We start from the raw sequence: 144179 nt of genomic DNA, 5'->3' as shown, positions 1-144179 counted from the left end.
ATATATTCCTAAGTACTTTATTCTTTTCGTTGCAATGGTGAATGGAATTGTTTCCTTAATTTGTTTTTCTACTTTCTCATTATTAGTGTATAGGAATGCAAGGGATTTCTGTGTGTTGATTTTATATCCTGCAACTTTACTATATTGATAGATTAGCTCTAGTAATTTTCTGGTGGAGTCTTTAGGGTTTTCTATGTAGAGGATCATGTCATCTGCAAACAGTGAGAGCTTGACATCTTCTTTTCCAATTTGGATTCCTTTTATTTCTTTTTCTGCTCTGATTGCTGTGGCCAAAACTTCCAGAACTATGTTGAATAGTAGCAGTGAAAGTGGGCACCCTTGTCTTGTTCCTGACTTTAGGGGAAATGCTTTCAATTTTTCACCATTGAGGATAATGTTTTCTGTGGGTTTGTCATAGATAGCTTTTATTATGTTGAGGTATGTTCCTTCTATTCCTGCTTTCTGGAGAGTTTTTATCATAAATGGATGTTGAATTTTGTCAAAGGCCTTCTCTGCATCTATTGAGATAATCATATGGCTTTTATTTTTCAATTAGTTAATGTGGTGAATTACATTGATTGATTTGTGGATATTGAAGAATCCTTGCATCCCTGGGATAAAGCCCACTTGGTCATGGTGTATGATCTTTTTAACGTGTTGTTGGATTCTGACTGCTAGAATTTTGTTGAGGATTTTTGCATCTATGTTCATCAGTGATATTGGCCGGTAGTTTTCTTTTTTTGTGGCATCTTTGTCAGGTTTTGTTATTAGGGTGATGGTGTCCTCATAGAATGAGTTTGGGAGTTTACCTTCCTCTGAAATTTTCTGGAAGAGTTTGAGTAGGATAAGTGTTAGCTCTTCTCTAAATTTTTGGTAGAATTCAGCTGTGAAGCCATCTGGACCTGGGCTTTTGTTTGCAGAAAGATTTCTGATTACACTTTCAATTTCTGTGCTTGTGATGGGTCTGTTAAGATTTTCTATTTCTTCCTGGTTCCATTTGGGAAAGTTGTACACTTCTAAGAATTTGTCCATTTCTTCCACATTGTCCATTTTATTGACATATAATTGCTGATAGTAGTCTCATGATCCTTTGTATTTCTGTGTTGTCTGTTGTGATCTCTTCATTTTCATTTCTAATTTTATTGATTTGATTTTTCTCTCTTTGTTTCTTGATGAAATAAATGCATTTATTGCTGCCCTAATTTTTAAGATTTCTTTTCTTCTACTAACTCTGGGGTTCTCCATTTCCTCCTTTTCTAGTTGCTTTAGGTGTAGAGTTAGGTTATTTATTTGACTTTTTTCTTATTTCTTGAGGTGTGCCTGTAGTGCTATGAACTTTCCTCTTAGCACTGCTTTTATAGTGTCCCACAGGTTTTGGGTTGTTGTGTTTTCATTTTCATTTGTTTCTATGCATATTTTGATTTCTTTTTTTATTTCTTCTGTGCTTTGTTGGTTATTCAGAAGCGAGTTGTTCAGCCTCCATATGTTGGAATTTTTAATATTTTTTTTCCTGTAATTGATATCTAATCTTAATGCATTATGGTCAGAAAAGATGCTTGGAATGATTTCGATTTTTTTGAACTTATCAAGGTTAGATTTATGGCCCAGGATGTGATCTATTCTGGAGAAGGTTCCCTGCACACTTGAGAAAAAGGTGAAATTCATTGTTTTGGGGTGAAGCTTCTTCACAACAAAGGAAACTATAAGCAAGGTGAAAAGACAGCCTGCTGAATGGGAGAAAATAATAGCAAATGAAGCACCACTAATCTCAAAAATATACAAGCAACTTATGTAGCTCAAGTCCAGAAAAATAAACCACCCAATCAAAAAAATGGGCCAAAGAACTAAATAGACATTTCTCCAAAGAAGACATACGGATGGCTAACAAACAAATGAAAAGATGCTCAACATCACTCATTATCAGAGAAATGCAAATCAAGACCACAATGAGGTACCACTTCACACCAGTCAGAATGGCTGCGATCCAAAAGTCTGCAAGCAATAAATGCTGGAGAGGGTGTGGAGAAAAGGGAACCCTCTTACACTGTTGGTGGGAATGCAAACTAGTACAGCCACTATGGAGAACAGTGTGGAGATTCCTTTAAAAATTGCAAATAGAACTGCCTTATGACCCAGCAATCCCACGGCTGGGCATACACACCAAGGAAACCAGAATTGAAAGAGACACATGTACCCCAGTGTTCATTGCAGCACTGTTTATAATAGCCAGGACATGGAAACAACCTAGATGTCCATCAACAGATGAATGGATAAGAAAGCTGTGGTACATATGCACAAGGGAGTATTACTCAGCCATTAGAAAGAATACATGTGAATCAGTTCTAATGAGATGGATGAAACCAGAGCCGATTATACAGAGTGAAGTAAGACAAACACCAATACAGTATACTAACACATATATATGGAATTTAGAAAGATGGTAATGATAACCCTGTATGCGAGACAGCAAAAGAGACACAGATGTATAGAACGGACTTTTGGACTCTGAGGGAGAGGGAGAGGGTGGGATGATTTGGGAGAATGGCACTGAAACACGTATACTATCATGTAAGAAATGAATCACCAGTCTATGTTCGATACGGGATACACGATGCTTGGGGCTGGTGCACGGGGATGATCCAGAGAGATGATATAGGGTGGGAGGTGGGAGAGGGGTTCAGGATTGGGAATTCATGTACACCTGTGGCGGATTCATGTCAATGTATGGCAAAACCAACACAGTATTGTAAAGTAAAATAAAGTAAAAATAAAAATTAAAAAATATATATTTGCATCTGTTCAAAGACACTTCAGAATAAAAACTTAAAGCCTAGCTGATACGCCTAACCAGTTCAATTCAGTTGCTCAGTCGTGTCTGACTCTTTGCAGCCCCGTGAACCACAGCACACCAGGGCTCCCTGTCCATCACCAACTCACGGACTTTATCCAAACTCATGTCCATTGAGTCGGTGATGTCATCCAACCATCTCATCTTCTGTCGTACACTTCTCCTCCCGCCCTCAATCTTTCCCAGCATCAGGGTCTTTTCAAATGAGTCAGCTCTTCACATCAGGTGGCCAAAGTATTGGAGTTTCAGCTTCAACATCAGGCCTTCCAATGAACACCCAGGACTGATCTCCTTTAGGATGGACTGGTCGGATCTTCTTGCAGTCCAAGGGACTCTCAAGAGTCTTCTCCAACACCACAGTTCAAAAGCATCAGTTCTTCGGCACTGAGCTTTCTTTATAGTCCAACTCTCACATCTATACAGTGAATAACTAATGATGAGTAAAAACTGTAATAATGGTAGTGACTGATGATGATGTCGATGGTAATGACCAAGTTGGATGTGGGTGTTTCTGGCGATGCTGGTGGAAGTGGTGATGATGATGTTAATTATGTTAATGATGATGGTGATGGATTTGTTGGGTGTAAAATATTTGAAAGGATGCATTAGATTATAGTTTCTCAAGCAGCAAGTTGACTTCCCCACTAAAAGGAAAATTAACACACTTGGGACACAAAAACACAAACTCCAGGGTCCTAATTGCTCTTCTTCAGAGGACTCCAGTCTCTGAAGTGACTCCATCCCAGGAGAACCTTTATCCATATACCCACATATTTCAACAGGTCTCCAAGTCTCCCCATCTCAGTGACCATATTTCATTACATAAGCCTGTGTGATCTTCTCATTTCCTATGATTTATTTCCTGACTGTTGAAACCGAGGCATATCCTATAATTTCCAGGGGAGCATGTTCCATTTTTCGTCAGCACAAGTATTTGATTACAATTTAAAGCAACTGTGTGAGAAAAACATCTCTTTCATGAACTCTTGTTTCTAATACAAGGTATTTGCAATCATGTTTACCTTATCTCTAAGGTAAGGGTTTTTTCTTGTGTCCTATGCTCTTATGGGCAGCAATCCAAAGCCTCTGATGGTCTGCTAGAACTGGAGTAATAATTGTAGTGACTAACATGAAGTATAGGCTCATGTTTTCCTATTTTATGATATTAGATAACTATGGGATAAAATAAGTCGTTCAACAACCATCGGCAGGAAGATACTGGAACTCTCCAAAAACAGATACCCCTCATCCAGAGACAAAGGAGAAGCTGCAAAGAAATGGTAGGAGGGGCACAATCATGATAAAATAAAATCCTAAACCTAACAGTCCTAGTTTTCTATGCCTTCATCCTGTCCAGTATCCTCCACATCAGCACCACAGAGAGAAGGTCCAAAGCCTTCAGCACCTGCAGCTCCCACTTTGCAGCCATGGGGATTTTCTATGGAATTATTGCCTTCATGTACTTTAAACCCTCCACAGCCAGTTCCCTGGCCCAGGAGAACATGGCCTCCATGTTTTACACCACAGCGGTCCCCATACTGAACCCCCGATCTACAGCTTGAGGAATAAGGAGGTAAATGTGGCCATCCAGAAAACTCTGAGGGGAAAATTATTTTCAGGCACATGTCATCGTTCTTGCTCAAATTTAAGAATAAGTTGTTATAAATCCCAGAGGGAAGCCCTCTGAATCCTTGCCCACCGGGGAAAGGAAACAGTCCCTTCTCTGCATAGCTGGGTGACTTCTCCTGCCTCCTTCCCTCCTCCTTCTTGCCCTCTCTCTCCTCTCATCTCTATTTAAAACCAGCTGATATTATGCTTATTTTCCTTATTTCAGAAGCTTTTTCTCTATCCTGAATCCTTTGGTAAACTCTACTAGCTAAATTGTAATTGAATATAATTTTTTTTTCAAGTTTCACAGACTCACAGATAGAGAAAAAAGAGTGATTCCCTGGGGTGGTGGGGGAGAAGAGAGTCAGGGGATTAAGCATACAGCTGCTATGCATAAAATAAATAAGCATACCCAGTATTACATAGTTACTTTAAATGGAGTCACCTATAAAAATGTTGTCCATCTGAAACAAATATAATATTGTAAATCAACTACCTTTCAATAAATTAAACTTTAGCTGAGTTTGAGAGTCATTCACTGTTTAATCTTCTTCTACGTAGAAAATATTTCTCAATCCACTTCCTAGTTTTTTCCACTTGGAAGTACACAAGGCAGAGACAGGTGGATCTGAGAGTGACCAAGAAGTGATGTCCAGAGTCTTTCTCACCTAGACTTCCTCCTCTCCTCTTTTCCACTCCTCCCTACTTATTCCTGCACAAGAACTTCTACCTGATCCCTTTATATGAATTTCTTAGTCACAGTAATAATAATGCTAGCCACTAACATGTTTGGGGCACCTAGTCTGAGCCACACAACTCTTCTAAATGCCTTCTTGCAATTACAATTCGCAACAGTTAGACACCATGTCTTACATCTCCTGCATTGGCAGGCAGGTCCTTCACCTGGGGAGCCCTCACTGGTGTATGCTTGTCTCAGACTAATAATATTGTACACATTATTTCAATTATACTACAATAAAATGGGTCTCTTTTAAAAAAGAAAGGAGTGCATCTTAACACTCAAAATCAATCAATAATCGCAGAATGTGAGATCATATATACATGCCTTTTACAAATAAAAGAAATGGGGCTAAGTCACAAGTCCAAAGTGTGGAATCTCCCATCTATCCCTAAATTCACACAGCCACTGTCTTATTTTCTATAACAACTGATTAGTTTTCCCGATCAGAGTGCACAATACAGACCCTATGGTGTCTGATACATTTTGCCCGGCACAACACTTTCTAGGTCTTTCATACTGTTGTGTGTATCAATCATATATTTCTTGTTCATTAGTAACAATCCATTGCTTGTATAGATCCACAAATTGTTTCCTGCCTGTTGAAGAACACTTGGTAGTTTCCAGTTTGAATTACTGTGAATACACGATATATAAGCATTCATGGACAGAACTCTTTGTGAACCTATGTTTTCATTTACCTTAGATAAATATCTAAGAATTCTTTGGCCATAGGCAAGTTTAAAAGAAACTACCAAACAATCCTACAAAGAGGTTGTTTAATTTTAGTTTCCATTAGCACTGTATAAGAAGTTTGCTTGCTCTCCATTCTCAACAAAATGATGTTGTCACATTTTCAAGTGTTAACATCTCTAGTGGGTACCTAGTGAAAGTGTTAGTCCCCCAGTCGGGTCTGGCTCTTTGCAACCCATGTAATGTAGCCAGGCTTCTCTACCCATGAAATTCTCCAGGCAAGAAAATGTTATTGCAATGGACTGAAACACATATACAACATGGTTTAAGATACTAAAGAAAAATAACTAGCTTTCTTTGGTAGATAACGATGGTACGGGGAGGGAGGAGGGAGGGGGTTCAGGATGGGGAACACATGTATACCTGTGGCAGATTCATGTCAATGTATGGCAAAACCAATACAATATTGTAAAGTAATTAACCTCCAATTAAAATACATACATTTATATTTAAATAAATAAATAAACCTATCAGGGATTTTCTTAAAAAAAGAAAGAAACTAAATTATTATTTTGAAAATTAGAAAATGAAGGTGAGGTAGATGTTTCTATATGAACTGAGGTGATGGATACACAATCTGTGCATGTGATAAAATTGCTTCAAGGTTAATTTACATACACACAAATGAGTATAAATAAAAATGGGGAAATCTGAAGAAGATCAATCGATATGTGGGGCTTCCCCAGTGGCTCAGAGAGAAAATAATCTTCCTGCAATGTGGAAGATGAGGGCTCGGTTCCTGGGTGTGGAAGATCCCCTGGAGAAGGGAATGGCTACCCACATCAGTATTCTTGCTTGGCAAATTCCAAGGACATCCTGGGTAAGATATTGTATTATAACTTTTCAAATTGTTCCCATTGGGGGAAACTGCTCAAGGGTACACAGGATCTCTCTCTATTATTTCTTGCACCCCTATGTGAATCTACAATTAACTCAAAAGAAAAAGTTTAATTTAAAAATCTTCATGAGCAGCATTTTCACAGATAATATTTTATTGAATGCAGTGTTGAAAAGGACACATTCTTATCAGCATATTTTCCTTATGAATGAGAATATACAAATGAAGAATTCTTATAAACCTACCTTCTTATGCCCTCAACCTCCTGCCATTCTACACAGTCAATCTAGAGGTCCAACATCAAGGTGACAAATTCAGCCCTCCTTATGAATTAACGTTCCTTTAGTGAGATTACACACTTTTATTAAAATAGTCAACTCTACTTCTTTAATGCTTTCAAATAAGCCTTTTAATCATAGTTGATTATGCTTGATCGTGAACAATTGATGATGAGTAACAACCATAATGACAGTGACTGACGATGGTGTTGATAATAATAACTGCGAGGGTTGTGGGGCTGGTGGTGCTGCTTATAATGAGGATAATGTGGATGGTGATGGACTCATTGATGGTAAATTACTTGAAAGAAGGCATTAGACTATAGTTTCTCCAACAGCAAGTTGACTTCCCCAATAAAAGGAAAATTAACACACTTGGGACCCAAGAACATAATTCACAGATCAAGTGTAAATCAAAACTCTAATTGTCCTTTACTAAAGGCCCCAGTCTCTGAAGTGACTGCCTCCCAGGAGAAGTTCTGCTCATATACATATAAACACACCCACATATCTCCCTACCTCATGGACCCTTTTTCATGATGGTGCAGGCCCCTTTCAGTAAATTTAGGATTAGATGTAAATCTATATGGTCCTCTCATCTCCTAATATTGATTTCCTAACTGTCAAAATTGAGGCATTTCCAAATACTTCCAGGAGACTGTGTATAGTTGTCCATCGGCAGAGGTATTTAATTACAATTTAAACAATTCTATGAGAAAAATATTCTTCCATCACCTCTTGTGTCTGATGCAGGCTATTTTCAACCTTGTGTTCACCTTCATCTCCGGGTGGTTTTTCTTTCTGTGCTGTGTTCTCGTGGGCGGCAATCCTGAGGCTCTGGAAGTCTGGTGGAACTAGAGGTAGGAATTGTAGTGACTGATATCAAACATGGGGTCATGTTTTCCTATTTTATATTGTTAGAGGATTGTGGGAGTCAATAATTAAGTCAGTCCTGTCTAGGATTTTCCCATCTGCACCTCACAAAGTAAATACTGTTCAGTCTATATGGCCCTGTGATTTCTGGCAATGGTATATTCTAGGTGGATTTTCTGTTTCTTCAGTTTTAAGAGGTGGAATTTGAGTAGAAGGGAATTTGTAAGATATTTTTAATCTATTGTTGCTCCCTGCAAGAATATTTTTTCTTTTCTACAATTAACAGAAATATTAAAAAAAATCTTAGTTACCTCGATAGAAATTATTATAAAGTTGGCAACTTAACCATCAGTAATTTAACATGTAGAGTTTATAGTGCAATTCAGATTTTCTTGTCTTCATGCTATTGATATAATTAAGGATTTTTACACCTAGAAAAAAATATGTAGTTAGTGCTGAAGTTACTGTTATTATAGGAATGAGACAATGCATTATAAAGTGATACATTAAAAAAGCAGATTACAAAGATTATTTAAAATACATGTATGTTTATACACATATAGATACATATGTGAAAGTAAAATGACATGCTCAGTCATGCAGGACTCTTTGGGACCCTGTGGACTGTAGCCCACCAGGCTCCTCTGTCCATGGGATTCTCCAGGTAAGAATGTTGGAGTCAGTTGCCATGCCCTTCTCCAACGGATGTTCCCAACCTAGGGATGGACCCCTCAGTCTTCTGCATTGCAAGCAGATACTTTACCATCTGAGCCACCAGAGACCCCTGGATAACATATTTTTGTTGATATTCAGTCACCAAGTCATATCCAACTCTTTGCGAACCCATGGACTTCAGCATGCCAGGCCTCCCTGACCCTCATCATCTTCCAGAGTTTGCTCAAGTTCATGTCCATTGAATCGGGGATGCATATATGCACTGAAGGATTGAAAAACACCTAAAACAATAGTAATGACTATTGCTTGTCTCCAAGGAGCCAGAAGGTTATTTTATTTTTGCTTATTTGTATTCTTGATTTTCTGCAATGCACATATACTGGCTTGGTAATTTTTCTTTTTTTTTCTTAAATTAATTAATTAGTTTATTTATTTTTGCCTGCACTGGGTCTTTGGAGTTGCACAAGGGATTCTCTAGTTGCGTCAGGTAAAGGCTACTCTGTAGTTCTGTGTGCGGACTTCTCACAACAGTGGCTGATCTTGTTGCACAGCACGGAATCTAGGGCACAGGCTTCAGTACTTGCAGAACTCAAGCTTAGTAGTTGTGGTGTACGGGCTTAGTTGCTCTGTGCCATGTGGGATCTTCCCAGACCGGAGATCAAACTCATGCCTGCACTGACAGACAGATTCTTAACTACTGGACCACCAGGGAAGTCCTGATAATTTTTCTTTAATGCATCTGAAATTGGCCATGAAATCTATCATCTCTGTCCAAAAATTCAATAAGTTAACTTCACTAAAGAATAATAAACTGCTACATAGAAGATAATCTAGAACAAGGTAACATGGTTTAGTGGACAAATAACAACCTGGTAGACAGAAGTCCTAAGGTTTAGTTAGACCCAGTTCTGTGTCTTCCTACTTTTACGCCTTCTGGTAACATTTAAATTTTAGAGCTTCTGTTTCCTACAAATAGGAAAATAATATAACATTCCCCTTTGTATATGTATGCACAAATAAGACATCAAGGATAAAACACATTCAATCGCAACATTGCTTAAACCTCTAGGTGCCTCGATTTGTAAGGATACACACTTGGGCAAAGGGAAAAGTTCATGATCAGAAGAAAGCAGTTTCAGTTTCAAGTTCTTCATAATTAGAAAGTCTCTGGAAAGTCATTTAGTGTCTGGCACTTCAGTTTTCTCCATATAAACACGCGAATGAAAATTCTACTCTAAACACATTTCTCCTCATAAGCAAAACTTTTCAGAGGAGTTAATGAGAATGACTTTTGAAGAGCAATATACAAAAGTTAGTAACTCTGTAAGTAACCAATGAAAATAGTGTAAATTTAAGGCTTTAACTTAAAGAATACCTGTCAGAGAAGGGATATCTATAGGTATCATATCCAGCAATAATGATCCATGCTTCTTAGGACATGTCTGTAACTTAAGTATTCTGTCATTAGGGAGATGATGATTTGATATCATGATCAAAAAATGAAAATAAGAACAATAATAAAGTACCTGGTGAGCATTTACCCTGGAATAACCTATATGTCAGGCCCCAGTCTCCATGAGAGATGAATTAATGGATGGAACATAGATATCAACACTTTTTACATGTTGCAGGTGTTATAATGGACAGACAATGTTAAGTACCATTGCCTTAGGGCCTGGGGCCAGTGAAACACTAGAAAAATATTCCAGACATCTACTTAAAACTCACATTTGTATAAGAAATGACATCTTGAAAAAACAATTCAAACTGCATTATCCCATATTATTTATACAACCACCTTAGAAATTATTATCCCTCATCTCTTCATCTTTCAAATACAGAAATTGACTTGAAACTCAATAATACTGTTGTAACTATCATATCCCCCTGACACTTCATCAATCAGATCAGTTACTGGATGTTCACATTCAGTCAGTATTTAGGACTTGCAGAAATGATAGAAGCATTTCATTTCTGAAACAAAATATATCTCTGATATTAACTCTACTGCTTATTATCTACAGGATTGAGATTCTCAAATGTGAACCTTCTTCAGCCTCATCTGGAGACAGTGTGATACGCAGATCACTGGGCCCCATCCCAGAGTTCCTGACTTGGTAGGTCTGGGGTGAGGCCTGAGAATCTGCATCTCTAATGTCTTCATGTAATGCCAATGATGCTGGTCCAGGAACTGCACTTTAAGACCCACTGTGCTAGGCTACTTCAGACCATGAAAGTGACAGCAGCTCCAGATCTTGCCCCCTTTTTGGCTCATCTTTGAAATACTCAGGGTCTTGTCTTCCTCCCAAAACAAACATCAGGATGAGGGAATATTCATCAGGAAAGACATCAGGATCACTCAGCTGGCCCAGATTCTCAAAACTAGCTTCACCAAGCAGTGCAAGAAGTAGCCATTCAATGCAATTCTTCTCTTACACCACACAGGTCCCTCAACCAGAGGAGGATGGCTGCAGAAAATCACTCTACAGTGACTGAGTTCATTCTTGGAGGTTTAACAAGTCAACCAGAGCTCCAGCTCCCCCTCTTCTTCCTCTTCCTTGGGATCTATTCCATCACCATGATAGGGAACCTGGGCATGATAACCCTGATTTGTCTGAATGCTCAGCTTCACACCCCCATGTACTATTTCCTCAGCAACCTGTCCTTTGTGGATCTCTGCTACTCCTCTGTCACTACCCCTAAGATGCTGGTGAACTTTGTGTCAGAGAAGAACATCATCTCTTATGCAGGGTGCATGGCCCAGCTCTACTTCTTCCTGGTGTTTGTCATTGCTGAGTGTTACATGCTGACAGTGATGGCCTATGACCGCTATGTTGCCATCTGCAGGCCTTTGCTTTACAACATCATCATGTCTCACCGAGTCTGCTCCCTGCTGGTGGCTGGGGTCTATATCATGGGACTCATTGGCTCAACCATAGAGACTGGCCTCATGTTGAAGCTGCCCTATTGTGGACACCTCATCAGTCATTACTTCTGTGACATCCTCCCCCTCATGAAACTTTCCTGTTCCAGCACCTATGACATTGAGATGACAGTCTTCTTTTTGGCTGGATTCAACATCGTAGTCACCAGCTTAACAGTCCTAATTTCCTATGCCTTCATCCTGTCCAGTATCCTCCACATCAGCACCACAGGGGAAAGGGCCAAAGCCTTCAGCACCTGCAGCTCCCACTTTACAGCTGTGGGGATTTTCTATGGAATGACCGCCTTCATGTACTTGAAACCCTCCACGGCCAGCTCCCTGGCCCAGGAGAATGTGGCCTCCGTGTTCTACACCACAGTGATCCCCATGCTGAACCCCCTGATCTACAGCTTGAGGAATAAGGAGGTAAAGGCTGCCATGCAGAAAACTCTGAAGGAAAAATTGTTTTGATACAAATGTTATTATTCTTTCTCAATTTTAAAAACAGCTTGACTTATCTGGTACATGTCCCAGAGGGCAGAGGGGGTTTTGGCCATGGGGTATGTGAAATCTTAGCTCCCAACCAGGGGCTGAATGCACACCCGCTGCCTTGGAAGGTGACTTCTTAACCACTGGACTGCCAGTCACATCTTTATTTCGAGACTTCAGGCTTTTTGGTCTGTGGATTGAGACTGTTTGACCAGTATCATGTGTGACAGGGAGGACCTTACACAAGTGGCCAAGGGCTTAGAGCAGAGCCCAACAGGAGAGGCAGAGTCTGATCTTGAGGAAATGGCTTCCTGTGGAGCCAGGCTCCACCTGCAGCCCTGCTCTAGGAGTGACCATGAGCATTCCCTCGTGTTCCCTGGCCTCATCCTTGTGAGCCCACCACGCATGTCACTGGTGTCACAATGACGAATCTCAAGTTTCCCATCAGCAGCCTGTCCCAACCCCAGGGTCTGCTCTTCTGGTCCCTGCCCCCTCCCACGTCCACCTTGTCTGCCCTTCCTGTCTATGGACCCTCAATTTCCTCCTTGATTGGACCTCTAAGTCGTTCTGGTGGAGCTGGTAAGGGGTGGCCTCATGTCAGCCTTGGGACCCCTGCTCTTGCCTGTCTCCATGCCCAGCCTGTCCATCCAGCCTGCTGTGCTGGTTGTCGTCACGAAGGTGACCTATCATGGGATAGCATAGGAGCCCCACCTCCAGGGACTGACGCTTAGGTCAGAGGGCTGACCGGATGCACTGCACTCTGTATAATTTGGAGCAGGAGAGATGGGGTAATTGGATGGGCTGCTCTTCTTTGTTCATGAACTTGACAGTTTGGCCAAGGGCCAAACTCAGTCTACCCTGAGTGCACAGCACCTCTAGAGGTCACTGTGAAATAATGCCACACTGCTGGGACCCTGCCCCAACAGGAGCCTCAGTCAGCAGGCTGGATGGGACAGGAGGGGTCCTCTTGTCCAGTGTGCCTTGTGTTTGGCTCATATCAGAGTAGCCTAGGAGGCTTAACTTTTCCTCCCAATCTTATTTTGAATAATTTCAAGCCTTCAGAAAAGTTGAAAGTGCATCGAAAGCCCTCTCCCTCGATAATGTGTCTCGTTTGTTTCCTTCTTTTCTTGAACTACTTAAAATTAACTCATTGTCTAAAAAAGAGTAAGTTGTAGACACAGCACTTCACTTTTGTTGTTGTTTTTTATTTTTAAATTGAAGTATAGTTGATTTTTAATGTTGTGTTAATTTCTGCTGTATGGCAGTGATTCAGTTATACATATATGTACATCCTTTTTAAATATCCTTTTCCATTATGGTTTATCATAGGATATTGCATATACCTCTCTGCACTATATAATAGGACCTTTATTCGCTCTGTATATAAAAGCTTACATCTGCTAAGTCTAACTTCCCACTCCATCCCTCCCCCAGAATCCTCTACCTGGGCAAAGACGAGTCTGTACTCGGTCCATGAGTCTGTCTCTGTTTCCTAGGTTCATGTGTATCATGCAATCTACAGACTCAATGTGATCCTTAGCAAATTACCACTGGCGTTTTTCACAGAACTAGAACAAAAAAATTCACAATTCATATGGAAACATAAATGGCCCTGAATAGGCAAATCAGTCTTGAGAAAGAAGAATAGAGCTAGAGGAATCAATCTTCCTGACTTCAGATTATACTACAAAGCTACAGTCATCAAGACAGTATGATACTGGCACAAAAACAGAATTGTAGATCAATAGAACAAGACAAAAAGCCCAGAAATAAAGCCATGCACGCACCTATGGGTACCTTATTTTTGACAAAGGAGGCAAGAATATACAATGGGGCAGAGACAGCCTCTTCAATAAGTGGTGCTGGGAAAACTGGACAGCTACATGTAAAAGTATGAAATTAGAACACTTCCTAATACCATACACAAAGATAAACTCAAAATGAATTAAAGACCTAAATAAGACCAGAAAGTATAAAACTCTTAGAGGAAAACATAAGCAGAACACTCTATGACATAAATCAAAGCAAGATCCTCTAGATCCCACCTCCTCAGTTCAGTTCAGTTCAGTTCATTTCAGTTGCTCAGTAGTGTCCGACTCTGCAACCCCATGAATCACAGCATGCCAGGCCACCCTGTCCATCACCAACTCCCGGAGTTTACCCAAACTCATGTCCATTGGGAGAAGGCAATGGCACCCCACTCCAGTACTCTTGCCTGGAAAATCCCATGGACAGAGGAGCCTGGGAGGCTGCAGTCCATGGGGTCGCTAAGAGTTGGACACGACTGAGTGACTTCACTTTGACTTTTCACTTCCCTGCATTGGAGAAGGAAATGGCAACTCCCTCCAGTGTTCTTGCCTGGAGAATCCCAGGGATGGGGGAGCCTGCCGTCTATGGGGTCACACAGAGTCGGATACGACTGAAGTGACTTAGCAGCAGCAGCAGCAGCAGCAGTAGCAGCAGCATGTCCATTGAGTTGGTGATATCATCCAGCCATCTCATCCTCTGTCATCCCCTTCTCCTCCTGCCCCCAATCCCTCCCAGCATTAGGATATTTTCCAGTGAGTCAACTCTTCGCGTGAGGTGGCCAAAGTATTGGAGTTTCAGCTTCAGCGTCAGTCCTTCCAATGAAGACCCAGGACTGATCTCCTTTAGGATGGACTGGTTGGATCTCCTTGCAGTTCAAGGGACTCTCAAGAGTCTTCTCCAACACCACAGCTCAAAAGCATCAATTCTTCAGTGCTCAGCTTTCTTCACAGTCCAACTCTCACATCCATACATGACCACTGGAAAAACCATAGCCTTAACTAGATGGACCTTTGTTGGCAAATAATGTCTCTGCTTTTGAATATGCTAAGTTGGTCATAACTTTCCTTCCAATGAATAAGCATCTTTTAATTTCATGGCTTCAATCACCATCTGCAGTGATTTTGGAGCCCAAAAAAATAAAGTCTGACACTGTTTCCCCATCCAATTGCCATGAAGTGATGGGACCAGATGCCATGATCTTAGTTTTCTGAATGTTGAGCTTTAAGCCAACTTTTTCACTCTCCTCTCTCATTTTAATGCAAATAAGAACAAAAGTAAACAAGTGGGGCCTGATTAAACTTAAAAGCTTTTGCACAGCAAAGGAAACTATAAGCAAGCTGAAAATACAACCCTCAGAATGGGGGGAAATAATAGCAAATGAAACAACTGACAAAGGATTAATTTCCAAAATATACAAGTAGTTCATACAACTCAATAACAGAAAAACAAATAGCCTAATCAAAATGTGGGGGGAAAACCTAAACAGACATTTCTCCAAAGAAGACATACAGATAGCTAACAAACACGTGAAAGGATGCTCAACACTGCCCATTATTAGAGAAGTGCTAATGAAAACTACAATGAGCTATCAGCTCACACCAGTCAGAATGGCCATCATCAAAAAGTCTACAATCAATGCTGGAGAGGGTGTGGAGAAAAGGGAATGCTCTTGCATTGTTGGTGGGAATGTAAATTGATAAGCTTATGGAAGACAGTATGGAGATTCCTTTAAAAACCAGGAATAATATCATCATATGACCCAACAATCCCACTCTTAGGCATATACCCTGAGAAAACCAAAATTGAAAAATACATATGAATCCCCTTGTTCATTGCAGAACTGTTTACAATAGCTAGAATATAGAAGCAATCTAGATGTCCATCAACAGATGAATGGATAAAGAAGTTGTTGTACATATACACAATGGAATATTACTCAACCATAAAAAGGAATGCATTTGAGTCCATTTTGATGAGATGGATGAACCTAAAACCTATTATACAGACTGAAGTAAGTCAGAAAGAGAAAGATAAATATCTTATTCTAAAGCATATATATGGAATCTACAAAAATGTTACTGAAAAATTCATTTACAGGGCAGCAATGGAGAAACAGACATAGAGAACAGACTTATGGACATGGGGAGAGGGGAGGAGAGGTGAGATGTATGGAAAGAGTAACATGGAAACTTACATTACCATACATAAAATAGATAGCCAACAGGAATTTGCTGTATGTCTCAGGATACTCAAGCATGGGCTCTATAAAAATCTAGAGGGGTGGGATGGGAGGGAGATGGGAGGGAAGTTCAAAAGGGAGGGGATATATGTATACCTATGGCTGATTCATGTTGAGGTTTGACAGAAAACAACAAAATTCCATAAGGCTATTATCCTTCAATAAAACATAAATAAATCAAAAAAATAATAATAACTCGTTATCAATCCCAGAGGGAAGCCCTCAGAATTCTTGCCACCTCGGATGGAATACAGTCCCTTCTCTGCATGGCTGGGTGACTTCTCCTGCCTCCTTCCTCTTTGCAACCCATGTAGTATAGCCAGGCTTCTCTACCCATGGGATTCTCCAGGCAAGAAAATGTTAAGCTATATAAGGAAAATGATTGCAATGGACTGAAACACACATAAAATATGGTTAAATTAGGAAGAATATAAAGATACTAAAGAAAAAAACTAGCTTTCTTTGTTAGATAATAAGAAACTAAACTATTATTTTGAAAATTAGAAAATGAAGGTGAGGTAGATGTTTCTATATGAACTGAGGTGATGGATACACAATCTGCGCATGTGATAAAATTGTTTCGAGGTTAATTTACTTACACACAAATGAGTATAAAAAAAATGGGGAAATCTGAAGAAGACTAATCGACATGTGGGGGCTTCCCCGGTGGCTCAGATGGAAAAGAATCTTCCTGCAATGTGGAAGATGAAGGCCCAATCCCTGGGTGTGGAAGATCCCCTGGAGAAGGGAATGGCTAACCACATCAGTATTCTTGCTTGGCAAATTCCAAGGACATCCTGGGTGTGATATTGTATTATAATTTTGCAAATTGTTCCCATTGGGGAAACTGCTCAAGGGTACACAGGATCTCTCTCTATTATTTCTTGCACCCCTATGTGAATCTACAATTAACTCAAAAGAAAAAGTTTAATTTAAAAATCTTCATGAGCAGCATTTTCACAGATAATATTTTATTGAATGTAGTCTTGAAAAGGACACATTCTTCTCAGCATATTTTCCTTATGAATGAGAATATACAAATGAAGAATTCTTATAAATCTACCTTCTTTCGCCCTCAACCTCCTGCCATTCTACACAGTCAATCTAGAGGTCCAACATCAAGGTGACAAATTCAGCACTCCTTATGAATTAACGTTCCTTTAGCGAGATTACACACTTTTATTAAAATAGTCAACTCTACTTCTTTAATGCTTTCAAATAAGCCTTTTAATCATAGTTGATTATGCTTGATCGTGAACAACTAATGATGAGTAACAACCATAATGACAGTGACTGACGATGGTGTTGATAATAATAACCACGGGGGTTTTGGGGCTGGTGGTGCTGCTTGTAATGAGGATAATATGGATGGTGATGGACTCATTGATGGTAAATTACTTGAAAGGAGGCATTAGACTATAGTTTCTCCAACAGCAAGTTGACTTCCCCAATAAAAGGAAAATTAACACACTTGGGACCCAAGAACATAATTCACAGACCAAGTGTAAATCAAAACTCTAATTGTCCTTTGTGAAGGGCCCCAGTCTCTGAAGTGATTGCCTCCCAGAAGTTCTGCTCATATACATATAAACACACCCACACATCTCCCTACCTCATGCACCCTTTTTCATGGTGGCACTGGCCCCTTCGAATAAATTTAGGGCTAGATGTAAATCTATTTGGTCCTCTCATCTCCTAATATTGATTTCCTAACTGTCAAAATCGAGGCATTTCCAGATGCTTCCAGGAGACTGTGTACAGCTGTACATTGGTAGAGGTATTTAATCACAATTTAAACAATTCTATGAGAAAAATATTTCTTTCATCACCTCTTGTGTCAGATGCACAGTCTATGTCTATTTCCAACCCTGTGTTTACCTTCATCTCCGGGTGGTTTTTTGTTTGTGTGCTGTGTTCTCGTGGGCAGCAATCCTGAGCCTCTGATTGTCTGGTAGAACTGGAGGTAGGAATTGTAGTGACTGATGTCAAATATGGGGTCATGTTCTTCTATTTTATATTATTAGATGATTGTGAGAATCAATAAATAAGTCAATGCTGTCTAGGATTTTCCCATCTGCACCTCACAAAGTAAATACTGTTCAGTCTATACGGCCCTGTGATTTCTGGCAATGGTGTATTCTAGGTGGATTTTCTATGTTTCTTAAGTTTTAAGAGGTGGAATTTGAGTAGAAGGGAATTTGTAAGATATTTTTAATCTATTGTTGCTCCCTGCAAGAATTTTTTTTCTTTTTCACAATTAACAGAAATAATACTCAAAAAATTTTAGTTAACTCTGATAGCAATTATTATAAATTTAGCAATTTAACCATCAGTAATTTAACATGTAGAGTTTATAGTATAATTCAGATTTTCTTGTCTTCATACTATTAATATAATCAAGGATTTTTACACCTAGAAAAAGAAATACAGTTAGTGCTAAAGTTACTATTATTATAGGAACAAGACAATGCATTATAAAATTATAAAGTGATATATTAAAAAAGGTTACAAAAATTATTTAAAATACTTGTATGCTTATACACATATAGATATGTACGTGAAACTGAAATGACATGCTCAGTCATGTTGGACTCTTTGGGATCCTGTGGACTGAAGCCCACCAGGCTCCTCTGTCCATGGGATTCTCCAAGCAAGAATGTTGGAGTCAGTTGCCATGCCCATCTCCAGGGGATCTTCCCAACCCAGGGATGAAACCCTGGGTCTCCTGCATTGCAAGCAGATACTTTCACATCTGAGTCACTAGGGAAGCCTAGATACATATTTTTTTGATGTTCAGTGTCCAAGTTGTGTCTGACTCTTTGTGATCCCATGGACTTCAGCGTGCCAAGCCTCCCTGTCCCTCATCATCTCCCAGAGTTTGCTCAAATTCATGTCCATTGAATCAGTGATGTATATATGCACTGAAGCATTGGAAAAAACCTAAAAAATCATGATGACTACTTCTTGTCTCCAAGGAGCTGGAAGGTTATTTTATTTTTGCTTATTTGTATTCCTGATTTTCTGCAGTGCACATATTAGCTTGGTAATTTTTCTTTTTTATTTCGTAAATTAATTAATTAGGGTTTTTTTCTGCACAGGGTCTTTGGAGTTGCACAAAGGCTTCCTCTAGTTGCAGCAAGTGAGGGCTACTCTCTAGTTGCTGTGCACAGGCTTCTCTTGACAGTGGCTTATCTTATTGCAAAGCATGGGATCTAGGGCACAGGCCTCAGTACTTGCAGAACTCATGCTTAAGTAGTTGTAGCGCACAAGCTTAGTTGCTCTGTGGCATGTGGGATCGTCCCAGATCAGGGATCAAACTCATGTCTCCTGTGCTGACAGACAGATTCTGAATCACTGGACCACCAGGGAAGTCCTGATAATTTTTCTTTAATGCATCTGAAATTGCCCATGAAATCTATCATCTTTGTCCAAAAATTCAATAAGTTAACTTCACTAAATAATAATAAACTGCTACAAAAAAGATAACCTAGAATAAGGTAACATAGTTTAGTGGAAAAATAACAAACTGGTAGACAGAAGTCCTAAGGTTTAATTAGACCAAGTTCCCTGTCTTCCTAGTTTTACATCTTTTGGTAACATTTAAATTTTAGAGCTTCTATTTCCTAGAGAAGAGGAAAATAATACAGCATTCCCCTTTGTATATGCTATGCACAATGTAAGACATCAAGGATAAAACACATTCAATCGTAACATTGCTTAAACCTCTAGGCGTCTCGATTTGTAAGGCTACACACTTGGGCAAAGGGAAAAGTTCATGATCAGAAGAAAGCAGTTTCAGTTTCAAGTTCTTCATAATTAGAAAGTCTCTGGAAAGTCACTTAGCGTCTGGCACTTCAGTTTTCTCCACATAAACATGCGAATGAAAATTCTACTCTAAACACATTTCTCCTCATAAGCAAAACTTTTCAGAGGAGTTAATGAGAATGACTTTTGAAGAGCAATATACAAAAGTTAGTAACTCTGTAAGTAACCAATCAAAATAGTGCAAATTTAAGACTTTAACTTAAAGAATACCTGTCAGAGAAGGGATATCTATAGGTATCATATCCAGCAATGATGATCCATGCTTCTTAGGACATGTCTGTAACTTAAGTACTTCATCATTAGGGAAATGATGGTTTGATATCATGATCAAAATGAAAATAAGAACAATAATAAAAAGTAGCTGGTGAGCATTTACTCTGGAATATCCTATATGTCAGGGTCCAGGCTTCACCAGAGATGAATTAATTAGAATCTCTCTGGGTGGAACATAGATATCAACACTTTTTAAATGTTGCAGGTGATTATAATGGACAGCCAATGCTGAGAACCATTGCCTTAGGGCCTGAGGCCAGTGAAAAACTAGGAAAACTTTCCAGACATCTACTGACAACTCATATTTGTAAAGGAAATGATATCTTGAAAAAAAAATTCTAACTGCATTATCCCATATTATTTTTACAACCAGCTTAGAAACGGGTATCACTCGTTTCTTCATCTTTCAGACACAGAAATTGACTTGAAACTCAATAATACTGTTGTAACTAACATATCCCCCTGACACTTCATCAATCTGAGGTAGGTTACTGGATATTCACATTCAGTCAATATTTAGGACTTGCATAAATAATAGAAGAATTTCATTGCTGAAAGAAAATATATCTCTGATATTAACTCTACTGCTTATTACCTACAGGATTGAGATTCTCAAACGTGAACCTTCTTCAGCCTCATCTGGAGAGAGCACAATACACAGATCACTGGGCCCCATCCCAGAGTTCCTGATTTGGTAGACCTGGGGTGAGGCCTGAGAATCTGCATCTCTAATGTCTTCAAGTGATGCCAATGATGCTGGTCCAGGAATGCACTGTTTGATTTGTTTTGAATTCCAGACATGGAGTTCAGAGAACAGAGAGAATAGTGTAGTCTGGAGTGCTTAGAAAGAATCCATGGAGGACCTACAGACTTTTGAAAAAGAAGTGGATTTTGTTGGTCTTATAGGAATCATAGAGTAATTTTTCTTAAACTGGGAGGATTATTAAGATGATCTGGTTCAATCATTCTGTTTATAGATAGGGAAACCGAACCCAGAGAGGCAAAGGACATGTCCAAAGGTACACAGCTAGTGTATGCCAAAAATGTCTGGAATTCAGATATTTTTATTGTTAGGTCAATTCTTTATCCTCTATACAGTGATTTTTGTGTGTGTGGGATAGAAATTAGGGTGGAAATTTGGCCTGATTGAATCAACAGGTTTGTATGAGAGATCCATGGGAGATATGAGCTGAATAAGATGAAGACCAGATCCTGGAGGATCTTGAACATTATCTTGAAGACTTTAAATGCAGAACAACAGGAAGGCATACAAAATGATTCAAGTCTTGTTCTGTCTTTTCTCACCAAGGTAGGTGATATAGGTATGTAGGTATGGAGAAGAGATTGGAATTGAGGAAGGAAGTGGAGCTTGAGGAGTCTGGAAGACCTTGTAACAGTCCAGGTGTTAGTGCAGTTAGGGGCCTAACTGCATTTCAGTTTGCATTTAGAAATTTGTAGGGGCTTTTGAAGATGACATGCAATTCTTTGGTAAGATGTGTGTACCCAGAATTCTTAGAGAGAGCTTGGGAGTAAAAAGCCTGGAGAACTAGCCTTTTACCTTAACTCTGTATATGGTTGTAAATGACGTTTTAGTATCTAAGTGATGATTCCTCTTAAGGAAGCCAAGCCTGGAAAGTAGAAGTAGAAAATAACACTATGGCTCAGAGGTTAAAGCATCTGCCTGCAATGCGGGAGACCTGGGTTTGATCCCTGGGTCGGGAAGATCCCCTGGAGAAGGAAATGACAGCCAACTCCCGTATTCTTGCCTGGAGAAGCCCATGGACGGAGGAGACTGGTGGGCTACAGTCCATGGGGTCGCAAAGAGTCGGACACGACTGAGCGACTTAACTCACTCACTCAGTGTGAAAATAGTGATAGAGGAAGGGTAAAGGACAGAAGGAGCAGATGGACAGTGGATGAAACCAGCTTCCAAGGGAGAGCCTGGACATCTTTGTCGGAGGAGCTATGTTAAAGCTAGGGAGTCAGGCCACCTGGGACCGCAGCCTCACACTGTCGTTTTAGGACTCAAGAGGCCAATGGAAGTAAGATCTGCCTGCTGGACCGACAAATGCTTTGGGTGGATGGATTGTGCTCAAGCCCCGGCCCATACATGGATCCACATAGATTTTCAACCAGGGCTGATGAGAAAAGATTGATACAATCCTTACCAGGCCAGTGAATTGGCACAGATACTTTAAAATATTTTTCCATCCTCAGGAATCTTTTTCCATCTCTAAGGAAAAACTTTAAAAGTCAGCAAGAAAGTGAGAACACAGACCTTCAAATAATATCTCATACTGGATCTGAGAGTTTGGGTTGCAGAAAAAAATCTGGTCCTAGAGTATTCAACAAATACTGAGCAGGACCTGTTAAACACCAGATGCTATGCTAAGTGTTGGACTTTAATCTTTTGATCATATTACATCAAATGTTGTTGATACAGAATATTAATATTTGGTTCTATTTTGCATTAAGTTCTTTAAGCTCCATGAGGATTCTCCAGGCAAGAATACTGGAGTGGGTTGCCAGACCCACTGTGCTAGGCTATTTGAGAACCATGAAAGTGACAGCAGCTCCAGATCTTGCCCCCTTTTTGGCTCATCTTTGAAATACTCAGGGTCTTGTCTTCCTCCCAAAACAAACATCAGGATGAGGGAATATTCATCAGGAAAGACATCAGGATCGCTCAGCTGGCCCAGATTCTCAAAACTAGCTTCACCAAGCAGTGCAAGAAGCAGCCATTCATGCAATTCTTCTCTTACATCACACAGGTCCCCCAAGGAGGATGGCTGCAGAAAATCACTCTACAGTGACTGAGTTCATTCTTGGAGGTTTAACAAGTCAACCAGAGCTCCAGCTCCCCATCTTCTTCCTCTTCCTTGGGATCTATTCCATCACCATGGTAGGGAACCTGGGCATGATAACCCTGATTTGTCTGAATGCTCAGCTTCACACCCCCATGTACTATTTCCTCAGCAACCTGTCCTTTGTGGATCTCTGCTACTCCTCTGTCACTACCCCTAAGATGCTGGTGAACTTTGTGTCAGAGAAGAACATCATCTCCTATGCAGGGTGCATGGCCCAGCTCTACTTCTTCATTGTGTTTGTTGTTGCTGAGTGTTACATGCTGACAGTGATGGCCTATGACCGCTATGTTGCCATCTGCAGACCTTTGCTTTACAACATCATCATGTCTCATCAAGTCTGCTCCCTGCTGGTGGCTGGGGTCTATATCATGGGACTCATTGGCTCAACCATAGAGACTGGCCTCATGTTGAAGCTGCCCTGTTGTGGACACCTCATCAGTCATTACTTCTGTGATATCGTCCCCCTGATGAAACTTTCCTGTTCTAGCACCTATGACATTGAGATGACAGTCTTCTTTTTGGCTGGATTCAACATCGTAGTTACTAGCTTAACAGTCCTAATTTCCTATGCCTTCATCCTATCCAGTATCCTCCGCATCAGCACCACCGAGGGACGGTCCAAAGCCTTCAGCACCTGCAGCTCCCACTTTGCAGCCGTGGGGATTTTCTATGGAACGACTGCCTTCATGTACTTGAAACCCTCCACGGCCAGCTCCCTGGCCCAGGATAATGTGGCCTCCGTGTTCTACACCACAGTGATCCCCATGCTGAACCCCCTGATCTACAGCTTGAGGAATAAGGAGGTAAAGGCTGCCATGAACAAAACTCTGAAGGGAAAATTGCTTTGATGCAAATGTCATCATTCTTGCTCAAATTTAAAAATAAGTTGTTATAGACTTTTGGACTCTGTGGGAGAAGGCGAGTGTGGGATGATTTGAGAGAATAGCATTGAAACATGTATTTTCCCATATGTGAAATAGATTGCCAGTCCAGGTTCAATGCATGAGACAGAGTGCTCAGAGCTGGTGCAATGGGATGACCCTGAGGGATGGGATGGGGAGGGAGGTGGGATGGGGCTTCAGGATGGGAAACACATGTACACTCATGGCTGATTCATGTCAATGTATGGCCAAAACCACTACAATATTGTAATTAGCCTTTAATTAAAACAAATAAATTAATTTAAAATTTAAAAAAAGAAAAAAAAATAAGCTGTTATAAATCCCAGAGGGAACTCTTCTGAATGATCACCACTAGGGATGGGATACAGTCCCTTCTCTGAATGTCTGGGTGACTTCTCCTGCCTCCTTCCCTCTTCCTTCCTTTCCTCTCTCTACTCTCAGATCTATTTAAAACCAGATGATTTTAATGTCATTTCTCTCATTTAGGAAACTTTTCCTCTGTCCTGAGTCCTGTGGTAGAACTCTACTCTCTTAATTATAATTTAACATCAATTTTAAACTTTCACAGATTCACAGATAAAGAGACTAAACAGTGGCTACCGGGGGGAGGGACACACTAGGAGAATGGGATTAAGAAACACTACTATGTATAATGGCAACCCACTCCAGTGTTCTTGCCTGGAGAATTCCAGGGACGGTGGAGCCTGGTAGGCTGCCATCTATGGGGTCGCACAGAGTCGGACACGACTATAGCGACTTAGCAGCAGCAGCAGCAGCACTATGTATAAAATAAATAAGCAGCAAGGATGTATTTTACAGCACAGGGAAATAAAGACATCAGTTTATAGTAACTTTAAATGCCGGTTCAGTTGCTAAGTCAGGTATGACTCTTTGTGACCCCATGGACTGTAGCCTGCCAGTCCTCTATCCATGTGATTTCTCAGGCAAGAATACTGAAGTGGGTTGCCATTGGAGTCACCTAGAAAAATGCCATACATCTGGAAAAAATATAATATTGTAAATCAATAAAAAATACACATCAATAAAAATTAAACTTCCAGCAGTGAGTTTGAGAGTCATTCACTGTTTAATTTTCTTCTATATAGAAGGCATTTCTCAACTTAGTTGCTACTTTTTTGCACTTGGGAGTACACAAGGCAGAGAGAGGTGGATCTGAGAGTGCCCAAGAAGTGATGCCCAGAGCTTTCTCATCCAGACTTCCTCCTCTCCTCTCTTTGACTCCTCCCTACTTATTCCTCCCCAAGAACTTCTACCTGATCCCTTTATGTGACTTTCTTAGTCACAAGAATAATAATGCTGGCCACTAACATGTTTTGGGACTCTTATTCTTAGCCACACAACTCTCCTAAATGCTTTATATGCCATATTTCAATTATACTTCCCAACAGTTCGGTATCATTGTTTCCCCATTTACTGTGGAATTTAGTGTGGTAACTAGCCCAAGGTCACACAGCTGGTAAACAAAGACACCGGGATTCAAGTCCAAGTCTAAGAGACTCTGGAGCCCACACTTCTGGCTGTCAATCATCCCCTTTGCTTTAGGCTGGTGCTCCCTCTGAACAGTGTATTAATCCTGCCCTAATTGTGCTCTTCTAATTTCAAATGCCTCCTGAAACCCATTCCTCAGATGCTTACCTTTCCTCATCTGCCCTAATCTCCACAGTTATAGGCAACTTATTCAGTATAACTAAGGAAAGGTGACACTAGAGTGACCAGCTCACCAGCTTGCCTGGCCCTCCACCTCTTTTAGCACTGGAAACCCCCACCCTGGGGGCCGCAGTGTTGGTGGAAAATGTCTTACAATAATTTTACATCCCCAAAATTATTTCCAAAGCTACATGAAGCTAATGACATCATTATTGTTTAAATATTTAATATGCAACATGGTTAGCATTTATTTTTTAAACACTCACTGTTATAGCAGAGGCAGGCACAGACACTCAGACACACACACCTTCTTTGCTGTCTGTTAAGGTGCCCTGTGTCATCGATACAAGCAGCCCAACACCCATTTTATAAAATTTATGATTTTGTTTTCAAATTATTAACTGCTTAAGGTGTATCTTTACTTTCATGACAGATAATTGGCCATACCTTTGCTTTAATCTCAGTCTTCACTGAGACATGTCCTGTCAGGTTTATGCTGCTGCCGCTGCTGCTAAGTCACTTCAGTCATGTCTGATTCTGTGCGACCCCATAGTACAGCACCCCACCAGGCTCCCCCATCCCTGGGGTTCTCCAGGCAAGAATACTGGAATGGGTTGCCATTTCCTCCTCCAATGCGTGAAAGTAAAGTCGTGCAGTCGAATCCGACTCATAGCGACCCCATGGACTGCAGCCCACCAGGCTTCTCCATCTATGGGACTTTCCAGGCAAGAGTACTAGAGTAGGGTGCCATTGCCTTCTCCATTCAGGTTTATGACGTGCTGATAACTTATTGCTCTGAGTCATGAATGATATGGAGGTGATCACAGAGGATGGGGGAGGGACCCAAGCAGAGAAAACAGCATGAAAAAGACATGGAGGTGCAGAAAAACCCAAGTATATTTAGGGAAAGGTAGGTGAGATTATAGGGCTTCCTGGTGGCTCAGCAGTAAAGAATCCACCTGCCAATTCAGAAAACCTGGGTTCGATCCCTGGGTTGGGAAGATCCCCTGAAGAAGGAAAGGCAACCCACTCCAGTGTTCTTGCCTGGAGAATCCCATGGATAGAGGAGCCTGGTGGGCTACAGTCCATGGAGTCACAAAGAGTCAGACACGACAGAGCGGCTAAACAACACAACAGGTGAGATTATGGCTAAATCACTGAGTCTCCTGAAGAGTGCGATAGGGGAGCTTTGGGGGAGAGTGGTGTGACTGTTCATCTTATGTGTCAACTTGGTCATATTGTGTTAGACGGAAGTTGGAGTTGCTATTATCTTTATATTTATACAGACATCAGTATGATTAAGGGAGATGTGTATGGGTGCCTAGTTGACAAAGGGCAGACCACGATGGTTAGTTTTATGTGTCAGCTTGGTTAGGCTATGGGTCCAGCTGTTTGATCAAACACTAGTTTAGATCCTGCTGTGAAAATATTTTGTAGGCATGATTAACATCATGACCAGTTGACTTCAAGTAAAGTCGATTAACCTCCCTAACGTGAGAAGGTGTCATTCAAACAGTTGAAGGCAAAGAAGTTTCTCGGAGAGGAAAGAATTTTGCCCCGAGACTGTAACATAGAATCCTGCCTGAGTTTTCAGCTTGCCTGCCTGATGGGATTGAAATTCAAAACTAATATCAACTGTCAGGGTTTTCCTGGAGGCTCAGTGGTAAAGAATCTGCCAGCCAAAGCAATAGACACGGGTTCGATCCCTGATCCAGGAAGATCCCACGTGCCATGGAGCAGCTAAGCCCGTGTGCCACAACTATTGGCCCTGTGCTCTAGAGCCCGGGAACCTCCACTGCCGAGCCCATGCACCACAACTACTGAAGCTGGCACACCCTAGAGTCCATGCTCCACAAGAGAAGCCATCGCAATGAGAAACCTGCACGCCACAACTAGAGAGTAGGCCCCGCTTTCCACAACTAGAGAACAGCCCACTCAGCAAACAAGACCCAGCACAGCCAAAAATAAATAAAATAAAATTTTTTAAAACATCAACTCTTCTTGAAATTTCCAAGGTGCCAGTATGCCTGACAAATTTTGGACCGGCCAGGCCCCACAATTATGTGAGCCAATTGCTTAAAACAAATCTCTCTACAGGTACATATATGGGGGAGGTGGGGGAAGCTGTGTCCCTGCCAGTCTTAATCCTAGCTCTCCTGGGTCCTGTCCTTCCCTGCCCTGTGCTGCTGGGACTGGAAGGTACACCTGACCTGGACAGATGAGGGTTTACTGCCCAGGCTCCGTGGAGAAGAGCAAGCCTGTGTGTTCGGTGAGGCAGGGAGGGTGAGGAGTCATAGGTGAATGAGGCACAGGAACTAGGAAAGTAAAGGCAGGGGGGAACACGTTCTCCTGCCTCCTGGGGCTCCTTCCCTACATGACAGGGCCACAGTCAGATTTAGTTCCCCGGGAGGAGGCTAGTAAGAGGCAAGATTGGAGTCCAGGTCAAGGAAATGGAGGGCTTGCCCAGAAAACTAAGACAATCTCCTTCAAAGTCCCATAAAAACAGCAGCACTCAAATTGCATGGTTTAACCTATAGTTCCTAGAGAGCTCTGAATGCTGAGGAAGGGGAGAATGAAAAGAGTGAAGAAGAGAAAGAGAATGTGATCAGGACTGAGTTGAGTCTGCAGGTACTGGAACTTTGGACAAGTCCTCATCAAAGATGATGCCTTGGTGGGACTTCTCTGGTGGGCTGGTGGCTGAGACGCCACGCTCCCAATGCAGGGTTCATTTCCTGGTCAGTGAACTAGATCCCACATGCCTCAGTTAAGGGTTCACAGCCAAATAAATAAAATTAAAAAAAAAAAAAAAAGATGATGCCTTGAGATTTCCCTGGCCATCCAGTGGTTAAGACTCTGTCCTTCCAACACAAGGGGTTCAGGTTCGATCCCTGGTCAGGGAACTAAGATTCCCACATGCAACTGGTGTAGCCTAGTAAATAAATAAAAAATAAGTAATGCTTAATAAACAAGAAGAAAAAAAGATGATGCCTAAGGTGATAAAGTGAGTGAAAACATGAGATAATGGTGCCAAGACTGGGCACTGTGAAGCTCACTCCAGTGACATGAAACCCCGCTGCTGTGTTCAGGTGCTAATCTAGGAGAGCCGGAGGAAGGGAGCTGCACCGCACACTCGTGTGGGCCGTTGCTCTTGTGATCACAAAACTTGTTCAGCCCCTGTCTCCCAGTCAAGTCATGGCTCTAGAAAACACAGCAACCTAGGAAGCAAGCATGAGCCAGAAGGAATCCTTAGAGAACAGAATTTCAATAGTGAACACAGGGATCCAAACCCAGGGATCACCACCAACAACAAAATGAATAAAAGACCTAAGCCCTATTATAATTTGGGGTGAAGTGAAAGATGAAGAAAGCTATGAAAGAGAAAGTAAAAATAAGAGAAAAGAAGAAGAACATGGGAAGTTGAGAGTCTCAGCAGTTAGACTGGTGAAGCCCTGTCTTCCCTAAGACCAGGAGGAAGCAAACGGCTGCAGTTCTGTTCTGTGTGTGAAGTCAGCCCGGACTAGCAATCACGGTGGAGCCTTGTCTCATGGGTAGTGAGCTCTAGGTTTAGAAAAGAACTGCATTAGAGGTAGACAGGCTTCCCTGGTGACTTAGACAGTAAAGAATCCACCTGCAATGCAGGAGACCCAGATTTGATCCCTGGGTCGGGAAAATCCCCTGGAGAAGGAAATGGCAACCCACTCCAGTATTCTTTCCTGGAGAATCCCCAGGGACAGAGGAGCCTGGCAGGCTAGAGACATGGGGACGCAAAAAGTCAGATAGACTGAGTGACTCACACATTAGAGGTAGAACCAGTTCCTTACCTCCAGGATGAGAATTTCTATCTCTGTATCAAGAGAATGGCTATTCTTCATGCAGATGTCAACTAAAAAATTAGTCACAGCCTGAAAATAGTTATTTTATTTGGTGGGAATGTTTGGGACTCTGAGCACGGCAGACAGCATCTCAGTAGCCCTGAGAAAACTGTTTCAAGGAGGCAGGAGAGGGAGTCAGGCTATATACAAGTTTGCAATGGAGGGGAATAGGTAAGTCTGAACATCAAAGATTATTGTTATGTGAGGAAACCTAGATATAAAGTAAGGAATGTAGCACTCTTCTTTGTATGGGAAGATGCAAGCCTCTGCGCTAGCTGAATTCATTCCTTTCATATGCACTTCAGCTATCTGGGGACAAATCCTGTTTTTTTGATTCCTCATATCCCACTGCCCCCCTCCCCGCCGCCAGCTCTGCAGCAATCACCACTTGGGCATGGCAGCATCTCCTGGATTGCAGGCCTTGTGTTCCCTTTGGGGAGCCCTCGTTCACATTTGGAAGCTTGAAATCACTGATGACTGTGGCATCCTTGTTCATTGATATGGCCGGAGATATTCCATTCCACACAGAGGAAGAGGAGTAAGTGTCTATCTCTTCTTGCCCCTTCCACACTTAAGTGTACCCTTCCCCTGTAAATTCACCCCCATAAGTGTGCAGCGTCTATAGGTCCTCAAGCCCCAGCCCCCACCCCTGCCCCCGCCCCTACCCAAGGCTCATCGTTAGTCCAGAATGGACTGCTCCAGGCTGTGCACCAGAATTCGATCCACACAGCAGCTCAGAGAAAGTCCAAAGACTGAGCCCCTGAAAGAGACCTAGAGATATTCTGGTCTCTCCTCCTCTAATGCAGATCAAACAAGGGGAGGGGACAAAGCCAGACCAAAATACTAATCCAAAACATCCCAGTGCACAGCTCTCGGTTAGAAAGGACTTGAAGAGACATGAGATACAGCCATTCCCCCACTGGTGTCATCAGAGAGGGTCCTATAGTCCCTTCTCTCCTGCTCCTGTAAGGGAAAACACTCAGATTAGGGAGAGGAACAGTCTTGAATCTAGATCCTTCCATTCTCTGTTACGATAGGAAAAGAAAAGCCTGGTCCCTTTCTTTCTACAGGCTTCCCTGTGGCTCAGACAGTGAAGAATCTGCCTGCAATGCAGGAGACCCGGCTTCAATTCCTGGGTCGGGAGAATCCCCTGGAGAAGGAATGGCAACCCACTCCAGTACTCTTGCCTGGAAAATCCATGGATGGAGGAACCTGGTAGGCTACAGTCCATGGCATCTCAAAGACTCGGACACGACTGAGTGACTTCACTTTCACTTTGCTTTTACATTATCCTGGCAGGAATTCTGGGCTAAAGACCATGATTAAGGCTATGCCTGAGGCTCCTCACCAAATGACAGAGAGAAACATCATGTGCTCATGTCATTGTGGCCATAAGATGCTATTTTTCAAAGAGCTTTACTTTACATGTAATTATATCAGAGGTCTAAGTAATAATCAAGAGGTGGTTCCCTCAAACACTCTCCCAGAGTTACTATAGAAAACCTGAAATCACATCCTTCAAATTCTCACGTGAACTTTCATATTTCAGCCACTACCACTCACAACTTCACTTCCACCCTGGCACTGCTTACCCCAGAACAGTGGAGGGAGGAGCCTACTCTGTCCCCCTCCCCGATTTGGCCATGGGGCCCAGGGTTGATGCAGGTGGGAATCTCTGCATTAGATCCCTACAGAGATGACCAAAATTCATGCACACATTTTGTGAACCTGGAAATCAGGCAGAGCTTTAACAGTCTCTACATGACAAACTCTAGTGCTTGCTTTTATTTTACTTTTGAAAATAAATATACATATATATTACATATAAATATTTGATACTATGTACACTTATTTAGTTGTTCAGTTGTGTCCCACTCTGCAATGCCATGAACTGCAGCCTGCCCGGCTCCTCTGCCCATGGGATTCTCAAGGCAAGAATACTGGTATGGGTACCTCCCTTCCCCAGGGGATCTTCCTGACCTGGGGATCGAAACTGCATCACAGGCAGATTCTTTACCATCTGAGCCACCAGGAAAGCCCTGAATGTGTATATTTATATACTCTCCCAATTAAATAAATCATATATATATACTTACATATATACATTATATATAATGTATTTCCATTTTTAAAAGTAGAAAGCAGCATCTAAAAATCAGCAAAGGGGACTTTCCTGACAATCCAGTGATGAAGACTCCACGCTAACACTGCGGGGGCACAGGTTCGATCCTAGCTCAGAGAACTAATGTCCCACATGCTGCTCAGCATAGAAAAAAAAATTATCACCTATTTTGAAAAAAAAAAAGAAAAAAAATTTTTGCTTTTTAAATCAGCAAAGGCCTAAACATCTTCAGTGTCAGTTCAGCAGATGACTCCCACTGCCACCTAGTGGCGACATGCCTAAAATTCAAGGACAGGAATCAAAGGTCCTCAGGATTCATCTTCTAGCCCAGGAAACACCTGGTCTTTACGCAGCAAGTTCCAAACACACAAAGAAAACCCAGATTTTGATTTACAAGTACACCTGTACAGGAATTGCAGTGGATATGAGGAGAGATGGTATAACATTTAGAAATGAACATCAGCCTTTAAAGGTACATACGAAGTCTTAAGTATGCCTCAGTATTCTTACATTTTTTACAATTAAAGGAAAACAGAGAGAAAGGGCATAGGGGGCACATTTTTAGGGTAATGAAGGTAACCCTTATGTTTGTACACTGAAGAAAAAAATTAGTAGAGAAAACGATATTGAAGGTATAAGGAAGAAAATGGAACTTGGATTTGAAATACCTGAAAGGATGAGAAGGACTGGAATCAAGAGCTTTTGACCATATTCAGTATCACTCATTATTGTAACGGAGAAGGCAATGGCAACCCAGTCCAGTATTCTTGCCTGGAAAATACTATGGACAGAGGAGCTTGGTAGGCTGCAGTCCATGGGGTCGCTAAGAGTTGGACACGACTGAGCGACCTCACTTTCACTTTTCACTTTCATGCATTGGAGAAGGAAATGGCAACCCATTCCAGGGTTCTTGCCTGGAGAATCCCAGGGACGGGGGAGTCTAGTGGGCTGCCGTCTATGGGGTCACACAAGTCGGACATGACTAAAGAGGCTTAGCAGCAGCAGCAGCATTACTGTAAATACTAAATGAAGCAGGAATTGATAGACAATTCTTTTATTTTTAATTTTTATTGGAGCATAGTTGCTTTACAATGTTGTGTTAGTTTCTACTGTAGACCAAAGTGAATCAGTTATGTGTAAACATATATCACTGCTTTTCTGGACTTCCTTCTCATTTAGGTCAGAACAGAGCACTGAGCAGAGTTCCCTGTGCTATACAGGAGGTTCTCATTAGCTAACTATTTTATATATAGTATGACTAGTGTGTCTATGTCAATCCCCAACTCCCAGTTCATCCCACCCCACCCATTTCCCTCTTTGATATCCATATATTTGTTCTCTACATTGATAGACAATTCTATAGATGAATTGGGGCCATTCTTAATTTTAAAATATCCATTGCTGTAATGAGCTGAATTGTGTCCCTTCAAAATTTATATGTTGAAGCCCTAACCCTCAGTATCTCAGAATGTGAGAGTGTTTGGAGATAAGATCCTTAAAGAGGTAGGGAAGGTGGAAGGTGTAGTTGCTCAGTCGCGTCCGACTCTTGCGACCCCGTGGACTGTAGCCTACCAGGCTTCTCTGTCCATGGGATTCTCCAGGCAAGAATACTGGAGTGGGTTACCATTTCCTTCTCCAGGGGATCTCCCCGACCCAGGGATTGAACCCAGGTCTCCCGCATTTGAGGCAGACACTTTAACCTCTGAGCCACCAGGGTTTTAAGTAGTATCTCAGAATGGGAGAGTGTTTGGAAATAAGGCCCTTAAAAAGGTATTTAAGTTACAATGAGGCCACTAGTGAAAGAAAGTGAACTGTTAGTAGCTCAGTCGTGTGGGACTCTTGGCCACCCATGGACTGTAGCCTGCTAGGTTCCTCTCTCCATGAAATTTTCCAGGCAAGGGTACTGGAGTGAGTTGCCAGGGAATCTTCCAGACCCAGGAATTGAACCTGTGTCTCCTGTTTTGCAGGTAGGTTCTTTACTGTCTGAACCACCTGGGAGGCCACTAGGGTGGGCCCTAATCCAACCAGACTATGTCCTTAGAAAAGGAAGGCATTCAGACACAATGAGAGACACCAGGGGTGTGTGCACAAGGAGAGAAAGCCGTGTGATGACACAGGGGAAAGGCGGCCGTCTGCAAACCAGGCAGGGTGTGTGTCCTCAGGAGAAACCAAACATACTGGTACCTGGATCTTGAACTTTGGCTTCCAACACTGTGATAAAATAAATCTCTGTTGTTTAAGCCACCCATTCTATAATATTTTGTTATGGCAGCCCTAACAAAGTAATATAGATGCATTCCTATTTTGAGTTTTTTTATTTTTTTTTTAATTTTTATTTTTACTTTATTTTACTTTACAATACTGTATTGGTTTTGCCATATATTGACATGAATCCACCAAGGGTGTACATGCGTTCCCAAACATGAAGCCCCCTCCCACCTCCCTCCCCATAACATCTCTCTGGGTCATCACTGTGCACCAGCCCCAAGCATGCTGTATCCTGCATCGGACATAGACTGGCGATTCGATTCTTACATGATAGTATACATGTTACAATGCCATTTTCCCAAATCATGTGGGTGTGCTAGGTGTCTTAGTTCTGGCCTACAGGATCCTTAATTGTAGCATATGGGATCTAGTTCCCTGACCAGGGATCAAACCCAGGCTCACAGTATTGGGAGCACAGTCTTAGCCACTGGACCACTGGGGAAGTCTTAATGCATTCCTGTTAAAACCTGAGCCAAGAACAGGATGCCCACCACCTCTTCTGCTGCTGCTGCTGCTAAGTCGTTTCAGTCATGTCTGACTCTGTGTGAACCCATGGACGGCAGCCCACCAGGCTACCCCATCCCTGGGATTCTCCAGGCAAGAACACTGGAGTGGGTTGACATTTCCTTCTCCAATGCATGAAAGTGAAAAGTGAAAGTGAAGTCGTTCAGTCCTGCCCGACTCTTAGCGACCTCATGGACTGCAGCCTACCAGGCTCTTCCATCCCTGGGATTTTCTGGACAAGAGTATTGGAGTGGGGTGCCATTGCCTTCTCCGACCACCTCTTCTATTACTTAATCTTGTGTAGAAGGGACAAGAGAATGCCAGTAATGAAAAGAAAGGATTTAGAGGCAGAAGAATCAGAATGGAAGTGGTAAAACTACTGCTATGTGCAGATGATATTATTATACATCCAGAAATATCAAAAGAATCACTGAAAATATACTAAAAATAATACCAGTAAAACTGCAGGAATAAAATTAGAAATCAGTATACTTCATATACAAACAATAACCTGTTAGAACATATATAATAAATCTCATTTCAATAGAAAAGTAAAATAAATTCCTAAGCAAAAATCTAACAAGAATTTTAACAAAACCTGTATGACTAAAGATATAAACACACCTAACAAACACAAAGAAATATAGAAAGACATTTCAAGCCCTTGGATTGGAATACTCAACCAAATATATCAGTTATAACTTTGTTTATAATAGGAGTTCAATAAAAATAGCATCAGGCTTTTTTCAAGAGAAATCCACACTGATTATAAAGTTTATGTAAAAGAATAAACAAGCAAGAATAGCCTGAAAACTGAACACGCACATTGTTTGGAAGCTAACCGTAACAGGTATGGAAACATTACAAAGTTTCTATAATTAAAACAGGTTGGTGTTGACACATGAATAGAATGGTAGGATGTTGAAATAGAATACAAAACTCACACAAGACTGGAGAACAATAGAAATGGAATATATGGTGAAAGTAGCATCTCAAATCAGCAGAGAAAAAAATGGAGTCCCATTTTCTTAAATAGTAATGTTACAACTGGATACAACCACATGAAAAGTAATAAAATTAGATTCCTTTTTCACACCATAAGCAGTATAAATTTCAGATGTATCCAAATATATATTTCTATCACAGATTAAAAGCTAATGTCTTAAAAATAAAGAGCTTCTATAAATTGAGAATCCAGAGACCTACAACCCAAGAGAAATTAGGCAAAAGATATGAAGAGATTTCCAAGAAAATAGAAATATTAATGGTTTTTAAACATATGAAAAGATGCTCAACTTTTCTCATGTAACAATTGCAGATTAAAATTACAGAACGGATACTTCAAGAAAAACTGGGGTTGAGACTTTCTTTTCCAACCCTGATGGAGCAACAGGGTTCAGATTTTCCTTATGCTTTAAACAACTACAAAAATAGGCATATATGAAACAGTTGTTTTCAGACATTGACAAAAGGCAGCAGAAGAATCTAATTCTGGCAAAAAGAAAACCAAATGTGATCATTCTGACTTTCTTCCTAGAGGCAATTTCAAAACAAGGGTGCCAGAAAAGAGAAGCAAACCAAGCTTGATGGTCTCTCTAACTGAGGAGAGAGATGCTGGAGTTCAGGGAGCCCAAAGCAGCTAGAAACTGTGGAGCCGAATATGGGAGCAGAGGGAACTGTGCAAACAAGAATTTCACAAACCTGCGTAGAGGTCTAATTGAGAGTTGGACTTGATATCATATCTGAGTACAGTAAGTCCCCTACATACGAATGAGTTCCATTCTGAGAGTATGTTCCTAAGACCAATTCATCCATAAATCCTCCAAAGTTAGCCTAAATACCCAACTGACACAATCAGCCACATAGTACTGTACTATACTAAGTTTACAATACTTTTCACACAAATAATACATCAAAAAAAAAAAAAACAAAAAGAAAACATTTTTAATCTTACAGTACAATTCCTTGACAAGTTTAATAGTATATACCAGCTACATCACTCCTGCTTCTATGCTTGCTTTGGAAATTCTGGGCTTGAAATAAAGATACTGCACTATTTAACTCTACATAGCACTGTACAGAGTAAGTCCACAAAAGCACAACCACTCGTGGAGGATGCAAGCATGTGACAATGTAAGTCAGACACGTGAACTAACTTAGGTGATTGGACATGCGAGCACACATTCACATCTTTGAAAGTTCACAGCTTGAAGGTTCATAAGTAGGGGATTTAATGTACAGTTAAATCCCATGAGGCCAGGTTTTTTAAAAAAAAAGAACAAAAAAAGCATCTTGGACAAAACCAATTACCAAAGAGCAATAAGCAGAACTCCCAGAGCTCACACAGCCAGGCATCATCCAAATTCTTACTAACAAGAGAGAAGAGAGATCAATAAATCCAGGGGACATACCCTGAGCTGTTCTAGATGTACCCTAGGAAAGCTCAAAAATAAATTTCAAAGGGTCAAATTGACTCTAAAGATAAGTAAAACCTGCCAGAAAAAAGCCCAGCACACTTTAAAGGAATAGAGTAAAATCCAACATTCAACAACATAAAATCTATAATGACCACATCCAATCAAAAAGTACTTGATATGGAAGAAGTAGAGAAATGTGGCCTGTGATCAGCAGGAAACAGCCAAGAAATAACAGACGTGATGGAATTGGCAGATAGAAACTTTAAATTAGCTATTATAAATATACTCAATATGCTCAATAATTTAAATATACCTTTTTTAGTGTGCTTTTTTAAGCATACTAAAAGAAATGAAAGATATTTTAAGTGAAACATCTAATACTTAAAAATATATAATATCTGAAAAGAAAAAAATCACTTCATTGTATTAACATCAGATTCAACGCTGCAGAAGAAAATGTCAATGCCCTTGAAGACATAGCAATAGAATCTAAACTGAAACACAGGGAAAAGACTGATATGAAAATGAATAGAGCCTCAGTAACCTGTGGAACAATATCAAGCAGTTTAACATACGTGAAAGTTGAGTCCTAGCAAGAGAAAGCGGGGAAAGAAGAATATTTAAATATATAACGGCCAATAAAAATAAAGAGGGAAAGAAAAAAAAAACTAAATTAAAAATATTTTAAGCCGATATATATATATATATAATGGCCAGAATTTTTCCAAGTTAGATGAAAACTATATACCCACATTTCCAAGGAGCCCAATGAATCTACAAGCAGAATAAACAAATATAAAACTGCACAAAGCTGCATCATAGTCAAATTGATGAATATCAGACACAAAGAGAACGTTTTAAAAGCAATCAGAGGAAAAACAGCACATTACATACAGGGGAACAAAATGAGAATGACTAGACTACTCATCAGAAGTGCAAAAGACATAAGGAAGGAAAATAATGGAATGACATCTTTAAAGTACAGAGAGAAATGTCAGTCTTGAAGTCTATATTCAGTGGTAACGTCTTCCAGAATTGAAGGTGAAATAAATAAGTTATATAAACAAAAGCTTGGAGAATCTGCTGCCAGTTGATTGTACTACAGAAACATGAAGGGAAGTTCTCCAGGCAAAAGGAAAAAAGATGGAAGACAGGGGAGACCCTAACATTGTAAAAATTAACCTTGGAAATGTAATGTAAATATAAACTTGGAAAGCACCTAAACCTGTAAAAATGTGTGGATAAATATGAAAGATACTTTTCTCAGTTCTTAATATGATCATAAATAAAGGAAGGAAAGATGATAGAAAAGGAGGAGCATGGGCTGCAAATGTAGGCAGAGTGGTGAGGTAGGCCTCATTGTGGAGATAATACTTGTGCAAAGACTTGGAAGACACACAGCTGAAGTTGTCCTCGGTTATATTTGCTACTCAAATGTCCATTCGGGTAAACGTGCCTCTGTAAAGCGTCCCCCCTCCGCAATATATTTCTACCACGCACTTCAGTAACCATAACTAAACCCAAAGCACAGAAAAACTTAGATACACTGAGAGTTTAAAGGAAGAGATTTCGTATGATTTAAGAAATCGTAAGTCGTTTCATGAAGGTACCTATGTATACCTAATTCTGTATGCCAAACACCCAGCCCTGGCACCTCTAAATTCCATACACTCTACAACTGACTTCAGGAAGGGATACAATAAAGCCATTGCTTCAAGGACTAATAAAGCTGGTATGTGATCACCTGTACTCCACATTCCTCATTTCAGGTCACTGTTGTCTGAATGAGGACAGGCTTTTCAGCCAGAGCAATAAATCTCAATATGGGAAAAATTCAAACCTCGGAGAGCGGGTAGGTTAGATACATAAGAGTTAAGTGCTAGACTCCCCTTGGAGAAGTTATTAAATCATACTACAGAGGCCAAAACCCATCGTCCTCAAGGCCTGTTTATGTTTATGAGGGTATGAACACACTTATCAATGAGTGCTTACATTTCTCTGTGGCCAATATTCAACCAAGACTCAGAAGTAATGATGACTTTTTTATAGATTTTTCACTTAGAATTTTGCTGCATCCTTCAGGATTATTAATAAATCCCAATCCTTGTCCTCAATCTCACTGCACAAAGTTTACGTTAGAGAAAAGTGGCGCTTGCTTCAGCAACACATATGCTTCAAATGGAGGAAAAACAATTCATTATCACAAACTTCAAATAAGCCCCAGAAGGCAGACTGTCCCTGGGACTCAAGAGCAAATAAGACCTCAGGGGTTCATTAAAGTTGACTTTTCTCTAAAATCCTCTGAGGGCTCTTGCCTGAATGATGCAACATCAGGAAAAGTTCCTCTGAGCTGAAGTTACTTCAGAAATCGTTGCCATGGAAGCATCGTTTCAAATGCATTTCGAAGCTATTAGAGCAGCCCCTTTGTGTGTGTTTGTGCTTTTGCTTTTTCTGCTCTATTTTTACTTTATTTGAGGTAGAATTTGAGGTAAAATCTCAGCTCTTTTCAACCCCATGGGTTGTAGCCCGCCAGACTCCACTGTCCACGGAATTCTCCAGGCAAGAATACTGGAGTGGGTTGCCATTCTCTTCTCCAGGGGATCTTCCCTACCCAGGGGTTGAACCCGTGTCTCCTGAAATATGGGAGGATTCTTTACCATCTGAACCACCAAGGAAGTCCCTTATTTTTACTGTTTTTGAGGTAAAATTCACAAAACATAAAATGTACCATTTTAAGGTGTATATATGGTGGTTTCGGAGAAGGCAATGGCACCCCACTCCAGTACTCTTGCCTGGAATATCCCATGGACGGAGGAGCCTGGTGGGCTGTAGTCCATGGGGTCGCTAAGAGTCTGACACGACTGAGCGACTTCAGTTTCACTTTTCACTTTCACGCATTAGAGAAGGAAATGGCAACCCACTCCAGTGTTCTTGCCTGGAGAATTCTAGGGACAGGGGAGCCTGGTGGGATGCCGTCTCTGGGGTCGCACAGAGTCGGACACGACTGAAGCGACTTAGCAGCAGCATATGGTGGTTTAGGATACATTCACATTAATGTGCAACCATCAGCACTAATTTCAGAATATCCCGTTGGCTCAAAAAGAAACCCCATCACTTCCTATTCCCTCTGCCTCCTGGTCCCTGGCAACCAGTAACCTGCTTTCCATCTCTGCTGATTTACCCCTTCCGGTCACTTCATATACACAGAATCATACAACATGCAGCCTTTCGTGTTGGTTTCTTTCACTCAGCTTAATGTTGTCAAGGTCTGTCCATGTTGCAACATATATAACCACAGCATTTTGGGGGGCTGAATAATATTCCATTGCATAGATATATCACATTTTAACTATTTATCCATACAACAGTTGGTGGATATTTGGGTTGCTTCCATTTGGAGGGTTATTGTAAATAATGCTGTCTGCAGGTTGGCCAGAGGCGAGAGCTACGGTTCTTCTCAGGTCATTTCTGAGCATGTGCCCAGCCTTAGTGATGTGTGTGGTCTTCTAGATTCCCAGGAACATGTGGGCTCTTTTCAAAGCCCTTATTTTCAAAAACAGGTCACTCTCTAGCCATTCTGCCCAATATTCTTGGTTAATGTTGTGTTCGCCCCTGCTGTTATCCCTTGTCCCAGGTGACAGTTACTAACACGTGCATGTGTGCTGAGTCGCTCAGTTGTGTCTGACGCTTTGTGACCCCATGGACTGTACTCCTCTGTCCAGGAATTTTTCAGGCAAGAATACTGAGTGGGTTGCCATTTCCGCCTCCAGGAGATCTTCCTGACCCAGGGATTGAACACAAGTCTCTTGCGTCCCCTGAATTGGTAGATGGATCCTTTACCACTCTGCCACCTGGATACATTTGCCTTTAAACATTCTCCACACAGGGCCTCTTCTCCCTGTAGTCCCATCAGCCAGTGGGGAGTAGGAGGTGACCAGGTCAGACAAAATATAGGCAAGCCCTTTTATTATCTTTCAGAGAGGCACCAGGCAGGTCAAAACAAATAACCTCAGTTCCTGGAGAATAAAGTCTGTCATGCTCCTTCTAGTACTGGTACTTACATTCCAAGAGTACAGCCTGCTGTCTCCAAGGCCCACACTGGATTGAGAGCAGGAGATGCAGTCAGGATAAGTCACAATGTCACAGAGCTCTCTTACCGAGAGTCAGCTTTTTTTTTTTTTTTTTTGAGCCTGTGTTCCCCTGGTTGCTACAAGCTTTTGGTTAGTACCCAGAGTTCCAAGAAGGTCTATTTTGAACATTTTTATCACTTTTGTTTGTTGCTTTTTGTCAAATGAAAGGACTTTGGAAGTTCCCTATTCTGCCATTTTGGCTGTTACGGTGCTCTAAACTCAACCCCTCTCAAAGCTGATGCATCCTACTTGAATTACAAATCATATGGCCCTGCTAAGTATTCAGAAAATAAACTTTGGAATTAGTCTGATCTCAGTACATACCCTGCCTCTGCCACTTCCCAGCTGGATGACAGCGGGAAATTTGTTTAACCTTTCACTGAACTTCAAATCCCCTATCTTGAAATATGGATAATAAACACAACTCAGAACTGTAGTTATGCATAAGTAGAGCCATTCTGGTACTACAATTGAAGGTATAAAGTTTCCCATGCAATGTGGATTTCCGTCTTTACCACTGTAATCTGAAGCCTGAAGGAGCATGGTTGGGGCAGGTATTGTTAGTGGAGTGTGTGTGTGTGTCTTTGTGTGTGTGTGTTCAGTGGGAAGGGAATCATATAAAACCACGTATCTTAAAAGGCAACCCAATAAAGCAAGCTGTAAACAGTATATGTAATATGATCTCATTTCAGAAAAAAGAAAGGCATATGTATCCATACAAAAATATCAGGAAGGACAGACATTAAGTAATTAAGAATGCAGAGGAAATATGGTGTTTTTAATTTCTCATTTTTTCTCATCCACTTATATTTTCTCATTTGCTTCATGCACATATCTTGCTTTTGAAACCTTAAAAAATGCTTATGATATACAGCAATAATATCCCGTTTGTCCCCAGAAATTCAATGAACCTATTTAACTTGAAAAAACAAAGTCCTATATAAAAGTAAGTTATAGCAAAACAGTATGTTACAGAGAGGTCAGGATGGGCTGGTGTCAGAAGTCCTGGGTTCTAGGTCATGTTCAGGTGTGCCTTTAATAGCTGTGTGACCTTGAGTAACTTGGGTAAATTGGTAACCTTTTGTGTGTGTGTGTGTGTGTGTGTGTGTGTGTGCATTTATTTGTTTTTGGCTGCACTGGGTCTTTGTTGCTACTCACAGGCTCTTGCCAGTTGCAGCAAATGGGGGATAAACTTTTCAGTTGCAGTGCATGGGCCTCTCATTGCAGGGGCTTCTCTTGTTGCAGAGCACAGGCTCCAGAGTGTAGTCTCAGCAGTTGTGGAGCATGGGCTAGTTACCCCAGGACATATAGGATCTTCCCAGACCAGGGATCGAATCCGGGTCCCCTGCATTGGCAGGTGAATTCTTAACCACTGGACCACCAGGGAAGTCCTTGAGTAACTTCTTAAGGTTCTGTTTCCTAGAAGATGAAAACAACAATACACCATTCCTCTTTTTCACTATGCAATGCTGATAATAAGACATCAAGAGTAAAGCAAATGCCTAAGGGATGCAAGTGTGAAGACTTAAAAGGCTACAAACTAGAGCGTGCTTGCGTGCTAAGCCGCTTCAGTCATGTCCGACTCTTTGTGACCCTATGGACTGTATCCCACAAGTCTCCTTTGTTCATAGGATTCTCCAGGCAAGAATACTGGAGTGGGTTGCCATGCCCTCCTCCAGGGAATCTTCCTGACCCAGGAATAGAACCCTCATCTCTTACACCTCCAGCGTTGGCAGGCAGGTTCTTTCCCACTAGCTCCACATGGGAAGCCCACAAACTAGAGCAGTGGTTCTCAAATATTAACATATATCAGAATCACCTAGAAAAACTATTTAGACTCGGACTGCCAGGCTCCCTCTCCAGAGTTTCCAATAGGTCTGGAGTGGGGCCCAACGATTTATAAATTCCCAGTCAATGCTGATGATGCTGGTCTGAGGACCACCCACTGAGAATCACTGAACTATAGGCAAAAGAAAAGGACAGAATTTTCAAGGTCAAGTTCAAGCCACCTCTCTTAGTTCTGTGACTTTGAACAACTCTCTTCGTCTATCTGCACATGAGTTTCCTCACCAATTAAAAAAAAAAGGCATATTATAATTCCTGCTAATAAATACCATCTGCCCCCAAGATTTTTATGAGGATTAAAAATTTAAACTTGTGAAAAGAATGCATAAACTCTACTGAATTATGCAAATAGCATTAATTATATAAGTTAGGCAACTAAAGTAGCAAGAATTTAAATTATTTTTATTTTAGGAAATACATCTCAGACACAGAGATGTCTGTCAGTTTAGATTCCCAACAGTAAAGATCCATGCTTCTAGAAAGCTTCTGTGAAAATCTGAGTCCTTTGCCACAGCTGATGGAGATGAGTGCCTTGCTTAAGAGCCATGATAGAAACATGTAAATAATAATAATAATAACACAAGAGTTTAAATGTATTGAAACACTATTTTTCAAGTGTGTCTGGGTGTGTGTGTGTCTGTGTGTCCACACATGCTCAGTCATGTCTGGCTCTTTGCGGTCGCTTGGACAAAAGAACCTGACTGGCTCCAGTCCATAGGATTCTCCAGGCAAGAAAATTGGAATAGGTTGTCATTCCCTACTCCAGGGGATGTTCCTGACCCAGACATTGAACTGGCATCTCTTACCTCTCCTGCATTGACAGGCAGATTCTTTACCACTAGTACTACTTGATGAAAGTGAAAGAAGAGAGTGAAAAAGTTGGCTTAAAGCTCAACATTCAGAAAACTAAGATCATGGCATCTGGTCCCATCACTTCATGGCAAATAGATGGAGAAACAGTGAAAACAGTGGCAGACTTTATTTTTTGGGACTCCAAAATCACTGCAGATGGTGATTGCAGCCATGAAATTAAAAGACGCTTACTCCTTGGAAGGAAAATTATGACCAACCTAGATAGTATATTAAAAAGCAGAGACGTTACTTTGCCAACAAAGTTCGTCTAGTCAAGGCTATGGTTTTTCCAGCGGTCATGTATGGATGTGAGAATTAGACTGTGAAGAAAGCTGAGCACCAAAGAATTGATACTTTTGAACTGTGGTGTTGGTGAAGACTCTTGAGAGTCCCTTGGACTGCAAGGAGATCCAACCAGTCCATCCTAAAGGAGATCAGCCCTGGGTGTTCATCGGAAGGACTGATGCTAAAGCTGAAACTCCAATACTTTGGCCACCTCATGCGAAGAGTTGACTCACTGGAAAAGGCCCTGATGCCGGGAGGGATTGGGGGCAGGAGGAGAAGGGGACGACAGAGGATGAGATGGCTGGATGGCATCACTGACTCGATGGACGTGAGTCTGAGTGAACTCTGGGAGTTGGTGATGGACAGGGAGGCCTGGCGTGCTGCAATTCATGGGGTCGCAAAGAGTTGGACACGACTGAGCGACTGAACTGAACACTACTTGAGAAGTCTGAATAATTCCCAATTTGTAACTAAAAATGTTTGGGCTTCAAATGGCCAAATAATTTTCCCAGGGTCACACAGCAAAGATTAAAATCAGGATTTTCTGACTAATATGCTTACAATGTTATTTATTGATTCATCTAATTGAGACATAATTCAGGGCCTAGAATAGTAGTTATAGTTTTTTCATCATTATTTGCTTGGGCAATTACTGCCAATTCAATTTGACTGGGATTTAGTTCTCTCATATTCCCCACCCTCAGTACCCTTCTCCTCTCCTCTCAGTATGGGTACATCACAATTTTCCTTTCTCAGCACTTAACTACGTACTGTTTCCCTACTTGCTCCATTTTATTTTTTCCCAGAGTAGATATTACCCCCAAGGTTTTCTATGTGTGCCTCTCCTTAATATTTCCACATACTCCAATTCCAGGGGGAGAATGTGGCATGAGAAGAGGAAGTCAAGGACAGACTTCTTGGGACCCCAATACCAAGGGCACAGAGCAGAGAGGGTTTTGGTTCCCCACGTGAATCATTTCTCTTTTGATCTGTAAGTGTCATATTCCATTTCTGGTTCCACCTACTTCTAACCTCATCTAACCTGAATTTTCCTGAGCTCCTCTGAGCACATCTTTTTTTCTTAGTTCCCTTATTTTATTCAGAATAAACTACACTCCAAGCCTAATTTGCTCAATTTTTTTAAGCTACAAAACTTTTCTGAATCCCCGATTTTTCAAGCTACTCAGTTGCTATAATGTAATCTTTCTTTAGTAGAACAGTGCCTTCGGTCTAGAGTCAGAGATGCTGGCTTTTGAGCAATCAGGACTTAAGCCCAACCACCAATTTGTTGGATTCGACTTCATATGCAAAGTAAACCCAGTTATTGGCATAAATACACAAAGTACTATAGCCTACTTCATCTTTTATTTTCAGTACTTATACCCACAGGCATATATACAATATTTTCACAAATACTCAGCTGTGACAACATGCATGTTTTTGTGGGTGTCTATAATCCCTTGTTCTTTATCCTTTTCCTTCTTCTTTGGCTACTTCAGGCCACACTATAATCAGGCCACATGCAGGCACCTAACACATTTTCTTTATGGTCTTCTCTGACATCTGTGCACATTAAAATTCAATTAGTCAAGCTCATTAACCCTGATAATACATGGCCTGGTGGTGTGCAGACTGTCCTCCTTTTTGGGATGGTTTCTCAGGAAACACCATGTGATGTTCTCACCCCAGCTGCTGCCCTCCAACTTAGCTGGAAACTAACCCAGATTGCTCAGATAGTAATGAATCTGCCGGTAATGCTGGAGACCCAGGTTTGAGCCCTGGTTTGGAAAGATCCCCTGGAGAAGGGAATGGCCACCCACTCCAGTATTCTTACCTGGGAAATCCCATGGACAGAGGAGGCTGGCAGGCTGTATTCTACGGGGTTGCAAAGAGCTGGACATGACTGAGGGGCTAACATTTTCACTTTCACTTTCAACCTCCCCAAAGTAGGAAGACACCTGCTGAGTTAAATCATAGAGCTTCAAGTCCAGGGGAAAACTAAGGTCAATTTCCAGATGCCTAATGACAATTCACACTTCTATAGCAACTGAGCATTTGAAAAAAATATTTCCATTTGCATTATCCCGTTTTGTACTTAGAACACACCATGGGAGTTGATATTTTTATTTCTCATTTTATAGATAAGGACATGACTTATCATTCAGTAAGTAATATAAAAACACCACACTGTACTCTGTGGATTTGGGATAATGTCAGCTTTACATTATCATGTTCTGGTGAATATTTTGGAATTGGCTATAGGAAAGGGGAGATTACATTTCTGAAGCAAAATGCATGTCCAAGAAATAAAACAGAAACTTTTATCTCTAAATATATGAGGAAGTTGTAAGCAGGAAAAACTCCAGGCCTTGCCCATTTCCTCTAACCATACTGGCCTCTGAAACACTGCCCACCGGGTCTGACTCCTAACAAACATTAGCAGTAGTGAGATGAAGAAAACACAGTGAAACAGTTGTGGAGAAGACGCTCATTCCCAGCCTTGGCACAGGCCTGCCTCCTAGAAGGGAATGGCTGCAGAAAATGGCTCTACAAAAACAGATTTCATTCTCAGGAAATCAACAAGGCAACCAGGGGCCGAGCTTCCTCTCTTCCAGGGAGCACCACAGTGGGGTGCCCAGTCTTGACTGCTCCAACTTTTCTTAATCCTCAGCTTCACACTCCCATTTACTACTCTCCTCTGAAATTCATCATCTGTGGATCTCTGCAGCTACTGTGTTACTCAGCTCAGTTCAGTCGCTCAGTCGTGTCCGACTCTTTGCGACCCCGTGGACTTCAGTAGGCCAGGCCTCCCTGTCCTTCACCATCTCCCAGAGCTTGCTCAAACTCATGTCCATTGAGTCAGTGATGCCATCCAACCATCTCATCCTCTATTGTCCCTTCTCCTCCTGCCTTCAATCTTTCCCAGCATCAGGGTTTTTTCCAGTGAGTCAGTTCTTTGTCTCAGGTGGGCAAAGTATTAGAGTTTTAGCTTCAGCATCAGTCTTTCCAATGAATATTCAGGATTGATTTCCTTTAGGATTGACTGGTTTGATCTCCTTGCAGTCCAAGGGACTCTCAAGAGCCTTCTCCAACACCACAGTTCAAAAGCATCAGTTCTTCAGCACTCAGCTTTCTTTATAGTCCAACTCTCACATCCATACATGACTACTGGAAAAACCATAGCTTTGACTAGACGGACCTTGTCAGCAAAGTAATGTCTCTGCTTTTTAATATGCTGTCTAGTTTAGTCAAAGCTTTACTTTCAAGGAGCAAGCATCTTTTAATTTCATGGCAGCAGTCACCATCTGCAGTGATTTAGAGGCCCAAGAAAATTAAGTCTGTCACTGTTTCCATTGTTTCCCCATCTATTTGCCATGAAGTGATGGGACTGGATGCCATGATCTTAGTTTTTTGAATATTGAGTTTTAAGCCGGTTTTTCACTGTCCTCTTTCACTTTCATCGAGAGGCCTTGTAGTTCTTCTTCTCTTTCTGCCATAAGGGTGGTGTCATTTGTGCTAATGGACGACAGAAGTAAAGACTGATGAGTAACTCACAAAGGACAATGTTAATACAAGGCACAATGTCTATGGTTGACACCAACCAACTGCATTACAAATACTGCAACTACCAGCAGGACCTGATAAGAATATGATGATACACTGGTCATGGGTCAGCATGTAACCCTTCAGTTCAGTCAGTTTAGTCGTTCAGTCATGTCCGACTCTTTGCGACCCCATGAATCGCAGCATGCCAGACCTCCCTGTCCATCATCAACTCCTGGAATTCACTCAAACTCATGTCCATCGAGTCGGTGATGCCATCCAGCCATCTCATCCTCTGTCGTCCCCTTCTACTCCTGCCCCCAATCCCTCTCAGCATCAGGGTCTTTTCCAGTGAGTTAACTCTTCACATGAGGTGGCCAAAGTACTGGAGTTTCAGCTTTAGCATCAGACCTTCCAGTGAACACCCAGGACTGATCTCCTTTAGGATGGACTGGTTGGATCTTGCAGTCCAAGGGACTCTCAAGAGTCTTCTCCAACACCACAGTTCAAAAGCATCAATTCTTTGGTGCTCAGCTTTCTTTACAGTCCAATTCTCATATCCATACATGACCACTGGAAAAACTGTAGCCCTGACTAGACAGACCTTTGTTGGAAAGTAATGTCTCTGCTTTTTAATATGCTATGTAGATTGGTCATAACTTTCCTTCCAAGGAGTAAGCATCTTTTAATTTCATGGCTGCAATCACCATCTGCAGTGATTTCGGAGCCCCCCAGAAATAAAGTCTGCCACTGTTTCCACTGTTTCCCCACATATCTGCCATGAAGTGATGGGACCAGATGCCATGATTTTAGTTTTCTGAATAATGAGCTTTAAGCCAACTTTTTCACTCGCCTCTTTCACCTTCATCAAGAGGCTCTTTAGTTCCTCTTCACTTTCTGCCATAAGGGTGGTGTCGTCTGCATATCTGAGGTGACTGATATTTCTCCTGGCAATCTTGATTCCAGCTTGTGCTTCCTCCAGCCTAGTGTTTCTCATGATGTATTCTGCATATAAGTTGAATAAGCAAGGTGACAATATATAGCCTTGATGTACTCCCTTTCCTATTTGAAATCAGTCTGTTGTTCCATGTCCAGTTCTAACTGTTGCTTCCTGACCTGTATATAGGTTTCTCAAGAGGCATGTCAGGTGGTCTGGTATTCCCATCTCTTTCAGAATTTTCCACAGTTTATTGTGACCCACACAGTCAAAGGCTTTGGCATAATCAGTAAATAGAAATAGATGTTTTTCTGGAACTCTCTTGTTTTTTCCATGATCCAGTGGATGTTGGCAATTTGATCTCTGGTTCCTCTGCCTTTTCTAAAACCAGCCTGAACATCTGGAAATTCACGGTTCATGTATTGCTGAAGCCTGGCTTGGAGAATTTTGAGCATTACTTTACTAGCATGTGAGATGAGTGCAATTGTGCAGTAGTTTGAGCATTCTTTGGCATTGCCTTTCTTTGGGATTGGAACAAAAACTGATCTTTTCCAGTCCTGTGGCCACTGCTGAGTTTTCCAAATTTGCTGGCATATTGAGTGCGCACTTTCACAGCATCATCTTTCAGGATTTGAAATGTAACCCTTAAATGTAACACTTAGCCGTGAACAATACAAGCAAGAAGTAGAGCTATAACAAGCTATCCTCAAAGAAGAGGATCTTCTTCTCTCACACAAAGTTCATCAGTACTTTAAGGGTCTTACCCTTAAAATAGCCCCAATACTTTGGCCACCTGATGCTGACCCATGACAAGTATATCATCATATTCTTATCAGGTCCTGCTTTATACCATCTTTATACCAACAGCTCTCAAACATTTAATCTCAGGATCCCCCTGCAGTCTTAAACAACATCAAGGAACAAACAGCTTTTATATATGAGAGAGACATCAACATATATTTACCACATTAGAAATTAAAGCTGAAAATATTTATTTATTTTAAAGTAAGAATAACAAATCTATTACAAGTTAACATAAATATTTTTGTGAAAAGTAACTATATATTCCAAAATAAAACAGAAATTTAGTAATAAGAGTGATACTACGGTGTACTTTCACATGTCTCTCTACTATCTAGCTTAATGTTAATTTAAAAATAACTGGAATCTCATATTTGCCTCTGCATTCAACCCATTGAATATCACATATCTTGTAGCCTCCAGAAAAGTTTACATTCATGAAAGAATGAGAGTTAAAGATCAGATAAAGCCAATATTGGTATGAAAAGAGTTTTGACCTTGCAGACTCCCTAAAAGGGCTTCAAGGACTCTCAGGGTTTCCTAGATCACACTTTGAGAACATCCAACAGACTGACAAAAATATCAAGTTAGATGGTGCTAACAAAGCTATGGTTTTCCCAGTAGTCACGTACAGAAGTGAGAAGGCTGAGCACCCAAGAATTGATGCTTTTGAACTGTGATGTTGGAGAAGACTCTTGAGAGTCCCTTGGACTGCGAGGGGATCAAACCAGTCCATCCTAAAGGAAATCAGTCCTGAATATTCATTGGAAGGACTGATGCTGAAGCTGAAGCTCCAGTACTTTGGCCACCTGATATAAAGAACTGACTCACTGGAAAAGACCCTGATGCTGGGAAAGATTGAAGGCAGGAGGAGATGGGGATGACAGAGGACAAGATGGTTGGATGGACATGAATTTGAGCAAGCTCTGGGAGATGGTGAAGGACAGGGAAGCCTGGTGTGCTACAGTCCATGGGGTCGCGAAGAGTCAGACATGAGAGTGACTGAACTACAATGACACCTCTTGATGAAAATGTGGGAATATAAGAAACTTTGCGCACCACAGCCATTCTAGGAGCAATATGATACCACCCAAATGGAGCTAGGGCTTCCCTGATAGCTCAGCTGGTAAAGAATCTGCCTGCAATGCAGGAGACCCCAGTTCAATTCCTGGGTTGGGAAGATCCCCTGGAGAAGGGATAGGCTACCCACTCCAGTATTCTTGGGCTTCCCTGATAGCTCAGCTGGTAAAGAATCTGTCTGCAATGCAGGAGACCTGGGTTTGATCCCTGGGTTTGGAAGATCCCCTGAAGAAGGGAAAGGCTACCCACTCCAGTATTCTGGCCTAGAGAATTCCATGGACTATATATAGTCCATGGGACGACAAAGAGTTGGACACGACTGAACAGTTTTCACTTTCTGCTAGAATAGGAGCAAACTGAGCTAAGTATATGCTGCCCCACAAGCTAGAAATTCTAGTCCTTGATGTATATCCCAATTGAATTCTTTTGTGGAACCATAAGGGAAAATGTGCATGATGTGTGGTACAAGGAATACAGGCGAGAAAAGTGCTCATCAACAGGCAATTAAGTAGATAAAATGAAATATTTTGCAGCACTGAAGGCAATGGCAACCCACTCTAGCACTCTTGCCTGGAAAATCCCATGGACGGAGGAGCCTGGTGGGCTGCAGTCCATGGGGTCGCTAAGAGTCAGACACAACTGAGCGACTTCATTTTCACTTTTCACTTTCATGCATTGGAGAAGGAAATGGCAACCCACTCCAGTGTTCTTGCCTGGAGAATCCCAGGGACGGGGGAGCCTGGTGGCTGCCGTCTCTGGGGTCGCACAGAGTCGGACACGACTAAAGCGACTTAGTAGCAGCAGCAGCAGAAACAATTCATTATATCTGTGTATGTAGCAACATGGATGGACTTGAGAGGTACAGAGCTGAGTTTTAAAAAGTAAGAAACAGTAAAATATAAAACATAAAATCACTTTAGTGTATTAAAATTATCATGGATAGACTTTGAAGTACAGTATGTCATAGCAGGCAAATGCTTCTGCAGCAACAAATACAAAAGGCTGTGTTGATTACAAAAAGTATGTTTTGTGGAAATCGGGAAGCTGTGGAAGGAATGAAGACAAGATGAAGTTAAATTCCACAGGAGATGGAACCATTTAGGGTAAGAAAACAATGTCCAGCAAGTTTTCCCTTGGAAAAATTTTCTGCTTCTGGGTGCCAACTCACCCATTGATCTTGTTCCAAACAGAGGCCCTCTGTCAAGGAAAAAGGAACCATCAAAGCTTTTAGTGGTTGTTACAAGGGTGGAGTGAACAATTGGAAATTTGAGAGACTTCAAATGCATGCCCAGTCTTCCCTGCAGGACATTTCCTGAGTGCAGGGGAGGTGTGGCCTAGACTAAAAGCCTCTAAAATGCAAAATGAAATCTCCTCTACTCTGTGCTAATTGGGAAACAAATACACTGCAAAGAGAAGGGTCCCACATTAAAGTCACTGATCAGACTCACCAAGGCAGTCTCTGCTTCAAAGCACTAGCCAGATCTGGGGCTAAATGCAGCAGGAGGCTAAGGAGCTAAACTGAAATCCTCTGAAGAGAAAAATAGGCCCTCTCAGTCTTTCAGAACTTAAGGAGACAAAGACTCAACTGTGCTGTGTGTGCTGTCCTTAGCCACTGAGTCGTGTCCAACTCTTTGTGACCCCCTGGACTGTAGCCCACCAGGCTCCTCTGTCCATGGGGATTCTCCAGGCAAGAATACTGGAGTGGGTTGCCATGCCCTCCTCCAGGGGATCTTCCCAACCCAGGAATCAAACCCAGGTCTCCTGCATTGCAGGCAAATTCTTTACCATCTGAGCCACAGGCTCAGTCAAAATCCTAGAACAATCAGACTCTAGAAATAGGAAAAACTAAATGTACGCTGACTCTCACTAAACTCCAGCACAGACCTAACTCAACTCAGACCCTGACGGGATTCAGGGATCAGCTCCTCTCCCTGTACGCCTAATAGAAGAAAGGGGGACCGTCTTTGGTGAAAGACAGCATCATCCAGAGCATCTCTGGTTCTTACAGTTCTTTAGCCCCAGTGTTCACCATACAGTGCAAATTCCAAACAGTAATCTTTGCAAAAAGTAGTAATAATAGGAGCAGATCTATGGGTTACTCCAATCCTGGAGTTAGCAATAAGGATTTTAAAATAACTCTAATTAACATGATTAAGAAAATAGAAAATGGGAATTCCCTGGCAGTCCAGTAGTTAGGACTCTGCTTCACTGCCGAGGGCCCAGGTTCAATCCCTGGTCAGGGAACTATGATCTGATAAACCATGTGGTGTGGCAATTAATTAATTAATTTGAAAGAAAACGGAAGATTAATGAGTTAGATGAAAGTGTGGAGATTTTCATCAGAAAACCAGGGCCTCTAAAAAAGAAAAAGAGGGAATTTTCTGGAGTGATGATGTCCTAGTCCCGATGAAGTATGGATTACACAGGTGTTTGCATCTGTCAGAATCTATGTATGCATACTTCAGCTTTGTGCGTTTCATTGCACATAACTATTACCTTAAGAGAAATAAACTGTAAGCAAATATTGAAGTAAGTTAGTGATGTGCATGTTGAAGCATTTAGGGAGAAGTATATCAATATTTGCAATTTACTTTGAAGTGAATCCAAAAAAAGTTAAATGGTTTATGAATGGATAGAGGAGTGGAAAGGCTTCCCTGGTGGCTCAGATGATACAGAATCTGCCGGCAAGGTAGGAGAGCCAGGTTTGATCCCTGGGTCAGGAAGATCCCCTGGAGAAGGAAACGGCAACCCACTCCAGTATTCTTGCTTAGAGAATCCCATGGACAAAGGAGCCTGGCAGACTAGAGTTCATTGGGTCACAAAGAGTCAGGCATGACTGAGTGACTAACACTTCAGAGGAGTAGATAGTTAAGCAGATAACTAACAAAGCAAGCCAAGTAAAATGTTATTGATAGAATTAACTATTACAGATGTTCATGGGAAAATTCTTTCAACTTTGCTGTATTTTTAAGATTTTTTTCCAAAATAAGATAGTAATACAATATGACAAAAGAGTATTGTGCATAATGGTATGCAAGTAAATTTGACAATTTGGACGAAAAAAAAAATTTCCTCAGGAATCATGGCCTAAAATATTCCACAAATCCTTTGACACTCCCTTCAAAATGTGGAGCCCAATTCCCATCACCTTTAACATGATGAATTTCATGACTTCCTTTTATTGAATAGGAAAAAAATAGAAATATAAATCCAACTTCAGAGGTTAGGTCATTAAAGGCACGGTGGCTCCCTCTTCGCTCTCTCTCTGTGAGAGGTTGGGAAGCAGGGAGAGGTCCACCTGTTGAGAAACTAAGGCCTCCTGCCAACACCCAACAAGGAACTGAGACTCCCAGAAGGTAAAAATATAACAAACATCTGATGATGGTCTCATATATGGAATGTAAAAATAAATTCTCAAATAAATATTCAAAAATATATACAGCCCAAGAGAAAAAAAAAAGGCTTAAGCATACACTTCAGAAAAGAATATTTCCAAATGGTCAAAGAGACCAACTTCATTCATCATCAGAGAGATACAAGATAAACCCCAATTCAGTGTTATTACACATCTTCCAAAATGGCCAAACATTTTTGATTGCAAAAACATAAGGATATGTAGCAAATAGGACTGGACTTTCATCAAACTATTGATGAAAATGTAAATAAAAGCAATCATTTGAAAACAAATATATGCAAAGCATTGTGACCCAGAAATTCCAATATACCAGTTCTCATTGGTATATAACCAACAGAAATGCATACATATATTCCCCACAAGACACCAAGAATTAGAATGTTTACAGTAGCATTATTTTATAAGAACCCAAAATGAGAAACTCAAATGTCCATTGACTGGTGAATGAACAAACAAGTTGTTGTATTTCTGTGCAATAAAGAGGAATGGGAATCTGACACATACAATAATGTGGATGAATCTCAGAAACAGGTTGAGCAGAGAATCCAGACACACAAGAAAATACATATGATTCCACTTATACAGAGCATAAAATCAGGCAATACACTGGATTCTCCTAGATATCATGTAAAGCAATAGAGGCAAAACACAGAAACATATACACCCATGATTCCATTTCTATAAAGCATAAGGAAGGCAAAATTAATCTAGGCTATTAGAAACTGGGATAATGGTTGCTTTTACTGCTGCTAAGTCGCTTCAGTCGTGTCCGACTCTATGCGACCCCATAGACGGCAGCCCACCAGGCTCCCCGATCCCTGGGATTCTCCAGGCAAGAACACTGGAGTGGGTTGCCATTTCCTCCTCCAATGCATGAAAGTGAAAAAGTCAAAGTGAAGTCGCTAATGTCGTGTCCGACTCTTAGCGACCCCATGGACTGCAGCCTACCAGACTTCTCCGTCCATGGGATTTTCCAGACAAGAGTATTGGAGTTTCAGCTAGAAGTTTATATAAAGGCCAGGCAAGTTCCCCATAACCCGGAATCCAAATGCAACAGTAACCTGTGATTCCCAAAAATCCTCTCAATTGTCTTAAAGTCATAGGTAGGGGATGATTTAGTATAGGCTTCATTTTCTCAGGGCCTATGGCCCTAGTCCCTTCTGATATGATTAGGCCCAGATATCTAACTGATTATTGACAAAGCTAAGCCTTTTCTCTTGATGCCTTGTAACCACAGCCTGCCAGAAAGTTTAAGAAATCTTCTGAGGCTCGCGAACAAGCTTTCTCTGTCTCAGCACAGAGCAAAATATCATCTACATATTGTAACACCAGCACTTCAGAGCTATTAAAGTTTTGTAGATCTCACGACAAACTTTGTCCAAATAAGTGAGGACTGTCACGAAATCCCTGGGGATAATGGTTACCTCTTGGGAAATGATGGTTATTGGAAAGGAGCACAAAGGTGGCTTTTGGGGTGTTAACTGAGGTTCTATTTCTTGATCAGATGAAAATATATGGGATATGTATATATTAATATATACTCTATATGCCATTGAAATGTAAACTATTTTTAAATTTATTTATTGTTAATTGAAGGATAATTACATTATCGTATTGCATTGATATCTACCAAACATCAACATGAATCAGCCATAGGTTTACCCATGTCCCCTCCCACTTGAACACCCCTCCCACATCCTTCCCCATATCACCCCTCTAGACTGTTACTGAGCTCTGGTTTGAGTTTCCTGAGTCATACAGCAAATTCCCATTGGCTATCTATTTTTGAAATGTAAAGTATTTTTAAAAGGCAAAAGAAAATGCATGCATACAAATCAATAAGGCTTGGCAAAAATACATTTGGCAAAAACACATAGTGTGGCTATGAGGAACAAAAATAAAGGACCCTTTCTCTAGATCCTAGGTCGGGATCTGTAGTTAGTACACACAGGGCAGCTCTGAATCAGAGTTGGCCTCTAGCCTGGGGATGGAGAGAGTTAATGCCAGCCTGCATGCCAAGTATCTAAAAAATCAGAAGTTATAAATCAAGTTAGCAAACTGAAATAAAATATGCTCTATCTGCCTACCTTGACACACACACACAGCCCTTCATAATGATCAGGAATGTCAGATTCAAATTGAGAATTCTCAAACTGCCCAGGTCCCCCTGGCGGCCCAGTGCTTAGGACTCTGTGCTTCCACTGCAGGGGGCCTGGGTTTGATCCCTGCTTAGGGAACTAGAATCCCACAAGCCTCACAGCACAGCCAAAGGGAAAAAAAAAAAAAAATTACATAAGCAATCTCTCAGGTCCCATCTTCCCCACCCAACTAAGTCCCACATTGCAAGAAGCCTCACAGTTGCACATGTGGACACACCCAGGACTTCTAAATTCCATCCAGATGCCCTCAGCGAAGGGGTGCACGCCAGCAGCATAATGGTGTACCTGAGGAAAAGGCCTGCATGAGCCCAGGAGGCAGACGGGGGTCATTGGAGCAGGGAATGACAGCACCCCAGGTGTGAGAAGAATGGTCTAGAGCAGATGCATGGGCTCTGAACATGCACATCCCTGTGGCCCCATGCACTCCTTGCCTTGTGGGAAGGCCACAGCCAAAGGGGACCAGCCTAAAAGCCAAGGTCAAGGCCTCTCTTGCCAAGTCTAAGGGAGGTACTAGAGAGATTACTGTTGAGTCCTGCCCCAAAGGCCACAGGTGTGAGGCTTTATATCAAGGCCACGGAAGCAGAGCCCAGAACGAAGGTCACCTCTGAAGCTGACTGAGCCCCTTTGTAACCTTGTCAAAAGCCCCTGATCATCACTAACAAGCTTCCTGACTCCCAATTAGGCAAAGATGCTCACTCCAGTAAACACCCTAAAGCGCCCCAACCAATCACCTAGCACCTACCTTCCAGCAGGAATTTTCTTTGTCTTGAAGCTATAAAAATTGGCTATTAACCCATGAAAACTGTCAGCTTTCCTGTCTGTCAGGAGGTCTGCCCACTGTGCTCACAGTGCCCACTTTATCTTTGCTCTTTGTTCTTAATAACCTCACTCCCTTCTGAAATGCTCTGTCTGGAAATTCTTTTCCAACCCGCGCTCAGACGGCCTCAACAATTACCATGGGCCCTAGTGTTCGCTTTTCCAATTACCCATCCAACCCCGCCACATTAAGAGTTGGACTTCCCTGATGGTCCAGTAGTTAAGAATCTGCCTGCCCATGCAGGGGACATGGGTTCGATCCCTGGTCCAGGGAGATCCCACATGCCACAGGGCAACTACTGAAGCCCGTGCCCCTAGACCCTGTGCTCAGCAACAAGAGAAGCTACCGCAAGGAGAAGCCGAACCAGCACTAGAGCCGCCCCTCCTCGCCAGAACTAGGGAAAACCCCACGCACAGCAACGAAGACCCGGCGCAGCTAGATAGATTTTAAATAAATAAATAAAACGTTGACATTTGCACCACGCTTTACAGTTTACAATCCATCTTCCCATACAATACTCTTCACCAATCTTTACCGTTTTTCGCAACCAATATAGTACCTTTCAATAGATGAGAATACTGAGCCCAAAGTGAGTCCTGCAGTCACTCAATAAAAATTTTTAAAAAAAGAACAGTGCTGCTACGTGTCCAGTGAAGACTTTCCCTCCAGATTTCACAAGTCATGTTCTCTCTGCACGTCAACACTCCCACTCTTTCCTCAGCTTTCTAGAGAACTAATGGGAGCTTTAAAAAAAAAAAAAAGTAAACATAAGGAAATTGTAAATACGTGGTTGAAACATTTTAGAAACAGACCGGAGGCAGGGCAGGGGATGTAATGCCAAAAAACAGATCGGTTTCTGGGAAAGAGCCTGGGCCCGAAGGAAAAATCACCACTGGGACAAATACTATGTAGGAGCCGCAACCCTAACAGAGTCCTGGGGGCTCCATTCCCACCCCAAACCACGAAATGAAGGCCTTCCACACATTTAAGCAATCTCCACCCAGATTCCACACCAATTACACGGGGGGCCTTGCCGGACAGTCCTCCTCCTCTCCCCCACCCCACCAAAAATACTTGATTAATGAGAGGGCAGCTTAAAGCCACGGGACTGCGTCTGCCTTCGACGGTCCAGAGGGCAGCCTGGCACCAGCCCCAGCCGACACCCGACCCTCCTCCAGTAACAACACACTGGGCGATGCCTCCCTCTAATTACCAGGTGCCTGGCTCAGGGCCTGGCCAGTTATTTAGAGAACCAGTGCCCGCTCCTCACACAGATACTCGTGAGGCCCAGGCTGCAGGCACCGTCTGCTGAAAGCCAGCTCCCTGAAGCTGCCACCTACCGGGACCCCCTTCTGCCGGCCTTGGGCCCAAGCTCGACAGCAGCATGTCGCTCGCACACACAGCTGCAGAATACATGCTCTCGGATGCCCTGCTGCCCGACCGCAAGGGCCCCCGCCTCAAAGGACTGCGCCTGGAGCTTCCCCTGGACCGAATGGTCAAGTTCGTAGCCGTGGGCTTCCCCCTGCTGCTGGTGTCACTGGCCTTTGCCCAGGAGTTCTCCTCCGGTAAGTGGCTTCCAAGCCCCAGTAGGCCTTGAAGCAAGACAGCCCCCACCCTGTCCAGATCGCATGACTCGGGCGGGGCATCACCCAAAAGGCAGATTATGCATCTGTTTAGGATGCCAGCAAAGCTGAGATGCAGAAAAACTTTGAAAGTCATTTCCAAAATTTTGCAATAAAAATAGCCTTAATTCCAGTATGCTTGAAATCATCACAACGATTACTTTTATTTTGATTTTCATGTGAACAAAAGACATTAGAGTGGTATCATCTTTCCAGGATTTCTAAAGGTTTTAATTAGCCAAGCTTTAGATAAATCTCTTATCTTCTTGGGGCCTTTTCTTACTCGCCACCTCCTGGATTATTGACTTGAGAACACATGTTAAGTGCCTGGCAGAGCCTGACAGCATCACAGGTGCTCAATAAATCCACTCTTTCATCTTCAAGAACCCCCGCCCTGTGCATGAACACTAACAAATACATATACCTAGTGGTCCAGGTGCTAGATTAACTCAGCAAATCTACCACCTCCATTAAAGATAGCGTGAGCTTTCCAGAATAGGGATTTGTTTTCTTAATATTTATTTATTTATTTGGCTGTGCCAGGTCTTAGTTGCAGCATGTGAGATCTAATTTCCTGACCAGGGATTGAACCCAGGCCCCCTGTTTAGGGAGCACAGAGTCTTAGCCACAGGGCCACCAGGGGAGTCCCTCAGATTTGGGATTTCTGGCTCTCTTTTCTGGTTGTGTAGTGAGCTCCCTACCTTTCCCAGGGAGATTTGTCAGCCTCCCACTACTTCTTCATTCACCCAGAAAGCTAGGGCCTGGGAAGAAGACAGTGCCTGACAGATACAGAGATGGTCAGAGTTCTGGAAGTGACCCCCGGAAAGCTCTTAACTGATTGTCCCCCAGCTCCCTGTTCCTCCACCCCTACTCAGGGCTGCCTCAAGCTTTGTTCCTGTTTCAGGGTCTCCCATCAGCTGCTTTTGTCCCAGTAACTTCAGCATCCGGCAGGCTGCCTACGTGGACAGTTCTTGTTGGGACTCCCTGGTTCACCACGAACAGGATGAGTCTGGCCAGTCCAAGACGAAATCCCTCTGGCCTCACAAGGTAAAGGGGCTGGGGCTCTACCAGCTGAGTGGAAGGGGAGGAACTGAGTCATTAAGTTCTCTCCTTGGCTGCCCCTGCCATTTAATTTTGGTCATTGACTTTCATGTTTCAGGCATTCTTCAAATATCTGGTCATATATTTGCTCACACGCTTCTATCTGACTGCCTTGGGTTGAAGCAATCAGTTTAAAGGGATTCCTATGGGCCATTTCATTAGGAAAACCTCAAATATCAGCTGATGACAGCTGCAATCTGATATTCTGGACTGGTCAGTTTTCCCAAGAAGAATCGGTCAGTTCCTAACTTGTGCAGAGGGGGCAGCAGGCAGTTGGCATCAAGCTTTTCTGCCAACCCTCTTGGAACTCAATTGTGGGTGTCAGCATCCAGTACTTACACAGCTCACTGCCCCCTGCCCCCATTCTCAGTATGGCCCCCTGCCCTCAATGGACCCAAGTGCAGAATCTGTCTGATTTAACATTTCCAAAGAATAAACCATAAGGGTGGTTGGCTGACGGCATCATGTTTCAGAAAGGACCTGTGGGTCTGTTTTCTCAGTATTCCTGTTTCCAGCTCCACTTGCATCCCCAGTTTCAGACATATCTGGTATCTCCCATTCCCAAGCCTTTCTGCTTCTGTGTGTGGTGAAAAGCAGCTTGTGGCCCCTACCTCAACACCGCATCCTCTCTGCAGGCTGGTACCCTCTATTACATAACTGCTTCCCAGGTTTCAACACTCTGTCACTCCTGTCGCCTCTCCTATTTTCCTTGTCCTTATAGGATTATGAGGGGATCCCTTTATTGTCATCCTAGTGAGGTTTCATGAGGGAGCATAAGTAATATGTATGTACAATTTACAGTTTTAAATGGAGGTCACTCATAGCTGTTTCTAGTTATGACAATTTACAGCTTATGATAGCTATAACAATTTACAATGCCACGTTTACTCAAAATGCCACAGTTCTAGGACCCAGACAAAACCAGAGATTTTACCAGGGGGGAAAGAGGGGGGAAGGGATAGTTTAAGAGCGACGTGTACACATAGCTATATTTAAAATGGATAACCAACCAGGACCTACTGTATAGCACAGGGAATTCTGCTCAATGTTATATGGCAGCCTGGATAGAAGAGGAGTTTAGGAGAGAATGGATACATGTATGTGTTTGGCTGAGCCCCTTTGCTGTCCACCTGAAACTATCATGACATTGTTAATTGGCTATACTCCAATATAAAATAAAAAGTTTAATAAAAAAAAAAACAGAGACTTCATAGAAAGAGTTCATGAGGTGTCTGTCTCTGAAAGTGTTCAAGCAGGATCTAGACAGTAACAAGTTCAAAGTACTGCAGGGGGGATTTACATGTCAGAAAAGAATCAAATTGTCAATCATGAAACGTCCTGAGAGCTCTTTAAGCCCATATTCTCTGGCTCCACTTTAAACCTATTGAAACAGAAGCTCTAGGGTGAAGAGTTCATTTTCTAGAAATATTTCTTACACAGGAGTGAAAATGTTCCCATTTTCTCTTGTGGCCTAATATGACTTTCCTAGCCTGTCTCTCATTTAGTTCAGAAACACACACACGCAACCAAATATGCACCCTCCCTCTTCTTCTTCAAACTATAGTTTGGAGAAGCTACAGTCAAGTATTTATTAAAGGTGTGTGTTATTTGCTCAGTCATGTCCAACTGTTTATAACCTCATGGACTGTAGCCCACAAGGCTCCTCCATCCATGGGATTTCCCAGGCAAGAATACTGGAGTGGGTAGCTGTTCCCTTCTCCAAGGGATCTTCCCGACCCAGCGATTGAACCCACATCTCCTGCTCTGCAGGCAGATTCCTTACCATCTGAGCCACCTGGGAAGCCCATTTATTAAGGGATTAAACTCCAAAATCAAATTGCCTGGATCTAAATCCTGCTCACTCACCTACTAGACACATAACCCTGAGGGGGTTTCTCAACACTTTCATGCTTCAATTTCTTTGTCTATAAAATAGAAATACTGATAGTACCTGACCCTGAATGAAAAATGCATATTCAGTACCCAGCACACATGTCCTTAACTAAGTCTCTATAAGAGTTTTTACTATGTGCAAAACAGTAGGCCATATGAGAAATAGATGGGGAAACAGTGGCAGACTTTATTTTTGGGGCCTCCAAAATCACTGCAGATGGTGATTGCAGCCATGAAACTAAAAGACGCTTACTCCTTCAAAGGAAAGTTATGACCAACCATATTAAAAAGCAGAGACATTACTTTGCCAACAAAGGTCCGTCTAGTCAAGGCTATGGTTTTTCCAGTGGTCATGTATGAATGTGAGGTTGGACTGTGAAGAAAGCTGAGTGCTGAAGAATTGATGCTTTTGAAGTGTGGTGTTGGAGAAGACTCTTGAGAGTCCCTTGGACTGCAAGGAGATCCAGCCAGTCCATTCTAAGGAGATCAGTCCTGGGTGTTCTTTGGAAGGACTGATGCTGAAGCTGAAACTCCGCTACTTTGGCCACCTCATGAAAAGAGTTGACTCATTGGAAAAGACTCTGATGCTGAGAGGGATTGGGGGCAGGAGGAGAAGGGGACGACAGAGGATGAGATGACTGGATGGCATCACCGACTCGATGTACGTGAGTCTGAGTGAACTCTGGGAGTTGGTGATGGACAGGGAGGCCTGGCGTGCTGCAATTCATGGGGTCGCAAAGAGTCAGACACGACTGAGCAACTGAACTGAACTGAACTGAACCTGTTAGGTGTGGTGAGTATGAAAAGAAACCATGAGGAAAAATCCTTCATCTCAGGGAGCAAACATTATAATGAAGAACACCAAATTTATACACACCTCGACACCAGCTTCCACATACAGAGACCAGACACAGCACGCAAGGAATCCAAGACAGTGCCTGATGTGTAGTTTGGTCTTACCAAGAATCCAGAGACGAGAAAAAGCCACTGCATATGGGGGTGGGGGGAGCAGGGGAGAGGGAGCGGACGGGGGAGGGGAAGGGGGGAGGGGAAGGGGGGGAGGGGTGGTGGGCAGACTACATACAGGAAATGGGGCTCTGACTTCCTCTCTGGAGAGTCAAAATAAAAGCCATGTCAGGGCCCTTGGCAGCATTTTGAAGGCTAGTGAACTCTGCATGTCTAATGTTAAGAATCTGGAGTGGTCAGAGCAAGAAAAGTGGAAGATTGAGAATGAGGTGCTCTCCCCTAGACTGCCATGATGACCATGGCCATGACCTCTAGGTGGCTACCCAGGATAACATGCATGGGCGGTGGGAACAGGCAGCTAGTGCTCTTTCTCTTCCCTTCCTCCCTTCCTTCCTGTCTCTGTCTGTCTGTCTCCCTGTGTCTCTCTACCTTCCCCTTCCGAGGCAGGAATCAGCGAATGAGATCCCTCCCTCAGCACTCTCTCTGCAAGGCTGTAAGGTCTGGGCAACCCTGGGCTGCCCTCCTCAGCTTTCTCTTCCCCTGCAGGCCCTCCCTTACTCGCTGCTGGCCCTGGCCGTGGCCATGTACCTGCCGGTTCTGCTGTGGCAGTATGCAGCCGTGCCGGCCCTCACCTCGGACCTGCTGTTCATCATTAGTGAGCTGGACAAGTCCTACAACCGCGCCATCCGCCTGGTGCAGCACATGCTGAAGATCCGACAGGAGAGCTCGGACCCTGATGTGTTCTGGGATGAGCTGGAGAAGTGAGTTGTCTCCTCCACTCCTTTCCAAAAGACTCCGTCGAGCACTAAAATGGTCCTTGCAGGGTAATCTTGAAACTCTCCTCTGTGCCGTCCTTCTCTAGAATTCAAAGTGCTTAACACATCACCTTATTAACATACTACCATCTCTGTAGAGGCAGAGGGAAAAGGAGTGTGCCTCCAGTTTACAGGTGAACCCAAAGTGTCACAAAGGGGTTAACCTCTAAAAGACCACTTCTTAAAAAATCTCTACTGAGGTTTTTGAAATTATTAATTTATTTTAGTTTTTGACTGCACAGCGAGCAGGCTTCTCATTGCAGTGGTTCTCGTTGTGGAGCACAGGCTCTAGGGTGGGCAAACGAGCTCAGTAGTTGTGGCACCAGGGCTTATTTGTCCCACAGCATGTGGAATCTTCCTGGACCAGGGATCAAAGCCGTGTCCCCCGCATTAGCAGATAGATTCTTAACCACTGGACTACTAGAGAAGTCCTGAAAGATCGCTTTTACAGAAACTTGAATGGCTTCTCCCAGGCCTGCAGGCAAAAAGATCCAAGTTTTCCCAAATATTTTTCCTAGGCCGTCCACACACTGTCATCAACTACTTTGTCAATCTTCTCTCAAACTTCCAAGTAACAGAAACCTTCCATGCCCCCTGGGCAGTCTCCTTCCTTTCTCCCGAACAAGCCATTCATTCATTTAAGCACTCATCTGTCATTTATGGAGCACCACACACAGCTCTGGGTGCTATGGAGATGTGTGTGTACATGTGTGTTGAGGGAGGAAGGGGTAATATCATATTGAGGGTAAGCAGACAACGAATGAGCATAACACACAAATAAATTATATGGTAGAAGATAAGTGGATAAAGAAAACTGAGCCAGGGTAAGGGACTCAGGAAAGCTGGGAGGTGGAGAGAGGCACAGTTTTAATTTGGGTGGCCAGGGCAGGCCCCCTCTAAGCACAGTTGAGCTAAGATTTGAAACCCTAGTTTGTGCACATTTCTATCCTCTGAAAAAAGCTCCTCCCCTGTCTATCTTTCTGAAAGCTATCTACCTTTGGAAGACCAATCTAAAACAACATTCTCCAGAGATGTTTCTGAACACTCCAGCTCACACTGTGGTCTGTCTCCTAACTTTTACAACTACTGTGGTTTGTATCCATTTTTAGCAACAAGTCAAGCATTATTTTCATTTCATATTTGCATGTCTCCTCTGCCCTTTCCCTGAAAGCCAGACTGTAAACTTCTTCAGAGCAGAGACTGGATTACATATACCAATAATACATAAACACTAAATAACAACTCTCAATAAACACTTGTAAGCACACTTATTTTTATAAAATGAATGAACAGGCCTAAAAATCACACACAAAGAAAGCAGACTGAAAACCAGAACATGGTAATTTAGAATCCCAGTCCCATGCTAATATAATAAATCAGTGCTTCCTAAGAATCCTGCTTCAGCTTAGAGATTTAGTTTGCCCTGCTAGGCAGAAATCCAGAGTGATCAGTCATTTATTACTCACTGACCATTCGCTGGGTTTACTGCATTGCATTCATAACTTGGAGAATTAAGATACACTCACATACCTGTTTTGGGGAAGAGGAGTGGTTATGCTCAAAAAAGACAGACGTTCCTGTGAGCCAAGAATACCATGCTGGATACACAGATTTTGTTACTTCCCCCACGCAGCTCTCAGGATATAGTTTCTTTGTTTTTAATTTTGTTTTAAATTTTATTTATTTTACTGTGCCGTGTCTTGGTTGTGGCATGTGGGATCTAGTTCCCCGACCAGGGATCAAACCCAGGACCCCTATATTAGAAGCATGGAGTATTAACCACTGGGCAACCAGGGAAGTACATCAGGATATAGTTGTTTTTTTTTTTTTTTTTTTTTTTTTTGGCTGTGCCAGGTCTTCGTTGCTGCACGGGCTTTTCTCTAGTTGTGACAAGCAGTGGCAACTCTCTAGTTGTGGTGCACAGGCTTCGCACTGCGGTGGGTTCTATTGCTGTGGAGCACAGGCTCTAGGGAACATGGGCTTCAGCAGCTGCAACACGTGGGTTCAGTAGTTGCAGCTCCCAGGCTCTAGAGCACAGGCTCAGTAGCTGCGGCCCAGGGGCTTAGTTGTTCCTCGGCATGTGGGAGCTTCCTAAACCAGGGACCGAGCTCATGTCTCTCGCATTGGCAGGTGGAGTCTTCACCACTGAGCCACCAGGGAAGCCCCCTCAGGATATAGTTTTAAATGCTTCTTCCTAAACTTGGCCACTTTCTCCCCCTGCCCAGGGCTCGGAAAGAACGGTACTTTGAATTCCCCTTGCTGGAGCGGTACCTGGCCTGTAAGCAGCGCTCACACTCACTAGTGGCCACCTACCTCCTGAGGAACGCCCTCTTGCTCCTCTTCACCTCCGCCACCTACCTGTACCTGGGCCACTTTCACCTGGACGTCTTCTTCCAAGAGGAATTCAGTTGTTCCATCAAGACAGGGCTGCTACATGATGAGACCCACATCCCGGACTTCATCACATGTAGGCTGACCTCTTTGTCTGTCTTCCAGATTGTCAGTCTCGCCAGCGTAGCCATCTACACCCTGTTGGTTCCAGTGATACTATACAACCTCACACGGCTCTGCCGGTGGGACAAACGGCTCCTCTCTATCTACGAGATGCTCCCAGCTTTTGATCTTCTCAGCAGAAAAATGCTGGGCTGTCCCATCAATGACCTCAATGTGATCCTTCTTTTCCTCCGAGCCAACATCTCTGAGCTCATCTCTTTTAGCTGGTTGAGTGTCCTTTGTGCGCTGAAGGACACAGCCACCCAGAAGCACAACATTGACACCGTGGTTGATTTCATGACTTTATTGGCTGGCTTAGAACCCTCAAAACCTAAACATCTCACCCACGGGATGTGTGATGAAAATCCATAGTTAAGAAACTGTGAAGCAAGAAGTCCTATGGAAAGTAAAAATCTCTCCCCTTTTTCACAAGCCTCATGCGCTAATACACAAAAACACCCACGTTAGGATTGCTAAGCTTGGATTTAGCTGAGTCGAACATCCTATATTATGTTATCCCAAAGATGAGAAGATAAAATCATCACATGGAAACAAACCTGAAAGTTGGAGCTGAAGAATAAGAAATATAAATATATATATAACGTCTAGAACATAATATGATGACAAGAAGAACACTGAAACTAGAAGTCTAGACATTATAAAAAGGGAGAAAGTTCTATAGGCTATTCATGGAGGCAGGTTTTTCCCACTGTATTTACTCCATGACCTTTCTAGGATAAACACTCAGTTTACCATGCTCTCCTTCAAAGTCTGCCCAGGGTTTCCTCCCTCAAGAAGCCGTCCCCATCTCCAAGCTCCTCCCCTGAGTGTTGCCATATCATCTGATACCTACCTCTGAGATACAACTTATTACACTGTATTAATATAGCCCATGTACTTGTCTTTTCCTCTTAAATAAATTACCTAGAGGCTGTGTCATCATAGGCACTAATAAATAAATATTCTTCTGAATACACAGGGAACAAGAAGCTTTGGGAGGTGTTTTTGCTGTAGTCTGCCTGAAGTCAGGAAAAAATTGAACAAGAGGACTCTGATGCTTTGGAAAGCATAAAAGCTACTAGGGAGTTCTATTCTTCTCCATCAGGAGAAATAATTGAAATGAATGAACTCTAGCAGAAAATCCAGGATGTATCAACAAATCTTGTTATGAAGATGGTTGACTGATCAAGATAACACTTGGTAACCCTTCAGAACTAGATGAACTAAAGAGCAAAGAAGCATGTGAGAAATACATAAGATCTATTGGACTACACAGTCCACGGGTCGCAAAGAGTCAGACACGACTGAGCGACTTTCACTTTCACTTTCACTTCATTGAGGAGTGAAACTGGAACCCTTAAATAAACTAGTTTGAAACAAAAAAAAAAGTCAAACATGGAAATAATTATGTAAAATTATTACACAACTGGAATATTAAGCAGACATCTAAAGTTACATTTATAAAGAAGTTACAATAACACTACAATATGACTATAACAGTGGTAAGTGAACAAAAGAGGAAATATTACATTCAGTATCATCTAACCTATGTAAATATCCATTAAAATACGAAACAAACTACTACATATGAAACAGATAAGAACAAGGATATACTGTATAACACAGGAAATCATGGCCATTATCTTGTAATAACTTTAAATGAAGTATAATCTGCAAAAATACTGAATCACTATGCTGTACACCTGAAATTAATATATTGTAAATCAACTATACTTCAATTTAAAAAAGTAAACATGTGTTAAAAGTGATTCATTTTGTGTGGCAGATGTATGAATTTTTTAAAATCTTAATATTTTCTGAATTTTGCATGAACTGTTTTATAAATCATAAGGAAGTATTTCTAATGAAAAATAAAATGTTAATGTAAATGCCACAGAAATCCATTGGCCAGAGCAGCTTGCAAACTAAGATAAATGACAGTGCTTTCTCTCCCACTAGGTAGGATACATGTAATATATGCAGAGGAATAGGGAAAACAAAGTCTGATCACGAAGCCTGCAAGGACAAAATACAATACAGCTGAACATCAAATAAATCAAGCGGTTAGCACATAAGGGTTAAAAAAAGAAGAAAGAAAACTCTTCCTGTCAGTTAGAACTACCTGTTTCCAGGTTCCAAGGTAAAGTGCCAATCTATAGTATGAAAGGCATGAGTATGGATAGTTGGTTGGCTGAAAGTATTCCTGGCAATTTCCAGACATGAATCTATAAGGCTGCCTTGAGTATGTTTGCAAAAGCACACTAGAAACATGAGGTCCAATCGGGCAGCTAACACTACAGATGGACATAAAGGACTCATAAACTTTCTCTCTGAGGGAAAGCCATTTTATCAGGACTCTTGCCACTATTCTTACAATTTCCAGAAATGAAGTATCTGGATTTTTTATTCCAAACCTCTTTTTTTTTTTTTAACTGATATAAGTTTCTTAGTTAAGCTTCAGGTTTTTCTCCAGTAACTTACTGTTTTGACAGTCTATATATTTTTCTTAATTTCCATACACAATTCTAGAAGTCTAAATTTTGAGTATAAACAACAGTAATTAGGTATCAGTACAGAATTTTCAGTTTATAACTCTCTTTCACCTCATCATTCTAAACAGCATACTCAGTTTTGAGAAACCTGGGACCCAGAGGCTCACTCTAGTTAGTGGCATGGCTGGGGGTGGGGGAAGAATACTGCAAGCCTTCTACCTTCCAACCCAGTACAGTTACCAATACCGCATTCTAAAGAAGTCTATTCTACTTGATGATTTTAGGCAGACCTTGGTTACAGAGTTAGAGCTACATAAGTTTAAGCACAGAAACATACTTTTGGCTTCCTTACGCAAATATTAACTGAGCGCCTACTTAGTGCAAGCTCCTTATTAAAAGTGCTGGTTAAATCTTCCATCTTCCCTACTAGATTCTAATCTGAAACCAGGGGCCTTCTTTTTTCTATTCACCACTGTAATCCCAGTAAAACGATAGCGTACTAGGCCCTCAGGAAACATCTATGCGAGCTGTATGAAGAAAAGAAGCAAAGCCAACAGCAGTCCCCTTATGGCGCTCCAGCGCGTCGTACAATCGGGGAAGGCCAGTCTGTAAGGAATGTGGGAAACAGGTGCTAAAACACTTCGGGCTTAGAAACCGTGTGATTTTTGTGTGTTGGTCTTTAGCTCAACAGTAACAAGCCTCAGCTAAACACAAAAACGTACACAACGTCTCAAACGGTCGTTTCCAACCGCTCTCCCTCTTCATCAGGCCCCGCCTCCCGAGCCGCGGATTCGCCCTGCAAAGACCGCCCGGATCCCAGCACCGGAAGTTACGTGAGGTTGACGCCGTGACGTAACCTCCGGCCGTGGGTGACTTCCGAGGCAGACGCGGAAGTGCAGGAGGCGCCTGGAGTCGGTTCGGTTACCTGAGTCGCCTGGCCTATCCAGGCGCCTGGTGAACCTTCCAGAGAGGTCGTTTTTTAGAGGGCCCCTCCCGCCAGCCCAGCCCAGACCAAGCCGGCACTGAGGGCCGCTCCTCGGCGGAAGGGCCGATGCAGGCCGCGCCCTGGAGCCCCCATAGCGGGGCCGGACCATGAGCCTGCTGGGCAGCCTGGCCTCCTCGCCGCGAGACCCGCTGCAGTCCAGCAAGGCCAGGATGAAAAAGCTCCCGAAGAAGAGCCAGAACGAAAAGTACCGGCTCAAGTACCTGCGGCTGCGCAGAGCGGCGAAAGCCACGGTGTTTGTAAGTATGCCGCCGCTCGGGCCTTCTCCACCTTTAGCCCATCCTAACTCGCGAAGTCTTTCCCTGAACTGTTCCCCTTCCCAGAGTGGCAGTGTTAATAGATTGTTAGCTCTTCCAGGGTACATTACTTGTTGTTAGCCTTGTGCGAATTACGTAATTCCTGCAATTCTGTTTCCTTGTCTACAAATGAGCGCTAATAACCAACTACCTTGCTGAGTTAATGAAGATTAAATGAGGAAAGTTAAGGGGCCAGTACCTAGAAGATGTGTCAGTAAGCTTTAGTCATTATCCTTGGGACTTCCCTGGTGGTTCAGAAGGTAAAGCGTCTATCTACAATGCGGGAGACCTGGGTTCGATCCCTGGGTTGGGAAGATTCCCTGGAGAAGGAAACGGCAACCCACTCCAGTACTCTTGCCTAGAAAATCCCATGGATGGAGGAGCTTGGTGCAGGCTACAGTCCATGGGGTCGCAAAGAGTCGGGCACGACTGAGCCACTTCATTTCTGCCACAGAATCCTTGGAAATGCCTTTGGTTCTCCAAAGAAACTTGAGAACTCTGGCAGAGCCCTGACTCCAACAAGTCAAACACCTCATTGTAGTTTGTTACTTCCATTACCGCAGCCTGTTTGCCACGCACTCCGCACACCCACAGCAGACCCCTTCCCTGAACAGGCACATGAAACTTTTCAGTAGTCCCCGCTTCTGATCTCTTGTGAGTCTTCCGAGTTTTCTGCTTATCTTTTATTGTAGGTGCAGCGGGTTTATTGAGTGAATGAACTCTTTCTGGTTTGCCAGCCACAACTGTTAGACGAATTTGTGGCTTGCTCAAGCTCAGCTCAGTGCTTGGAGATAGCAAGTATCTCAAATGTCTTCCCACATGTGAATCAACACCTTACCTCTTCGCATACCAAAATTTGAACATCTCTTAGCTTTTTTGGACGCCCAAGGAAAGGTTTGGAAATTAGAACACTTATTCTGAGGAGATTTATTTGCCACCTGCTATGTGTACTGGAGAGAAGTAAGAAAAGCAGAATTTAAAGGATTTGGTATCTAATTGATGTTGCCTTTCTTTTATCCCTAAATATTAGCGGTACCTAAAGCTTGGCACCTGTATTAATTAGACTGTTGGTTCCATCAGACCCATGAAGAAAGTTTTGTGAAGAAAAAGGTGTTGTTTTGATCGTTCAGCATTTGAGGTCCCAACTGTGGAACATCCAGATTGAAACAGTCCCCTCAGGACTCATGTTTGGGAGGTGAATGGAGCCATCAGTAAAGAAAGATGATGCTTGAATACATATAAATATGTTGTGAAGTTTTAAGTTTATAGACTAGACTTGATTTTGTTCCATCCAGACTTTTCTCTTTAAGGTTCATTACTGTATGCTTTGCTTTGGGTTAGGTTGCTTTATAAGCTCCCTAAGAGTCAAGGCACTTGGGAATGAGGACATTCCCCGTGGTTATAAGGGTTGAGCTAAAGTATCTATAGATTTGAGCAGTATGGCCTTCTCATTGCTGAAGGCTACCCTAATTAAGGTGACTGTACGTGTTGATTTTTCTGGGACACCCTACTTTGCCATATTGTACTGGCAAAATCATTACTAACTCCCCCTTTTCACTCAAAGATGGTGCAGTTTCCAAATTACTACTCTGCCCATAGTAGAAATTGGCCCTACCTTTACTTACAGGTTTCTTTACAGTCTGTCTGCAACGTAGACTGGCTCTTCTCCCTAGCAACACATAGCTCTTTGGTTTGGAATATAACTCCTCTTCTCAGCATACTTTGATCTTTTATTCCTTTTGTGTGACTATATTCCAAATTTTTCTTCAAGGAAAATGCTGCTATTTGTGATGAAATTGCTCGTCTTGAGGAAAAATTTCTTAAAGCAAAAGAAGAGAGACGGTGAGCTGGGGTCACTTTGTGTTCAGAATCACATTTTTGGTGATTGATATGGTGTTGGTGCCCTTGGGGGGTTTTTCCTCCATCAAGATTTTTCTACTTTGCACCGGCCACCAGTGTGGTCCAGAGAAACTCACAGCCTGTGGTACTGATTCCTACCAACCCAGGTCATGTTAGACTATTGATGATGAAACAGCTCTCTCCATCTTTCTGACAAAACCCTCTGACCACATCTAATAAGTAATCTTATTATAACTCTGCTATTATAAAAGCCAGGGAATTAAAAGCTACATTTTTTTCCCTACAAATATTTATTCAGTTTGTAGTAATTGATGCTTTTGAACTGTGGTGCTGGAGAAGACTCTTGCAAGTCCCTTGGACTGCAAGGAGATCCAACCAGTCCATCCTAAAGGAGACCAGTCCTGGGTGTTCATTGGAAGTACTGATGCTGAGGCTGAAACTCTGATACTTTGGCCACCTCATGCGAAAAATTGACTCATTGGAGAAGACCCTGATGCTGGGAGGGATTGGGGGCAGGAGGAGAAGGGGATGACAGAGGATGAGATGGTTGGATGGCATCACTGGTGCGATACACATGAGTTTGAGTAAACTCCAGGAGCTGGTGATGGACAGGGAGGCCTGGCGTGCTGCGATTCATGGGGTCGCAAAGAGTCGGACACGACTGAGCGACTGAACTGAACTGAGTACTCTGAGTGAGCAGCTCATGATATGTGCCCTTTGGAAGCCTAACATCTTCCAGCATCCAGTTAGAAGAGCTCTCCATATGCAGAAGGGATGCACTGTAGTCCTTTATTCTTAGCTTCTTGAGGTGTTATCCTCTGGAGCTTCGTTTTTCCCAGGGTTCAATAAGAACTTTACTTTTGTGAATGTGATCATCTTTGCATGTACTTCTGACTTTTCCTAGTACTTCAATAAAATATGGAATTGAGACAAAACAGCAGCTCATACCCTTTCTCCCTTTCCTTCCCAACCTCAGGTACTTGCTAAAGAAGCTCCTCCAGCTACAGGCCTTAACTGAAGGGGACGTACAGGCTGCAGCTCCTTCCCACAGCTCCAGTTTGCCTCTGACTTACAGTGTGGCCAGCTCTGTGGGAACCCTCCAGGGAGCTGGGCCAGTTTCTGGGCCGAGCACTGGGGCTGAGGAACCATTTGGGAAGAAATCCAAGAAGGAGAAAAAAGAAAAAGGCAAAGAGAACAACAAACTGGAAGGTACCTTGGGGAGAGGATATCAGTTGTCCTGGTGGCTCAGCAACTAATGAACCTGGTCCTGACTGGTGGACACTCGGCTACAGAGATGATGTAAATCCTCACTGGTCCTTAAGCACCCCTGGTAAAAGCCCTTGAAAACCAAGTGTCTTCGAGCCACTCCGGGTAGAGGAATCATGGTTAGAACTGATTAAACATAATGAGAGCAGTTCAGCGCCTCCCCCACTTCTCCTACACTCCAAACTGTCTGGGAGCCTCCAGTTCAGTCTTTCCTAGAGGCAGGGAAATGGGCTCGGTGGCCTTTGAGCACACGGATGGCTTGGGAAATTGCTGACCTTATAAGTGAAGCCGGAAGCCTTACAAAATATAAGGCTTCTAGATCCTAAGAACTGATGCTGAAATTGGTTACAGCCAGGTGGGTGGGTGAGAAAGATAAACAGGGCTTTGGGGAAGAGCCCCATTTGCCCTTTCAGTGTGTGCGTAGAACCAGGACTGTCTCATTGCTCTTAGCATCATGTAAATTTTTTCCCTTCCCCTCAGCATTGGGAGGGACCTAAAGTGGGTGACCCCAGATTTGCGTTTCAGTTCTGAAGAAAACATCCAAGAAAAAGAAAATGGAGGCAGGTGCTCGCAAGCCGGTTCAGCCCATTGCCCTGGACCCCTCAGGACGGCCTGTGTTCCCCATCGGACTGGGGGGCCTAACAGTGTATAGCCTGGGGGAGGTGAGTGAGCCCAGCGACCAAGAGAGAGGAGCAGCAGAGATTCGGGAGCGGGGTTGAGCCTTCCCTCCCTGTTCCCATTAAGCAGCAGTCCCTTGCTGATCCAGACCAACCCCTGAAAACCTCTAGTCCCTAGGAAAGCAGATTGTTTTCATCGGCTGCACATCCAGCGCTCTTTGTCTCTCTGATCTGAGTCACTCTTTTCAGCCCCAAGGTGGTTCTAGAGGCTTCCACAGTACCCTGGGCTTTTCAGTTCTCCAGCGACCTCAGTGGCAAGTTGGGGGGATCTTTTCTTTTCTAGATCATCACCGACCGACCTGGCTTCCATGACGAGACTGCCATCTACCCCGTGGGCTACTGCAGCACTCGGGTCTATGCCAGCATGCGGAGTCCGGACCAGGAATGTCTGTACACCTGTCAGATCAAGGACGGTGGCACGCAGCCTCAGGTACCCGCCCTAAGGATAACTGCTGGGTTTCATTTCTTTTTCCCCTCTTTTTCTGAGAACCTTCTCTGTGACAGGCACTCTGCCAGTAGTGATGGAGCCAGAATGTGAATCTGCATCCGTTTGATTCCCTGGCTGACACTCCTTCCCCTGAACCGTCCTGCTCCTCACGTTACTGGTGACCGTGTGAGGCCTGACCAAACTGCTCGTGTGTGGAGTGCAGGCTTACACTCAGGGAAGATTAGTGTGACACTCTGCCAGTTGAGGTGGAACCAAAATGGAGGCAGCAGAGAAAACTATGTATTCACTTTTGCCTGCACACACTCTTTTTCTTTTTTAATTTATTCATTTATGTTCGGCTGCACTGGGTCTTCATTGCTGTGTGTGGGCTTCTCATCACGGTGGCTTCTTGTGGAGCACAGACTCTAGGCGTTCAGGCTCAATAGTTCTGGCGCATGGGCTTAGCTGCTGCATGGCATGTGAGATCTGGGACCAGGGATTGAGCCCGTGACCCCTGCATTGGCAGGCAGACTCTTAACCACTGGACTACCGAGGAAATCCCTGAGTGCGCATCCTCTCAGTGCTGTGGTTCAAGACGGTTCATTTTCCCACACCATGTCCTCTGATCCTTGGGGAAGATAGACTGTTGTCAGAGTTGCAGGCTTCGCTGTCTGATGATGTTGCAAATGGCTGGAAAAGGGTGGAAGCTTGGAGCAGAAGCTGAGAGCCTGCCTGCCACTTGTGGATCATACTGCATCGCTCCTATCATTGTTAGAAGGCTCTTAAATGCAGCTGAGAGTTCTGATGACCTTGGCCATGCAGCATTTCTGTTTAGAAAGTGTTCTAACAGACAGACTTGATGTTGTAGCAGTGTTTATAACAAATCTATATGTTTAAGGAAAATCTAATCAGAATCCTAATAGAATGTAAATGGCAACCAACAAGCTGGTCCTTAATATCCTCTGGAAGTGTTAGCTCCTCAGTCATGTCCAACTCTTTGCCATCCCATGGACTGTAGCCCACTAGGGTCCTCTGCCCATGGGATTCTCCAGGCAAGAATACTGGAGTGGGTTGCCATTTCCTTTTCCAGAGGATCTTCCCAACCCAGGGATTGAACCTGGGTCTCTTGCATTGCAGGCGGATTCTTTATCGTCTGAGCCACCAAGGAGCTCTGAAAGACAAATGCTAAAGTATTTTTGAAAACACAGATTCTGTAGGGTTTTTTTGTTTCTTTTAGTAAGCCATTAGTCCATCCAGACAGAATTTTCAGGTATCTTGTGAGCTTTCTTTTTTTTTCCTTAACTGACATCAAGTGACACCTTTGAAGTGAAGTGAAGTGGGCTTTGCTTGTGGTTCAGCTGGTAAAGAATCTGCCTGCAGTGTGGGAGACCTGGGTTTGATCCCTGGGTTGGAAAAATCCCCTGGAGAAGGGAAAGGCTACCCGTAACTCCAATATTCTGGCCTAGAGAATTCTACAGACTAAGCTTTCATTTTTTTCCCTAGCTGACATCAACTGACACCTTTAATGTATACTAAATACATGTAATACTTTGTTGTGTTTCCAGACAGTTCTGTTTCATCTATTTGACTATAAATGCGAGTATGACTTTTACTTGCTTTAGCTTTATAGAAGGTTCTATACTGTAATATGTTAAAACATAGAACAATATTTTTATAGTTCTAGGGTGAGGGGAAAGGTTTTCTTAAGCAAGATGTGAAAAGTAGAAGCCATAATGGAAAATAGTAACAGATTTGACTATTAAAATTTTAAACACTTCTGAATGGTAAAAACCACCATAATCAAAGTTAAAACTCAAGCAACAAGCAAGAAGAAAACATACCACAGTGGATTAAAATCCAGATAAAGTGCTCTTGTAGTCTAAGATATAAAAGCAATCAGATTAAAAAAAAAAAAAAAACAGGTATTTCACAGAAACAGTGCAGATGGTCGATGAGAGCAGACAGCACTCGTAGTTAGGGAGATGAAAACAAAACAAAAATCTTATTTTTCTCATACGCAAATATCAGATAATAGCAAATGTTGGCCAGCGTGTAGGAAAACAAGTACAAATGGCATTAGTAGGAGTGAAAATTGTAAAGTTCCTTTTTTTGGAAGGCTGCTGGGGTAGTATCAACAATTTTAACGTGTGAATCTTTGGTCCAGCACACTTCTAGATATTCTGGAATGTCTTAGATGCGCAAATGTGAATAGAAGAGTTACATGTAACAGTATAATTGCGACATTGTTGCAATAGCAAGAATTTAAAAGTAGCCTAAATAGCCATCATTAGGAGAACGGTTAAAAATTAAGATATATCCACCTTGTGTAATATTATACAACAGTTAAAATATTGAAGTAGAGAAAGATTCCCAAGACCAAAATAATACATTTTAGGCTTTTAACTGTGCTTTGCTTGGATAGGATATATAAGTGTATATACAGTATAAAAGATTGGAATTGGTGTGATCAATATCAAATAGAAGAGCAACCCTGAAATATTTGAAGATAATTGTTCACAGTTTTTTCATGAGTTAGCTGAGGAATCAGTATAAACCATCAGAATGTTAAATTTGCAACAAATGTCATTGAAATAACAAAACCATTCTGACTGAAACTACTGACAATATAATTTATTATTGACAAAATTTAAAGAGCTCTGAAATTCGACACAGGAAGATTGAATCACATGAAATAATAACCACAGAAGAAAACTAACAGTAGTAGAAGCTACTCAGTAAGGTTTGTTTTGGATTCTTAAAAAAAAATGAAAAATGCACATAATTGTAAACACATATATACTATATATAAATATATATAGTGTGTATGTGTGTGGGTGTATATATATAGAAATACAGAAAATAGATTAATCCTGTGTGGAATAATTTGATTAAACTTTGAAAGACTGGAAACTGCTTAATTAAACTTTATAGAAAACTGATCAAGGAATTTAACTGACTAAATATAGAACCTGTTACAGAAAATAATTTTCTTTTTCTTTTTTTTTTGGTCAAAAGTCTTTTAAACAGTATAGAAAATTTTGTCAGGGAATTGTTAGCTAGATCACACTTGTTACAAAATACTTTCCTGTCAAAAATTCCTCAGTATTAGTAGAATTTTGATCTAACTGTTTCTTTTTATAAACAATCAAGATATTTTACAACTCAAAAAATAACGTGAAATGGGGATTTGTAGTCAGAATGGCCTAGATCTTTTCCTAGATATTGTAAAATCAACGTAAGATTATGTGGAGAACAATCTCATCTGTTTTAAAATATCATCTGTATTTATAGCTTAAAATATGTTAGTGGCTAAGAAAGCATCTGGAAAGGTATGGAACAAATTAAGCATTGCCCTCTGGACAGTAGTTAAACAAAGGGTGTAGAATCAAACAGTTGAAAAACCTTTCTTTGTTTTATGGCTTGGAGTGTCTAACAGCCAAGACACTATTAAACAAGCGGTACACCTTGCTTCAGGTTCCAGAGTGAAGAATAGCAGTAGCAGCAGTGTGATTCTGCCACCTTCTCCCTAAAGACTGGGCTCATTGCTCCTTTATCTTTCTCAGTTTGAAATTGTTCCTGAAGACGACCCCCAGAATGCTATCATCAGCTCCTCTGCTGATGCCTGTCACGCAGAGCTACTCAAGACCATCAGCGCGGCTATGTAAGTTGACCAGTAACTGGAAGGCAGGCTAGAAAGGTCAGTTGGGGTACAGTGAGACCTTCTCTCTTGCTTTTAATGAGTAGAGAGCCCTTATTGTATAGAAAGCTAGCCTGTGTCCTTGGTGTATCTTGGCGGCTACAGGCTCCAGACTCTCTAAGTCAGGAAAGACTACTGTGTGTGTTCATACTCATCTCTCAGCTCTCAAGCAAAAATTCTCTCTCCCGTTTAGGGGAAAACTAATACCCAACCTGCATCCGTCTGGAGCTGACTTTTTTGGGTTTTCTCATCCAACCATCCACAACCTGATCCAGAGTTGTCCAGGAGCTCGAAAATGTGTCAAGTAAGTGGGATCGAATCCGTTTCCTTGAAAGAAGCTCCATGATCAGTGGGCCAGGGACTAAACTGGTGGTCACGGCTCTGCTTGCTCATCTATTTACTGAGCTGCTTCTGTACACAAGGTACAGGATTGTCTTCTGCGGCCTGGGGACGGTCCCCTGCTGTCGTGAGGGTCTCACTATTTGTGTGCATCATGACAGCAAACGGATGGGGAAGTCCTGCAGAATAAGTGTCACTAGAGACGCCTGTCTGTGTGCTTTTCAATCTGTTTTTCCGATATATATATAGGAGAGACCTAAAGAAAAAAATACCTGATCCCTTTGGAGGGACGAATGGATTGCTAACAGCCAAAAGACGACTCAATAATGTTCCCTTTGGTCCTGCAGTTACCAGTGGGTGAAGTTTGATGTGTGCAAACCTGGAGACAGCCCCCCACCACAAGAACAGCTAGAGAATGACATAGCTACAAGCTTTGAAGCCTTTCAGAGACACACCTTCGATGAAGATCATAGTGATCCCATTCTACAAGGTATCTTTTTTATTTTTCCCTTCTGGTTTGAAAGTTGACCATTTTTAGGCTGCCTTCCCTCTTCCTTCATTGCCGAGTATCCCACTGACCTGGGCAGTGAGTGACAAGGGCTTTCCCTGCTCCAGCCACAGGTAGCCCTAGCAGAAGTCTCAAGACGTGGCTGAGATCCTGGGGTGGCAGGGCTCACCAAGAACTTAGGGCAGTTCATTTTCTAAGCTGGATGTCCTCAGCAGAACTCTAAGGGGAAGTTGACTGTGGGACTTGAAACATGACATGTAGTGAGGAAATCCATGGCCTTGGTCCTGCCTGTGCTCCATGGATTCCTCCCACCAATGAGTGGAGTGATCAGAGGATCCAGCATAGGAATCATATAGGGAGAGCTGTGGACTAGAAATGAGAAAATAGAATTAACTTCTCTGTCTTTGCCCACTGTGCTCTGTAACCTTAGGCAAGTTACTTAATCTATTTCCGCCACAGTTTTCTCCTTTTTTTTCTTTAGCATTTAAGTTTAGTTGATTTACACTATTAATTTCTGCTGTACAGCAAAGTGATTCAGTTATACATACACACTTTATATTCTGTTTTGTTACGGGATAGTGACTATAGTTCCCTGTGCTGTACACTAGGACCTTGTTTTTTATCCATTATGGGTGCATGTCTAGTCTGCTAATCCCAAACTCCCAATCCTTTCCTCTCCCTTGGCAACCACAAGTCTGTTCTCTATGTCGATGAGTCTGTTTTTGTTTTGTGGATATGTTCATTTGTGTTGTATTTTATATTCCACATACAAGCAATATCATATGGAATTTGTCTTCCTCTTTCTGACTTACCTCACTTTGTATAATAACCTGTCCGTCCATGTTGCTGCAAATGGCATTATTTCGTCCTTTTTTATTGCTGCATTATATCGCCTTGTATATGTGTATGTGTATGTATGTTTACATGCCACACCTTCATTCACTCAGCCATCGGTGGCTTGGCTATGCTGTTGCTGTGAACACGGGTGCGCATGACACTTCTGGTTATGGGCTTGTCTGGGCGTATGCTCAGGAGTGGGATTGCTTGATCAGGTTTGTAACTGTAGTGTTTTGAGGAACCCCCATACTGTTCTCCACAGTGGCTGCACCCACTGACATTCCATCAACAGTGGAGAAGGGTGCCTTTTTCTCCACAGTCTCCAACATCTATTATTTTGTAGACTTTTTAATGATGACCATTCTGACTAATGTGAGGTGGTACATCATTGTAGTTTTGATTTGCATTTCTGTAATAATTAGGGACGATAGGCATCTTTTCTGGAGAAGGAAGTGGCAGCCTACTCCAGTGTTCTTGCCTGGAGAATCCCAGGGACGGGGGAGCCTGGTGGGCTGCCGTCTGTGAGGTCGCACAGAGTCGGACACGACTGAAGCGACTTAGCAGCAGCAGCAGCATCTTTTCATGTGCCTGTTGGACTTATGTATGTCTTCTTTGGAGAAATGTCTGTTTAGATGTTCTGCTCATTTTCAGTTGGGTTTTGTTTTGTTTGTTTTTTTAACTGTATGAACTATTAGTATGTTTTGGAAACAAAACCATTGTCAGTCACATCATTTGTAAATATTTTCTCCCAGTTCATAGGTTGCCTTTTCATTTTATGGTTTCCTTTGCTATGTGAAAACTTTTTAAATTTGATTGGATCCCATTTGTTTATTTTTGCTATTTTATTTCTTTTGCCTTGGGAGACTGACCTAAGAAAACATAAAACATTCAATTTATGTCATATATTTTGCCTGTGTTCTCTTCTAGGAGTTTTATGGTGTTGTGTCTTAAATAACTTAAAGTCTTTGCCATTTTATTTTTGTGTAGGGTCTAGGGTTGCAGTTGATTTACATGTGGCTCTCCAGCTTTCCCAGCACCATTTGCTGTATTTCAGCCAGTTTGTTTCATTGTAAAAGTAAATATCTGTCCTGTCTTATCAAACAAGGGCAGAATTGGTCTGACAGATGTGAAAGAGTTGAAAGAATTAAAAGGATATCTGTGTGTCTGATCAAGCCAGTCTCCTGAGATTCCCAGGCAGCATTGGAACTTAAGAAATATTTTTCTCCAGGATCCTTGGACCTCCCGGAGCTTCAGCCTACCGCCTTTGTGTCTTCTTACCAACCCATGTTCCTGACCCATGAACCCTTGGTAGATGCTCACCTACAGCACCTGAAGTCTCCATCACCGTGTAGCCCATCTCAGTCTTCAGATTGAAGTAAAAGGGATCGATACCACATCTTTCTCATCAGGATGGGTATTTTGGCTTAATTAGATTATATAGAAGAAGGCAGCAACTCAGGAGTGAAGAAGATAGTAAATTAACACATTTTGTCGCAGAGGTTCCCATGGTGACAGCTTTCCTGGGAAAAACTTCAACTTGGTTTTATTTTTAGTAATAAATTTCTGATGACAGTTCTGCTTATTTTCATCTTGTCATCACGATATAATCAGAATTTTACACCTTCTGACAACCCTCCACCCTTGATCTAAGCCTGGGTCGTTGACTGTCTCAGCCCCTGCAGCCAGCTGCTACTTTATCTTCATGTCAGTGTAATCAGAATCAGATCCTACTCATCCCCAAGCTGGAAGGTCCAGTCCAAGGCCCACTATTCATCTTCTTCACATTTTACAAAAGGATCTAAAAAATCATCTCTAGCCTTGTCTACATCCCCTCTGTGGCTCCGCTGAATGCATTGGAGCCACACACTAACAAATAACATGATTGGTTCCCATCCTCCATAACAGACTCACCCCATCAGTTCATTAGTTGTGTAATAACACTGCATTCTATATAACAGAATTTTCTGGACTCCACTTAGAGCATTAAGGTAGAGGCTTACCCTATCACTGAAGCCCAGCCAGTTCACCTCCACCGTACCTTGTATGATGATTCACTCTCAATTAGCTAGGAACCAGCGCTGGCTGGAATGGAAGGAACCAAAGGAGGCCAGACATAGAAGGATGGGGAAGGAATGGTGAGAACTGGGTTGTCACTGTGCTACAATCCATAGCCACTAATGGAGAAAACAAACGGGGGGGCTGGCATTTTAATGGACTGTATCTGGACAGCCAAGGGATGGATCAGATGCAGCCTTTAGAGCACATTACACTGGCTACCATAACGTATCAGAAGCGAAAGTGACTAGTGTTGATGTTATGACTCTTAATTATGGTCCTACAAGTTTGTATAACTTTTACAGTGCAAAAATATAATAAAATATGGATAATAGCAAATCAGGGATAGAAAGGAGGTCACTCAAAACTGTTGGATGTTTTTCATTTTTCTTGTCTACATCAGATGCCAGAACCCATTTGCACTTAACACAGAAATGGTATCTGCTGCTTTTAGCACATAACCTGTATCTTTTCATTCTGTTACAGCCCAAGTTAATTACAAGTTCACAGTGAGCTTCATTTTAAGAAAGATATTAAAAAGAGTTTTTATAAGGTAGTGCATGAAGTGAAGTGAAATTCACTCAGTCGTGTCCAACTCTTTGCAACCCCACGGACTGTACAGTCCATGGAATTCTCTAGGCCAAAATACTGGAATGGGTAGCCTTTCCCTTCTTCAGGGGATCTTCCCAACCCAGGGATGGAACTTAGGTCTCCCGCACTGCAGGCAGATTCTCTACCAGCTGAGCCACAGGGGAGCCCATAAGTCAGTGCATGGTTTACTTCAATAAGCATTCATTTGTAGCTTCCCCAGAAGTGTTTTTCAGACTACAAATCTCAGCCTTGTTTGTTGTTTTCAACTTTGGCAGTCAAGACCCACATCTTTTAAAATTAAGTTCGAAGACAGAACATACTGGGATGCATCACATGCTGAAAGGTTGAATTCAACTATACTGTGTATATAGGTGTTTATCTCCCATTCACACAGTACACATGGGGATATGTGGAATGATCCAGAGTGTTTTTACTATGAATTGTTGTTTTAAATAACTTGAAAAAAATACTGTTCTAGCTATACACTTAAATTTTTTTTTCATCTATTGGATTGTTAAAGATTTCTTAACTTTGACAGTATTCAATGTTGGTGAGAATAGGGGGAAAATATGGGACTCTACCTTGGTGGGAATGTCAACTGTTGAATCCTTTGGAAGGGTTAAGCTGTAGGTATTAAAATGTTAAACGTATTTATCCTTAAACCTGTTAGTTCACATTAAGGACCCTAAGAGATTAAGTGCAGATGATGTTGTCATGTAACAGTTATCACAGTTTAAAACCCTCTGTGTACATTCATGGCAAATTGGTTAAAGTATGGGGCACCCACAGGCTGAAGCAAATGAAATCTCTTTTCACTTTACCCAGGAAAATTATTTTGTTAGAATAAGTCAAAAACACCAATTACAGAACAATATATGGTGTAGTGGTATGTAAAATGTGACCCAAACAAATCAAGTGATGTTCACCAAAACACTGTGTCCAGATGATGAATTTGGGAGTGATTTTACTTGCCTATGCTCTTCTTTAGCATCCAAGTCATATACAGTGATCATAAATTTCATTTTCAAACAGTATTATTTTCATTTGGGAAGTAAACTGAATTCCTACAGAATGTTTTAAATTATTCAACCATTAAAAATAAATTAATTTTCACATGACTTTGCATGAAAATATCCACTACCTAAACCTAACCAATTATACGGTGTACCCTAGGTTACTAGGAGTGAAGGGAACGTAGGCCTAGAGCTCTTGGCTGTCTCTTGCTCCTTCCAGATTAGAACAGCTACTGAGCACCTGTATGTTGGGGGTAGACAGTAGATTGATTTTTTTCTCAGGAGTTGGTGCAGGGTTTGTGGTTTCTGTAAGGTCAAATGAATCAGAGGCCAACGTGCAGGAATGAGGAGTGAGTTGTACGCTAGAAGTCCTCCAAGGAGCCAAAGTTCTTGCATGCTGCATAGCTGTTTTGGTTTTTGCTAACTAAAATCTTGGTACTGGGACTTCCCTGGTAGTCCAGTGGTTAAGACTGCACTGCGGAGGGCACAGGTTCAATCCTTGGTCGGGGAATTAAGATTCTGCTTGCTGTGTGGCGCAGCCAAAAAATTAAAAAATAAATAAATTTTTTAAAAAAATCCTGGCACTAACAAAGCATTCCTGCTGTTACACTAGGACCCCTTGGGGCAGGTGTGGCGAGTGATGCGTGTGCTTCTGTGCTTGTTTTTCACTTTAAGACAATGGAAACTACTCGCAGATACATCTCGCTCCTTTTTCAACTTCAAAGGACAATTTCCAAGCCTGTTCCAAACCCGGTTTTGTGTAGAGATCAATGTGTACCCATGAGTCAGGATGTTACTTTTATTTCAAGCTTCTTAATAGATGACAATTACCAAGTGCCTTCAGCTGTTTTTAATCAGCCAGTAAACACCATTATGATTCTCAACAGTATACACCAAAGCTCTCTTTCACATTTGTCCCATCTGGATTATTTTTCTAAATGCTTATCATGTAGCTTTACTTTCAGACTCTCTTTGATCTCCCATCTGGATTATTTTCGTTGTTTAACCTCTTACCTGTCAAGAGCCCAGTAGCGCTGTCTGCCCTCCGTGACCTCTGCGGTCATGTGCTTCCTGCACAGGCTGCTCTACCTCACCCTCTCTTGCCGCCTCAAGGCCGTCCTTTCGCCTCCCAAAATCCCTGCACGTGGTTGTGGTTTCTTTGTTTTAAATGTTCACATTATCATTTAGACTGAAGGAACAGAATTAGTTTTGGCTGAGCACAAAACAGGGCCATCGTCACTTCTCTGAAAGACTTGTGTACCAGAAGAAACATTTCAGTTCCACATGAGGAAAAACTGTTGGGAAGCTTAGAATGGAAACTACAGAAATTTGATAACCACTTGTCAGATTTTATTAAAAAACAAACACGTAAATGCTAGTCCACCTCCACAGCCTTGAAATCTCTTCCAATCCTGAGTTTCCACTGTCTAGAGGTAACACAAAAGTGTTAAAGACTGTTCACTCCAAATAATGAAGGAAGTGAATGACACGGGTTCAACTTGTTTGTAGTCAGTAATTAGTCTACTATGGATACTTGGCCTGGCTGAGGGCAGAAGGCAAGCGTTCCATTCGCCTACCAGCCCTGGCATCTCAGAATATGGAAACAGCCATGTGCTAGCCGGGTGCTCTCAGTGAGGCAGTTTGATTAATTTCCATTAAAAATCAGTAGTTGTCATTTAAACTCCTAAATGCCCAAATCTGAAGGATCCACACTTGTGTCTAAGACGTGTGTACACTGCCGTGAAATCATTTAGCAGTCCTGCTGTGGTAGCCAGGGCCCAGGTTTGTAATGGGAGCCATGAAGGGAGGAGCTGGCAGGGTACTGGTGGGGTGGTACAGGGGACACTGCTTATATTCACAAGGCCATGGGGTCCAGGCATACCGAAGAGCAGCGGGGCTGTCATGACAAGACGTGATGCTCAGGGCCAGGGTCTGGGTGGAAAAGGTGTCCATGGGAGCTGGAAGCCACTCGCACTGGCGGTCACTGCAGCACGCGACCTAAACAGGAGCGTCACGAACAGGAGCAGTTAGGATAGTTGGGAGGATGTACCAAGAGGTGTCTGCTCTGCAGACAGCCTGAAGGGAGAGGGGGGCTGCTCTTGGCCAAGGGACATGTTTTCTATAATAACCAGGACAAACTGGGTCTGGTTATCAGCCACAGATTGACAAAGTTTACAAGATTAATAGCTGAGATCAAGAAATAAAACAGCAAATTACTGAGAGAGACAAGACAGCATGGAGACATGAAGCACTTAGGAAAGGCTCCCCTGAAAATCTTCCCGTGGTCCTCCCGCCAATCAGGCAGGAATCTGGGTGAGCAAGCCAGCCTCTGGGCTGCTCTCTGGCTCCCAGTGGAGCTGGGGGGAGAGGAAGGGGCACACGGAACTATGGATAGTAAGCTGTTCTCAAGTCAGAAAGTGATTCTGGTGAAGGGAGTATTAAAATACCCAGTTCCCAAAGGTTCAAATCTGTCCTGGCCCCAACTCCGACTCCAGGGCCAGGCAGTGGGCAGATTGCCAGCAGCTGACTACAGAGGGGAACTCAGAATGCACAGATTCCAGGGAGCTGGGACTCACCTAAAACCCAGCATCCAAGGAAGCTAAGTGGAGTTAGGTGCTAAGTAAGCACCTGAGGCAGGAGGATTCCAGAGGAGGAACAGCCCCATGATCTCTTGTGTAATTACAGTTTGTCTTCGACATTCTTTCATTGTCCCTCCAATGCCCTCTTTTCACTCAACAACCCCCACTGCCTAAGGGCCTCAGGACTCCCAAAGACACTTATTTAAATATTCCATCTCGGGATGCCTCTAGTCACCACCCTGGCCTTGCTGATGTTGTTGACTTGCTCAGTTGTGTCCGACTCTGTGACCCAATGGACTGTAGCCCACCAGGCTCCTCTGTCCGTGGGATTTCCCAGGCAAGAATACTAGAAGTGAGTTGCTATTTCCTTCTCCTGGGGATCAGAATCCCCGACCGAGGGATTCAACCCGAGTCTCCTGCATCGGCAGGCAGATTCTCTACCACCGAGCCACCAAGGAAGGAAGCCTCAACCTAGGAGACTCCTAAATAAGCTGTTTCATCAACAGCCCCAGTTCCGCAGTGAAATGATCTCACCAGGTATTAGAAGCAAGTACAAAGTTCCATTACAGTGAAAATGAAAGTCGCCCCGCCATATCTGACTCTTTGCGACCCCACAGACTACAGTCCATGGAATTCTCCAGGCCAGAATACTGGAGTGGGTAGTGTTTCCCTTCTCCAAGGGATCTTCCCAACCCAGGGATGGATCCCAGGTCTCCCACATTGCAGGCGGATTCTTTACCAGCTGAGCTACCAGGGAAGCCCATTACAGTAATTCAAACTAAGCTGCAAATCACCACACTTAAATCTCTTAAAGGAGAGATTAAACTCAAAAGAAAATCAGAATTTAGGATAGTGTGACAAAAAAAAAAAGATGTCCAAGGATGAGGGAAATATTCTGCAGCCAGGATCCTTTCCTTTCAAATAGGTACCCACAAATAATGCTACCTGTCCTGAGCAAAAATGGTTGCTCTGGGAGGGAAAATACAAAAGGAATATCTTTTTAATAACCATTAAAAAGAATACATTTGAATCAGTTCTAATGAGGTGGATGAAACTGGAGCCGATTATACAGAGTGAAGTAAGCCAGAAAGAAAAACACCAACACAGTATACTAACGCATATATATGGAATTTAGAAAGATGGTAACGATAACCCCGTATGCGAGACAGCAAAAGAGACACAGATGTATAGAACAGTCTTTTGGACTCTGTGGGAGAGGGAGAAGGTGGGATGATTTGGGAGAATGGCATTGAAACATGTATAATGTCATATGAGAAACAAATCGCCAGTCCAGGTTTGATGCAGGATACAGGATGCTTGGGGCTGGTGCACTGGAATGACCCAGAGGGATGGTATAGGGAGGGGTGGTGGGAGGGGGTTCAGGATTGGGAACACGTGTACACCTGTGGCAGATTCATGTTGATGTATGGCAAAATCAATACAATATTGTAAAGTAAAAAAAAAAATCTGAAAAAAAAATATGGACTCAAATTCATTTGTTAATTTTAATAAGTTATTTTTAATTACTTATTTAACTAATTTAATTGTTCAGTTTATTTTATAAATTTTAAAATTATATATTTTTATAAAATAAAAAGATTTATAACATTTATATAATTTTTATTTAATATAGATTTAATTTTTAAATTAGCTTTTGTCCCATCAAAATTGCCTCTAAGTGAATGAATCAAGAGCTGCTTACCTGTCACTCTGAGTGAACTTAGCCCCTGACCAACCAAGACCCACCTCGTATATAATTAGAGATGAGCCTCCATGTGGAGGAAATCCTGATCCCCACGCTGGATGAACCCCTATTGTTTTCTGCAGCTCTCACCTCAAATATCTTGTTGTCACGCCTCTGCACCTTGATTGGCTGGGAATATGTGAGGTTGAGCAGCCCCGTGTCAGCCAGGAGTTCTATCTTCTGAGGCAGTGGTCCTTGAAAGATCAACTTCTCCCCGTAAGCCAAGGCACGGGCCCCCAAATGCAGCCTGTAGGCCACCGTCTGCTTATCTCGAGGGTGAATGCTACAGGACGAAGAACAGGGAGAGAACTTAGGGTCTGGGCTCAACAAGTCACTTAAAAAAAAAAAAAAAAAGGAAATCTTATACAAAGAACCCTTTAAGAAGGTGAGACTGAATCTAATAGCCAGTGACCTGAGGCTAGTCAGCCTAAGAGAAATGGTGAATTGTAACCACAGACGGGTCTTCTATGAGTCAACAACCCTGAGATAACTGATGGCCTGGAAGGAAGGAATAAGGGAAGAGGAGGGAGGGAGGGCAGACTTTGGAACTAACCCAGAAGAGCTCTCAGTCTAGCACTCAAAGTTCTCAAAGTGTTACATCTGAATCAGGTTTTCACTCCTTGGCCCCCTCCAGGTTTTATGTGTTCACTCAACAAACATTCATTCTTTCAAAAAACAAATATTCATTCAAGCTCCTACTGTAATCGGGACACTCTGCACTGGGCTCCAGGTCACACTGCCACTCCCTGGTACCCTAGTAGGCAGTAGTCCTCGGGGCTGTCCACCAACGGCCCGCTAGTCCTCCTCTGAGTCTGTGGTGGAATTCCACTCCCTACTCTTACTAACAATAGACATGGCCATGGGACTCGCTGTGGCCAGTGCAACATGAGCGGAAGAGACTTGCGTTGCTTCGGGTGGAAGCCTCCGCTGCGAATATGAGACCGTCAGGCAGCTGTGGAAGCACAGATTCCCCCGAGCCTCTGCCACCGGATCTGTGAACAACAACGACAGCAGAGCCCCTCGGTGGACCTTCTTTGGACATGGGAGTGTCAACACGAAATAAGGTTCGGTGGCATCGAGGCCCCGCCGTGGGGAGGGGTTTTAGTGACTGCAGCACATCCAGGGTGTGAATGGTGGATAAATCATGCTTCTAGGGTCCGCTCCTTAGGCCCCCTCACAAGTGAACATCAAGAGAAGGCCACAGAGAACACATATTACTGTTCACGCAGAGCCCGAGAAGCACCCACCTGCCAAAAGGTGAGTTCCTATCACAGAGATCCACGGAGACAGCCATGAAGGTGTTGGGCATCCTTTGGTTGGGGACGTAGCCAAAGTCGGCTGTCTGATGCCAACGGATCTGGGGAAGTCCATCATTCGGGGCTTCACCAGACAAATAGGAAGATAACTAGAAGGTAGACACTGTGCATCAGAACTTCACTGCATCGGAAACCTACACTTCAAAAGAGCTAGAAAAACACTAAGAAAAAAATTGTTTAAAGAAACCTACACTGGAGTCTTTCACAAGCAGACCCTGCTTCTGCTTCACTCACTCGCCCACAGGCTGATCCAACACGTTCTTACCGAGTCTCTCACCCTCATGGCTGAACTGCTCATCCCACAAGCCGTGATGGAACTCCGCCCTCCAGCCCCCTCCTCGCAGCAAGACCCGGAGTCTATTTCTCCTTGCACTGAACTTGGGCTAAAGCCTGCGATTTGCTCTGACAAACAGCATGCAGCCGAGGTGATGGTGAGCAGCTACTGAGTCTCTACCTCAGGAGTGCTTGCCTTCTGGTTCCGTATGCTCAGAACCCTGAGATGGCCACGGAACAAAAGTGCTGCTACCCTGCTGAAGAAATGTGGAGACAGTGGCCTTGGGAACTGGAAGGTAATGAGGAGAGAGGCGTTCATGTCCCAGCCTTCCCAGCTGAAGGTCCAGTCACGTGAATTCTGGATCCTTCAGTTCCAGCTGCAGACACACGAGCAAGCCTGGGTAATGTTCCAGACCAGAAATGAGCCGCTCCGGGGGACCACCTCTCCCTGCCTGGCCAACCCATGGAACGAGGAGCAAACACAGTGGCTGCTGTTGTCAGCCCCAAAGTTCTGAGGTCATCCGTTACAAAACGGTAGGTCACTGACCTATTGTACATCTGTGTACAACACAGGGCAAAGCTCTGTAGGGAAGTGGAGAGGACTCTGCCCTTGTTGCTAAGTCGTGTCCGGCTCTTTGCAACCCCATGGACTGCAGCATACCAGGCTCCTCTGTCCTCCACTATCTCCCAGAGTTTGGTCAAATTCATGTCCATTGAGTCAGTGATGCTTTCTAACCATCTCATCCTCTATCGCCCCCTTCTCCTTTTGCCTTCAATCTTTTCCAACATCAGGGTCTTTTCCAAAGAGCCAGCTCTTCCTATCAGGTGGCCAAAGTATTAGAGCTTCAGCTTCAGCATCTGCCCCTGAGCACACAGCAGACTTCATCAAACACCCCAGTCCTTCGCACGTTCCAGCACCCATGCCCTGTTGCCACCTGGTCGTGAGGTTTCTCCCACTGAAACAAAGAGTACATTTTCCCCACCACTGATTCTTATTAAACTCTCCTATGCAAATCAGCCTTAACACATGAAGTGATAAAAGGTGGCGGGGCTTCGCAATGAAATGTCATGAAAACTAGAAAATGGCAATAAAAAGATCCACCGAGTAACCCTGCCGCTTCCCACACAGCACCCAGGAGAGAAGGCTGAAAGTGGGGCCAAGTGCAACGGGCGCCATGACGCAGATCCCTGCAAGAACCCCCTGGAAGAGTCTAGGGGGAGTTCCAGCCTAAAGTGCTGAGGGAAAAATGCTACCAAGAGCCACTCAAGCCCAGGAAGTTGTTTCAAAATGGCATTTGGCTGAGAATTTCTGCAGTCATTCCCCACTACTTCATCAGCTGTACTACTACAGATGGACCACATGGGGGCACCAGCAGACTCTACACCCACAGGAAATTCCTGTGTTTTTCCCCGGAGATAGAAAGCAGGCCACTTGCAGGGATTAGAAGAAACACTGCTGCTAAAGAAGGCATGTCACAGACACAGAATATAAAAGTGGCTGCATTTGCAGGATTCTACAATAGTATCTGTGTTTTGTAGTCTGGTTCACTGTTTCTCCAAAATCCTTCTGAAAAAGCATATATTCCCTCGAGACTGGTAGTCATCTCCAGACGTGAGAGACGGACTATAAAGAAGGCTGGGTGCCAAAGAACTGATGCTTTTGAACTGTGGTGCTGGAGGAGACTCTTGAGAGCCCCTTAGACTGCAAGAAGATCAAACCAGGCAACCCTGTAAAAATGAACCCTGAATATTCACTGGAAGGACTAATGCTAAAGCTGAAGCTCCAATACTCTGGCCACCTGATGCGAAGAACTGACTCTAGAAAAGATCCTGATGCTGGGAAAGATTGAGAGCAGGAGGAGAAGAGAGCGACAGAGGATGAGATGCTGCTGCTGCTGCTGCTGCTGCTAAGTCGCTTCAGTCGTGTCCGACTCTTCAAGACCCCATGGACGGCAGCCTACCAGGCTCCTCCATCCATGGGATTTTCCAGGCAAGAGTACTGGAGTGGGTTGCCATTGCCTTCTCCAAGGATGAGATGGTTGGATAGCATAACCGACTCAACGGACCTGAATTTCAGCAAACTCTGGAAGATAGTGGCGGACAGAGGGGCCTGGCGTGCCGCAATCCATGTGGTCACAAAGAGCTGGACACAATTTAGCAACTGAACGACAATAATAGGGTCTCCATTCCTGAACTCCAGCTCCTCTCTCTCCCCATGCCTCAGATCACACATCAGTATTAGACTCGCAGACACATGGGTATAGCCCTGCCCTCTCCACACAGCTCACGTCCCCCATCTAACTGCGTGCTCGTTACCGCCGCCATGGTTTCACAGGAAGCCCTTTCGTCAAGCCAATCCATCTTCCTTTACAGACCAACTGTCCCTCCAGATTTTCCACTTCTCTCATTAATAATAATAAACACAGGCATTTTCTCACCTGTGCCAAGCTTTACATGGACTAGCTCATTTAATACTTAAAATAACAAAGAGGTTCGATGTCTTATTTGAAATCACACAGCTAAGGAAGTGCCAGAGCTGAGATGCAAATCCCCGGACTACGCTCGGAACCATTAAACTGTTGTATTTGACAGTTCCCTTTGAAGTTAAACATTTATGGTCCCCGTTTTTCACAAGCAACCAACATACTGTTGTTGATGATGATAAAGCTGGCGCCCGAGGCTAAGGCACTTCTGCTAAACCAGGGGTACAGGACAAGGAGCAGGTCTCTGTGCTTCCTGCTATATAGTTCTAGTAGCTCACACAGTTGTAGCATATAATAAACACTTAAACGTATTTTTGGCCTGAGTTGATTGAAGTCGCATTCCAATCATCATGTACACAGGCTGAGAGGCAAAAAAAAAGTACCTCCAAGGACCAAATGTAGTTTCTACCAACAGTAATACAGAAGTGGTGACAGGCGTTGCTATTTTGAAAATAATGAGCAGAATATTCTCGTTCAAAGTCAAAACAAATGTTAAGAAAGGAGAAAGGAAATGATTGTAAAGTAATTAAAAGTGGAAAGCAGGTCTATAAAAATCTTTTATCCAAAAAAAGGCCTGTGAACTAGGACAGAGTAGAGGAACGGGGTGGAGGGGAGGCAAGGGGGCTGGTGAGAGGTAAGTATCTGTGGGCTACCAGAGGCAGACGCCTACAGACAGGGGTGTCCAGCTCAAACACTAACGCCTGATTCGTGCCTATGTTGTGAGGCGGGTCTTGTTTTTGTCACACCTTACTTGTTTAATTCCTATGTTCCAGAAAAGTCAGAACTACCGCACCGCTAGGACATCTGGGTCCTGGAGGGGTCGTGTGAACAGGCGAGGTGGAGCACTTAAGAACTTGGTTGTGTGAGTGCTAAGTTGCTTCAGTCATGTCTGACTCTTTGCAACCCCATGGACTGTAGCCCACCAGGCTCCTCTGTCCATGGGATTTCCCAGACAAGATTACTCGAGTGGGTTGCCACTTCCTTCTCCAGGGGATCTTCCTGACCCAAGGATTGAACCAACATCTCCTGCATTGCAGGCAGATTCTTTACCACTGAGCCACCTGGGAAGCCCAAATACTGGTTACTTAATAATTTTTTTAAGATTTAATTGTCCTGTCAGTGAGCCGAGATGAACAGCAGGCAGGCTATGAGGGCAAAAAAAAAAAAGGAATACGGATTCCAGGGAAGAGATCTCAGCAGCATCTCCCCCACCAAAGCCCACAAACCTTCTTCCTTTTAGCACCTACCTGGACAAATCCGAATGGGAAGAGGCGCTCTGTCTGCCCCTGGGAGCCATCGTGGAAGGTCTGGCGCCAGTCATCAATGAGCAGAGGGAATGTACAATTGTACAGGTCCCTGTTAACGTTTACATTGGACTCCCCTGAAAACAGTCCAAACTGTGAGAGGGAGTTGGGGTAGATGCAAGATGACCCCACACTGCTCCCTAGCCTCCATCCTGAGGTCTCGCTGGACTGGCCTCGGGTCTGCTCTGGCCAATGGGCCATCAGCAAACACGACTGCAAGAGCAAGCCGGCTCTGGAGTCTGCTCTCTCCTGACACCCCTGGAAGCCTGACACTGCCATGCAAATGAAAAATAAGGCTGAGCTAGCTTGCTGAAGGTCTTCCGTGGTGGCTCAGACAGTAAAGAATCCACCTGCGATGCAAGAGACCAGGGTTCACTCCCCGGGTCGGGAAGACGCCCTGGAGGAGGAAATGGCAACCCACTCCAGTGTTCTTGCCTGGAGAACCCCATGGACAGGGGAGACTGGTGAGCAGCAGTCCATGGAGTCACAAGAAGCCGGACACCACTGAGAAATAAACCACCACTATCACAGCTTGTTGAAGGACGAGAGGCCACATGAGAACCAGGAGCCCCAGTCAACAGACATGAGGTAGAGGCCATCCTAGGTCATCCAGCCACCAGACAACCTGCCAGGCTGCCAAGGACACATAGGAGAGCCCAGCAGAAATGAGCCAAAGCAGTCCCGACAGAAACACTGCCCTGCTAACTCAAAGAGCAGTGAGCCAAAGAAAGTTACAACGAAGTCACTGAGTTCCAGGGCGGCTTGTTATGTGGCAACAGCTAACTGATGAATGGAAAACCAGGAAAGTGAACACTCACCCTGGTACCATATTACCCCCTTCAGCGTCATGTTACGGAGTGGATGGATCATGGCATTCCAGAGAACAGAGTGCGCACTAGGACCAGTTTGAAGGTCGGATGGCATGGACCTAAAATGAGGAAGACACACAAGTGTCAGCAGAGCACCAGGAACTGATCCCATGATAGGCCCTGAGCCAGGTACCTATCCAGCTTCACTTGGGGCAAACCCCTGATGAAAGCTGCTCAGAGGCCAATTCAACCACTCTGTTTCCATGAAAACATGTGTCAGTTGGCCCTCTGTGAGTTCAGTGCACTGTCCCAAGTTTCATCTAGTGACTGAGACCAGGCGCGGGGCGAGGGGCAGAGAGGGCAGATGTTAATAAGTCTATCACGCAAGCAAAAAGTTTACTTAACCAGCACTCACTGAATGGATGCTGAGGTCAAGTTCTTTACTTTTATAAGCAATGCCATGATTATCTTCCTGAGAGCTGAATCATTACATACAGTATTCATTATTTCTTTAAGCTAAATTCCCAGAAATGAGATGGCTAGGTCAGAAGGTACATTTTCTGATGACTTGGAACGTGGCCCTAAGTTGTCTCTGCAGAATACTTGTGTGGATTTCTCTTGGAGCGGCTGTGTGCAAGAACCCCCATGGCCCCTTGGTATTGTCCCTGCCATGCCCGCTGAGGTCTGGGAAGCCTGGCTTTAGATTCTTCCACCTCTACTGAGAGTCTTTCTGTTCCAAAGCAGGATGACTTCACTCCCCAGCAGGCCGGCCTTTACCCAAGACACACCAAGAGCTCAAATCCATGCTTTTGCCAGAACTGATGAGACAAGTTCTGTGAAGGCAGCTCACACAGTATCCATCTCTATGGCAACATTAGTGTCAAGAAGTTATCAGCTAGCCTCTTCTCTGCCTCTGCCCGACCCACTACTACTCCTGATCCAGCTTTTCCTGAGTGTGCTTTCACCATCAGTCTTCCAATACCATTTTCTGATGACATGGATACCATGTTCTTCCAAACTGTGAGAGTGGGTTTATTCTCACAGCGGTTAAGAGCACAGACACTGACACCAGACTTCATCACTTACTAGTCGTGTTCCCAAGCAAGTCACCAAACCCCTCTCCCAATTAGTCCCTTTATCCTCATGTTGTTAATAGTACCCACATTTCAAGAGAGTGCTGCATTAAATGAGTTAATATTATATAAACTGCTCATGACAGTATCTGGCATTTAGAAAGCTTCTATTAAGTATTATCCCTACTGACAGTTCGGGAGTTTGGGATGGACGTATACACACTGCTGTATTCAAAATGGATAACCAACAAAGTATAGCACACGGAATTCGGCTCAATGTTATGAAGCAACCTAGACAGGAGGGGGGTTTGGGGGAGAATAGATACATGTATACTGAATCCCTTTTCTATCTATCTGAAACCATCACAATATTATCTGTTAACTGTCTATATCCTAATACAAAAAGTTAAAAATATCTGAGTAAAAAAATAAATTTTAAAAAATATATTAGCTATCCCTATTATTAAGGAAAAGGGTCATAATTACTTCTTGACATAGTGTCAAATGATTGTGGTCATGATGACAGTGAAAATAACACCTGAATAAGTCACATACATTTAACACATATTTGTACATTCAGCTCATATTTGACTTCTCCAAGGAGACTGTGATCCTGCTCTCGCACAGAATTTCCTGGCAGGCTTTCTCCTGGACCGGAGGACGCTTTCTTACCCTGACTTCGGGACCCCACAGGCTTCAAGGGACCTTCTAGACGACCAGGCTTCAATGGGCGTCCCACTCCACGAGGAGGAGAGTAGCCCCACAGGATACCGCAGGGTGTCATACAGGAAACGCCCGAAGAGCCAGCACACTGCTGACATGTACGTGAAGTTGCCGTGGCCTAAGTTTTCTGTTCAGAGAAACAGATAGAGACAGTCAGGGGAAAAGTAGGTGGACATGGCCTGGAGCTCCTGGGTGGGCCTAGGTGAGAAGCTCGGGTGTTGGGTCAGGCCTTGCATTCCTTTCTAAGACTTTCCAAGGGCAGGAGAAGACGGAGAGGCAGCTGGCTGGCTAGCAGAAAGCCGAATATACATGTATATTCAGCCAGGCAAGGAGGCTTCCCTGCCACATGCAGGGCCCTGAGAACCTAGGAATATTGATACCCCTCTGCAACAGGTGAGGAGCAGAAAGGCTGCTGGCCCCCAACCGCCCCCCCCACACCTACACTCTTACCCAACATCCATCCCATCCCCACTTAGCTCTGTGGAAGGGGACCAGCAAGCACAGAGAATGCCGAGAAGAAAGGTATATTTTTTCTAGGTGGTTTTATATCCAAGCTTATAGCCACGGTAATGAAGCCAAGAATAAACAAGTGACGGGGAGTTTGGCCGAAAGGGAGAGCAACAGAAACCAAAACCAGCATTTCAGAGTTCGGCACCATCGAGCTCATTCGTCCATATAGTAGCCCAGCAACCAACACAGACCAGAAAGGGTGATTTCCACATCAGAAGAATGTGCTGAACGGGGGAACAGGCACACACGCAACTGGTGGGATCAACCCAACCCAACAGCTGTGAAAGAACCACGAAATGTAAGTCACTGCCTTGGCGCGTGAAAGATCCAAACAACACATTTCTGGCTCTGGAAACGTGGAAAGTGTGATAGCAGGAGCTGAAAATCAGTTTCAAATCCATTAAAATGGATTGAGCACCTACCAGGCGCCAGGGACTTCTAGATGATTGTGATACAGAAATGAAAAGGAAAAGGAAAGACCTCTCCTCAGAGGTCGTCTATCCTACAGAATGAGACAAATATTCAGCAAAGTCAAATATATTGCAAAATATGGTTTAGTGCTTTAAGAAGTACAAAAGTGTGTTAAGGGGTTCTGTAACATGCCCAGGAAAGGCGGCTCCTTCCCTGTGCTCCGGTCCTGCTCTGTGCCTGGGGTTTCCCTCACCTCACTAAACCATTAGGACTTCTGTGTTCTCAGCGTCTGGGACCCAGTGCAGAGTCAGTGAATGTTTGCTAGCTGGTGTTGGGTGGCAGCGGTGACTGGACTAAGGGTGGACTCGCTGATGGGGAGGTAGAGGGAGAAGGTAATTAAGAGGAAACGGAGGGAGGCAGGGAGACCCTGGGAGACAGGAATGCACTAAGCAGAGCTAGCATTCTGGGCAAGAGACACAATATGTACAGACACATGCAGAACTGGAAAGCTTCTCAAGTACTTGAGTAGGGTATCAATTACAAAAGGAGAATAGTGTAAGAGACAACTGGAGGGAGGCTGGAGTAAAGAAAATGGAAAGTCACTTGGAAAGGCGTGGGAATGAGAATGTGTGGGCAGCAAAGGTATCTGCAGTCTAAGGTATGGACCCTGTGAGTGAACCGTATGTGGCTAAACGGACATCACAGATGTTTCAACAGTAAGGACCTGAAGAGAGGGCAACTGTACTCAATTATCCAGAGAGGTCCAAGCTCAACACAAGAGTCTTTAAAATCAGAGACCCTGGGGACTTCCCTGGTAGTCCAGTGGTTGAGAATCTACCTTGCAATGCAGGGGACGTGGGTTAGATCCCTGGGTTGGGGAACTGAGATCCCATGTGCCACAGAGCAGCTAAGCCCACGAGCCACAAGTAGAGAAGCCTGTGTGCTGCAATGAATACCCAGAACAGCCAAAAAAAAAAAAGAAAAATCAGAGACCTTTCCCAACTGCAGTCAGAGGTACGAGGACAGTAGAAGAGGCAGGAGAGACTAGAAATGTGAGAGGCTCCTGACCTACCAGGCTCTTCCCCAGACACCTCCGCGGCCTCACCTCTGTCAAGTCATTACGGAAATGCTGCCTTTCTCAGGCGGGACCTCCACGTCCACTCTGAATTGGAAACCACCAGCCCACCCCAGCCCCAGCAGTACTGCCCCCTGCTGTAACTTATTTCTCAGCACGTACCACCATCTAGCCTATCCTTTGATGTTCAAACATTTGAGTCTCTGAGTTCAGAGACTGAAAGGGAACCAATAGCAAGGTATAATACCTTGTCCGAATCTAACTGATTCCTGAGTTTTGGAGGATATGCAGGAAGAGTTCATAGACCAAAGGATTCATTTAAAAAATTTTACCCAAATCTATTCAGTTCCTGAGTTCTTAAAGGAAAAGTTCAGACAGCATGATACCCAATAGTGTAATACTTTCATATATAACTTATTAATTTTCTTATTCATCTTCTGTACTCTCCCACTAGACTGTAAGCTCCATCCAGGAGACCAGGCATGCCTGCCTGCTTTATTCTCTGCTATCACCCTCAGGACTTAGAATAGTGCCGAGCACACAAAAGGCACCCAGATATTTGCTGAATGAATTAATACTTGAAAATGCAGGAGCAACTGAGGTTACCAAGGTAAAGCATGTACAGGTGAAAAACGGGCCTATAAAGAGCACAAGGGACCTCCCTTCGGGAGGAAGGGATTGCAGAAAGCCAAGAAACAGGGTGCAGACAGAGAGGGAGCATGACGGAGAGGAAGCACCTCTCAGGCTCAGAGGGAGGTGCAGCTCCTAGGAGCAGCCATCAGCAGAGCCGATGCTACGGGCTGTCCAGAGCACGTCACAGAAGAACAGCAGAAACCCTGGGGGAACCAGCTGTCAACCTGGACACAGCAGCCAGATTATAAAGGGTTAAAGAGTGGGAACAACAGAGGACGAGATGGTCGAATGGCATCACGAACTCAATGGACATTAAGTCTGAACAAACTCTGGGAGATGGTGAAGGACAGGGAAGCCAGGCATGCTGCAGTACATAGGGTCGCAAAGAGTCAGACACAACCTAGTGAATGAACAACAAGAAAGAGTACACACTCAGGAAGGCAGTGAAAAGAATGGAAAGATGTCCTAAGAAGGTTTAACAAAGCAAAGGAGGGAGGAGTCGTTCCAGGAGAAAAGGGTGTGTTCCTTACAGATAGGTGAAGCCCTGAGGGTGGGGACTGCGCCCTGATCACAGCTGCACCCTGGGGACCCAGAACGGAGACCGGCCCAGAGCAGCCTGGAGTAAAGGTTCCCTGAAGGCTGCACAGTGGGGTAAAAGGAGAGAACCTGAGGCTAAGAGGAGGCCCTGGAGAAGGTGAGAGCCCGAGTCAGAGGCAGCCATGAGGGAAACAGTCAGCTATGTTCAGACAGAAACAGAGGAAGAAAGAGGAGAGGAGGGCTTCCGGCACTGAGGAGATGCTGGCAGAGTTTGTGCTGAGTGGCTTCCATGAGGCCAATGAAGCTGGAGGAAGCGCCATCTGCTCAGAGCAAGGGGGCAAATTCACTGTGGAGTCCTGGGAAGAAATACATCAAACGAGTACCATCAGGAAGTGGGTGGTGGTGGCTCAGTTGCTCAGTCGTGTCTGACTCTTGCAACCCCATGGACTGTAGCCCATCAGGCTCCTCTGTCCATGGGATTCCCCAGCTAAGAATACTGGAGTGGGTTGTCATTTTCTACTCCAGGGGATCTTCCTGTCCCAGGGATCGACCCTGCATCTCCTAAACTGCAGGCAGACTCTTTACCACTGAGCCACCAGGAACCAGGGCAGGGCAGGGGGGTCAATAAGAAATGAATAAATGGATGGGCAAATTCTGACAAACACAACAGAATCCAATTCAGGCTCACAGATGCCCACAGGGCACCAATCATTCACAGAGGAGTTGGCATGCGCTCCAGCCATCACTTACTCGAGGTGGGCTTGGACCATCGCAGGTCAACCTTGGTGAGGTCCTCCAGCTCCTGCTGAGCCTGGGTGGAAGACACGGAGAGGATGCGGACAGACTGATAGGCAGTCGTGTTCGACAGCTCACCTGTGGCGTTAAATACCTGGAAAAGAAGCAGGGACGTCGTTTCTTATACCAACCAAGTGGACGGTTGATGATGCTGCTGCCGCCTCATAGATGCTACCATACCCACCCCCCACGCCTGCAGCTCATTCTGCGCCTTCAGGATACAGAAACCGAATGCATAATCGAAACCCATGATGGGCTGGTCCAGACTGCCTGGATCCACCTTGACCCACAGACACCACGATAAGTCATATCCCCCAAGAAGGTGGGAACACCATGACATCTGCAAAGACAAGTCTGTATTGGATGAGAGGATCTGTGGATGGGTTTGGGCTAAAAAATGTCGACACCTTGAAAGTAAAATACTTCCATTCAGGAAAACTATCCATTAAAGCCATAGCATTATCTTCTTTAAAAAAAAAAAAAATGGAGACAAAAAGGCCATGGAGAGGTAGGTTTATGTAATCCATGCCCCATAAGAACTTCCCTGGTGGCTCAGACGGTAAAGCATCTGCCTACAATGCAGGAGACCCGGGTTCAGTCCCTGGGTCGGGAAGATTCCCTGGAGAAGGAAATGGCAATCCACTCCAGTATTCTTGCTGCCCTCCCCCACCCCCGCCAAAAAGTGGCTCAAATAAATATTTTGGGCTTCCCTGGTGGCTCAGACAATAAAGCGTCTGCCTGCAGTGCGGGAGACCCAAGTTCAATCCCTGGGTTGGCAAGATTCCCTGGAGAAGGAAATGGCAACCCACTCCAGTACTCTTGCCTGGAAAATTCCATGGACTGAGGAGCCTGGTAGGCTACAGTCCATGGGGTCGCAAAGAGTCGGACACGACTGAGCGACTTCACTTTCACTTTTCACTTTCTTTCATACCCCATAAGAGATATGTATTAAAAAGAAACACAATTGAGAAACGATTTCTGAACTCCTGAAACATCCTGAAATCAGTCTCAAAACGCTTATCTTCTCATCTCAGTCCTGGAAAATCGCCCAAGAAAAGCACAAGAGGCCCGGAAGTTTGGAAGGCGGGGTCCAGGGTGATTGCTGAGATCAGTCCCAAGAAACCAGACAAAGAGAAGGGTCTATCCAAAGGCACATCACTTTTTCCCAAACCACTGTATGAAACCTCACCATTTGCCAAGAACGTGACAGGACTGGCTTAGGGTTCCTATGGACATGAATATGTGTGCTACACTTAATAGCTTCTTTGTTAACCTATCAAGCATCTTTCCTCTCAGGGCTCACACATAAGTGCTATTCCCTTCAATCCTGATGTTGAGTAGGCATGTTTTTATTAAAAAAAAAAAAAAATGGGGTGGAGGAGGATGAATTGAGAGAGTCGTGTTTACACTGCTGCTGCTGCTGCTGCTGCTGCTAAGTCGCTTCAGTCGTGTCTGACTCTGTGCGACCCCATAGACAGCAGCCCACCAGGCTCTGCCATCCCTGGGATTCTCCAGGCAAGAACACTGGAGTGGGTTGCCATTTCCTTCTCCAATGCATGAAAGCGAAAAGTGAAAGTGAAGTCGCTCAGTCAAGTCCAACTCTTTGCAACTCCATGGACTGCAGCCTACCAGGCTCCTCCGTCCCACGTGTAAAATAGATATCTGGTGGGCAGCTGCTGTCCAGCACAGGGAGCTTAGCCCGGTGCCCTGTGATGGCCTAGCTGGGTGGGACAGCAGGGGCAGGCTCAAAAGGGAGTGAATGTAAGTATACTTATAGGTGATTCTCCTTGTCGAACAGCAGAAACCAACACAACCTTGTAAAGCAAAAAATCTTATCCTCCAACTAAACATTTTTTAAAAAATAAAAAAGATTGTGTCATAAAAATATTGTTTTGCTTTTTAATGAGTGTTTGTTTTTTCTAGTCTCCTCTCCACCCCTCTGGACAGTCTGGTCATCCCAAAACAAAAGCCTAATAGGAGCCTCAAGAAGGCCAGTTATCACTGGCCTCAGGGAACCAGAGCTCCAGCTGAGACAAGACTGTGGAGGCTGCAGGAGGCTGGGCCGCTCTCCGTTGGCCGCTGGCCACGGGGTGTGCAGCTGGCTCGCTTTCCCTGCCACCCACCGCAGAGAATACAGCTGGCCCTGCGGCCCACCGGGCAGGAGCAGCCGCAGTGCCCCCACAGAGCACATCATTGAGATGCGCTGCCCCTGGAATCGCCTTTTGACTTGCCACTGAGCCTGCTGTGGCCAATAAGCCGGCCAGATGCAAAGGCAATGGTGCTTTGGTCCCAGCGAGAGCCGCAGCTTGTAGCGCTCCCTGGGCGACGTGGCTCCGGGCTGCCAGGGTTACTGGGCTTCCACACATGGTCTCAGGAAAATTCCACAGGAAGTCTACACTTGCCCATTCTGGATCTTGCCTGGCAAGTTTCATGCAGAATAAACATTGAAGACGAAGAACAGGCTAATGCACTCAGTATATTTTGGCAGGGAAGTTATTTTTCAGCGGCAAGTACCTGTAAAAAGTCACCTCCCTTGAAATTCAGTTCAGCACCGAGCGCTAAGGATCGTATGCTGCTTCCATGGAAACGGAGGATGAAACCGCTTTCGCTCCCTCCACCCACACCAGCTTCCGCACCGACTGGGAACTGCAGGGCCAGCTCGGGAGGTGGCGCGGTGACCCGTTGCTAACACTCCAGAGTATGGCAAGGCCAAATGAACTGGGGGAGGGGATGGCATCGTCCTCTATTGTTACCAGCACATATGGAACTGAATCCAAAGCACTGGCTGAATCCAAAGCACTGGCTGGAAAACTTCCATTTTCAAACTCACATGTGTGCAGTATTTCAAGTCCAAAGTCAAAAGTCACAGAAAGTGTTAGCAAAAAATGGGGGTGGGAGAATTCTTGCTGGACCTGATGACAATTACTTCTGAAATGGGAATCCTTTCCCAGAATCACCAAGCTTTTAAAAAAAAAAAAAAAACTCTGTATTTTATATCGGGGTATAGCTGACTAAGGAACAATGTTGTGACAGCTTCAGGTGAACAGACGGTGAAGGGACTCAGCCATACATATACATGTATCCATTCTCCCCCAGACTCCTCTCCCATCCAGGCAGCCTCATAACACTGAGCAGAGTTCCCTGTGCTTACAGTAGGTCTCACCAAGCCATTTTTGATGGAAGCATTTCCTCGGGGATATTGGCAGCAAACTTAGGAATAAAGAGATTTCAGGAAGATTTTCATTTAAATGACACTTGGTTTCCCTGCTGATGAAAGGGGAAGCCTTCCTCCATCTGCTGAGATCAAATTTCATCTCATCAAACACCTCGGTGTAATTATTTTTCTACCAAGTATTGAAATGAGGATGTAAATGAAGACCAAGGTATTTGAAGTCATTAAGGCTGCAGCGATGGGGAGAGCCCTCCACCTCTCTGGGGACCCACGGTTCACCATCAAAGCAGCTGCTCGCCAGTGTTCATTTTGTAACCTTTACACCGCATTCTTGAATTAATGAAGAAACGTCAAGAATCTATTTCCTCAGAGAGTCATAGTATGGGGTCTGCACAGGGGAGCAAGGCACGTGTGTGTGGGGGGGTGCGTGCTCAGTTGCTCAGTTGTGTCCGAAGGGCAGTGATGGACTGTGTAATTATCATGTATAGTAATAGTTTAAAAAATAATATCAGCTTTTGAAGTGAGGGTGTTAGTCACTCAGTCATGTCTAACTCTTTGCGACCCCCATGGACTGGTAGACCACACCAGGTTGCCCTGCCCCTGGGATTTCCTAGGCAAGAATACTGGAGTGGGTCGCTATTTCCTTCTCCAGGAGATCTTTCCGACCTAGGGCCTGAATCCGGGTCTCCGACACTGGCAGGCGGGTCCTTTACCGCGGAGCCGCCAGGGAGGCGCCACGTTACCTTCTACCACATCACAATATGGCAGGTTTAAAGATGAGAGAATACCTATAAATAAGCCAGTCATCAGACCTCCCGGGAGTCTTTTACTGTACTGTGGCACCAGCCCTTCTCTTCTGGATCTTAATTGCCCGATTTGTAAAGCAGGAACGTGGGGACTGCTGAGATATGGAAAACCGGGTTTCCCATCGAACACTGGCCATCTTCTTCTGAGCCTAACTAGAAATAGCCAAGTCTTAAGATGTACCCTGACTTAGAAGGTGACAGATGAGCATTTAGACTTTCCTCCATTTATAAACATCTCACTCGGTGTTATAAATAACACTCGATTTTAAAATTCCACTTTACCCTAACAACAAGATGGGCACACAATCTGCCATTTCCTTCATTTTACTGTGAAGAGTAGTTGGTTATGGTGGAAATTTTGTCTCCCCAGAAATGTCACATGCAGGGAGAGACGGGGAAAGAGAGAGGCACTGTATGCGTGTGTGTGAGTGTGAGTGTGTGTGTGTGTGTGTGTGTGTGTGTGTTGGGAGTCTTCAGGGGAAGGGAGGAAAATGAATAGAGGAAGAGTCATGTCAAGCATCTTTATGATCCAAAAAAAAAGTTCTACAGAGTGTTAAGAGACTAGAAAATTTGGCTTTTGGTACTGTCAGCACCTAAAATGCTGTCTTGCAGACTAAGCGCGTGATTTTAAAACAAACAAAATTAACATTTGGCTTTTTCAGATGGAATCTTTTTTCTATTTTCTTGTATCTCAGAACTTGTATAGCCTTAGTTCGATATAGAAGATGCTTAAGAGTAAATTCCAGGCAGGAAAAAATGTGTTCGGTCTTAACAATCAAACTGTGACTTAGCTTGACAGAAAATGGGATGAGATCCCCTGGCACAGAGTGCAGTTGAGAACCTGACTGTGCAGATACAAACAGATCTGGTCCATGCCTCTCTGTGCAAACAGGGAACTGCAATTAAAGCATTAAAGAAAATACTGTTTTCCTTAATGAGTTAACAGCAATCCCACTTCTATATAAAACCATGCTTTCTATCAAGAGATGAAACTTCAATTTTGCTTCTATTCACTGATCTTAAAATGGAGCCCAGTTAAGTCCAATTTAATAAACATTTAAATTTAAAAGGTTTCCATATATTTATTTAAGTAGGGCATAGAAAGCAAGACTAAGTAAAATATTGGTTAGGAAGACATAAATTCAAGAATTTAGATTTTTAAATTAGAAAACTAATAATGAACGGAAATAGGTATGTCCAAAGTAGAATATTTTTAAAAGCATTATTTATTAACTGGCTTTTTTTAAAAAAAGAGGAGAAAAAAGAAGCCAGAAGGGGCAGAAGCTACAGAAGCAAAACAAGAGACCTTAAGTATGTGCAAGGGCTCAATTTTATACAGTTTTTTTAAAGATTAATTGAGATCATGGTCTAGTTGTAAAGTTTTTTTTTAAACTCAAACTTAAATATCTCTCAAAAATGAAGAAGTAGATAATGAAAAAAAGCAAGAAAATAAAAATCAATTTAAGGAACTGAGTTTTAGAGAAAGACCGACTAGGGAAGATCATAATCTTTTCAAGATCTTAACCTATTAATGGGAACAAATAAAAGTATATGTCAAAGTATAAACACATTAGTTCTGATCCCTAATGCAAGTTAAATCATTTATTCCTATTTTTATAATATGCCTCTTTATTGTAAATTGAGCCTTTGATAGATATTTAATATTTGATAGATATTTAAGGTATCAGTTAAGTGAATATCAATTTCTTGTTTTTATAACTTTGTCTTAAAAACCATAGTTATTTCATGCTCATTATAGAAAAATCAGATAATAAAGACAAGCAAAGAAAATCAACCCTAATTTCAAATGTGTCAAAGGACTTAATTCACATGAATTTCTCTGGAGGTCTGAGAGTGAGTAAAAAAAAAATATTTTCTAATCTCTCAGCAGTGTTTTAAGCTGATAAACTTTAAACATAACTATGTACTTGTTACTGTCCAGCCCTGATCCTAATATAATTGAAACAGCAATGATTCCCTTACTTTTATTTTTAAATCAAATAGCTTGCACTAAACAAAGGAAGGACAATTCTGAGACCCAAAAGCAAAACCCCATCCCACTCTATCCAGAAATCCACTCCCTTTATTCCAGACTGTTTTTGTGTTCAGCCAGAAAGCAGAGTTGTTTCCAGAAAGAAATCTCAGAGCCCCAAGGCTTTTGTTCTACCACTCTTGTTTTCCTAGAGTACCAGTAAACAATTAAGAAGTTTGCTTCTCTGATGACTTTTTCAATGTCCTTTTCTTTAAAAAAAAAAAAATTGTTTGTAAATGTATGTCTGGCTGCACTGGGTCTTCACTGCTGTGCATGGGCTTTCTCTGGTTGTGGCGAGCAGGGGCTACTCTCTAGTTGTGGTGTGCGGGCTTATCATTGTGGTGGCTTCTCTTAAGAATGGGCTTTAGGGCAAGTGGCTAAAGTTAGTTGCGGCTCTTGTGATCTAGAGTACAAGCTCAATTGTTGTGGCTCATGGGCTTAGCTGCTGTGCAGCATGTGGGATCTTCCCAGACCAGGGATCGAACTTGTGTCCCCTGTACTGGCAAGCAGATCCTCAACCACTGGACCACCAGGGAAGCCCTTCTGATGTCCTCTTTATCCTGCTTCACTTAAGAGACTCACTCATTATGTGTCAGACTCACTCATTGCTCTAATAGCAAAGGAGGTAGGAATACTTCAAGTTGAGTTTCCCCACTGACAGCATTTCAACAGGCTGGCATTCCCCCTGTTTGCACTGGGCTTTCTGTTTACTGAGTATACCCATCCCTACCTGGGAGCCCTTAGTGCTCTTTCTCCTGATCTCCTATCAGGTTTAAACAGACCCCAGTGAAGCCTCTGGGAGAAAAAAATGCTAGTTTTCACAATTTAAGAAAAATTTATCTACAAGGCCATGACTAAAACAGAGAAAAATTGACACTAACAAAAGAAATTCTTGGAGGAGACTTACATGTCCCATCTTTGAAACTTACTACAAAGCTACAGTAATTCAACCAGTATCGTACTACCATAAGGAGAGATATATAGACCAATGGAATAGACTAAAAAGCCAAGAAATAAATCCTCATATATACAGCCAATGAATTTCTGAAGAAAAGTGCTATGACCATCCAACAGGGGAAGAACCATCTTTTCAACAATTGGTCCTGGGAGAACTGGATATCCACTTGCAAAAGAGTGAAGTTAGACCCTCACCTTACACTACATATAAAAAAGTGATCAAAAAGACTCAAAGACCTGAACTTAAGAGTTAAAACTAAAATATTCTCAGAAGAAACACTGGAAAAATCTTCACATCACTGGACTTGGCAAGAGTATCAAGAAGATGATACCAAAAGTATAGACAACAACAAAAGAAAACACAGATAAACTGAACTTCATAAAAATTGAGAACTTTTATGTATCAAAGGACACCCTCAAAAAATGAAACTGACAAACTAGAGAATGAGACAAAATAGTTACAAATCATGCATCTGACAAGCGATTAATAACTAGAAGATATAAAAAAATTCCTACAATTTAACAATAAGCAACCCGATTCAAAAATGGGCAAAAGGCCTAAATAAACATTTTTCCAAATAAGACATACAAATGGCTAATAAGTACATGAAGTAATATGCAACATCACTAGTTGTTAGAGAAATGCAAATCAAAACCACATTAGGATACCACTTCTCACCTACTAACGTGGCTATAATCAGAGAATGAAAACCAACACCTGTCAGTGAGGATGCAGTGAAATTAGAACCTTTGTGTATTGCTAGCAGGAATGTAAAATGGTACGGCCATTGTGGAAAATGGTTTGATGGGTCCTCAAAAGTTAAATATAGAACTAACCCAGCAATTCCAGTCATAGGCATATATCCAAAAGAACTGAAAGCAGGAACTGAAACAGATTATCCATAAATCAATGTTCACAGCATTGATTCAGTATTGCCATCAACATTGCTCACAATAGCCGAAAGGTGGAAACAACCCAGCTGTTCGCCCACAAGTGAATGGGTAAGCAAAACGTGGCCTACACAATGGAATACAATTCGGCCACAAAAAGCGACCAAAGTTTGATACACGCTACACACATGGACCTTGAAAGCATGGTCCTTAGAAAGACAAGTCAGACACAGAAGAACTACTACTGAACGATTCCACTTCTAGGAGGTACCGAGAAGAGGCAAATTCATAGAGAGAAAGCAAGACAGAGGTTACCAGTGGCAGGAGGAAGGAGAAAGGGGGATTTATTGTCTAATGGGTACAGAGTAAACGTTAGAGATGATGATAAAGTTCTGGGGACAGATAGTGGTGACTGGGTACACAAAGCACTGTGAATATATTTAATGCTGCTGAACTGTACACTTACCAACAGTTAAAATGATAAACATTATGTTATATTCATTTTAACCACAGTTTTTAAAAGCATGTTTTAAAAACAAAGTTTCATAAACACCAAGTGATTTGCTCCAAGCCATACAACTAGTAAGAGGCAAAGCCAACATTCAGTCTCAATTTTTAAATCTCCATGGCAACAAAAGACAGAGTGTGTTCGCTGCTCAGCATCAAAACAAAATCTAATTGTTTTGATCTCCTAGGCTGTCTCCAGAAGCTCATCTTCTAAGACCATTCAAAAAGAAGAGTAACCTACATGGCCCTCGATTTGCTATTAAATCTCCGTTACCATCAGATACTGTCTAGCTTCTGCCTTTAGCCCAGGAAAGTGAGAAAGTAGTCCCCCACACACTGACAGCATACTGGTCATGACGAGCAAAGCAGGATTTGAGGTCACATTCACATCCTGGCTCCACAATTATGCTGTGATCTTAAGCAGGAGCTTAAACTCAGCTGGGCCAGTGTCCTCATCTGTGAGATAGGAATGTCATAAGTATTCATCCTAAGAAGTTGTTCAACTGAATTAATTAGCACATGCAGAGAAAGCACTTAGAACAGATCTGGGCTTCTACCTCCTTCTCCTCTTTCCTCTTCCTTCTTTTTCTTTATCATCAACGTTATTATCACTGAGACTTTGCAAATTACCTGTGAAACTGTCATCTTCATGTTACTTTGCCCACTGCAAAGCCAAACATCTCCAAACAAGACATCATGAACTCTCAGAGTGAAGTTTATCCTCCCGAGACTCTGCTGTGCCATCACTTCATAAGGTCCACCAGGCTTCATAGGATCCAGTACCACTGTCCAGGTGTTAGAGTCTGCTGAAATAATAACAAGCCTCCAAGGAATTAATGAATCAATCCACCAAAATGAAACTGAAGCCCAGAGTCATGCATCAGACTTATTTGTGGCAATTCCCCTCTTCTGTGATGAACTGGATCCAAAGCTATGAAGACCAGCCAAATTTCAGACATGTCAACAGAAATAACAAAAGCAGTAGTGTGGCTCTCTTTAATCTGTACCAATCCCTCCTTACTTTTAACTGAAGCATTTATAAGAAAAGTAAATCACCCAGTTATAATCCTAAGCGAGGACAGACAAAAATACAGATATTAAATGCAAGGGAGTTTAATATAAAAACACGAGATGGAAATTCTTACCATACCACCAAACTATCAGAATCAACATAATCATAATCTAACAGATTTACAGTGCCCCAAACTAGTAACTATCCAATCAAATATGAGCACAGGTTAGAGAAAACCATTCATCATCTGAAACTTACATTGATGGTACCATCCTTGTCATCAACACCCCCACCTCCTCCCCATGTTGCTCTTGGGGATTAAAAACACCAGTGGTTCTGGGCTCTTCTATCTACAGTTAAACAGGTGAGTGGAGAAACGGACACAAAGAAGTAGTAGGAGGCAAATAAATTCATTTATCTTTGAAGAAGATATTTAGACTTGCCCAATTAATTATTTTCACAGTTATTTACCAGTCTTTATGTTTTCGGACTCAATTAAGGAGATGAAAAGCCATCCAAGGCCCTATTTCAGAAATTCATTGCATATTCCTTAGGAACCACCCCCCCACCACCTTCCCACCTCTCACCCACTCATACCACCACCACTGCCAACATCATACTCGGAAACCTAAGAAGAATATCTTCCAAGTGGCAAAATTATGCCTAGGAGAACCAAACCACACGAACAAAGTTGAAGAAGTGGAAAGAGAAAATAGATAAAACAGAGAGATGATCATTTTAAAAGAAATATTCTTGGCATAATGTTGAAGAATATGGACTGATTGATAATTTGTGCCCATCAGGTCAGTATCAATTCAAAGGGAAGGAATGGCAAGAACTGCAAATGAGGCGTCCTAAGGTTATCGTTGTTGTTGTTGAGTCCACTAAGTCATGTCCAACTCTTTTTCGACCCCACGGACCCACCAGGCTCCTATGTCCATGGAATTCTCTAGGCAAGAATACTGAAGAAAAAAACAAAGAATACTGGAATGTGTCGCCATCCCTTCTCTTGCCATTTCTTCTCAGGGGATCTTCCTGACCCAGGGATTGAACCCACTTCTCCTGCTTGGCAGGATTCTTTACCATCTGAGCCACCTGGGAAGCCAAGGTTATTGTACCAACCAGAAAAAAGGTCAATTATAAAAATACTAAAAAACAAAAATACTAGCCAAGTACCTACTCTGTACCACATGCTAAGATCCTCCTAGTCAGTAAGAGCTAAAGGGAGAAGTCCAGACACCTGGCAGGAGATGGGTAAAGGCTGAAATGGTAAAGGATTACTCAGAGTCTGGGAGAAATATCCAAAACCCTTAGGCAACAGTGAAAGGGCTCACGGTCACTCCTCTTAGAGGCAGAGCTGATTGAGTCTGCTATTCCCACCCGTGAGAGGTCAACTGAGCTCAAGACCGAATGTCTGCTACTGTTTTTACACCACCAATCGCCACAGACATCAACACATTAAATGCCGAATGCACCTAAAGCACAAAAACCACTGTTTTGGAAATAGTGGGCAGCGAGCACAGATTGCACCGCACAGGTGTGAGGTGATCCGTATGCCGCTCTCGTCTGAGCAGGCAGACTCTCCAATCTGTCCCAACCACAGCCTTGCCAAGGTCTTCCCAGGCTTCTTATCGGAGCTCTGTCCTCATGCCATCAACGTTACTCATTTGTGATAATGCGGTCAATCTCTGGAAAACCCAGGACAGGGTTATTTTTTGAGCCTTCTACTACAGTACATGCTATTCTGAGTCACTGCTATTAATTAGGTGTTTGCACTTAGTCTCCATCCAAGCAATATGGCTGGTGTGGAAAACCACCTTCCCCAGAGCTTCTGAAAAGCTCTGCTGCCCAGCAATAAAAAGGCAAAGAAGGAAAAGGGGAGGAAGCTGGGCAAAACACAGCACCACCCCCCTACCTCAGCCAGAGGAGGCACTCCGCCTAGAGCCCAAAGCGTCTGAAGAGAACCAGGCATCGAGATCTGAGCCTTGTTCTCCAGAACCACTCCCTCTAGGAAACCTCTCAACTTCCTCAAAGACCTTGAGAACTTCCTTCTGTTCTAGTCCCCGAGTCTTTTAGTTTCTAGCTCTTTTCCTCTCCTACTTCATAAAAGAAAAACTGACACAATGAGGGTCAAGTAAACTGCCACACAAGGCAGGAGAAACCAGCTCCACTACAGAGAGGTTATTAATGGTCAAACTAACTCAGAAACAAGCAGTTTAAAACAATGCAGATTTACTTCCATGGGCGGGAGAAGACTCTTGAGAGTCCCTTGGACTGCAAGATCAAACGGGTCAATCCTAAAGGAAATCAGCTCTGAATATTCACTGGAAGGACTGATGCTAAAGCTGAAGCTCCAACCCTTTGGCCACCTGATGCCAAGAACTGACTCACTGGAAAAGACCCTGATGCTGGGAAATACTGAAGGCAGGAGGAGAAGGCAGTGACAGAAGATAAGATGTTTGGATGACATCACTGACTCAATGGACCTAAGTCTGAGCAAACTCTGGGAGACAGTGAAGGACAGGGAAGCCTGGCATGCTGCAGTCCATGGGGTCACAGAGTCAGACATGACTTAGCACCTGAACAACAAAGTGTATACAAAGGAGAGCAGCCCTCATGAAGACTGTTTCTTAGACTGAAGGCAAGGGTGGGCTGGTCCACAAGGAGCACTGATTCAGCCTTGGCCCATCCATTTAGGACTGCCTGTTTAAGTGGAGCTGACCATAGGCCAGTGAAGTCCAGTTGTAGATTTCAGAAACCATTGACCCACCAAGTCCATTAGGTTGAGTCCAAGTGATAAAACTGAGTGACTGACCACCAAGAGTTGAAGCTCACTATTCAGCCAGCGTTTGCTGACCCCAATGGGCTTTCTGAGCAACAGCTGTTCTGGGTCCTTCCTCCAGGCCCCCATCACTTGCCGTCTTGTAATATCTCTTACCAATCCAGGCCCAGGTTTCTGTAAATGCTCATTTTTGCTGCAATCAAACATCTGCTTCCTCCATTCTTTCTTCTTCCATCTAGGAGGATACATGTCCTTCCTTCATCGTGCTCACCATGTGCCAGGAGCGTCACCAAGTAAGGGCAGAGAGCAAACCCCAGTGCTGGGTTATACTGACAAGAAAGCCATGCAAACTGACTGGGGCTCTGTGTCTTCCTGCCCAACCACTAGTGTGTCTGGTGGCCTATTTCTCACTGTCCCTCTTCTCTTCATTTTCCAGCCACAGGCATAAGAAAAGAACTCTCTCCATGTTTTCTCCAAGGAAATGGCAATCCACTCCAGTACTGTTGCCTGGAAAGTCCCATGGACAGAGGAGCCTGGTAGGCTACAGTCCATGGCGTCGCAAAGAGTCTGACATGACTGAGCGACTTCACTTCACTTCCAGACCAGCCCCCACCTCAAAATGGGAAGAATCAACAAATCAAAGGCAAAAAAAAGGAAAGAAAATAATGGGTCTAGAGACATGATTAGTCATAAAGCACATCTTGCTTTTTTCCTCTTTGCCATTCACATCAGATGTTAATTATTTTTCCGGTTATTGTGCCAAATCTCAGCAGCCAAGAAGAGAAAAAGGAAAATTATCCAACAACTCTTCCCTTTCCAAGAGGAAAAACCTAGATCAGAAAGAAGCCCCCAGTCACTGTTCCCCCACAGAACCCTGGCACCCCACCAACCGCAGACAGGCTCACTGGTTTGTGGAAGTGACCTGGAGGTAAAGGAGGCCTTACTGCCCAAACTACCCCTTCCAGACCTGCATTATTCTGTATAAAGTTCATCTCCACTGCCACCATGGATGAAAAAAAAAAAAAAAGCTTAAATATTTTTCTATCAATAAAACTGTTCCTATAAATTCCTTAATCTATAGCCTGCTATGGCAGACACAGCCAAAGATGACCCCCAATAAGTCACACCCTTGCAGAGTTCCTCAAGTGCTGGCAGAATTCATGATTTGCTTCTAATCAACAGAAAATGGCAGAGGGGATTCGATGCCATTCTCATGATTAGGTTATGTTACCTAGAAAGGATGAAGGGGGTTTGCAGGTATAATGAAAAATCCCTCATCAGTTGACTTGAAATTAACTCAAAGGGAGATTGTCCTGGGTGGGCCTGACCTAAAGAAGGTAAGCCCTTTAAGTAGGGTCTAGAGGTCAGAGATGTGAAGCTTCAGAGATAGGGCCATGAATTCTACAGGCACAAGGACAGGACTCTGCCAGCAACCTAACGGAGCCTGGAAGTTAATCACTCCCCAGTCGAGCCTCCAGATGAGAACTCAGCCTAGCCAGCACCTTGATTTCAACCTTCTGAAACTCTGAGTAGAAAACCCAGCTGAACGATGGCCAAGTTTCAGATCGACAGAGATAGTAAAAGTAAGTTGTTTTAAGCACCTAAGTTGGCGATAACTTACTATGTGACACAGAAAACTAGTGCTGGAGATTCTTGACTTTCTAAGAGGGTTAGGCTTTGTGTGTTTTCCTGTTTACCTCAATCATGATGACAAATTCAAGTACATACACTTTTATTTTATCACCTGTAGGTGCATCCCCCACGCGTGTCAAAGTGAGAGGATACAGACTCCATGCCCCAAGTTTACACCTTGGGTCTGAAAGAAGCATTATGCATCACCAGACGACATACCTTGAACAGGCCCAGAACCTTACCATATTCCCAGCCATCCCTCAGGTCTCAATTTTCCCAAAGCTCAAGTGTCAGTCTACTGGACAAAATCCTTTATGTCATTAAATTCTGCTTTGCTGTGGGCACTTAGGGGATTATAGGTAATAAGTTAAATATTAACAGAGATGGACAGAGTGGCCAAATGAGGTAGTCTGGCTGAAAATCCAGGGTCGTCATTAGAATCTAAATAGAAGTCAACCCTTCAAAATGCCCCACAGTATCTTCTTTGAGACACATTTTCTTCACTACCCAGTGAAATTTCCTACATGTCTATCTTTTTTATTTCAAATATCACTTTATCCATGTTGCTTCATGGGCAGGACAGAGCAAGCTGTCCATTGAAGTTATTTTATGGATCTGTATAAACTATTGTACCTTTTTTTTCCTACCAAACCAGTGTGGAGAGCCTACCAAATAGATCTGCCCCCTTCCCGACCCCATCAATAACAACAATCCCTTTTCCCATGCAATTCCCATCAACAGTCCATGAATCACTTGGTTCCCTTCACTTGCTGCTATACATCCAAACTCCAAATGATGCGTCACTTTTCAGCGATGCGACTGAAGCTGAACCTAAACTGCTAAATGGGAAAGGAAAGGACAGCATGAGCGAGTGGGTTCCTGGAGGGTGGACACGACTTACATTCTTCTTTGAATTCTCTAGGGTTTCTAGCTTATTATAAATAATAAGCATTGACTCAATGGACATGAGTCTGAGTGAACTACGGGAGTGAACTACGGTGATGGACAGGGAGGCCTGGCGTGCTGCAATTCATGGGGTCACAAAGAGTCGGACACGACTGAGCGACTGAACTGAACTGAACTGAACTGGCGTTTACAGAACTGAACTCAAGATAAGTGAACAGGTTCACTAAAGAAGGAGAGGGGCTCATCTTCTAATTATCAGCTTTTATTTCTTCTTGTCACCACCTACTCTCCTGTGTTGTCTGTCTCCAAATATTGGTCCTGCAACAGCCATGAAAGGGTAAAAAAAACTAAAAATAATGCATAAGGACATTTTTAAGACTGAAAAGCTACATATTATGTGCTTTCTCTATTTCTACAGTAGTGTGCAACCTCTGTCTCCTAAGTATTAATTGGTAATGTTAATTGTTAGCACCAAAGAAATCCTATTTCTTATTTTTAAACTACATCAATTCTTGGGACTTCCCTGGGGGTCCAGCAGTTAAGACTCTGTGCATCCAATGCTAGGGGTGCAGGGGTTGGGGCGTGTGCAGGTTCAGTCCCTGCTTGGGGAACTAAGATCCACATGCTGTGGGGCACAGTCAGAAAATTTTAAATGATTGTTTTAAATTGTTTTAATTATTAAAATTAATTAAAAATAATCCTGCCCCAGGGATCAAACCTGCATCGCCTGCATCTCCTGTACTGGCAGGCAGATTCTTTACCACTGAAGCACCTGGGAAGCCAAAACTTAATTAAACTGCATCAATCCTTTAGCTCCTTTAAGTCAACGTCATTTCACTGAGAGTACCACTACCTGTACTCCATATTGCTTATTTCTGAGATGACACAACACGAAAAAAAAGCACTACTAGTCTCCCAACTTCTTCACTTTCAGTATATCCTACAAGTCACCAACAGCGTTTATATCTAATGGAGAACAACTTCTCAGTCAGCTTAAGCTTCCCTTTCAGCTCTCTGAATTTCACCCAGTAAGCTTCTTCTGCTAAAAAGTCTTGTTAAAACCCAAGAACCAGAAGCACTTACCTTGCATCTATGCCTAGCACTTAGTACATACTTTCTTTATGTTTGTTTAAAGAAATGCATTATTTTTTTTATCCTTGGCTGTCCTGCGTCTTCGTTGCTGCGCGGGCTTTCTCTGCTTGCAGCAAATGGGGGCTACTCTCCAGCAGTGGTGTGTGCGCTTCTCGTGGTGGTGGCTTCTCTCCTAGAGCAGAGCACAGGCTCTAGGGCACAGGCTCAAGAGTTGTGGTGCACAGGCTTAGCTGCTCCATCGCATGTGGGATCTCCTCTGCTCAGGGACTGAAGCCGGGTCTCCTGCATCGACAGGCAATTCTTTACCAGAGCCACCAGGGAAGGCCCTGGAAATGAATTATTAAAAGTCTGCACCAGCGTCTGCATCACTCTGGTTGAATACTGGTCCTGTACATTGACAAAACTAATCAGGTAATCTTTGTTTTCAGGGGCCAATAAAATTTGCACAAGCTTTGCTGTCACATGTATATTCAAGTCCCTTATTAAGCCACCAACCCCCACATTAACACCACCCACTCCAGAGAAGCCTCCTCACCTGTCTGACTCTCACCTCAACATCCCATAGCTGTAGAGAGACCTCTAACTGAGATATAATACAACCAGGTCTCCACTTGACCCAGCCCTGAACCTGCCTTCCTGCATCCTGGAACTTCAAGCTTCTCCACACACTACCTAATACATCCTTATCTCTTCTAGGCAGAGACGCCTCTGTATGCCCTCTCTGCTCATGAAGTCTGCTAACTGCTAATTCTCACCTTGTTGAACATCCCCTCACAGCCACTAATTGGGGTCAGGCCTTCCCTGTCTATCGCCTGAATATTGTAACAGCCTACTAACAGGTCCCACCTACCTCTCGTTTCATCCATCTCCAATTCTTCTTCCCCAGTGGAGCCAGAGTAATCTTTCTAAAATACAGATCTGGTTGTGTTCTTTTGCTGCTTAAAAGCCATCTATCCAAAGTAGTGTATATACTCCCTGGCAACGACAAACAAGCCTCTCTCCATTTCCAGCCTTATTTCCTGCCATCCACCATCACACACCCTAGCGGTCCAGACAAAGCAACCTGCCTGTCGCTCCTCCAGGAATCAGGCTCACTCACACCTCCATGCCTTTGCCCAGGTTGCTCCCTCTACTTGGTCTGCCCTGCTCAGCTTTCAAAACAAGCCTTGGTGGTGGTGGTGTAGTCACTAAGTTGGGCGCAGCTCTTGAGACCCCATGGACTGTAGCCTGCCAAGCTCCTCTATCCATGGGATTCTCCAGAACACTGGAGTGGATTGTCATTTCCTTCTCTAGGGGATCTTCTTGACCCTGGATAGTTAGACTAAGTTTACTATCCCTCCTAAGCACTCCCACGGCACTCTATACTTCCCCACTGTGGCATCACGCTTCACTGTAATTGATTATATTTTTCTGTTTCCTCCCCTAACCTCCAAGCTTTTCTGTTTTGCTCATCACTGGATAACCAATACCTAACCCTGTATCTGACACCTAGTAGTGACTCAGTAAATACCCGAGTGACTAACTAAATAACATAATAATAATCATGACAGCAATAACAATGTTGTTGTTGTTTAGTCACTAGGTTATGACTGACTCTTTGTGACCTCATAGACTGTAGCCCACCAGGCTCCTCTGTCCATGGGATTCCCTAGGCAAGAATACAGGAGCGGGTTGCCATTTCCTTCTCCAGGGGATCTTCTTGACCCAGGGATGGAACCTGCATTTCCTGCAGTGGCAGGCAGATTCTTTACCACTGAGCCAGTGGGAAGCCCAGAAATAACGACAGCTAACACTTATTCAGTACTTATTATGCACCAGGCACTGTTCGAAGTACTTGATATGTGCTAATTCATTTAATCTTCAAAATAATCCTAAATATTATTTTTATCACTGTTTTAAAATAAAGAAATTGTGACGCAGAGATGTTAAATAAAATGTCCAAGGGCATATAGCCATTAAGAAACAGTTAGGATCTGAATGTGAACGGTGAATCCCAGGGCTTACGTTCTTAACCCTCCCCGTACGACGACCTCTCCTTTACACATGATTCAGTTCAAATGTCACTTCCAGCGGAAACCTTCCCTTACCATCCAACCTGAGTGAGGTGTTTCTCTTCTGCATCCCATGACACTCCATATCCACCTCCCATCAGCACTGACCACACTCACGGTGTGGCTTTATGTCTATTCCCATACTGCACAAGACCCTGGAGGACAGGGGCTTTGACTTGGTCTTATTTTTCTTTGTATCCTCAGTGCACATGGTAAATATTCAAGTAACTTGGATGGGTGGATGGATGGGTAACCTGAGCTGGACTATTGGCATTCATTTTCACATCATCCAGCAGGTGGCAGAAGAAGACAAAAGCTGAACAGAGTCTGACCTGTCTTACCTTTCACACTGGTCACTTTCTTCATGATGGGTTCCTGGTCTCGGCACAGCGTCACTGTCACTGTGGCTCTGGGTGCACCATAACCCCAGATCACTGCCCCTGCAGGCTCCCTCTGCAGCACCATGTAGTCATCGATGTATGAAGCAAAGCGAAAACCAACATCTGAAAAATCCAGCAAACATTTAGAAGAGCATCATTGGAGAGATTCACAGCCAGATTGAATCTGGTGGAACAGCGAGGAACACACAGTCTTAATACGTGAGAATTCCAAGTTACCCTGTCCTTTCAGTTTTCTAAAACTAGATCTTATTCCTCCCAATTAGGTAAGCAGCATTACAAGGACAGTTTCCAGCAGTATGCATCATAGAGCAAGATGACCAGTAAGGAAAATTCAAAGAGCCTGGGACAACCCATTTAATACATGCCTCCTCCCCTTCAAAGCTCCTCATGTTCCTTTGCTCTCAGACCTGGCCCTAACGCTTGACTCCCTCCCCCCAAAATCACCAAACATGCTCTTTTTATGCATCTCACAGATGGTATTTATGAGAAAAATAAACCACTTCCTTTCCCTACTTTCCATTACCACTCCCACTCCTCATAGCTTAGAATAAAGAGGCTGCCTCTCTCCATCACAGCCCTTCCTAATCTTTTCCCTCCACTCTTTATCTCCCCTCTTCCATTCTCTGTGTCAATTTCCCTCAAATAACTCTCCTTATTGTGTTTTTCTGACAACCCACTGAAAATTCTAAATAAATCTTTATGAGTATATGTGACAAGTCTGACTCCTTCTAAGGTAAATTCAAATCAATTAAGATGCAAAAAATAAGGTCAGTGAGAGAGAGAAGGTCAAAGTGTCTGAACCAAAGGTCTTTCCTTGCAATTTGCCCATTTTGCAAGCTAAATTATATGAAAAGAAAAAGAGCCCTTGAAACTGTGGATTCTATTCTAGACAGTCACTAACAAGGCTGAATAAGAATTCATTTTAACGAGATCATTCCTATTTTTAACCTCTAGCCTATATCAAAGTATTTTATTAATAACCAGTATCTATCCAAATTATCTCAGTGAATTCATCAAAACTTAATAAGAAAAAAAAAACTTTTTCACTTACATCCCACTTTATCTGAAGAAAACAAACCAAAACCCCCTAGAAGAAAATAATTAACAAAATTAAGATTTTTTTTTTTCGAGTGTTTTAAATAAAAATGATAGGCAGGAAAGAGAATCAGAACTAACAAAGTTGACATTTTTTTCTCCCTGGAAGCTCCAAATGATGGCAGCCCCTCAGGCTATACTTAACAGGGCAGCAACATTAATGGGTCTCCTACACAGACTTGGTGGCCTATTTGTCCTGCACTTCAAATAACAGCCCAGTCCCTAGATATCCTCAGCTCTCTCTTAGGAGCTTGTTCCATCATAAATCTACATGGCAATCAAAGATCATCCAGAAGACCCACTGGGCTGGAGATGCACAGCTACCAGAAGCAAAATGCTCTAAGATGAGACTACAACAGTCTAGAATTGCATAAGCACTTTTGGCAGCCTGCTGGAGGGAAGGGAAGAGGCGCATGTGTGGGAAGACCTAGTCTTGGGTAAGTACTTCAAATGGAACAAAACCTGAAAACCCAAGGCCTAAGAGCTAAGCAGAAAGAGGATGGGGTAGGGAAGAGATTGAAGAAAACTGGCTGCTGCAGGCGTTATTGTTTAGTCAGTAAGTCATGCCAGGCTCTTTTGTGACCCCGTGGATCATAGCCCACCAGGCTCCTCTGTCCACAGAATTTCCCAGACAAGAATACTGGAGGGGGCTGGCTGCAGGCATGAGACCATGCAAATGAGGGGTCCTGGGTATGTGCAGCCACCTGCTCAAACACTGGGGGAAAATACCTTCCCCCACCCCCTCAGTCTGTTGTTGACCACACACATCCGTTGAACCTGTTTGTGCACGACTCTGTTCTGAGTTACAGAATTTTAGACATGGAAAAGATCTTTTACACCCTAGGGTAGAATCATGTTATTTACTCAACAACAGACTGAGGCCCAAGTAGATTGGTAATTTTTAAAAATAATTTGCATATTGTTTATTTCAACAAATATTTTAAGTTGCCCACTATGTTCACTTCATGGCAAATAGATGGGGAGACAGTTGAAACAGTGGCAGACTTTATTTTTCTGGACTCCAGAATCACTGCAGATGGTGATTGCAGCCATGAAATTAAAAGACACTTACTCCTCGCAAGGAAAGTTATGACCAACGTAGACAGCATATTAAAAAGCAGAGACATTACTTAGTCAACAAAGATCCATCTAGTCAAGGCTACAGTTTTTCCAGTGGTCATGATGTGAGAGTTGGACTATGAAGAAAGCTGAGCACTGAAGAATTGATGCTTTTGAAGTGTGGTGTTGGAGAAGACTCTTGAGAGTCCCTTGGACTGCAAGTCCATCCTAAATATCAGTCCTGGGTGTTCACTGGCAGGACTGATGTTGAAGCTGAAACTCCAATATTTTGGCCACCTGATGCAGAGAGCTGACTCATTTGAAAAGACCCTGATGCTGGGAAAGATTGAGGGCAGGAGGAGAAGGGGACGACAGAGGATAAGATGGTTGGATGGCATCACCAATTCAATGGACATGGGTTTGGGTGGACTCCAGGAGTTGGTGATGGACAGGGAGGCCTGGTGTGCTGCGGTTCATGGGGTCGCAAAGAGTCGGACAAAAGTGAGCGGGTGAACTGACTATGTGTCATGGAGAAGGAAATGGCAACCCACTCCAGTATTCTTACCTGGAAAATCCCTTGGACAGAGGAGCCTGGCAGGCTACAGTCCATGGAGTTGCAAAGAGTCAGACACGACTGAAGCAACTTAGCATGCACTATGTGCCAGGCACAATTTTAGGCACTGAGGATACAACAGGGAAAGCAGTGGGGGCAGGGAAGGCAGACAAAATTCCATGCCAGCAGGAAGCTTACATTCTACTGGGGAGCTTAACTGTGGCAGGCAGAGAACTAGTCACGTGACAGACGTTAAACTTCTTTGGCTCCAAATCACACAGGTAGTTCAGGACAGGAAAGGAAGATTCCAAGATTACTGCAATCACTACTCTGCCACAGTTAGATACTGGTGGTAAAGCAAAGAGACGTCACATTCCTTGTCGTTATAAAGCTCACATTCCAAGCTGACAACAGTAGACAGTGGTGCATTACCAAGGAACGGAGCAATGGACAAAACAGAACGAGAAAGGTGGTGGGACTGGTCAGTGTTTTTGTCAACTACAAGACCCTTAAGATTTGAATTTTTTGTTTTAAGTCTTCAATTTTTTCTTCATTTTGGTGTCAGAGTAGAAAAACAGGAATTAGTGTTCTGGGATGGTAAAAGTAGTCATTAAAAGGTTGACAACATGAGGGCAGTGGTTACTTCTGGCTCCCTTGGGAAGGAATATCCTTGGAGTCTCAATAAAACTGCAACAGTCTAGCTCTTAAATTGTGTGTAAAGCCCTTGGGTGTTCATTTTATTGCTTCACTGCTACATATGTTCATGTACATTTCAAATATTACATGATAAACATGGGAAGAGAGGGAATGATTTGAAAAAGTCCGGATACGCAACAAAATACCAAGGGAAGAAAATCTAGAGCATCAATGAATGAAAAAATAAAGTCATTGTTAATGAAGGTTATGTAACAATATGACCCAAAGGCAAAGATAAATACTGATGTTACGGTTAACAGCCTTTAACATAAAAACTAATAATGGCCCTCTTTCCCTTCTCCCAACTTCATATACTGGACTCAAACGTCACTGTGTGGGGATGAATCAGGAAATGATACACAGAGGCTAGTTTACGCCTTTGTTAAACCCCGAAAACCCTTCATGAACTGCAGTTTGTCTTCATCTATGTACTTGGCAGATTCATACACAGAGCAAGAGTCCTTTTTCTTCACGCAGTCTGTTCTCCCACTTAAACTTTCTTTTCTGTGACCCAGCGTCCAGCCCGGGGTCAAACGACACGATATGACCAGAAAATAGTCAAAATGAGTCATCCTCCTCCCCAAGAAAACGGCTATTATCCCACTATCAATGCCCGCGAGCAGGAATCAAAGCTGAGTCTTAAATACTCCGAGCTGGTGAGGGGGCTCTGTGTTAGCCATCATCACCACTTAAACTAGTAAAGTTAATTCCCCCAAGGAATCCAACCCGGGGCAAACCCTCCCCAACGGTACCACTGAGGGGGCAGCACTGAAACGTTTCGGATGACTCAGTCACCCGTTTCCAAATATTATCTAACTAGCTTCGCCCCCTCCCCTTCGAGTTCCCCCGCAGTTCTTTAAAGACCCTGAGAGCCTCCGTCTGGGCACACCTGGGCCTCCCCTCCTGCGATAAACCCAACTCTCTCGCTGCCCCACGCAAGGCGTCATAAGGGCGCTGGAAGGGAGTGGAGGAAGCAGACGGGCCGGAGTTCCGGCCTAGCAGACACCTGCAACCTAGGCCTGTGCCGTAGAACCCGGTTCCTGCCCCGGGATCCTTGCCCGACCTAGAGAAGCAGAGGCCGGGGGCGGTCCTGCGGAGGACGCGGAATCTCGGAGTCCTCGCAGGCCAACGGATGGGCAGGGGTCGGGCCGAGCGCGGCCTCCTCACCTGCACTTACGTGGGCCTGCAGGAATAACCGCAGCACCAGACCCAAGACAATTCCCGACGCAATCATGTCGGCAAGAAGCCGTCCCCGCCGCGCAGGCCTCGGGGCATGGACGCCAGCGAGGGCGGGGCCGCAGGGCGGGGCGGAAAAAGCCTGACTCCGCCCTTCCCAGGCCAGTCAGTTCGCGAAGCCGTCCGCGGCCGCTGGGCGGGCCCGTGCCTCTTTTCGGCCACCGTAGTGGAATGAGGGAGCGGGGACGGGGGAAGGAAACGGTTTCCCGGCAACGAGAAAAAACAACCGGAACCATCGGCTCCTGCTCTGAGAGAACGGAGAGGTGAGGCGGTTTACCCCATTTCCTCTTCGAAATAGAGACCTCGCCTTTTCCCTTCGTCTCAGGTATTTTCTCAGGATCCGCTCCCGCAATCTGGGTAGCCGAGGTCAGGCTGGGAACCCAGTAGCCCATTCTGCGAGTCTGAAATCCGAGATCCTCGACGACCCGCCCCCCAGGAGACCTGTGGTCCCTCTCCGACCTTCCTCCACTCCTCACGTCGGTCTAGGGTTTCTTCCTCTTCACAACCAGTGATTCAATGCTTCACCTCCTGTTCCGTTAAAAAAAAAAAAAACAGAAGAAGGAGAAGAAAGTCCACAGATTCGGCGTCATTAAGCCTTCTAGACCCCCACCGAGACCCCTACCACGACTTCCGGGCTTATTCGGCAGTGATGGTGTCACATACAGGCCAGGTCCCTGAGTGTTGTTTGCAGACTCAGTAGCCCAACCCGCTGCTTAGCAGCTATCCTTATCTGGCCCTTGTATGCTAAGAGAGAAAACAAAACAAAAAAGTAAAAATCCCAAACCTTTTGAGGCTGGAATTGCTATGTCGTGACCTTGCCCCCAGCTCTCTCGGCCCACTGCCTCTTCCACAAATAAAGAGATGCTTCGACGAGGCATCCTAGGTCATACTTCAGAAGTGAAAGCCAGGGGAACGACTCAAGTCCGAAGCATATTCATTCGACAACTTAGAGTAGTTTCAATGACTTACTTTTTTTTTTTTAAGACCTTAAACAGGGTTTTTTACGGCAATTTAAGATGAATTTTTAGCAATCATTCTCTAAATTCCTGTGGGATAGGAAAAATTACCCTTTTAAAGGGAGAGAGGAGAAAGTACTTAGTATCATAGTGAAAATTTGTGATTTTTGTAATTTTTTAAAAATGATTTCACCTATTAAATATTTTTAATGTTCTAATAATGGAAAATTTCAAAAACTTTTTGGAAGAAATTGACGGACTTGGATTGTACTGGGGGGGAAAGGATTGAAGTCCAGAAATTTGGGTGTCTCAGAAATAATTTGAGGTCTTAATTGTGATTATTTGAGTGAAATGAGACAAATTTAAAGACAGAACTCTTTCATGCATCTCTAGGTACAGTAGACTGTTCCTCCCAAGGAGATGTCGATTCCATTTTCCAACACCCACTACCGAATTCCACAAGGATTTGGAAATCTTCTTGAAGGGCTCACACGTGAGATTCTGAGGGAGCAACCGGACAATATACCAGCTTTTGCCGCAGCATATTTTGAGAATCTTCTAGAGAAAAGAGAAAGTAAGCTTTTTAAAAATAGGCTTTAAAAAAAAAAAAGAGAGCGTGACTAAACGTTTGATTATGGTGAAACTTGTTTAAGACAGCATCATTCCACAGAAATCCTTTATGAGGCAGGGAGCTTTCAACTAACAGTTCTTGTTATTTGAAACAGCCTTTGAGGGGCTTCCCAGGTGGCACTAGTGGTAAATTACCCAACTTTATACAGTAAAACCGGAGAGTTAAAAGACACGGATTCAACCCCTGAGTTGGGAATATCTCCTGGAAGAGGGCATGGCAACCCACTCTAGTAGTATCTCATGGACAGAGGAACCTGGCAGGCTACAGTCCATGGGGTCGCAAAGAGTCTGACACGACTGAAGTTGCTTAGAACACACGCGGGTGCCTTGAATCACATTATTCACATTATTGAAGATTACCAGTTTATCACCCAGACCTGCTTTGTATTTCTCATGGACAGGTGGGGTGGAAGGGGGGCTCTTAAAAACACCCAGCCTAGCTCTTTTCCTGCATACTGTACCTATGCCTCCCAGGCAGCTGACAGTCTCTTCTTCCCGGGAGGAGGGTTTGTGGTTTTCTTTATATTTTGACTCTCCTCACTTGAAAGTATTATTAAGTGTTGTAAAAAAAAAAATTTTATACTCCTTAGATTAAATAAGTTGGTATTCGCAGGGGTATATGAAACTGTTCCTCAATAAAAGTACAGAGAAAAACTGCTTTGAAAAGTGAACTTCCAGCTTGGGAAAGTAATTTATATTCTTTTTCTGTATTTCCAAGGTCGCATACTGTCCAAAGACTAAGATTCATGCTAACTGTTCGGCTGAGAGCCGAAGCAGAGTTTCTTCACTTCCATAAGTAAAATTTCCAAATTCTCAGCTATTAAGTTTCTATTAAAAACCCTGACTAGAACAACCATTTTGTTTAAGCTGTTATCATTATGTTTGATAACAGTATTCCAACAGAGTAGTAAAGGTGCCCCAGGTGTGGCTCAAAGGCAAAGAATCCTGCTTACGCAGGAGACGCTGGTTTGGATTCCTGCATCAGGAAGATCACCTGATGAAGGAAATGGCTCCCACTCCAGTATTATTGCCTGGGAAATCCTTTGGACAGAGGAGTCTGGCAGGCTACAGTTCATGGGGTCACAAAGAGACACAACTTAGTGGCTAAACAACAACAAGAAACGAAATAGTCAAAGCAAATAAACATTCCGTTTTAATCGTTTTGCAGAGGGAGGAAACCTACCATGAGTCTTGAACTGAAATAACACCTATACACCCTACATGGCTCCACCTCCTTCTCCTCTTTGCTCTACCTTAACCAAGCTCAGAATCTCTGCCAGTTTTCTGAATTGCTGGTCTTTTCCATTTCCGGTCAGTGTGAATATTTGTTACCCAATCTGAAACTTAATGCCACTAAAAAAATCTATTAAGAGAAATCAGTTAGAGTAAGAGGTGAATTGCAATGAACATTAATTTTCTTATTATAACAATTTTACAAACACATGACTAAAAAGTCTTTGTTTATTTGATTTTGGACCTCAGAAACATCCCATTACAAAACCATGGGAGTCATTTGTCACCAGATCATGATAATTAAAGTAACCGGTGATTCAGATTGATGGTCTCAGGATACAAACTTTCTAGCTAATAAAAAATGGGTAAAACTCTTTTGAAAAATGTTAAGTACCACACCCATTTCCACTCATATAAATGAGGTGATACAAGGATCAGAAGTTAGCCTTTCCAAAAAGACAGAAAAGAGTCCTCTAGCCTAGTCTCTCACAGAGTGCAAGAATTCCCTTGCCAGCATTCCTCATAAGTAATTACTCATCTTAATCTTGAAGATTTCTTTGTGAGAGGAAATGTTTTAGTATATGACATAAAGTGGTATCAAACCTCTAGGGAAAAGGTGGGCTTTTATTAAATGATCTTGAGATAAAGATGTTAAAAGATTAAATTGGATCTATTTCTTACATCCTATACCAGGATAAAGTTTCAAATTGATCAGAGATTTAAACATTTTAAAAAATGAAACCATACAAATACTGGAAGAAAGCATGGATGAATTTCTCTGTAACATAAAAGAGGAAAAATTTTTGCTAGCTAAGTTACTATACTTTAAAAATCCAAAAGCAATTAAAGAAAATATTGATAAAATTGGCAACATAGAAATAGATTTTTACTTTTACAAAAATCACCACATGGAAAATAAAACTACAAATGACAGGAAAAAAATTTGCAAATTCAATTACAGTGGGTTAATAAATATACTGAATAAAAAGCTTGTCAAAATCATGAGAGGAAAACAACCACCACCTTGTATTAAAAATGGGCAAGTGATATGCGCAGACAATTTGCACAAAAATAAGTGCAAATGACTCACCCTCAACATATGAAAATGTATTCAAAATAACCCATGATAACAGAATAACAGAAGCCCAAACCAAAACTACAGTGAAGTTCCACCACCCACCAACAGGACTCCACTCATCAGGTTGACAAAAAGCCAAAAGTGTGTCAATTTATTGTAGGCAACACTAGAGAGGAAATAAGCACTCATATACATTGCTGGAGGAGATGCAAAATGATAACAACCACAAGGAGGGGACTTAGCAATATCTACCAAATTACATCTGCTTTTACCTTTGACCTGTATTTTATACACTTTTCATTGTATTGTTACTTGAGGAAGCAACCCAAATATTCATCATAGGGGATTTTTAAAAATAAACTTGAGTAAGTCTACACTACTAATAAATGTGCAGCTGTAAAAAAACAAGCAAAAATGAAATGAGGACGATCTCTGTGATGCTATAGAGTGACCTTCAGGGCATACTAAGTGAAAAAAGTAAGATAGAAGAAAATATGTTTAGTATGTACCAATTATCTAACAGAGGTATTGATATGAATACATAACTGTTCACTTATATTTTTAAGTGGAGAATAAATCTTTCTAAAAATTAGTTTTTACTCCTACCAGGAGAAGGAAGAGTGGAGGGAATAGCATAGAAGCTAGACTTCTCTGACTATATCTTAAATCAAATCATGTATGTTTAACATAGTTATAAAAATAGAATTAAAATTGTATAGCAATTTCTAAATTTAGAAGTAAAATGAAATAAATGAACCTAACTGGTATTAAATGGGTAATATGACCACAGAAAAAAGAAATTATTCATGTTACTTTATAACACAGTGCTTTGTGCATTCCTGATGGATATAGCCTAAAAACAAAATGATGTTTAAAAAAATTTATTAAATTGTTTTCATCACTGTTAATAATATTAAGTATAGTTATTTCAAAGTTTTTATACATTGTAGGACATAGCAAATAATTAACTATCCTATTGGTATTAGGAATAGGATTTTTAGTGTAAGAAAAAGTACATACAAATACAAAAATGAAAGAAGTTAATAAACTCCCATAATTCTAAATTTGAGTCAAAAAGTGTCAGTGTGACTTCATGGTGTATTTTCTCTTTAAAAAATGACAATATTATTTTCTAGCTCTATACAGTTTTTTAAAGGCCTCAAAACAATGAGCAGCCCAGTACCAGTGAGCCCTTGGTCCCTAGACTGTGGCTTCTAACTACCATTTTCCAAAAACCAGGGCTTCCTGGAGAACTAACCAATCCAGTGAACCGAACAGAAAGTATGCAAGATTAGCCTCATCACCTTGTTGTACCAGAAAGTAAGAAAACTATCAAAAATTATTAGAGTTGTTTCCATAGGACTCAGGAACATCTGAACACCTGAATAAGCTCATACTGGCCAATTCTGGACAACTAGAACATCGGTCAGATGAATAAATGCAGGGGATTGAAATTCATTCCATTTCTTAAATGTTCATTAGTTCATAATTATTTACTGGAAAGCAAAACAAACAAAACAAAAAACTCCTTGAGAGGATCCTAAGGAACTTACTTACTAATCTAAAAATTCGTAGTCAAATCTCTAACCTGCCTTTACTCTAAGAACTGTATTTCAGAGTAACCAAATAGGTAAAGTATTTTTTGTTGCATACTCCAGAAACAGAGAAGTAATAATCAAATTAGAACACTGCCATTTTGCTATCCCTAAAGAAATTATCTAAGCGAGTCTTCATCAACAGGCCCATAAAAACAGTGAAAAAGAGAAACAACCAGATAATATTTCCTAACAGAATTATACCATGCTACCTATAAAGTATTCTTGGAAAAAAAAAAAAAACCTGAATCAGATGAAACCTGTAGATCTAACTGGAAATATACAGGAAATTCAAAGACAAGTGAACTTGTTAAAAAATCATAATGGGAATGGAATTAGAAATATCCAAACTGTGGAAAACTCCAAAGGAAAAATGACTTAATTTCCTCAATAAATAAATGGCAAGGAAAAAATGTGGGGTGGGAGATAGGGAAGTTTCAATTAAAAGGGATTTAAAAGACATTACAAAAGGTTGTGCATTTGGGTCCTGATTTGAACAAATCAACAGTAAAAATAAATAAAAATACACTAGATAATGGAGCTTCCTAGGTGGCTCAGTAGTAAAGAATACAACTGCCCATGCAGGAGATGCAGGAGATATGGGTTTGATCCCTGGGTTGGGAAGATCCCCTAGAGTAGGAAGTGGCAACCCACTACAGTATCTTTGGCTGGAAAATTCCCTGGACAGAGGCGCCTGGCTACAGTCAATGGGGTTGCGAAGAGCGGGACACGACTGAGCAGCTGAGCACAAGCAATACTAGATAATGGGAGGAATTTGGATATTTGATGGTATTAAAGAATTATTGCTATTATTTTTAGGTGTGATAATGGCATTATGGCTTTATATCTCAGAGATGCATGCTGATGCAAGTATTTAATAAATGAAATAGTAAGATGTTTGGGGTTGGCTTGAAAATCAGAAGAAAGGGCAGGAAAATGAATGAAGTTACAAATAAAATAAGAACAATCATGAGCTTGTAATTATTGAATCTGAGTAATGTGCACTTGGAAATTTGTTATATTATTCTCTCTACTTTCTAAGTCTGAAATACTTCATAATGAAAAGTTAAAGAAAAATTCTATTTAAATATAAATTCTTCTGTCTACCTGACTACATAATATGCCTATTTTTTTTTAAGAAAAAACTTCTCCCATCTTTCATTTTTCCAAATTTCCTCACTATTCACCATTTATTTTTATACATTTTTCTTATGTTTACTAATACATAAGTTTCTATAAGTATATAATAATACATTTCTATACTGATATTTAAGTATTGGCATTTGTTCTCTACCACTCCCATTTTCTTATAACTTCTATGAAAGCATCAAGTAGGTTTTTTAACTGCCTGCCTTTCTAAATATCCTCAAGGGTTCATCTGATGTTTAATTCATCATCATCACTGGTTATATCTGCAGCACTAGGCTCTGTACAATGTCAATAAAATTTTCAAGGGTCAGTAAAGGACCTATAATTTGAAAAAGAAAGCAGTTTATGTTACTAGTCTGCATTTACTTTAATGAACTTCAAAGTAAGTCTGGAATTATATTTTTGTTATTTAGAAACCAGCTTTGATCCAGCAGAATGGGGGGCTAAGGTTGATGACCGCTTCTATAACAACCATGCATTCAAGGTATGGTCCTGATAAGCTTTTGGATTTGGTTAATACTTCTCTCTGTCTCCAGTACAGAGATCGCCTAATCATGAATATTGTGAAAGGCATTACAAATATCTTATGAAATCTTTTTAATTGTGCTATTCTTAATGGAAATAAATTCTTTTCTAAGGTATCTGAATCATGTACCATACTGAGCTTAAATTTATAGATGATCAACAGGAGAAATGTACTTGAAAGAGATAGAATAATTACTTTCACTTATTGTGCAAATGTTATTGAGTATCACAGTGCTTATCAATAGCAGATGTGCAATAAACTGGTTAAACTAATGAATGCTATTTCATAAAATAAAACACATAAAATAAAACAATTATTCATTATTGTTGATATCTTACAAAAGACTGATTAGAATTAAAGATGGTATAGAGCCTTCTCTATTAAGCCAATCTATTCACAGTCTGAACCCACCTTCTCAGTAGTCTTTCTCAACCAAGGCTCCTCGAAATAATTAAGCCCTAAGCCTAAGGCATCCATTGCATGTCAGGAATCAATATCTCTCCTTTGTATCTAGAATGATTATGTTTATGTACCATCCTTGGGAAAACTGAGAAAATAATCACTTAAAGCATTCTATGTTCTATGACTCCAATGAGAAACACTGGTTGAGAAAGGCCATGTGTGATCCAGCGTCTTTGGCACCAACTTGGAACTTGGTGGAAATTCAATCTCAAGCTCTACCCCAGGTCTACCAAATCAGAAGTTAAATTTTAACAAGATCCACAAAGTAACTTGTAGGTACACCAGAATCTGGATGTAGCCTGAGAAGCACTACTTTAGACAACTACGATAATACTTTATCCATGAAGCATCAGCAGGTACTAGAATTAGAAAACAAAGGTCAAATTTTGATGATATTACAGAGTAGATTTGGGGGATTTTCTGGGCAAATCCCACTGAGACTTATTCTGTGAGTTCAAAAGTGAAGTTCCATCCATTTGTGCCTGCCAGACATAGAGGTGTTCTTTTTATTTCCATCTAACTAGATTCTCTGTGTTCCTTTTTTATCAAAAACAAAGGAATAATGTTGAAAATTTTTAAATCTTAAGTCACATAGCAATTTTAGATTATTTTTTCTTCTCTTTTGAATTCTAAAGGCTTTATTTGATTAGCTTATAAGTCCTTAAATTTATGTTTTATGAATTAAAGAAGCTCTCCCCATAGGTTGTGAATTAACAATGCTGCTCTTCTGGAGGAAGATTTCAGTAACCGTGTCAAGATAGACCTGGTTTCCTTTTTTTCTATTTAAATCCTTCCCCACAGCAAAACTTACTTCTTTGACTTAGTTTACTTTGCAAACTTCATTAAAAAGTCAACTTGACTTCTCATTATGGAACAAAATAGGATTTATTTCACTTCTATTTGAGGAACTATTGGCATCTCTTTTTTTATTCTTTGTTCAAGGTTCATTACAGCATCATATGAAGTTTTAGTATAAGACAATGGCTTGTTTTTAATATAAAACAATATTACACACATTCCAAAAGCAGAAGGTCAAACTTTTTTTAGCCAGTTCCTTGGTCTTTAATATTTGTTTATGCTATTCGCTTGAGAGTTTTCTTTGTTTATCCAACCAGCTTTCTTTGTTTAAAAATATGTATTTAATTTCTAGTACTTATCAATAATTTAATCTTTAATCACCTTTAAAGAGTTTGATCCAAGACTTTATTGTTTTGGAAACATTACCTATTTGGACCTCTCCCCTGTCTCTAGGAGCAAGAATCGCCTGAAAAACATAAGCCTGGAAAAGAAAATTCTCAGACATCTGTGAAAGAGAAGATAGCCTTAGTAAGTTATATTTTCCATGTACTGTTGGGTTCCTACAAAAAAAAAAAATGACTTCACTCAATTTAAAATTATACTTCAAATATGAATCCAGTCTCTTATCCATATTGCTAAAATAATGAGAAACCTGTATGCAGGTCAGGAAGCAACAGTTAGAACTGGACATGGAACAACAGACTGGTTCCAAATAGGAAAAGGAGTACGTCAAGGCTATATATTGTCACCCTGCTTATTTAACTTATATGCAGAGTACATCATGAGAAATGCTGGGCTGGATGAAGCACAAGCTGGAATCAAGATTGCTGGGAGAAATATCAATAACCTCAGATATGCAGATGACACCACCCTTATGGCAGAAAGTGAAGAACTAAAAAGCCTCTTGATGAAAATGAAAGAGAAGAGTGAAAAAGTTGGCTTAAATCTCAACATTCAGAAAACTAAGATCATGGCATCTGGTCCCATCACTTCATGGGAAATAGATGACGAAACAGTGGAAACAGTGGCTGACTTTATTTTGGGGGGCTCCAAAATCACTGCAGATGGTGATTGCAGCCATGAAATTAAAAGACACTTGCAACTTGAAAGGAAAGTTATGACCAACCTAGACAACATATTAAAAAGCAGAGACATTACTTTGTCAACAAAGGTCTGTCTAGTCAAGGGTATGATTTTTCCAGTGGTCATGTTGAAGCTGAAACTCCAATACTTTGGCCACCTGATGAGAAGAGCTGACTCATTTGAAAAGACCCTGATGCTGGGAAAGATTGAGGGCAGGAGGAGAAGGGGACGATAGAGGATGAGATGGTTGGATGGCATCACCGACACAATGGACATGGGTTTGTGTGGACTCCGGGAGTTGGTGGTGAACCGGGAGGCCTGGGGTGCTGCGATTCATGGGGTCGCAAAGAGTCAGACATGACTGAGTGACTGAACTGAACTGAACTGAAAATAATGGTTTTGCTTTCTAGATAACTAGCAACAGTGATGTACTAACTGCTGGATCATTTTTAGCCCTGCCTCTTATAAAGAAAACTATTCCCCTTATAAAGAAAATCTTATTTTCCAAGATTGTCAACAGATGGGGAAAATCTCCCCAAGGAGAAGAACAGACCAAAATCACAGTCTCAGCCTTGATCCTTCAGATTCCTCTTCCACTGGGGGAACTTTTCACTAATCGAGGCTGCCCCCACCACACAGTGGTAAAGGTTCAGACATAACAAAGGAAATTTGTTATGGGGAAATTATTCTCATGGGGAATTACTTATTACAGTCAAATTAAATGGCTTCACTCAGTGAGTCCTACTCATCTTCCATACATTTCACTCTACAAAATTCTGCCTAACGGCCTACATCCAAGCAATGGTGGGTTAGGCTCCATCCACCCTCAAAATGCTAATATTCAGTGGTGTGCTAAAGCTAGCTCTCAAGAAACAGTTGTGCACATATCTACACCACCCCAAATATCACTTTGATATTTGAAATCAGCTATAGTGGGAGTACTAAGATCATCGTAAATATTACAGATGAGGACTGTTTTTTTCTGAAGAGCCAGTTGTTAAACATTTACTGTAAACATATCACTGTCTATATGCTTCATTGTCCAGATCCAAGAGGACCAAGCCTAGTGAGAAGAACTCACTGTCTATAGTGTTAAAGGCCAGACTTCTGAGTTTCTTTTCATATATTAATGTCCCAGTTAATTACCCAATAATTGAAACCCAGTGGGGTGAGAGTTTTCCTTACAACCTTTATAATTCATTTCAGTGCAACTCCATCTGCTTAACATGAGCATAAGATACACTGGGAGGTCAGGAAATAAGGGAGGGAGTATCCTTTCCTTACATCTCTAATAGATGCTCTTACAGAGGTCTTTTGACTTTGAATTTTGATCCCATTGATTTCTGACTTCAGCATAATTCATTTGTCCATGTTAGGGTATCATCTCAGAGAATTTTATACCAATCTGTTTGTATTTTAATAAATTTCAAGAGCTGGATTTGCCCATTTGTCATGGGGGGTGAAGGGGTTTAAATTAACCCAAAGGTCCTTTAGTAGGAAAATGAGTAAATTAATCAAAGTATATCAATGCAATGGAATACAACAGTGCCATTAAAAAGTGGGCAGAATTATGTAGTGAATAACATAGAAAAAGAGAGGCAAGATTCATTGTCACATGGAAAAAGTAGTTGCAGAACATTGTGATTAGCATGATCTCATTTCTTTAAATAAAAAGGCAAATATATACCCATATGATTACATTTGATATATAGAGAAATTTTATAAGGTTATATTTACTTCACCTATAATAAGTTACCTCTTAGGTGTAGAACTTTGTAAGACAGAGAAAACCTTCACTCCCACTGTACTTAAGTTTTTAAATGTATATGTATCACTTTTAAAATTTTAAAAATATATTAAAAGCTGTATGTCTATTGACCTGTACACTGAAGATGTGTGCATTTCACTATCTGTAAATTATACCTGTTTTTTTTAAAGAAGGAAACTATATGTAAAAATTCAACTAATCATGTTAAAACTGATTTTGTCACATTAAATGGATTCCTCTGTGGCATTTCATTTTAAATGTATGGTTCTGATTAGCTAATCATTGAAAATTTAAGAATACTTTAATCCATTTTGTGTAATCACCATTCTTTTGAACAGCACACTTACTATTCTTCTTGGCATTTTTACCCTGCTTCAAGGATTCTGAGTTATTTCCCTCCCAAAAAACTGTTAAATAAGAAGCTGTTAAATAGGAGCTATTTCAGGGGGGAAGAAATTGACAGCAATCTTTTATTGCAGAGATGCATCAAAAATTGACAAAACAAAATGCCTACTATTTTAGCATTCACTATTTGGTACCCCTATGGGCTTCCCTGGTGCTCAGCAGTAAAGAATCTGCCTGCCAATGGGAGACAAGGGTTCAGTCCCTAAGTTGGGAAGATCTCCTGGAGAAGGAAATGGCAACCACTCCAGTATTCTTGCCTAGGAAATCCCATGGACAGAGGAGCCTGAAGGGCTATAGTCCATGGGGTCGCAAAGAGTCAGACACAACTTAGTGACTAAACAACAAGGACAACATTTGGTACATATACAATGTGATGATATGTAAAATTCCTTCAGGAAGCAACCCATCTCAACTGTTACATCCCTAAATTGATTAAATTTAGGCATTTATTTTTATGGCTTCAAAATATGGGGGATGTTTAAAAGTCTCTTACTTGTTCTCCTTTCTGGGAAGGAATCTCCTGAAGAAGACAAGGATATGGAAGAAAATGCTGCTCTCAAAATCCAGGCAGCCTTCCGGGGACACTTGGCCAGAGAGGAGGTAAAGAAAATGAAATCAAGTGATCTTGAAGAAGAGAAAACAGAGGAAAACGAGTGAGGAGACTGGCTTTACCCCACAGAAAACAAGAAAAAAATCCAAATCCATCAACCTTGTTATGATTGTCCTTTTTTCTTAGTAAGTGAGATTTGATGTCATGAAATAACATTTGTTGCTGTTGTGAAAAATCTGTCGTGAGCATTTGTTTAATAAACATGCCATTGAACACATGCCTCTTGAAGATTTCTCTGATATCATGAGTCTTATTTATACTACTCCCAAGTGTATGTCTAGAGGCCCTTGGATTTAGAGTTACAAAGCTGGATTTAGAGTGTCTGGCCTAACCATTATCTAATGAATAAATATTCTCTATCACATCCCTGAAAATTAGTCCTTCGTCTCTTGTTTCACTCCCAGTAGTAGAGAATTTCACTGCCTTTCTAGAATAGTCCATTTAGTTTTTGAGTAACTCAAATTTATTAAAAAGATAAACTAAGTCAAAAACCTATCTCCCTGGAAGTTTCACTCATTGGTTTTCATTTGTCGTTCATGCAGACAATCTTTTATTGAAAAAATGTATTGAGCACAATTCATGGGCTGGGATTTAGCAGTAAACATCTGCTCTTACACTTGTGTAGCTGGCAGTTTGTTGTGGTTTTTGTTGTTGTTGTTGTTGTTTTTTCTTTTGTCTTGCTCTCCAGAACTACACAGAACTAGACTAATGTATAATATTTGCAAAAAAAAAAACCTATCTTAACATCATAGATGCTCTGTTGTTTAGCTAAAATGTCCCAAGTTTCTTTAAATTGTAAATGATGATACATGTTTCACAAACTCAGGAGCCCATGCCTTTTATTTTTCAGTGAACCATTCAGGCTTTCAGGGCCTTATTTTCAGAAAGTTTAGTTTTTCTTTTTTGAGGCTTCCCCACCCTTGAATATCAAAAAGACTGCAGGGTTCATGTCTTAGGCCAAAAGTTCCAGTTCCCTTCCCAGAATAAAACGGAGAGAAAATGGAGTCTTATCTTTTCATTAGTGCTGTTGCCATCTACCAGCAGACTAAGGTAATGTTCTGCCTGATTTAAGAGACAAAGACTTTTCCCCTAGTGAATATATAACAGGGCAAAATAAGATGCCAGTTAACTTTTTCAATAATTCTATTATACATGGGAAGTGATTAAAACTGTGTCTTCCATGTAGTCAGTGTACACGCAGACACACACACGCATACACAGACACATCTAGGGATGGTAGTATTTTTGGTGAAGGAGGAAAAGAAAGAAATGGTGGTGGTGTTAGGACAAGGCATATGAATTAACTTTTATTAGCATGTGTTTGATTTTCTTCTTATCTCTCTGGCTGCTCCTTTTCAATCTTCTCCGCTGCTAATTCTTCAACGCCTCAACCACCAAATACAAAATGCCCCCAGCCTTAGTCCTTGGACCTGTTTTCAAGTGATCACACTTACTTGTGGATCCCGTCCAGTCTTGGCTTTATTATTTTTTTTTTAGTGTTATTTACTTATCTATGGCTGCATCAGGTCTTGGGTGTGGCACAGGAGTCCTCGTTTACAATCTGTCAGCAAAATCTGTAGATTCTATGGCTAAAATGACCCGGCATCTAACCACTTCTGTTGTTGCCACCCTGATTCTAGTTCCCGTCATCTCTCCCATGAAGCGTCGCAGTTCCCTCTATCTTGGTCATTGACACACTAATGCTGTACAACCCACTCCAAATTCAATGATTTCAAACATTTTTTTCTCATGCTCAGTCATGTCCAACTCTTCATGACCCCATGGACTATAGCCTGCCAGGCTCCTCTGTCCATGGGATTCTCCAAGTAAGAATACTGGAATGGGTTGCCATGCCCTCCTCCAGGGGATCTTCCCAACCCAGGGATGGAACCCATGTCTCTTACATCTCCTGCACTGGCAGGCAGATTCTTTACCTCTAGAGCCACCTGGGAAGCAAGCTGGGCTGGACTTCAGGCTCAAGAGCAGGTTCAGGTCTGCTGTAAGCTAAGGCTTTGTGGGTTGGCTGTGGAAGGTCTGCTTCAGGCTGTGAGCCCGAGTCATCTGCAGTCCCTTTGATTCATGTCTCCTATTCAGAGCCTAGGCTGAATACCTAGGGCATGTTCTTCTCATGGTGGTCACAGAAGCATAAGCAGGAAAAACCAACAGAGGAGAATATTCCAGGATTTTGCTCATAACTCTTCTCTGAATGAGAGGTCACCTGGCTGAATTTCTAGGCACTCTGAAGTCGCTTACAGGAAATAGTGTAATATTATCAGGGGAAAGGAATAGTGGGTGCTGGGCAGCAAACAATACCCTTCACAATATTTGAATCTACAGGGCTTCTCACTACGCTTGTACTGCCTATTAAATCTTCTGTCACAAGCAAAGGCTGGGGAAGTATCGAGAAAAAAAGGAAATAGTTAAAACAGTGAATGAGAGCTTAACAAACACAGACCTGCAGGGATTTAAATCGCCTGCCACAGAAATTGCAATCTGAACGGGTATTCTTTGGAGCTGTACGATGCAGACAGGGGAACCTCCCAAAAGAAAGAGCTTTGGATTCTAGGAGAAGATGAAGATCACGTGAGAGAGAAAAAAAAAACATTTTTTAAAACACATGCAAAATGTTGCTCTGTGGGATGCTGCATGTGAGAGTCTGTAAACATGCATTTTTCATAAAACGTTCATATGAACGTTTCATATGAACACTGTATCTAGAGAAAAAGTCTTCTGTCAAGATCATCAGTCTGTCCTTTTCAGTAAATTTAAATCCAATATCATCTGGAGGGACATGTTCTCTGTTGTGCTATGTACAGAGCTCGATCAGTGTTTCTGTGAGTGAGAAATGAGGCCCAGATTAAGAATCTGATTGTTGCTATGATTCTGCGTCTAAACAGGTATCATTCTTTTTTTTTTAAGTCAGATTAGATTTTCTATGACAAAATATGTTTGCCTTTTCATACAGTTATTCTAGTCCAAGATACTTTACTTTTTAAATTAAAAAAAAAAAATTTTTGGCCCTGCCATGGCATGCAGGATCTTAGTTCCCAAACCAGGGATTGAGTTCATTCCTCCTGTAGTGGAAGCCTGTAGTCAACCATTAGACCTCCAGGGAATTTCCCAGAACACTTGAGTTTAAAATAATCTTCATTTTAAAGCACTGCATTAGGGAGTGGCTGGGTTGCGGGCGAGGCTGAGCGAGCCGGGCGAGCTGAGCGGCCGGCAGGGAACGTGACGACTACTGCGGGTCTCGGGCGAGCGGCGAAAGAAGAAATGATGTAAACCATTCACTCTCCAGACTTTAAGGTCACAGTGAGAAGGAAGGTCAGGAGGAACATGGCCTGGCCAAATATTTTCCAAAGAGGAGCTCTGCTCTCCCGGTTCAGCCATCATCACATGGTCGTGTTCCTGCTCACCTTCTTCAGTTACTCATTGCTTCATGCGTCAAGAAAAACATTTAGCAATGTCAAAGTCAGTATCTCTAAACAGTGGACCCCAAGTGCTTTTAACAAGTCAACTGAATTACTGCCTGTGGAGATTTGGAGCAACAACCATTTGTTTCCCAGTGCAGAGGAAGCCACTCTTTTCCTTGGAACGTTGGACACCATTTTCCTCTTCTCCTATGCCGTGGGCCTTTTCATCAGCGGCATCGTCGGGGATCGGCTGAACTTGCGATGGGTTCTGTCTTTTGGCATGTGCTCTTCTGCATTAGTGGTGTTCGTCTTTGGCACTCTCACGGAATGGCTGCATTTCTACAACAAGGGGCTGTACTGTAGCTTGTGGATCCTGAACGGCCTGCTGCAGTCCACCGGCTGGCCCTGCGTCGTTGCTGTTATGGGCAACTGGTTTGGGAAAGCTGGGCGAGGAGTTGTTTTTGGTCTCTGGAGTGCCTGTGCCTCTGTGGGCAATATTTTGGGCGCATGTCTGGCTTCTTCTGTTCTGCAGTATGGTTATGAGTATTCACTGGCCTACGCGTGCTTGAAGTTAGTGAATTACTCCTTCTTCTTCTGGTTGCCTTTTTATCTGAGTAACAACTTTGGATGGAAGGAGGCCGAAGCTGATCAGCTGTCCATCTGGTACGACGTCGGAGGAATTATAGGTGGAACACTGCAAGGCTTCATCTCCGACATGTTACAGAAGAGAGCGCCGGTGTTAGCTCTCAGTCTGCTTCTGGCCATCGGGTCCCTGGTTGGATACAGTCGTTCTCCAAACGACAAGTCCATCAATGCGCTTCTGATGGCTGTCACAGGATTCTTTATTGGTGGACCTTCTAATATGATTAGCTCTGCTATTTCTGCGGACCTGGGTCGTCAGGAGCTGATCCAAGGGAGCAGTGAGGCTTTGGCGACCGTCACTGGGATCGTTGATGGAACCGGGAGCATTGGAGCTGCGGTGGGCCAGTATTTGGTGTCTTTGATCCAGGACAACCTGGGATGGATGTGGGTTTTCTACTTTTTCATTCTTATGACAAGTTGCACAGTTCTGTTTATTTCACCATTAATAGTGAGGGAAGCATGCTCTCTTATGCAAAGACGACAAACTCGCGTATTGAGTGAGTGACTGGTGTCCACAAAAGAACGTCCGGACTCTTACTTCTTTTAATTCACCCTATTTTGGGTTTGTCTTAACTCCAACGTAACCTCAGATTGTCGGGCCTCTTTCAGCAGTGTCAGCCCCCGGAGATGCTGACCAGTTGAAGGCTGGGTGGTTTTTTCTACACTACAGGAATTAATGGTTTTTATTTATCGCTGTTGTTCCGTGAATGTACCGAATGGCCTGTGAATCTGCCAGCAACTCTGTTGGCCTGTGGAGATTCATCCTTTTAACCGTAAATGCTTTATTGAACTTGGACCCTTGTCTGGAACGCTGAGTGACCACGAGGCGGTCGTGCCTGGTTTGTAGCAACGACACGCTCCATGAATAGAAAGGATCGTTGCATTTGGCTTCGGTCATGAGTTTACAGAGAGCAGCTCATCTCTGAAGCATCACTTCCTGGTATAGCACTCCAGCTGGGTCCAGCGTAAGCCTGTCTTGGACAGAGAATCCCTTAATTAAACTCTAAGTGGGAAAAGTCACACTACGTGCCGAGTGGCTCAGTTACTTTGTGTCTGCTCTGAAGTCGATCAGCTCCGGAAGCAGAAATATCTTCCAGTGATTGTCAGCTGTTCTCCTCCACCTTCGTTCAGAATTACCTTCAACTCCTGAAAGTCTTTTGGCTTCCTGTCAAGGACCATGAGGTACCTCAGTTGTGAACATTCCAGGATGTAATTTATAACCGAAGTACTCAATCCCAGGCTTGTTCTCTGGGAACTTTTTAGGATCCACTAGGAAGCCAGTTGGCTTAGCCCTATTTTCAGAGGCTTGGTCTCTGTCATACCTGGGTTCCTTGCGTTACCTCAGCAGAAGACTAGAATTAGAGAAAAAGGAAAGACCATTTGGCCTTCTATGCATGAAGTACATGATGTTGAATCACAATGGATTACTAGGGCCTGAGAGGTATCTAGATATCTATTCTTTAGATGTTTGTAGAATATACATCTTCAAGGCTGTGAATTCTATACTAATTATCAATATTTTAAGGTCATCCTGTATATATATTTTAAATTATGAAAGTGAGCAGGCGAAAAATGTGCAATTTTGAGGGCTGCCTAATTTACATGGAGTTAGGGGAAAATTTTCAACCTCTTGCTTTATACTCTCAAATGTGTGTTTATGAACTTGTTAATGTTATTTAATCAAGCAGACTTCCAATCAGTTAACTGCTCATTACTGACAGAAAGGGAAACTTTTGAAACACAGAAAGGGAAAATAAATTGACTTTTATAATAAAAAAAAAAAAAAAAAAAAAATAAAGCACTGCATTAAAAAAAAAAATATTTTAGAACGTGCATCAATGTCAAAATTTGCTAATTAAACCAACATTTCTTTCAATGTTTAATAATTTTCCATACTCAGTAATATCATTCACTTTTGTCATTTTTCTAAAGCAAAATAAATACTTACTTCCCTAATTTTTCAATGAAATCCATCCAATCATTCCTATCTGTACCTCAAAACAACTTGAGTTTGAGTTTCTTAACATTTGAAAACATTTCAGCAGGTACTATATTTTCTTCAAACTGTGGGTTTTCTCCTGTGAAATTTTCCCATGGTCTTATTTTATGGGGAGGAGGAGAGGCCATACAGGAGCCAGCTACTAATTTCCCACATGCAGCTCTCTTGACATGAGGATATTTGTAAAGAGCAGTTTACAAACATAGGACAAGCACTTTCACTCTTCATTTTTAATCCTGTTTTTCCCATCTGTCTCTGAGGAGTGTATAATCATGACCCAATTTGTATCAATTTATGATGTTGATAAACATTTCAAATCTGAAGTACTTTAGACAAATATAGCTACTGGGATTGACAGTTATTTATGCCCATGAGGCTCTCAGAAGAGACTTAACATGCAAAATACAGTATTACACAATGTGAAATTATTTTCATGAATGAACCGTGCTTGGGAGTAACCAGTCTCTGTTGTGGGGAGCAAAAAAAGAGAATGCCCGCCAGGTGGTGATGTCATAGTAACTAAAATCTGAACAGCCACCATGCTCATTACCACACACCTTGGCAAAGGATGGTCAACACTCCAAAACCAAGAGATCACCAGAGGAAGTATATCAACACTACCAGAAAGGGGGTCATATATAAGGAAAAGGTGTCAACATTGGCCATCATTCTCTCCCTGAAGGCTCCTGTCTCAAAGGATTCTGAACAAGAACTAAGGCATTTTATTCCATTAAAATGATATTACTAAGAAGTAGGGCTCAGGGCTTCCCTGGTGGTTCAGCGGTAAAAGATCTGCCTCCAGATGTAGGAGACACAGGTTCGATTCCTGGTCCAGGAAAATCTCACACACAGTGAAGCAATGAAGTCAAAGATCCACAACTATTGAACCCGCGCTCTAGAGACTGGGAGCCGCACCTACTGAAGCCGGTGTGCCCTAGAGCCTGTGCGCTGCAATGAAAGAAGCCACTGCCATGAGAAGTCCACGCACTGCGAGAAAGAGTAGCCCCACTCACTGCAACTAGAAAAAAGCCCACAGAACAACGAAAACCCAGCACAGCCAAAAATCTATAAATACAATTATTTTTTTTTAAAGTAGGGCTCAGTTTGATAAATCAGGCATTAAACCAATTTTGGAAGCTATCAGAAAACTTGCTTTTGAGAAAATAGCATGCTTGCCTGCAGACCTAACAATACGGTAAACAATCTTGACGGTGAGTTTAGATTGCTTGCTTTTAGATTGCTTCACTAACTTAAGCCTTCAGCAGTAAGTACAAGCTACTTCAGTCCAGGTTACACTCTCCCTCAAGGCAGCTTGTGTCTACTGACTAGTCACCACAGTGGTGCAAGGGCTTGGCCTTTTGCCTCAAAATGAGGCAACCCTGCAGGGCCATCCCAGCTCTCAGTCACAGTATTGACTGAGCTTGTGTTGCAATTTTATCACAGTCCTAATCCAGTCCTGCGTCCCTACCATCCTAACAGATATCAGTCCTGAATGTTCAGTTCAGTTCAGTCGCTCAGTCGTATCCGACTCTTTGCGACCCCATGAATTGCAGCACTCCAGGCCTCCCTGTCCATCACCATCTCCCGGAGTTCACTCAAACTCACATCCATCGAGTCAGTGATGCCATCCAGCCATCTCATGCTCTGTCATCCCCTTCTCCTCCTGCCCCCAATCCCTCCCAGCATCAGGGTCTTTTCCAGTGAGTCAACTCTTTGCATGAGGTGGCCCAAGTATTGGAGTTTCAGCTTTAGCATCAGTCCTTCCAAAGAACACCCAAGACTGATCTCCTATAGGATGGACTGGTTGGATCTCCTTGCAGTCCAAGGGACTCTCAAGAGACTTCTCCAACACCACAGTTCAAAAGCATCAATTCTTCAGCACTCAGCTTTCTTCACAGTCCAACTCTCACATCCATACATGACCACTGGAAAAACAATAGCCTTCACTAGATGGACCTTTGTTGGCAAAGTAATGTCTCTGCTTTTGAATATGCTATCTAGGTTGGTCAAAATGAATGTACTCTCCTATAAATGCCCTCCATGTCAACTCTCCAAACCATTGGTCTCAAAAACCATTCCCAGGACACCTAACCTGCAAGGTGAAAATCTCTGATATATCTGCACATGTCAAAAGTCTTTTCTTCCTCTAATGTCATCTGTATCAAAATTCAGTGATGGAGGTGGAATGAAATGGGAAATTGGGATCAACATGTATACACTATTGATGCTCTGTATGAAATAGATAACTAGTGAGAACCTACTATAAAGTGCAAGGAACTCTACTCGGTGCTCTGTGCTGACCTAAATGGGACAGAAATCCAAGAAAGAGGGGATATATGTATACGTATGGACGATTGACTTTGCGGTACAGTAGAAACTAACACAACATTGTAAGTCAACTATAGCCCAATAAAGATTCATTTTAAAAATAAATAAAACTTCTTTAACTGTTAAAAAATTCTGTGATGGGCACACTTGCTGATCAGAGGCTAATCTGTAACAGAAGAATATATGTTTCTATCTATTATCTAAATGAATTCTAAGGGCCGAAATTCCAAACAGTAACACTACATACTGAATTGTGTCCCCCCCAAAATTCATATGTTGAAGCCCTAATGGGCAATGTGATTTATCTGGGGGCTTTGGGGAGATAATTATGTTTAGATGAGGTAATGAAGGGCTTACCTCATGATGGAATTAGTACTTTTATCAAAAATAAATCCAGATATCTCTTCCTCCCTCCTTTCAACCCTCCCTCTCTTTCTTGAACCATGGATTTATACAGATAAATAGCTATAAGCAGCTTTATTGACATCCAGTTGATATATAAATATTTGTACATATTTAACATGTACTATTTGGATAGTTTGGACATATGCAAACACCTGAGGCACCATCATCATCACAACCACAGTAATAGACATAACCAATACCTTCCAGAGTTTTCTGTCTCTTTAAAAAAAAAAATTTATTTCTTATAGATTTGTGTAATACCACTTAACCTGAGATTTACCCCTTTTAAATTTTGACATGCACAGTACTGTACTGCTAACTGTGGGCATTGTGGTATAGAGCAGATCCCTCTAACTTGCACATCTAGTTTAATGGAAATTTTATAACAATTAAACAACTTCTGGTTTATTCCCTTCTCCCAGCCCCTGGCAATGACTATTGCATTCTCGTAAGTTTATTTATTAATACCTCATACCAGTGGAATCACGTAGTATTTTTCCTTCTGTGATTGCCTTATTTCCCTTTGCATAATGTCCTCCAGATTTACCCATGCTGTTGCAAATTCCCTTCTGAAAATCCTGAGGCTGAATAATATTCCATTGTATGTATGCACCAGTTTCTCTATCCATCTGTCACGTGAGTACATGTTCCTCGGTTCTTTGTCTCGTCACAACAAAGATTTGGAGTGATAGACATTAAAGCCCCGTCGGCGAGTCACAGCTCTCAGGTCTTGGATAGACCGTGTTATAGCTCTCAGGTCTCGAATGGACCATGTTATAGCTCTTAGACAAATCAGTGTTACAGCTCAGTGTTACAGCTCTATTTTATTTAGAAGATAGCAGGAAAATCCATCTTCGAGGCGTGAGGGCACGTCGATCCAAAGACATGAGGAGAAGAGCGCCCCAGCGCACGGGAGAGAGAGAGTGAGAGCTGGCTTTGGCTCCTCTATTTATATGTTTCTCTCTCCCTGGGCCTGTCCTATGTAAATTGGGCCAGCCAGGAGTGTTGTTGGTTTTACCTGAGGTCCTCACTCCGGTCCTCGGACCTTTTTTTGTTCTATTTTTGCGGGCTTTTCCCTTCCTTGTCTTTTAGCCACCGCCATTTTGGACTCCTTTTCCCTATTTTACCTACCTAACACATCCATCTTCCCTCTCTTTCTATTACAGTGGAAGAGCTAATGGTGAAGGCTTACCTTTAATTGACTATTGAATATTAAAGTGGGAAAGAGTAGCAAAGGTTGCTCAGCTGTCACTTTGGGCTTCACATCAGATTGTTTGGGGGAGCCGTTTAACTGTTCAGCATCGTCTCCACCGTCCTCCTTTCTGCTCTCACCTAGATCTTCTTTTCAG

At 42.6% G+C, this 144179-nt stretch overlaps 6 protein-coding genes and 1 pseudogene across 9 annotated transcripts; 6 read left to right on the top strand and 1 right to left on the bottom strand.

Annotated features, from left to right (window-relative positions):
• The first annotated feature begins 11067 nt into the window (after window positions 1-11067).
• Window positions 11068-12006, top strand: LOC138083322 (olfactory receptor 8A1-like). The gene has a single exon (XM_068977130.1). It carries the CDS (start codon window positions 11077-11079, stop codon window positions 12004-12006), a length of 930 nt encoding a protein of 309 aa, XP_068833231.1. The 5' UTR covers window positions 11068-11076.
• A 10949-nt stretch (window positions 12007-22955) lies between these two features.
• LOC138083247 (olfactory receptor 8A1) lies at window positions 22956-23885 on the top strand. The gene has a single exon (XM_068977010.1). The coding sequence runs from the start codon at window positions 22956-22958 to the stop codon at window positions 23883-23885; it is 930 nt and encodes a 309-aa protein (XP_068833111.1).
• Window positions 23886-58038: 34153 nt separating this feature from the next.
• PANX3 (pannexin 3) lies at window positions 58039-65916 on the top strand. Its single transcript, XM_068975985.1, has 4 exons — window positions 58039-58219; window positions 59181-59323; window positions 62783-62997; window positions 65277-65916. Exons 1-4 carry the CDS (start codon window positions 58039-58041, stop codon window positions 65914-65916), a joined length of 1179 nt encoding a protein of 392 aa, XP_068832086.1.
• Window positions 65917-68924: 3008 nt separating this feature from the next.
• On the top strand, window positions 68925-82935 carry TBRG1 (transforming growth factor beta regulator 1). Its single transcript, XM_068977043.1, has 9 exons — window positions 68925-69278; window positions 71107-71177; window positions 72172-72404; window positions 72987-73123; window positions 73422-73568; window positions 77129-77226; window positions 77456-77566; window positions 77949-78091; window positions 80175-82935. The coding sequence occupies exons 1-9, from the start codon at window positions 69129-69131 to the stop codon at window positions 80318-80320; spliced, it is 1236 nt and encodes a 411-aa protein (XP_068833144.1). The 5' UTR covers window positions 68925-69128; the 3' UTR covers window positions 80321-82935.
• Window positions 82936-83962: 1027 nt separating this feature from the next.
• Window positions 83963-121756, bottom strand: SIAE (sialic acid acetylesterase). Of its 4 annotated transcripts, XM_068978211.1 has the most exons (11): window positions 121682-121748; window positions 118163-118198; window positions 117052-117213; window positions 107866-108041; window positions 98826-98964; window positions 94859-95036; window positions 93123-93232; window positions 92248-92381; window positions 88176-88333; window positions 87019-87211; window positions 83963-84603 (listed from the first exon to the last, which is right to left on the bottom strand). In XM_068978211.1, exons 1-11 carry the CDS (start codon window positions 121746-121748, stop codon window positions 84352-84354), a joined length of 1605 nt encoding a protein of 534 aa, XP_068834312.1. In that variant the 3' UTR covers window positions 83963-84351. The 4 variants fall into 4 exon arrangements, with proteins under 4 accessions (XP_068834312.1, XP_068834309.1, XP_068834311.1 ...); XM_068978208.1 differs by lacking the exon at window positions 118163-118198 and having other exon boundaries at window positions 121682-121756; XM_068978210.1 differs by lacking the exon at window positions 118163-118198 and having other exon boundaries at window positions 107866-108038; window positions 121682-121756.
• A 155-nt stretch (window positions 121757-121911) lies between these two features.
• Window positions 121912-134215, top strand: SPA17 (sperm autoantigenic protein 17). The gene is made up of 5 exons (XM_068978846.1): window positions 121912-122013; window positions 123100-123280; window positions 128805-128875; window positions 130631-130705; window positions 133947-134215. Exons 2-5 carry the CDS (start codon window positions 123127-123129, stop codon window positions 134088-134090), a joined length of 444 nt encoding a protein of 147 aa, XP_068834947.1. The 5' UTR covers window positions 121912-122013; window positions 123100-123126; the 3' UTR covers window positions 134091-134215.
• Window positions 134216-137244: 3029 nt separating this feature from the next.
• On the top strand, window positions 137245-138663 carry LOC138084261 (sugar phosphate exchanger 3 pseudogene; annotated as a pseudogene).
• Window positions 138664-144179: the final 5516 nt, after the last annotated feature.

Source organism: Capricornis sumatraensis, chromosome 8 (genome assembly GCF_032405125.1).
Source record: "Capricornis sumatraensis isolate serow.1 chromosome 8, serow.2, whole genome shotgun sequence".
Classification (NCBI taxonomy): Eukaryota; Metazoa; Chordata; class Mammalia; order Artiodactyla; family Bovidae; genus Capricornis; species Capricornis sumatraensis.
Note: the sequence above shows the minus strand (reverse complement) of the source record. Positions and strands in the feature narration are given on the sequence as shown.

Coding starts and splice junctions, on each gene's coding strand:
- LOC138083247 (XM_068977010.1), top strand. CDS start 22,956: ATGGCTGCAGAAAATCACTCTACAGTGACTGAGTTCATTCTTGGAGGT.
- SIAE (XM_068978211.1), bottom strand. CDS start 121,748: ATGATTGCGTCGGGAATTGTCTTGGGTCTGGTGCTGCGGTTATTCCTG. Junction 117,214..118,162: donor TTCTTCAGATAAAGTGGGAT/GTAAGTGAAAAA, acceptor TGGATTTTTCAG/ATGTTGGTTTTCGCTTTGCT. Junction 88,334..92,247: donor TCCCATTCGGATTTGTCCAG/GTAGGTGCTAAA, acceptor TCTACCTTCTAG/TTATCTTCCTATTTGTCTGG.
- PANX3 (XM_068975985.1), top strand. CDS start 58,039: ATGTCGCTCGCACACACAGCTGCAGAATACATGCTCTCGGATGCCCTG. Junction 59,324..62,782: donor AATCCCTCTGGCCTCACAAG/GTAAAGGGGCTG, acceptor CTTCCCCTGCAG/GCCCTCCCTTACTCGCTGCT. Junction 62,998..65,276: donor TTCTGGGATGAGCTGGAGAA/GTGAGTTGTCTC, acceptor CCCCCTGCCCAG/GGCTCGGAAAGAACGGTACT.
- TBRG1 (XM_068977043.1), top strand. CDS start 69,129: ATGAGCCTGCTGGGCAGCCTGGCCTCCTCGCCGCGAGACCCGCTGCAG. Junction 72,405..72,986: donor AGAGAACAACAAACTGGAAG/GTACCTTGGGGA, acceptor TTTGCGTTTCAG/TTCTGAAGAAAACATCCAAG. Junction 78,092..80,174: donor TAGTGATCCCATTCTACAAG/GTATCTTTTTTA, acceptor ATTTTTCTCCAG/GATCCTTGGACCTCCCGGAG.
- LOC138083322 (XM_068977130.1), top strand. CDS start 11,077: ATGGCTGCAGAAAATCACTCTACAGTGACTGAGTTCATTCTTGGAGGT.
- SPA17 (XM_068978846.1), top strand. CDS start 123,127: ATGTCGATTCCATTTTCCAACACCCACTACCGAATTCCACAAGGATTT. Junction 123,281..128,804: donor TCTTCTAGAGAAAAGAGAAA/GTAAGCTTTTTA, acceptor TTTGTTATTTAG/AAACCAGCTTTGATCCAGCA. Junction 128,876..130,630: donor ATAACAACCATGCATTCAAG/GTATGGTCCTGA, acceptor CCCTGTCTCTAG/GAGCAAGAATCGCCTGAAAA.